At 43.9% G+C, this 143,433-nt stretch overlaps 2 protein-coding genes across 3 annotated transcripts; one reads left to right on the top strand and one right to left on the bottom strand.

Moving 5' to 3' along the window:
- The first annotated feature begins 39,170 nt into the window (after nt 1–39,170).
- On the top strand, nt 39,171–103,939 carry ACVR2A (activin A receptor type 2A). Of its 2 annotated transcripts, XM_086465064.1 has the most exons (12): nt 39,171–39,360; nt 74,594–74,801; nt 77,072–77,181; nt 78,578–78,732; nt 87,815–87,838; nt 93,647–93,790; nt 95,069–95,212; nt 96,882–97,027; nt 98,043–98,157; nt 99,521–99,659; nt 101,985–102,115; nt 102,994–103,939. In XM_086465064.1, exons 1-12 carry the CDS (start codon nt 39,306–39,308, stop codon nt 103,186–103,188), a joined length of 1,566 nt encoding a protein of 521 aa, XP_086321190.1. In that variant the 5' UTR covers nt 39,171–39,305; the 3' UTR covers nt 103,189–103,939. The 2 variants fall into 2 exon arrangements, with proteins under 2 accessions (XP_086321190.1, XP_086321189.1); XM_086465063.1 differs by lacking the exon at nt 87,815–87,838.
- A 4,830-nt stretch (nt 103,940–108,769) lies between these two features.
- On the bottom strand, nt 108,770–130,162 carry ORC4 (origin recognition complex subunit 4). Its single transcript, XM_086465074.1, has 14 exons — nt 130,132–130,162; nt 128,898–128,969; nt 126,509–126,585; nt 124,782–124,872; nt 122,215–122,290; nt 121,729–121,814; nt 119,599–119,647; nt 118,878–119,029; nt 115,149–115,322; nt 114,731–114,817; nt 111,419–111,527; nt 110,225–110,320; nt 110,069–110,136; nt 108,770–109,132 (listed from the first exon to the last, which is right to left on the bottom strand). The coding sequence occupies exons 2-14, from the start codon at nt 128,967–128,969 to the stop codon at nt 108,944–108,946; spliced, it is 1,326 nt and encodes a 441-aa protein (XP_086321200.1). The 5' UTR covers nt 130,132–130,162; the 3' UTR covers nt 108,770–108,943.
- Nucleotides 130,163–143,433: the final 13,271 nt, after the last annotated feature.

Below are 143,433 nucleotides of genomic sequence, written 5' to 3'. Positions count from 1 at the left end.
TTGTTTGCCAACATTGCTTAGCTCTCCTCTAGATCTGCTCTCAAAGCCATCCAGCTAGTTTTCTCCGAGACAAACCTAGGCCACAACTCTGGGCATCGTTCTCTTCATCAACTGCTGTAAGCATCAGCCAGGAAAGATACACCAGCACCGGCTCCCCACACCCAAAACAGTCTATCCACATAGTCCTGCAAGTTGTCATGTCCTCAATCTTCCCAAAGTGTCTTCATACCACAAGCAGAAAAGGTAACTTTGGTGGCATGCACTTACAGCGCCGTTCTGGTGTACGGCAGCAAAGATGGTGGTGTTTTAGACCAGGAACTGAACCCTGCCCCCTCCTCAAAACTCTATCTTCCCTGTACAGAGCTGCCAGAGGCGGTCCAGAGAAGACTGATGGGATGGATGTGACCAACCTGTTTTAGAGGCAGTCATCTAAAGTCTTCCCACTATTTGGATTTGGGGCCAGCAACTGCTGCCAAACTTGTCCCAGTTCAGCAGTGGAGGTGCACTGTCCTGGTTTCAGCTGGGATAGAGTTGATTTTCCTCCTAATATCTGGTCCAGGCAGTGAGCAGCTGTGTGGTGTTTCGTTGGGGTTGAACCATGATACATGCCCAGTGGGTTGACTCTCAAGTCATGCTTGTTATTCCCTTTGAAGCCCTTTCAATTCATTGAAGATTTCTTTAAAAATCTGAACAGAAAGTGGACCAAGAGAAGAACCAGAGCTTTGTTTTGTCTGGCAGCTGTACACAGAGGTGTGAATTCTGAGATACCTCTATGTAACAGAGCTACATCACTGCCTATGATTAAGCGTTCTCATATGTTTACCAAAATAGCCACGTTCCCTTTCTCATTAGATTATACATAACAACAATATTAGGTGAGACTGTCAGGTGTTACAGACTAGTGTGCTGACAACATGTCAGAAATGCACAGCCAAAATTCTGTCATTTCGCTAACCAAGCATCTGAAAGACATAAGCAGCTGGTTCCTACTTACCTGTTCAAGACAGTAGCACAGAACAGAAAGCAATCTGATAGATGGGCACTTGCCAGTTCCTGCCACTGAAGACATCCATTCCTAAGCAGCGAGCAGACTCGGAAACTTCCTTGCTATCATCTTTGCTTGACCTCAAATCAACAAATACGGCAAGAATTAAAACTTCCCATTAATAGAAAGTCTCAGATGTATCTCTTTGGTAACTTTAAAATGCAGCAATTCTTTGGAATGGAAAGGAATGCCAGGAGCTCTCCAGTGCCACACAGTTGAATGTCTCCAATCTCAACGGCATTAGAGAAATCCCATCCTATGGCTGTTTCCTGGATATCCATCCAACACCAACTTCTCCACATCCTTCTAAAGTTCACAGGTACACACACAAAAAATACACACTGCTAATAAAGAGAAGGCAAAAATGCAGTCATTAAAAGAAGACATCATGAACCATTACGTCTAGACTATTCCACCAAGGCTGAATATAGGCTGGATTTTTAGCTCTTGTGTCCTAGAATAAAAAGTGACCAACATGAAAGTGAGCACTAAAAAAACCCTCAGAAGATTTTACAGTTTTAAGAAGAAACAATAAAATCATTAAGAGGAATTGGAGAGAAGGCAAACTGACAAAACAGGATAAAACAACCTTCACCCTAGAAAATCTGCAGAAAGTCAAAAGCACAGAAAGTTATCTGAAATTCTTTTGCAGTAGAAAAAAATAAATAAAAACCATATAGAGTGAATAGCAGCTTTGAGTTAGCAATTGAGCTTGGCAGTAAAAATAAAGGTGGAAGTGATACACACTTGCACACATTGAAGTTTTTCATTACCAGAAAGATTTAAGTTAATGACAGGATATTCATGCAAGAACAGTAAAAATTGCAAGTGAACAGAAACAAATGAGAAATCATTAGAACTTTGAAAAAACATCAGATATATAAACCATAGTTTGATACAATTATGGATAAATTGGGGGAAATGAGTACTGCCTACACATTAAGGAGTGTAAACTTTAGTGCTGAAATTGCTGTATTTAACTCAAGGAGTGTTTTGCTGTTGTCTCTATGGGGGCAATGAGTTGACTTGCAAGTAGGAAGGGAGAAATATGAGGCACAACCACCAATTACCTTCAAGATAGACTAGTTAAATCTCTTCCAAGTAGGGTATTTTGAACTGATAAAGCCGCATAAAAGAAATAGTGGAAGCTTCAGCATGTGCGGTACTTCAAATAGCCTGAAAAACAGCCTGGAAAACACATCACAGGTATAGTCCTACACTGTCAGCCAAATTAAGTGTTCTCAGAAAATTTTGGTGGTTTGCAAATTCACCAAAATCGCTGCAGTCATTTAAGAAGTCAAAGGGTGACTGTCCAGAGACAAAGAAAGTTAGTATCCACCAGCACTAATTCTAATAATAATCAGTCCCATAATAGGCTCTGTGGTGGTGTCAGTCCCTATTCTATATTCCTCTGACTCTGAGTCACCATCAGATTCTGTTTCTATATCCTCCTGCTTAACTTGGATGTAGACTGAGCTGGTATTAGACAGCAACACATGGTACAACCTGATGGAAACTCTTAAATGCTTGTTAGTTCTCCTACAGACTTCTGTAAGATCTTAGTCTTTTATTAGGACACGTCTACACATCGCAAGAAAATGCAGTGCAGAGGCCTTCAAGTCAATCCTGACCAAACAACCGCCACAGCTTGAGTTTGGGCCCCTAAAGCAACACAACCGCATCCTCCAAGGGCTGCGTTCAAGCTGACATGCTCTACGAGAGGCTCTTGCTACCAAGGCATGAAGGCACAGCTACCTTGCTCCCAACACTGGAGCTAACTCAAGTGGAACTGCAGGCCTCATCACACCGTGCTCTTCAGAACAGATGTGCTCTAATGGCTCTTTTTCAACAGAAAAACCCACAAAATTAGAATCCGAAATATCTATGATGATTGTTCGGTATCACTGCGCTTCCACCCTAAAATTAGCAACAAGAAAACGCGTAAAATAACAGTCCATAAGCTCTATGCAAATGATTTACACGTCTCCCCCTCCCACGCAAAAGAGGATACATCAGTGTGAGTGGAAGGGAAACAAGCTCTCAGCAGAAGCAAGCTGGAGGAAAGCCGCAGGTTTTAAGATGTCTCATGCACTTCCAACACAGAACAAAAGCTGTAACGATTACAAACGTGCACAGAGCTGAAGTCACAAGAAGCTCAACCCTGCAGTGCTGCTACTTTCCTAAGAAAAGGGTGCCCTTGTCCTTCTTAAGATGCACAACGATTTACGCTTTGTGTCACTCCTGTCATTGGATCAAGTCTGGACATTTCAGGGACTACAGAAAAACAGACAGTAATTGAGCTCAACGCAGGATTTTTTTACTTAAAGTAGAATTACATGTACTTACATCACCTCTTCACCTGAACCAGGCTCATATTTACAATCATGGTGTGAAAGACACCCTGCCATCTGTGATTTTTATTGAAAGAAAATACCAAGCCATAAGAAGCAGCTAATACTAACTGCAGCAGCTGTGCACTGTCTCCAAAGAGAATTATGGGACATGCATTGAATGCATGGCATTGCTTTGTAAGGATTTGATTAGATACAGTTTGGTAAGAAAAAAAATGTTATCCATCAAATAAACAGTCTGCTATTTTAGAAGTTAACTTCTCTATGTACAGCCTAACACAACTGCTTTCCTGTATTTCAAATGTAGGGGAATTCCAAAGATCATTTCACTCGTTATGGAAGTAATTAATTCTGTCTATAGAATAGGGAGTGAAGCTAATTACAGATAAAAAGTATCTATAAAATGAATTAAAATTCACAAGAAAACATTACTAAAGGCAGTTGACCATTTATTTTTAATGCTTTTAGGAACATCTACTCTCAAAACGAAGAGCGTAACAGCATCTAGCAAAAAACATTCTTTTGAAGAATATAGTTTTTAAAAAGGAAATACACAGTGTAACTGCATTTCAGATGTCATCCTACAAGTTCCCAAGCTACTACTGACACATATGGTACAAATTCTGCTGTCTTTGAAGTCACAAGCTGACTATAACACAGTAGTATAAAGCGGATTTAATTAAAATTTATATCTACCTGCATATAATACTAGGAAACACTGGCTACTTCTGAGTTTCGTTAAATATTTATGTGTATTGAAGGTGTTTTAACAGAAAATAAACAAATGTGCCACAGGAATAGAATCCTCATCTATAAGCACTACACTTAACTCCTACACAACTACTGCAACTGTGCATTAGAAAAAATTACATTACACCCCTTTCAATGTCATTGAAAACTCAGCCCCATTTATTTAAGAGCTGTCACACTCCAACTTTCCACAATCTACAAGACCTTTTTGACATAATATTTCATGCACCTGTAAATCTTGGTGAATGAACACAAGATAACGTGCGTACATTTTCATTGCTTTCATTGAGTTCCACCCTCCTCATTTTTTCCTCTTAACGAAGTGAGAGGATTATGCTGAGAGATGGATTCCACAGGTTTGAGACCTGTCCTGTTCTAATGGACAGATCACAACTTCCAAGAATCAGGGATGCAGAGCTCTGTTTTGTTTAATCACAATATAGAAAGGAAGAATTCATAGTCATTTACACACCGTAATTTTTTGGTACATGAGAATGCATGACACTTATAAATTATCTTGAATGGCCATTTTTGTTCCTGTGACACTTCGTAAAATTTAAGAATAAATATGAGAAAACAACAGGCAATAAACAAGTGGCCACTCTTGTTACGAAGATTTTATACATCAGTGGCTTGAAATACTATGGATGCTATTTCCATCCACTTAAAAATAGCTCATAGTGCAGTATTTTCTTGTTACTATTAGGGGTGGGAGCAAAAATAGCTTTCCAAAAGAATATTTGGCATAGGAACAGTGTGCTATATTTTTTTTAAATAAAAGATCTCATGACACCCCGGCATTTGCAACTCAAGAACATGAAAAAATCAGATGGAACTCTCACACCAGTCAACATAAAATACACCTTCGAGTCCTCAAAATTCGACAAAGCAGCACGTTAAGATGATGGGGTATTATACATATTAAACACACTGCAAGTTGATTTATAGCAGCAAATAAAAACATACTGTCAGGCAATTAACATACTATTAAGTGCAGTGTTTACTGCCATGAGCCACCCGTCCATGCCAGGCTTCTTCCATTAGCTCTTTATTGGCACCTCCCAGTATACTTCCACCTCAAGCTGTCTTAACTGAGGGGTATTGGTTAGACCCTCACCCAGTGCAAAGCAAAAGAACTCCCCCCCAGTGTTTCTTTACAGCAAACTCATAGCACTAGGAGGAAAACCACCTTCCCTGGCACTAGTTTATTAGTTGATGATCACTCCTGACTGAAGGGCTTTCTGCCACACTTCATTCTTATCCCAGTACTGGATTCTTCCCAAGAATGTGAGCAAGTCACCGTTGAACCCTCTGATACACCATAAAGCTCAAAATGTTGTCTTAGGTTATCAAAATGACTCAAACTAGCAGAGCTAAGCACTGTAAACAGCTGGTCACATGGCTACACACAGCAACCCGGGAGGTCATTCTGTAAGGACACTGCGAGCTTAAAAAAGACCTAGAAAGAAATAGGAAACTGAACCAATAACCAAAATGCTGCTATGATCTCATCCTTCACTTTAAGAGATACTGTAGTAGCAGTAAAGAGAATATTAGGACTATTTTGGCTTCAGCTATGCACGGGTGTTTGGTTAGCTGTCTACAGGGAAATACTGTTCTTTAAAAACGGCCACATGGCTTTTGAAGTGAAACTGTATCGTGGCGAGCAAATAACAGCACTCATTCAGGACCCCAGTTTCAGGCAGTTCATGCAGTCAGCCACTGGCAATCTGGAACTCGCCGAAATGAAAACACAGAAAGACTTCAAAAAAAAGCAGCTATGTTCATAGTTCCTCAGTCTCACCCATACACACACTATTTCTCATTTAAAAATAACATCAGTTAAAATTTTTCACCAGAGTCGTGCATTCACCAGCTACATTATTACATAATTTGTTAAATATCTTATTGGTACCTACACTGTGAACCATTTCTTAAGCTGGGCTTGCTGTAGTATGGTTTAGAGCCAGGAAAGGGAACTTGCACCTCCAGTACTTTATCTCCCTCACTCCGGCCAAGGCAAATCTCACTGTAACACTGACTCAGGTGTACTGTAATGCAAGGTACACAAAGTATTTATCACACTTATATGCAGGGATCCGTGGGATATGGACCCTCTATCCTTTCGTTTCGTCTGCACCCAGGATGGATGGAGGTACAGAACTTGGGTGTGTCCCTCACTCAGGAACCCTTTTCACGCTCTGACAATCACCCCTCAAAGAACAACTCCAACAGCACAGCGTCAGTAAGGTTTTGTTTTTATTGGCATATGATCCATTCCCACGTTCTAGCTGTAATATCAGAAAGGACTGGCCAATTCTGAAATGAAATGACCCAAACCATCCACAACAAGTGTTCAGCGCAAAGCGTAAACTTGGGATTTGCAAGAAGTTGTTCAGTTGGTTTCTCACGTTAATGTCAACACTCAGGAATGCAAAGGAACACTACCTGCATTTTAATTATTTCATATTCCTCCTCCTCCACTAGATCTCTGACAAGAGTTTCCTATTCTCAACTACCCATATAAATGTCTCCTCACTTTGTTTCATACCTCCATTGCTACAGATAAAATATCTCGTAACCTGAAAGCCCCTTGTTCTTCAAATTGACCCTTAAAACCCACTTCTGTCTACGCTGTCCACAAGAAAGTGCCAGCTGATAACGCTTAGACAGCTCAGAGGACAGGGGCTTCTTGGCTTTATTGAGTTAGTGGGATTTTTGTACTGCACAAAGGAAGCTTGACAGTATAGTGATCTAGTTCTGTATGAGGAAATGCAGAAGAATTAAACATCCCATTGGATCTCAGAGAATCCTTCTTCTGGCAACCCATCACTTCATCGGTTTTGTTTACCACACTGCCAATAGATTATAGAACAGGGTCCATATGGCAAAAGTTCACCCTGTTTTGTAACTGACAACTCCAAAAACATTCATAGCTGGTGTGGCCACAACTAGAGTTTTTGTTGACTATAATGGGATTTCCAAACTCTATGCATTTAGGAAATTTAAATGCAATTACCTGGCATACTGCTACTAACTCAATATGTTATAAGGAGCATCACAACAATAAGCAGAGTTATTAATCTGCAAATCCTAGAGTCATGGGATTACAAGAGAATTCAAGGTGAAAACAGTTTGTGTATCCAAAGCAGTTTTTTCCAAAGTAAATAGATCAGGAAACAGGAAAAAATATTACAATACTTGGTAATTAATACAAGGCACATTTCTTTCAGCCACACTCAACACATGGCAGACTGGCACGCACCCCACACTGAGCGCAGCTCCTCGTCACTGAGGTTTCATGGGCGAAGAGGTACATGACAGCCTGGTCTGCTGCAAGACCCTGACATAACCTTTTTGTGTTGTCCCTCTTCTTTCAGCTGGGAAGTCTTTCTGCAGACACGCTCTTTCAAATGTGTGTGATATCCAACAGAAAATGAAACCCAAGATCAAATGACACTTTTGTAAAGTACTCAACAGGCAGCAGCTTCCGTACAAATACTTCAGTTTTCCCTCTGCCGATCTTGCCTTCCCAACAAAGGTGGCATACTGATTAATTTCTACACTACCTACAACAGCATATAGTAGACTCATGACAAATGTTCCTATTGAAGGTTAACTATCCAAACAGAAAAAGCCATGATAAAGAGAAAAGCTTTGTTACACCGTTATAGCAGAATTTGTGTGCCATTTTCAACGGGTTACTGACAGATGCAGAGTTGTACAGTACTCCTACTTAAATCTAATGGAAGAAAGAAGTGATGCTGCAGACTTAAATTCTTCTTACAAGACAGCTCTGACTTCATATTCTATTCTTAACCCTTATTTAATAATTCAGAATTATTATATTAAGCAAGGATTCATAATAATTATGCTAATTCTCAATGATTCAAAGACATTTTCTTGTTTAACTGTTTGCATCCTGTATCCCTTAAGTACCGATTTTAGTGACCCTAAATTCCTCATTAAGAGAGCTAGACAGAATTTGTAAGGAAGAGAATATATATTACATCAACTGACCCAATTAAGAGAAGACACAGAATTTTGGGCACAAAGCCCTTCCTCAGGTCAGGGGGTAAACTGCCATAGAACTTTCTATATAGCTAAAAGTGTGGTTTTCTGATTTATAGCACTTGAGATTTAAGTTCAACAATTTGAAAGTTGACAAATTCTGACATTCTTTATTGGGAATGACACTGTATGCTGTAAAAGGATAGAAGTGGAGGATTAAAGTAATATCTCACCTTGATTATTGAAGTACTGCATGCGTGCAAACCACTGACAAGCACGACTACAGGCAGATGTAACAGTTCCTCTGCTGTTTGCAAGTGAAGGAAAACATGGCCAGCCAGTAAAAGTGAAATTTCAGGTCTCCCACCTCTTAATTCAAAACTCTGTCCACAGAACTCTATCAGCTGGGCAGATGCAGCAGCCAAAGAATACTCAGCCAGGACCTGCAGACCCTACTGCAGTTCTGTTTAGAGCAGTGCTCCCAGACCAGCTCTTGGAAGCTGTTCCCCACAGATCCCCAGCATTTCTTATTTCAAGGCCTCACAAGAAAGACAGTGAATCACTATCCCAACAACAGGATCAGGAATTTTCTTCCTAGTTTTAGAATAATGAAACTTAATTTCTTGCCTAGAAGCAAAGAATGGGCATTTTGTAGTCTGGCTAATTATTTAATGCAATTCTGTCTAAAAAAACCAGCAGGCTATTCAATTAATTAGGATCAGCAGCAAAAGCTGTAGCATAAGCCTAAAGATATATCAAAAACTCAGCTCAAAAGCAGACTTAAACCCTGATTTATGGGATTTCTTGAGGCATAAATCTTTGATCATTTTTTTGATATCACGAAAAATTGAGCCGTCTCGTGAAATAGATGTGATAGATGATGTGGGCTGTATATCAAGGCAGCAAACACGACTCCAGCCACCACCTCTAACCTACAGAGCTGTTCACCATCACAAACAGACACAAGGAGATCAGTAAACATACAAGCACTACACTAATGTTTCCACCAACCCATCACTAGCCAGAAGGTTGTCCATCTCAGACACTATCAAAGCCAACATAAAAACTACTAAGTTTCCCACAGTTTTTAAAACAAACACTGACAAACTTCATATAATTTAGGCACAATACCCTTTGAATAGTGATCAGGTGCTTTAGAGAAGCTTATGAATTACTAAATTATCACCAACAAGCAATAGCAGATTTCAGCATTAATACATGTACCAGAAAAAGTACCCCATCATTTCAAGTACAGCAAAGCCTCAGTTCGAACCATCACAACCGCCACACTCAATGCCAAAGGTGGCTGCACTTCAGCAACAAGACAGAGAGTCAGTTTGCACAATCAAAAAAACTCTTGGGATGAAAAGTACTGTACAAGTCATTCATAGCGTCACTAGTTCCAGCACTGGAGTTGGCTACATGCACGAAAACACTCCCGCTTGCTGAAAAAACAAAGCCTGACAGCCAAGGGTACAGCTATACATCCCATAGCTCCTTACACCTGTTCGCTTCCTTATTTTTGGCAACAGTGGTGGAGCAGTCCAGTTTAAGCACAGATTTCACTACGGCTACAGCATACTGTTCAACCTGTTGGCAAATTCAATCAACCAGCGTTTTCTCCATGCTTGGTGGCACAGGCAGTGAAGCGCCATACAAAAGGAAATACAAAAATTGGAGGCATGAGCCCCTCTAATGCTGCTCCCTCCCAGGAGGATGTGCAACACTCAAGGAAGTAAACATCAGGCGGAATTCCACAGTGCACCCACACTATTTGTATGCTCTGATGTCTCCCAACTCTGCTGCTATTTTGGAGTCAGTTCCCTTTGGGTATGTTTAAGTAGGCAAAGGACATCTTAAATGGAGAACGAAGACACTGAGGTGAAAACCAAGGACTTTAGGTAGATTTTTACAATAAGGACCGATATCAATAAAACTCCATTTTTTGCAACATTTGTAGTGATGCAAGCAAAGATGAACCACAAGATTGTGTCCCTGTTGCACAACCACTCGGGTCTGAATAATATTTAATCTATCACGTTATCCTTTAGGGAGAATCAAGATGGTCATGTGGATGCCTCCAGCCAGAGGCAGTGTCACCAAGGCCCCTAACACCCCTGTCTCCTGCAACCAGCAGTTTAGCATCTTCCTGAACAGGAGTTTGTACCCCGAACAGTTGTTTTCTGTGTGGTTTTAGGCTTTTTGTTTCACTTCAATAGCCACTGATGGCTATTTACAAATCTATTCATGTTCTCCGCCTCCACAGTCTCCTGTGGTAGCGCACTCCAAAATTCAATTCTGTGCTATTTAAGAACACTTCACATTTCTGCACTGCCTATTTCTTGCATTATGAAAAAATGATGAAAAATTATGTTCTGTGCACCTTTGCCACGCTATTCATGATATCACAGGCCTCCTCTGTAACTCTCCTTTCAGTGTTCTCTTTGCAAACTGGAAAATCCTAAACAATTCAGTCTCTCTTCAGAGCAGTGGTTTCATATTTTCGATCACTGTCTTCACTGTACCTTCAAGCTATCATCTAATCTTTGTAAGATCACAGCACTATTTTAAATAAGTCACTGTTCTGCTAATCACAATCCAAAAAATCAGTTAAAAATCATAACCACAGTTAAAAAAACACAGTTAAAGGTTCTTTCATTCATTAACATAGGGAAAAATGACTAACAGCACTGTATCACTTCCATGTGACATGTTGGTCCAAAGATCTGAAAAATTTTAGGCCTTAGGGCATAGCCTTAAAGTGAAAAATCATAATTAATGCTGAGCAGAAAAATACGTTTCCTAACTTATACAAGATCTTGACTTTAAATTCGCAGCAGTCAGCCTTGCTATGAAACTTCCCCGTTAGCTCCAAGTGGAGCATTGTGACTGGAATCTGACGATTTCTTTGAGGCTACCAAGCAGATTTCCTACTGTGTGACAGAGAAAGTCAAAAAAATACTGTTCTGGCTGTCTTGTAAGTCTCTTCTCTAGTCCTCTCAGTGGGGCAGAATGAAAACTCTTACCACCACCGAGGAGCAGAGAATCAAGCAGTTCTAAAAAGACAGATTCTACTTACGACCCAGACTGCAGGAGAACGATGCTGACCCTCTCTGTAACCACAGAAAAGCAGCAGTTACGTACAGGTAAACCCTCAGCAGTAGAAGGCTGTCACTCTGGGCAGGCAGACACCGTGGAGAAATACCAACGAGAGCATATGGGGCAGTAAATCAGCCATTGGGCCTAAGAAGATCTCAGACAAGCAAAAACACCACAGCAAGCTGGAACAGCTGTGCCCCAGGAAACAGCAGAACGAACAGATTTACTACCTCCTGACCAGGGATACCAATGCCTCTGTGGAGAACAGCGGGGCAAATCAGGGAAACTGAAAACTGAGTTCATTTATTTGATCAACAAGTTGTAACTAGCCAATATGCTGCATCATTTCAGTGTTTAACATTGTGTTTTGCTCAGAAAGGAAGATCTAGATGCCCAATGTTAACAGGGTAACTCCAATACCAGGCACTGAAAATGGGGTGCTGTGTTTCACACAAGCTTATGTTACGCAGTCCTGACCAGTGGCAGCGAAGACCAAAGTATCTGCCTCTCTGTAGCTCTGTTTACACCCAACAACGCAGGGCAGCTCCGAGATACACGGCAAACGCTGAACGAGGTCGTGTTTTCAGACAGCAAAGAGCACTGCTGTGCACAGACACCAGGGCAGGTCTTTAACCCAGTATAGCTGCCCCAGTGTAACTCAAGCTAGTCCATGAGAAGCATGGTCATCCTGACACAACTATGCTGCTTTTGGTCCTGGAGAGGACTTCGACATGGATCTAGGTAGCTCAACTTGGTGCTGTGTACCGTGACAGATCCTCTCTTCTATGTAACTTCAGTTAAAATAAATAGGATGGCCCTTTATCACGGAGGTGACAGGTGGTGAGGCAGAACAACTTTCCACCAGAATGATTAATTGAACATGGCCAGTGCGCATCCCATAACACTCCTGCAAATTCAGTGTGGAACTGGGCAATAAGCAGAACTTGGGTCTCAATTCAGACCAATTGTACAAACCCATGGCCTATAGTAAGATATATTTTTGAAGATCGCTGCCTCTGGCTGGAGGCATCTCCGTTATCACCTCTATTCTCCCTAAAGGAGGTTACCATCCTCTACAATCACGTACATTGCTGCATAGGCAGATGTTCTCTGATCCACTTCACTCAAAAAGATTCAACCTACCATTTAGCAAGGACACCGTACGTTAATAGTTCATTTCAATTTAACCTCAGCCATATTGATAGAACTGGATTAAGAAACAACAACATGTGCAATTTTGTCAGCAGCTTTGCTAGCTTCTGGCATAAATGGAGGGACGAACTGTGGAAGTACCTTTCAAAAGTCTCAGTTGCAGCTTCAACAGTACACCTGCCACAGCAGTGCATCTTTGCGGTTTCTACAAAAGTAAAAGAAAATTAAGTAGAGCTTGACTTAGAGTTTCTGCCTGAATTCATTACTGTGATCTATTTTTCTGCATGCTGTAGAACAGGCATTTTACTCTAGGCACCACCTTGTTACCCTGAACATTTTGTGAAGACATCTGATTAGGTCTTAATTCTTCCAGACTTTTTGACAAAGGCCTGTCCTACAGAATAATTGTAACACCAGGACTTGTTGGTATGTAGTGAGAATATTTATACCATTATATTTCTGTAGGAAGAAATCAAGAAACAGATTAGTTTTAGCTTTTGAAAACATACATGAAAACCCTGAAGAGTGGATGGAGAAGGGAACAAGAGAGGTAAGTATCAAACCTCATAATGATCTAAAGCTACATACTACAAAAATAGCCATTATACAGCATATTTCCGAAAACTGTCATTAACTGAGCAATTTTCAGTTGTTATGACATTGGGTTACTGTGTCCCTGCATATGACACGACCCAAACTGTCATTTTATTGCTAAGGTAGAACTTCTTTTCATTCTGAAGAAGATTTTTCCTGAAAAACTACTGAGAAAGAAGAGCTTTCTTACAGTTAGAAAAATATGAGATGGTATTTTTAAGTCATGACACTGAAAACTCAGAAGACCCTGGACAAACAGTTCAAAGCAATAAACTGAATTAAATATTGAAAACTCATAGGGATTTATTCCCAATTGGCACATACGTTACAGGAAATTAAGATTGATTTTTAATGTTGAAATAGATACAACAAGCATTTCTTCTGAAATAAATAAGCTAGAGAAGAAAAAAAGAGAGTACTAAGGACTAAGTTTACTAACATGAGAGTTCTGCAGCACATGAAAAGAAAATCACATCTCCCATTCATTTTGTTCCCCGAATTGCCTAATAACAAAGAAACTTGAGTTAGAAAGGAATGCCAGTTTCTCTGCCACCATCTGCAATGGTCAATCACCCACTCAAAAATATTCCCCTGAAAAATACCCAACTAGTACTGGATATCATCCTCAGAAAATTCCAAATACTCCCGAACACCATCAAACATTTTTGTTAGCTCAATTAGTAGTGGTACACAAATCCTTTACCTGGCCCATGACAAGTCAAACCCAACTCAGACCTTCAAGAGCCATTACCATCCGATTAAATGCCACATGAAAGAGGCATCCTACAACACCAGTTAATACAACTGGCTCATGGCCATTCTCAAAACCAAGTCAGAAGCTGAACTGAGGTGAATATTACAGTTGTCTCACCTCTACAGTTCAAGGCAGAAACTCACCACTTTTCCTCTATTTTAAAGACATTTCCTCTTCAGAGGTATAGCTACACGGTAAAGCAGTTGATAGTCAACATGACCAAGTGTGACACGGAACTACGAAAGAACAGCAGCAGTACAGATGGCATTTGTGTTAATGTGGTTTTAGAATAAAAATGCTTAGTCTTGCCCTCAAAAAGACTAAACTTCCACCTATTCTTGGATCCATACCTAGAAAGGACATACTGCTCATTTATTAAATATTATCCTAATGTTTAAGGCAAAAAATAGCCATTTTTTACTGTATTTAACATTCTCTACCAGAAACCAGCAAGTTTCAATCAATTACTGATCTCACGAAGGATATTTGATGAGCATAACTATGTTTAGACTCAAAAATTTTTTTATTTCCTTATTTACCAAAACCAGTATTAAGTATTTAAAAAGTTGCCAAGATAGTGTGTACAGTCAGTTAAACATGAAAAATCAATCACAAAATGTTTGAAAAGTTAATTCATTTGCAGTTATGTTTGGTAAAAGGTATTCAAATCAATCTGCTTAAATAAATCTCAGAATCTTATCTAGCCCAGCCGTTAAACATGTTTTCATGCATCCAATACTCACTAAGTATTAAGATGTGGCAAAAAAAAAAACAAACTATTTCTGTATACCAGCACTACGTATTTCAGAACTGAAATTTTCCTTTACTGTTCTATTAACCCATTTTAAGCACAAAACACAGTTGAAAATAACCAAGTCACATATAAGAAATGATCCTCCATGCATATTTTATGTGGTCTGTAATGAGTGTTTTTGAATGCTTAACTGAACGTTCATAATAAAGTACCACGTAATTAGACTTCTGAATTTCAAGCTGATTTTTCAATATTTATGTGAATCACATGACATTATCTTTTCTATCAGGTGCTAACTATCAAAAATGACTAAGAAAGATTAGCAACCCAGCAGGGTTTCTTGTTGCCATGTCTTTTGAATTCAGGTGCAGTTGAATCCTTAAACATTATCAAAGCACTCCTGGTTTACTTTGAAATCTAAGCAACCTAAAAATAAGCTAAAAGAATTTCTGGAAAGAGTGTATAGTAAGCTTATTTCAAAACAGAAGCTTCATAGCAGAGCAAATAATCTCTTGGGCGGAGATATGGACGTGAAAAAGGGTGACCTGCCATTAGAAAAGCTCCATTTTACAATTAACTATGGATCTCAAAAACAAGTATATTTTTTTCTAATTTAAAAAGAGGCATTTAAAATCATCTGTTCTGCCAGTGATAACCCATTTTTAAACTAAACTATTTACTTGCTGTATATGCTATCATTGTTTACTTGAAGTGGCTTATAAAGAGACATAACAAAAAATATCACTACAATATTAAATTAGTAGTTGGTTTGGTAGACACTAGATTTTCTTTTCCTCAAATCACCACTGACTTTCAACAAGATACACTTCTACTGGATTTATTACAGGAAAGACTGGGGGAACTTTGAGGTCCCAAGAGCCTTCCAAAATGATGGCAGAAGAGGAACAAGTGGAGTTCTCTGTCACCGCGTACCAGAACCAGTTGGGTGCAGATAAAGTAGTACTTGCTGTTTCTGAAGGACACGTTCTCCTCCCTGCTTGTTAATCCAATGAGAAACCGAGATGACTACAGCTGTAGCATCACCCTACCAATTTCACAAGCTGTTTTCTCATTTCTTGGGGTGAGGCTTATGGCTATGCTTTCCCAGTTAGTGAAAACAGTCCCTTCGTAAATAATACCACAGAGGCAGGCAAAGAAAAGGAAGCAGCATTAATAAGTGTTTGAGATGAAATGAGTAGCATTAGCACAAAATAGTCCAAAATAGAAAAGCAGCAGACCACAAGATGAGACTTGTTTCATTATCTATAAGTAGCACGGTGTGTAGGAGCATATAAAGTGTGGCTACATTTCAAATATAAAAATATTACCATGAGGCTTCTCCCTCCCACTCTATTATACTCTCCAAGAGAAAAGAGAGTAGGTAGACAATGAAATTCTTAGTTCACTGCCAAGAATTCCAGTGCAAACAAATTATCAAGAGAATCAGATAAGAATAATGATGTGATATTGATAGAGAAAGCAGAAGCTCAGTATAAATTAAAGTTTAAAATAAACTGTGGGAGTGACAGAAGGAAAAGGTAAAGAGGCAGGCAGAGAAAGATCTGTATTTTAATAGAGAAAAGGGTACGTACATCCTGTACATACTACCAGTAACAGCATGAACAAACAGATCTCATATTGTAGGCTGTCTCCTCTGTAGGTAACAAGAGCACCAGCAATGCAAGACACTGCTTATGTAAAAAAGCACTATGTCGGGCAGAAAATAGTTCCTAATTGCCAACGTTAGTCACTTGGAAAATAACCTGCACTAGACTGTACTAAACAATGAAGAGAAAATAGGTTCATTCTACTGTTTCCAAGTAAGTTCAAGATTTTAGTAGCTCAATGCATTTTGCTTAGCTCATGGGAATATTACCACAGTCTCCTGAATTGCAACACGCAAGTGAAATTATTTTTTACCCTGCCTGGCTTACTTTCCAAGGTTATCTAGCCTGAAGTGATCAGGTATGAAGTCAGAATTCTTCTTCACAGGCCTTCTTGAAGAGTCTCAGCAATCATTTCAATTGACCTAGTTTTCCTCCTTCTAGATACTCATGCTTCATGCTATCTTACTCCGATACAGTTCTGCAGGGAATTCCCAGGAAGATTCATCCCCACTCAAGGACGGTTTTACTCAGTCTGCTGTAAACACACCTGCCAAGAGATGTTGACCATTCCAACAAAGAGATGAAGCAATAGTAATTTATAACTTTGCACATTTCCATATATAAGATTATTTTCTCTGGTTGCAAGTCAAATTTAAGAAGTTCGATGAACTGGCAAGAGTATTGTACATAATCACACAATCAGCCTCAAATGTAAATTGTATTAGAAGACTCAAGGGAATTCAAAGGAATGATTGTTGGAAGGTGGAATAAAACTCTAATAAAGGGAAGAATTTCATTCATCTTCTCATTAATATAAAAATACCACAAGATATCCCCAAATAAAAGCAAAAGAAAGCATTTGTTGACACTTTCACAGAAAGTGTGTTGATTTTCGCTGCCTACATCAAACACTACAGAATGACTGAACATAGTCACCATCCTTCACCCACCACATAACAAGTTAATTGTAGAGAAGTCAAACCTTCACCACCATCACAGCTACAAATAAAACCTTACTGAAAATATTAAGTATATATGCTCTAATTTTCTGTGCACAGGCTTGCATTTCATACGCAACAATAGACAGGTCAAAAAACAAACATGCTGAAGCATTTTACAGTTTTCTGTTCTCCTACGCTAATTTGACTTGACATCTAACAATTCAATCGGTATAATGGGGGAGAAGTACGTAGGCAAACATGAACCTTCTTATTTATTTTGTTAAGTAGGTCTACTGGGGTCTTCCTAGGAAACACCTGGAAGAAGGCTGTGTGCACTGGGTAGGTCCCAGTTTGGGTTCTGAACTCATACAGAGGAATCTTATTTTATAAAACCTCCTTAGCAATTAACGTGGCTACAGATACTCAAAGCTCAAAATTAAGGGAATATTAGATCTGCAAGTCAGTGACAGATTATTTTCTTTAAGTCATAACTAAGATCAGAAAACATTACTTTCCGCATCAGGGTAAGAGCAAACTTACAGATCTTTGAAGGAAAGCCTCATCTCCACAGAGCTGGTGGGTGAAGAACACTGCTAACAGTCACAAGTCCTCAGACAGGCCAGTAATGATACAGTTACAGCAGCTTCTTTGAGCCAGTTCATTGAAAGAACATGAAGAGCACCTTATATGAGGTGTTTGTCATTGCTGTACACACAGAATTTCTTGGAGCCACAGGAGTTGGGTCTCGAGTCCTATTCTGCTGCAATAAGTTTGCTCCAAGTGTACCACAGGACAGGGTGCCTGCCTTAAAGTTGATAGAATGCAACAGGTCTGTCTTGGCCCATGCTTGTGTTGAGTTTTGTCTGAAGTATTCAGCTATTGCCTCTACCCACATAATGCAACTAAATCTCAATAACCCAGGTACAGTCAAACGGCCACAGAAGGTAAAGGGTTTATGTCAGCTGCTTCTCAAAACACACCAAAACGCCTAAAAGATGCCAATCACCCGTGTCAGTCAACCATAGCAGCAAAGCTTGACATAAATATCTCAGAACTTATGCAAACTAACACGATGCACAGTCTTACTAAGAGCAGCTACAGAGTCTGCATAACATTAATGCTGCATCTGATCGGAACATTACAAGCATTTGTAAAGATAAAGCAAATCCTTAGTACTTAAAGTACCATTGCACTGAAAAAAATGTAGCATACTAATATTTTACACCAATACGCTCCTTCAACTCAGAAGTTACTTTACAATTAGAGAGCAGTACTGTGAGGAGTACAACAGTACAAGACTTGGGCTCTTTCTATTTAATGACACCAGACATTTGGACTGTTTTTTGGAAGTGTCCATGTTACATCAAATGACGTTTAGGCAAAGTTTAAGCATTGTGTTTATTACATAATTTGTTTTGAAGCAGTTACACTTTTCTGATTCTTTAAGCTCTTTGTAACTCCCTCATCTCATTTGCACTGCTGGAGATCTTTAAACCCACTCTCTTCATAGTTAAAAACAACGTAACAAGATTAGGCTGAGAGCCAACAAAATCAACCCTGTGCCAACCAGCCTTCTGAATCCTAATTAGAACATCGTTTGTATTAACCTCTATTTCTCCAACATAAGGACAAAACTATTATTTCTATGATTATATCAGTGAAGTAATTATCTATTCCAGGAATATATTGCAAGATAGAAACAATAAAACATAACACTAATAGGACAACTTGTAGAAAGTTATTAATAGGCAATTACACCAGAATGCTATATATTAATCTGAAAATGTTTAATAGAAGTGTAATAAGGAGATAGCCATTGGTAGTCAGGAAGAATTTGATAAATTAGTACATACAGGAGTATTTATGTTCTGATCTAGTGAATAATCTTTCTGGCTGGGCAAGGACTTCCCACGCTTCCTATTCACCTTTTCTAACTAGCTTTACCATCTATATCACAACTGACTGAAGACAGAATAGCTTTTTCAGTCAACCTCAATACATTTAATTTTCAGCCTCTGACTTAAGAATGCTCTGTTTTATTCAATTGTTAGCCCAAACCAGATGACCTAGCTTCTATGTGCTTACCACACGCACATGTTACTAAAATGATAGTGATTACTCTCTATATAAAATACATATGCATAGTTTCCTATGGTTTTTAAGTGACATGAATTATCTTTTATTACCAAAGTAAAATTTTTAAATTTTTCATTAAACATACACAGATTGGAAATGCAGTCTGGAAACAGAATGAAGAGCTTGCGAGATAGGTATCTGTTGCATGTAAATTCTTTAAACCCCAAAAACTTAGTTAGCCACTGACTAAACACATTCGATGCTTAAAAACACTTTCCTTTCATTAGATCAAGCATTCGGACTCTATCCCAAATGCTGGCAGTGCTGCACTCCCCTGTCACTCCACATGTCATTCCATGAAGTATTCTTTTTCCTAGTATTTCATGATCCATGTCCTTGTCAGATGTCTGCTCTGCTCTAACCTCTGTCCCCCTTCCAGAGGGAAGATCTCCAGAGGTCTCTTGCAACCACAGCCTTCCTGCAGTTACCTCATACCCTACATGTACATCTCCAAATTCCTCCTGCGCTTCTGCTATTGTACTTTTTGGGTTCACCTTATAAGCTGCACTGAGACTGCTTACCCAATGCATTTGTGATGAATTTGGCTTTGAAAGACCGATTTGGAACTTGGTCAGACTTTAGAGTATTTCTTACTACCGTGTGATCCATAACACTAGGGCTTCAAGTAAAGAGCTGTTAGTACAAGGTAAATTTTGTAGAAGGATATAATCTGGCAAGCAATGTCTTCAAGATCCAAAGGCCCCTAGAATACCAGCCAGAACACTTTTGTAAACACAATTAAGTCTTAAAACCAAAGGATAGATTTCGTGCAAAAATTGCAATACCTCAATGAATTTACAAGAAAATACTGTGACTGAAGTCACAGACACTGTATTATCATCACTCTTGTACTGAAGGAGCTTAAAAGCACTCATTGAAATAAATATTACAAATACACTTACAGCAATAATTTACTTAACTACAACTGGTTAAAAAAATTTTATTTTAAACAGGAAATTACCTAAATGTGAATTATCAATGGGTATATATACACTCACGGAAACCTATGGCACTGTGCAAAATAAATACAACAAACCCAAGAAAACCTGGGAGTGTATGGAACACACTTTTCTCAATACATTTGCCACAGTAGAATCACATATTAACATGCATCTCAAAGTGTGAGAACACTTACAGTGCATGTTCTTGCAGCTGGTTTTCAATGAAGATCCCATGTTTGCATCTATATCAAGACGGACAAAAAAGTAAAATGATAAAAAACCTTTTAGGTCCACCATGTTAGAACAAATCAGCTCAACTTCCAACACAACAGGTCAAAACTTTCAAGAGATTATTAATTGTGCCTCAAGTTACGCGTGTACAATTTGATTCAAATCTCCACAGGGCAGTGGCCAATACTGCCTGGAAACAAGATTATGTTCCTCCAAGGACACCTCAAGCTGAGCACCAAAATTATTTACCACCTATGAGAATTTAAGTACATGTCTTCGCAGACAGAGCAGATAAAAGTACTCTGTGTAAGGAAAGACACTTCCTATAGAAACAGTCAGGAAAATGAGTATTACATAAACTAATTTATCTACCATAGAATTTATGACAAATGAGTTTATATAACAGTAACTCTTGTGCTACACAATTGCTTATACAAAGTATAAGAATATAGTACCTGAAAAACTAAAATACAAACATTGGTTTCAAAACGGTGCCTGATCTGCCAATAAATCTATTGCACATTTAACGATTTTGATCTAGGATACTGAAAATATTACTCATTTATTTTTAAGGTAACATTGCTTCACAGGATAAACACAGAACACCAGCTCTATCCAGAAGCAGGATGAACAGAAGCAAGGAGAGCAAGAATGACACATTTTTACTAAGAAAAAAAACAAATAGAAATTTACAGTTAGCAAAGCAAGGCTGTAACAGTTCCTTTATTCTAATACCAGGAGAAGCATAATTATCAAATATCAATACAAAATCACCTCTATGTTTAAAGGATTGCCAGGGGTTCCATTACCTTACATTCAACATTATACTCCTACACTTTAAAAAGTGACTTGGCTGTCTTTGGAAATGAGTACCTCGAGACACGGGGCACTGTAACAAATATGCAGAGACAGGCATTGAAACCATTCTCTCTTAGCAGTCATCCTCATGCACTTGAGAAGTAAGAAAACAGTGAAAAGAAATAAGTGAGAATTAAGAAGTCCCAGAGCAAGGAGCAGCCACCTGCAGTACCACAAGCAAATCAAAGGAATTTCAGTGTTTCCAATGGGCCCCTCAGCAGTTTTGCCGGTTCTTACTGAAGGCCTGTCTTTTATACACAGCATGAGAGGTCAAGAAGCAACAGCTACCTCTGATACATCCAAGTCTCCAAGAAACCACTTTAGGAATCAATCTAGTAAAAAATTCACAGTTCCTTGATCTTGCTTCTCCTTTTTGCAGAAGATTTTATTTCCTCAGGAATTTCACAGGAGCTAGGCCAAGACAGTGGAAAGAGACAACGGGGAAGGAAAAAGGTTAGGGAAAAGAAGTGTCAGGAAAATAAAGAGTGCAAGTTGCAGGCTTAGTGTGACAGAACAGGCTGCAAGTAAGCGAAGAGGGAGGATGCCATAGCCAATAAACCAACCCTGTTCTACAGATTGCTGTAGAGAACCTCAGATTCTGTCAGCCAAGTGGTAAATCAATATGGGAACTTGTTGCTTAAGGGTTAACCAAGCTCAGCTGTAACAAACTTTTTAAATTTAAAATGCTTTGGTTGGTATTTTACAAGTCACCAGGCTCAATGTCATTTAAAAAAGTTAAAAACTATTTGAAACTAGAAATGAAGACAACCATATGACTGGAACTTCCACTTGATTCTCCCCCAAAGTATATTGCCTCTGCAGCTGATTTTAACACTGAGCAGAGCAATCTTACATTTTAATGATTCAGAACTAGGTAAAGTTCCTTCTACAAGAAAATATGATTGATTGTTACAATGACAGTAATTGCATTTTAGTAAAAGTAACCATTATGGTAATTTTCCTCTAGAAAGAGACATTTAACTAACTTAAGTAACTTGTTACTTTTCAACACATTAACTTTGGCAAATTTAACATTACAAACGTACAGAGTTCACAGACACAACAACATGCATCACTTAGGGAGTGTGCACACTTTTTTCGTTCTATATATCAAGTGGTGTTTCCAAATAGTATAAGCTAAAAAAATGTGCATACATAACACAGCATTAATTAAGCTGTTAGGAGCAGCTACAGTACATCTATTGCCAAGGCTCCTGTTTAAAAATTCTGACTTCAAAGTGGCAAACTTCAGATCATTATGAGACATTAATTCCTAAGCATCTACAAAGATAAAATGCCAACTCTGAGAAAACCATAATAAGGGATCCTGGTAAAGCAAAGCAGATCAACAGTAACTCATGACACACCACTAAGAGGTAGGCGGGTGGATGACAGACACAGAAAAACACTCAGAGCACAAAAATACTGCACAGAACCCTACAGCTATAGATCACAACACAGGAGAGGGAGCAATTTCCGTGACAGACTACCTACTACATCACAGTAATATCTATAAGTTACTCAAAAGCAATATCAGCATTTAATTTCACATATTGCTTCCAAGCACTGCTTGAATACTCATTACAAACTAACCACTAAGAAGTCTCTAGCACTACTCATATGAAAGAGGGGCATTACTTTCTCCAACCTGCTATTTTTAAACATTCCATGCAACCTAGGTTGTAGTGACTTACTAAAAGCGTAGTCTCTGATAATTAAGAACTACATCCTAAAAGAATTTAAACACCCAGGTTTTGCTTCATGCTACTTCACATAAGTTAAAAGAAAAAAACCATTCCACCTTTACTTTAAAGTTGTCGAAGATAATAATCATTCCTTATGCTTTAAAGGGATTCTAAACTCGAGCTGGTTGAATTTCCATACTAGTGAACATTTTTACACTAGAAAAGAACTGAAATTAGTCTGGATTGAAGTTTCCTTTAAATGGAAATATAAAAAGATTTGAATTTCAATAAATCAGATTTCAAACTTTCACTTCAACTTCCCCAGATGCTCTGAAAAACCAGTTTTTGTATCTCTGGCTCCTACCTCCTATACCCTCTCTGAACCGCATATAATGCTTACAGAGCAGAGTTGTGTGTCGGCAACTTGACTTTTCAGATACGATGCTGTAAGGAGAAGTAAATCCTTCGCCCTCCCAGAAATTTTTCCTCAGCCCAGTACCCTGCTGGAAGACTAATCCACTCCTCCAGTTTTTCACACCTTGCAAACAAAACACCATTAGGTAACTCAACATAAAAAGGCTTTCTCTTATTTTTGTTTTCTTCCCCCCCACCCTAGTGACAGGAGCGCTATCACAGAGCAGGCTGTGCTTCCCCACTCACAGCATCTTGGCTGGCCGGTTCAGGCTAACAAGTTCTGTCCCCCATATCATCAGTAGGGATACACATTCCTCCCTTCTGAAAATTGTTGACCTTTCAGGTATGTGAATTCAGCAACTTCAGTGTTAAATACTCTATTCTGTATTTTAAGAGGATTTTTTTTAATTGTTTTAGATGAAGGAGCTTCAGTTTAAATTGTGATTTAAGCATTTGCCTGGAATGGTCAATGGTTTTACCCTCCTCTCATTTAAAGACCCCAGCTATACTTCTAAGATAAAATGACCTAAGTGCTATAAGGTGGAGGAGAGACTAAATTCCAGGGAAGGCAGCTAAGAAATAAAAAGTTAGAATAATCTTTATTATCTCAAAGTCTGCTGAACTGCTTTTTCAGCAGCAGCCTTCCAGATTAAAAAAGAGGGTTTATCTAAAGTTCATTTTTAAATTATACCTGTAAATTGGTCAATTATTGTTTGGCTTCTATAACTGAAATCAACCATTAAGTTGCAAACTCTTAGTGAAAGAAAAGCCAGATCTCCTGAATAATCAAAATGAATCTGAAATTCACGCAGTTCAAGAAATCTTTCTTTCAAATGTTTTCAAGATTAATATCTCCCCACTACTGTTCATCTTCTACCACATTATAATGAAAGAATATTAAAGAAAATTTCAAGAACAGTTTGGTTGTTCAAAGATAAAGTGAAATTAGAAATAAACCACTGACTGACACACAAACAGCAATAACCTAGGGCAGGCGTTAAGAGCTTACTAACACCCATTCCACCACGGAATTTTGTAAGACTATTTTTATAACGCAGTGTCCTAGTTACTTTTGAGAAGAGGAGGAAACTTCCAGTTTACACAGAACTGGCAGTTGACCTCTAACTAGTCCTTTAGCTTTTCTGCATCTTCCAAATTTCACACAGCAAGCTACATCCCTGAATTTTGCTTTGCGGAGTGCAGGAGGTAATTCTTCAACACAGAGTATCTGACCAGATGTTTGGGTGAACTATTGAAGCGCAAACTAGTTGGCAGTGCCATGCACATTTTCCCTGCCCATGCCCACACCCTGCCTAGCACAGAATCGCTGCCTGTTTCTTGTCAAGGAAGGTCTGTGCTGCTCGGGCCACCTTACAGGACCTCCAAAGAGGGAGTGTAGCTGGGGAGAGAAGCCTTCCAGCCGAGCTCTGTTGAGCAAAGAGACACCTTCCACAACCACAGCAGACTACCAGGCAGCATCACAGCCTCTTTCCATCCTTTGCTTCAAGCATCCGAGGTCAGAGAGAAGCAGCAGCTGTTGTGCAGGCTCACAATGCATTAGTTGAAAGTGCCAAGCAGGCAAATACAAATTGGGACTTACACGAATAACTCGAGCATATAATGCATTAAATTTGGCAGGGTTATAGTGGAAAGGTGAGTAAAAATATAACATAACTAGTATTTGCATTGTACTAGAAGATTAATTAAAGATCTTCTCTCAGAACAATACATTTAATTTTACCAAACTAATTGTAATTGTCTCAAATTCCCAGCAATACAGAAGTACGCGTAAGTACTATGCAAGACCTGTAAGACTAACGAAAGGAGTTGATGCAACTAACCATGATCCATAATTTTATTCTCATGTCCAATAAAGCAGTCAGTGAGATGTGAATGCTTTTTCTAAGATGTAATTTGGGTTGAGTGAAACACTAATTCTTTAATCCAAAGATAAAACACTTATGAAATGTATAAATTATCTTAGCACAGTTTTGGAGAAACAGAATGAGCTACTTAAACCATCAGATTACGATACTGACAAGCACAAATCATCTAAATCCAGATTTTTTCTTCAATTGTTTTGTTGCATAAATATTAAACATAACTACCCAATACAGAAAATATCTGTTCAGAGGTTGTTAGAGGGGAGAAAAATGTTTTAGTGAGTGTGGAAGCCTGTTTTGGCTCAACACAGTTTGTCTCACAGAAGATACAACTTGAAGTTCTTTAGAGAAAAGTCATTAAAGGCAGGTGATAAAGACAAAATTAGTCCAGGGCCACACCCTGGGTTCTATCCAAGGTGTGTCTCAGGAGTCAGGGCATAAGATGACCATTAAGCTTCATTTAGAATGTCTGGCTGTTTAGCAAGGAGCCACAATTAAACAAGCCCTTGAAACCAGCTCTTGCATCAAGAAAAAAAAAGTAGCTCCTCATGTTCTTCACACACTTCTTGTCATCTTAGCACCAGGAAGGTGAAGACCTTCAAGCCAACACAAATATTTGTGAGACTAGGAAAGAATTGAGTTCAGAAACTAGTCTGAAGCTAACAGCTTGTTTGTTCACTGGGCTCGTTTTAACCCAAATCAGTTCCCCAATCAATGAAGTGTGCAGCTGCAAGAGCATTTGTGCAGGGCAGGGCAGCATCTCTTGGCTTACACTGGCTTAAAGTGTTCGTGGAAGGACAGCATGGTTGTAACTAAAGATCTGCTGTAGTCTAACACTGCTAATAATCCACAAATGCCATTCCAGAACACAGGAATAGTTAAGCATATAAATGGCCTTGCCATGTGCCTTGCATAGGGGCCCAACAGAGGAGAGCCTAGAAATTGCTGTCACAGCTTGAAACACACATACCTTTTGAGGCAACTGTATCTTCCAACAGCAAGGACAAAAATCTGATTCTCAAGTCACTTGCATCAGTGTGATTGATGACAACATGACAAACATACTGACCAGACCTCCCACAACACAGCTTCTGTGAGAAAGCTAGTGACATGCTCCATGTATTCTGCCCACCTCTCTAGCCCCAACCTGGCCTGCCACCATTTGATACTCTTTGAGCCTCCCTGTAGTCTGCAACTTTCCTTCTCTACGATAAAGCCACTTCGAAGCCTTTCAGTCTCTGCTTCAAGTGTCCAGTAATGCTCCAAAGGTAACAGAGAACCAAACTGAAGTGACAGCAGAAGTACCAGAAGAATCAAGATGGAAATGACACTCCCATTTTCCCATTACTGCTTCATTGTGATATCAACTCTAGCCACAGGCAATCCGGACACTATTACTGTACAACTTCACAAAAAGCTCGGCTGGACATGTGCATACCCATAAGCATTGTCTTTACTTGGAAGCAGAAGCTCACTGCATCCATATATTCTACAGTGCCTAGTCTGTTCAAGCAGTTGATCTTCATTGCTGTACCTACACATCAATTCTACCAAGTGTGTGAGATCTTCCAAGCATTAGGAGCTCTCTATTAGAACTGGCACAAAAAATATTTCATGCTGACTGATTTGCCACCTGTTTTACATAATATTTTCATTTTATCTATCTATTTTTAAGAAACTTTTGTATGAAAACGTTGTAATTACATTCTACTTAAAAAAATCTTTACCAGAGAAGCACATCTTTATCTGGTACAAATCTTTAGTAGAATTTAAGCAAAGCAATAATGTAGAAGAATAATCATCTGCTAACATACATACACAGACATAGATTATACATTGTGCATATCCCACTACGCTTTTTCCAGGTGGGAATCAGCTAATAGGGCTTAAAGATAGCAGCATGTTATTGAAAAATAACAGCTAAAAATGGTCCTTTCAATATTTTGAAGCTTGTTTGCTAAGTATTTCACAATAAGTTCTCCCTGCAGTCAGTACTCTAGAGAGCAAGTCTTGTGCACAAGAACAGTTTTCCTTCAGCTATCATTTATAACTGATATGAGGCTGCTCCAAGATGTCACATAGCACTGATGATCCTAAAGAGATCCACAAGTAAAGCAGTTATTTACACAGTTCCTAAATACACCTGGGTAATTTCCATTATGGAACTATGAAAAAGCACAGCAGACAATCCAGCGACAGCATACCGTATACGGAGCTGAAAAAATACTGCACAAAGTTACTGCAGGTCGTTACACTAACTTTGTTAAACCTGCTTTGGCAACCATGGTTAACTGAACGCTCCCAGATTATGTAGTCAGAAAATGAGGGAGCCTGTTCTGGTTTCTGATCTGGCTTCTCCCAGCACTGCTACAAGAAGTAACATGGTTCAATAAGGTTCTTCCACACCAGCAAACACATACAAAACATCCAACTACATCCTAGCCCTCCCCACCAGCAGCACAGCTGTTTACTTGACTCACTGAACTGCCTGATATTTTCCTAAAACTTGTAACCCAACACAGATGAGGCCTATTAGTTGTAAGAGATCATTAAAAGAAACACAAACCAAACAAGAAAAAAATCCTGCCTCTTCCCTTTGCCTCAGCCAGTGCCCGAAAACTTCCATGGCAATGTCAATTTAACTCAGCATTGTCCGAGCTTTCTCAAACCTGAAGCAACCAGCACAACCTGAACGTTCAAACTTTGAGCGTGCTTAATAAAAACAGTAAAACTAGGTAGTGCCATGCACAGCTCCAGCAGAAAAACCTCTGCTCTTTCAACCCAAATTGCAGCCGAGCAACTGTTCCAGTGGAATAAGCCTTCAAACCCATGGGAATCTCTCTCCTGAGAGCTGTTTAAGCTTCCTTAAAGCTCTTAATCCACCTTGATATGGAAATGCTAGACACACTGGCACCCACCTTCTGACTTCCAAAGTCGTGTCTGAGAGTTTCTTTTCCCAGTGTAGATCCTGACAGGCTTTAGGACACAGGCTAACGGAAGTTTTCCACAACTGTGCTTGTGGCCTTCAAGAAGCACCTTACTGGAAGTGAAAACCTCTCATGACCTTAGAGAAACAGACTCTTATAAAGGTGAAACAACTAAATAAACCTCTCTGGAAAAAAATAGACTTTATTCAGTAAAGAGCACTGAAAGAGGGACCTCTAAAGTACACTGTCAGCTCTACTGGCTATGCCATTACTTAGTTCATCAGTATTCCCAGTAAAAAGAAGAATGATGGCCTTCTGGCTGAGGTAATGCCTGTTTGTGTACGAATCTAAGGCCAAAAAGGCCCCACTTTCATTTCAAACCTTTATAAGTATCATTGTCCTGCCAACAAATGTACATCAACTGCTAAGCCACCAATAGACTCATTAGCAGAAGTGACTAAGCTTCAAAACGGTGGTGTTCTGATGGAATCATTCAAATGCTTTGGGGAAAGCATGTAAAAGAAATACCTAGTATTCATGTGGGTGTACTTCAGCTTCCCTACCTCTCCATATAAAACCAAAATACTTTCCTCTCTGCAGTTTTATGAAAATTACTTGACATTCCTAAAACAGGGTGCATGCACTACATATCACTGAAAACAACCTTAGAAATATGCTTCGTCTGCCTAAAGGATGTGAAGGCAAAAAATGGGCCTTTGTATTTGGAATGTTGACTGCTATGTACAAAACTTCCTAGTTAAATGGAAAACACATTCATTTTTATCCATTTTAAAATAGCCTGAACTGAAAGAACTTCTCACTATAGGGAGCAAATGGAATTTTGTCGTCTCAGACATGAAAATTTTATTTGTTCAGTCTCCAAGCCTTAATTATTATAAAATAATCTGTAGATGAATCTACCCCAAAACTATTCAGCAGTAGAAGCTGGAGAAGCATTTAGCTACGCCACAAGCTGGGCAACAACTAAGCATAAGTAGCAGCAGTACACTGGGATCTTGTACTGATTGCAGAGTCAAGATTACAGGTTTTAACTAAACAGAACTTTAAACCGCCTTGGATTGGCTCACCCCATCCATCTTGCAAAAGGCACAACCAGAAAGAAATCTTACAGTTGGATTCTCTTCTTTATAAGGAGAGAGACAGCTAGTAGGTGTTCCTTGAGAGACATCTAAGGCTGTAAGCTTGCTCCATCCTTCTGGAGAGCTGAAATAGGTCAAACGTGGGAATTCCCGTACTTTTTACGAGGAAAGCTGTAACAGGCCAGATTTTCAGGAACTACAGCACTTGGGGAGAGGTATGTTTTTGGTGAACAGGAACAAAGGGGTGTCTGCAGGCTGAGCTGCTGTTGGCAGGATTCTTTTTACGCTACTTGAGTTCTGTGCAGAAGTTATGAAATCCCTAAATCACTGATTATGGGCTGAAACCAAAAAAAACATTAACTCAGACCAATTCATCTCTCTCCGGCAACACCGTCCCAGAGTCGCACTTCTGAGGATTCCTGCTACATTTCTACATGACCACCTCTAACAAAAACCCGTGCTGTCTACTTGGTAGATCAGAGAACACCATCATGGGCCTGAGGAAGACACAGTTTAAGACGAAGCACCAGGAGGCAACAGCAGCTCTCTTGAACATTGTCAGGTGTTATTGCTCAGGCACTGATGCAACAGGTTTTTCTGCTACCCATCATTTAGAAACACTCCAAAAAAATACAACCCACAACAAATACAACAGAAGCTCTCCTTCCCTTTGTCATTTTACTCTCTATCAGTATGTATTAGGGGTAGCTGTTCCTCCTCCACAGTGGGAATTCTAACATTCACTATTCCCTACTTGGAGTCAAGTACTCAGAGAGCAGCAGGAACATCAGTAGCTAAGTTTCTTTCAAGGAAGCAAGTCTCAAATCATATTCCAGTCATTTCCCTTTGCATGAAGCCTTTATTAGCCTACAACTGCTGCCTCAAGTGCAGGAAAACCTCTTCTATCACATAATACCTTGGTAAGAGCTAACTGTATTCTTCAGTTGTTAGCCACAATAAAACACGAATTAGTAGCTTGTTCATTACCAGGGATCTTCACATTTCTTTTCCAAAATTTCAAGTAACCCATTTCAAAATGCAATATCCACAGATCTTTAGATAGATAATACACCCCCTCCCAGTCACCATCTCTTTCCAAAACCAATTAGTTACATCTTAGAGTCTCAATTTCTCAGCACTTCAGCAAAAGCAGTAACTAACGTTTAAGTCCCAGTATCCTCCAGTCCATCTGAACCTTGAAGAAGTCCATCTCCCATTACTGTTCCTAAACAACACTGTTGGGAACTTAATAATAAAGTTACCTGTTGAACCAAAAACTGACACTCAAACCCCAGCACTCATCTATATTCAGCCTATACCAAAGGCTGAACTATAACAGTCACTCTGTCACCTGATACAACCACTCACCAGTCAGGGAGGGGAATTGGGAGAACAAACCCACGGGTGGAAACAGGAACAGATTCTGATGAGATAACATCAATACCAGCAGGGATATACGTACTCAGCCAAATGAACACGCAGTCCTCAGGAGCAGAGAAAAGCCAAAACAGGAGCAACAAGAACACCGGCAGAAACTGCATCCAACCTTCCCCCTTTATAATGACCATTTTGGGATGGGCTGCACCTGTAGCTCACTCAGGTCAGCTGCCCTGGCTGACCCAAACCTGCTAACGGCCTGCCCAGCATGGCCGGGCTGTGCTCCTGTCCCAGCCAAACCAGGACACTGGGACACTGGGACACCGAACCGAATGTGCCACCCTTGGGGGCACTTTTCTACGTGTTTCATTTTGATTACCTGAGCAACAAGTCTAATTTTCTCTAGAAGCTAGGTTGTGCGTACCTGACACTAGCACTACGCTCATCATCACCATCAAGCTCGCATAAACTGCTTCTGCTACTAGGAGAAAGATGAAGACTTTGGGTAGACTTTTGATAAAATGTCTTTGGCTTATGAAAAACACATATGCGTTACCTGTGACAGTGTATTTGGCTTCCTTGTGCTCCTCTAATACTGTTTAACAAAAAGAATATATAAATATACACACAACTTGTGATTAAAATCTGAAGTTAAACCACTCATCACAGCTTGGAAAACCAGCCAACTCTCCTGATCCCACTCTTCACTCATTACAGAAAGCTTCTAGTATATTTTGAATGACATCATAAGTAGTTATATCTATTCAGGTATTTTCCTTGTTTCAAAAGAACCAAAATTCCTCCTAACAAAGTCATTATAAAAAGCACATGATTCAATACTCTAAAGATCTGACAATCTCTCCCCACTTGGCCACTTTGCCCTCCTGTTTCTTATGACTATTTAATTACAAATTGTCAGTGCCACGTCCAGCTCTGTGGCTCTCAACACAAGACAGACACGGACCTGTTGGAGTGAGTCCAGAGGAGGCCACGAAGATGCTCAAGGGCTGGAGCAGCTCCCCTGTGAGGACAGGCTGAGGGAGTTGGGATGTTCAGCCTGGAGAAGAGAAGGCTCCGGAGAGACCTTAGGGCAGCTTCTAGTGCTGAAAGGGGCTGCAGGAGAGGTGGGGGCAATCTTTTTAGCAGGGCCTGCTGTGACAGGACAAGGAGTAACGGTTTTAAACTAAAAGAGGGCAGATTTAGACCAGATGTAAGGAAGAATTTTTTTACAACGAGGGTGGCGGAACACTGGCACAGGCTGCCCAGAGAGGTGGTAGAAGCCCCGTCCCTGGAAACATTCCAGGTCAGGTTGGATGGGGCTCTGAGCAACCTCATCCAGCTGAAGGTGTCCCTGCTCCCTGCAGGGGGTTGGACGAGGTGGCCTCTAAGGTCACCTGCAACTGTCCTGGTTCGGCTGGGACAGAATCACAGCCCAGCCGGGCTGGACAGGCCGTTAACAGCTGCCCTGAGTGAGCTCCAGGAGCAGCCCATACCTTCATGCCAGGCTCGTTACAAAGGGGAAGGTTTGCTGAGGAGAGAGACCTCCGAGGGGCTTTCCTCCTGTTCCTTCTTCTGCTCCCATGTTGGTTTCTCCCAAGGACTACTCTCTGGTTGGTTATAACGGCTGGATATTCATGTGGCTGAGTGTAACTTGTCACATTTCTGTTGGTATTGGGGGTGGTTCATCAGATCTGTCCTCGCTTCTACCCACAGGTCTGCTCTCCTTTTCCCTGATTCCCCTCCCTGGCTGGTGAGGGGTCATCGGGTGACAGAGCAACTGTTACAGTTTAGCCCTGGGTACAGGCTGAAGGTAGACACCAACCCAAACCATTCTATGATTCTAAAATATGTAACTCTTTTTCAATCAATACATATATAAAGACTCCCTAAGTGTGAAAGACACTCTTTATAATCTAGTATCGTTGTCGGGACATTGTAGCAAAAGAAAACACTTGTCACACATTTTAAGAAAACCTTAGAAATAAGGGTGAAAACATTACAATGTTGTGGCACTTTTGCTTTCTGTGATGAGCACAGAGTTTGTTTATCAAGGGGTATCAAGCTTACCGTATTATACCCTGAGAAGGAAAATCTCTACACAGACCTGAAGAACCTTGTTTTCGTAACACTGATTAGGGCTTTAAGAATTCATCTGGGACTCTTCATGGCGCTTCAAAAAGCATTGTGTAGTATAAATGAGAACTATAGTACAATTTCTAGAAAATTTAATTTTGCTGTGAAATATGTATGAAATCATGCATGATAAATGCCAAAAAAAACCCAAACCTGTGACACAACAAACTGCCTCCAAGAGACAATTTAGTGTCTGAAAGCAACAGGAAGCTCTAGTTGGATGATCTTTTCTGACAAGACAGTACAAATCCTAGAAAGAAACATCACTGTCCTCCGAGAAAATAGGTTGGGTATTTTTGAATCTCTGCACGAGTATTTTAAAGAAACAAAAGTCTGGATAGCGGATCAAAAACGAAAAGCCATCATTGGTGTAAATGTAGCCTTTAATGAAGACGTCTTGATAGAAATTGTACTAATTTCTTTAATTTTAATTAATTTCATTGTATTGACTAATTAATGTATTAATTTCTGTAAAAATTTGTATCTACCGACCCAATCCAAAAGCACACCAGAGGCAAGCTTTTGATTTCGTTTTAGTTCATCAACATTCAAAAGGCTGATTAATTCTACATTTTCTCACGCTTTAAAGCTCTGTTTTCCCTCTCACTGAAAAGTGTCTCAATAGTTTTGGAACAAAGTAAAAAATGCAAAATAATTAATAATTTGTAGTAATTTTATTATCTGCGCTAAAACTGAACATTTGTATTAAAACTGTTTTAAAATAGGATGAGTTTCACATATGTTACACATATTCATACGAAATCAAAAATAACTTTAAGGCAGTTATTTACAAATTTTATTCTTTTTTTTTTTTTTTTTTTGGAAGAATTAGGCTGTCCTCCAGTATCTGCACTTCTTCCCACAGCATGGAAAGCGAAGCTGACTGGTAAGGAGGAGATCCCTGAGAGGGATTAACTTCCTGCTGTTTGGGTCATTTTTGTTTTGGTTGGTTTCTGAACGTGCTCCTCTCCTCCTTCAGAGTTCCGAAGGGAGAACTACTCAGACCATAATGACACGGGTTGTACCTGTCGACGTTCCTCCTGATGTTCTAAGCCCCATGTTTCCCCCTCTACATTTTAAAAACGCTTGGGTAGCTGCTATAACCGAGCCTTGCACAACAGCTTCTTACCTATAACGCCGTTTCGGCGTAAACAGCATTGATCCAGCGGTAAGTGTGGAAATAGCAAAGGCACCGCTGAAATCCTCTGTTCCTAGCAGTGCTCTGAGGGGAAAAAAAAAAAAAGAGACATTGCTGGGTTTTAATTCTTCTCATTATTCCCTAGAAGGAGAGTTATATTTGTGCTGCCTCTAGGCAAAGTACCATCCCACATGAGCAAGACTGAAGCTAAGATCGCATCCATTTCATCTTGCTGCCGCTGCTCCTGCACAGAAGCTCTCCGCAGATGCTTAAGTCCCTGACACCGTCTCTTCAGTGCTCATATGTCACAGTAAATGATTCATTAAAAATGCATAGACAGATTGATCTTAGAAGAGGGGGGGGAAAAAGAGCTGGAGTTTAAGGCGAAAGGAAAATAGAGATGAAAAGCCAAAAGGTAGAGAAGGGAAACACCCCCAAAATTCACATGAGGAAGGCACACAAAAAGGCACTGAAAAGGAAGAGGAGACAGCGACTGCGGTGACATTGAATATGTCGACTTGGGACAAAACTCATCCTTCTACTGGCAAGAAAAGCAAGAGACAGCCCAAAGCCCTCACGGCATTTTGCACCACATACCTCACAAAAACCGGTAGGCAATTTCTCCCGAGGTCTTTACGGTATTTGCACCAAAACATCTCATTTATTTCTCGACTAAACGGGAGCAATCTGCAAACCAAACCCAAGCAGATTGGTACCTTTCCTTACTTGTTCCTTTTCACTCGGCAGGTCTGCAGGGAACTTGCAGGGGCTGGAAACAGAGTGGCGCTACCAGGGAGGTGTGAAAGTCCAAGTGGGCTCCCCGATCCTAGTGACCAACAGTCACCCCGACTCGTAGGCCACTTGCCAAGCGCCCGTTTGGCCTCAGAGCTGGGGAGGAAAAGAGAAAGATAAGCTTCACTCGTGATTCCCGTGGCCCTGATAAACACGTGGATGACAAGGCTAACCCCATCTTGGTAACACTCCCTGCATGGCCAGAAGGCTTTGCTCTGCTCAAGGAATCCTGCGAGCAAAAAAACCACCCCTGCTTAAGAGTAATAAGCTGCTTGAGTAAGAGACACCTCCTTACTGTGACATTTGTGCAAATGGTGTTATACAGGTGACATATTTATTCTGTTTTTATTAAAAATAATTGGTAAAATATGAATGTGGACCATAATTTACACTCTGTCAGTGAAAAAAAAAAAGCCAAATACCTACGATGGGAAGGAGAGATATATATATATTCACACACACATGCACAATAGCAATATTTTTAGCTGTAATTTCCTACTCATGTGGCAACATGATGAGCATTTCGAAGAAGCTGAGCCAAGTGAAAATACAACCTGCAGAACAGGTCACGTTTAAATATTCTGCTATTGAAGAATATTAAAAACTACAGATCAAGTAGGAGTGTTGTAATACTTGCATTAATTAATGCTTGTAAATCATTCCGAAGTACTTGGATAAAAGATGGCATAAAAAGTGTTGCCACATGTCTTGATGCTTCTAGATGTGCACCACCCCTTACATCTCATTTTGCTTTTTTGGATGCTCCAAATCACCAAAAATATCATCACTGGATGAATTCAGCGCTGGGAAGTGTTTGAACACGGCAAAGAAACACCAAGGGGTGCCTGAATCCTGATTTTAGAACTCAAGCGGGCACCTCAGTATAAATAGATGGAAATATCCACGCTGCTTCATGTCTGAATCCAAGCGCTAGTGGAGGCTCAGCGGGTTTGGTTACCGAGCGCCTCTGCTGCTCAGTGAGTTCGCACCGCTCGGCGGTGTTACTCGGCCTCGAGTTGGCTGCACTGTCACACGTGTGAAATATCTTGTGAGTAATATTCCTTCCCATTTAGTACCACCTGGTATTCACATCCCCAAAAGACTTAGCCCAGGCCATGGAGCAGCCTGAAAGGGAAGGTATCTGGTACCACCCCATCCGTGCCTGGGGTTAGCGAACGACACCACCAGTTTTCAGAGAACTTGGCGCTCTTTGCTTACGTGGGTATGTATTATTCCAAAATACGAAAATTAAAGGCCAGCATTAAGGCCCTTATGCTTTCCTACATTGATCTCTGGATCTGAGAGATGTCTTCTTTTTTATTCAGACACAAGGAACATATTTTATGGTAACCATTTGAAAAACAAAAAAAAAGCGTGGGGAGCATCACCAAACTCAGGAAGGAGCAGAACCGCTCTCCTCGAGGGGGATAACTGCACGAGTGTTTTATCTAGTGGGGCACAAAGTACCCCAAAGATACACATCTTCCCCAAAAGATGTTAATACTGGCAATTATTCATCCTTCCCCCTCTCTCCCTCCTCTGTTCCGAACCCAGCACCCTGTTGTGGAGCACAGGCCGTCGGTTCTGCTCTCGCACAGCCCGTAGCGCCACGCCGGTTCCGGGAGCTCCTGAGGGCCGCCTCACCGCAAATCAACACCGCGGGCCGAAGGACCAGCAGTGGTCGGAAACGCGAGTTTGTTGCGATGTGGAGCAGCGCACCCCGTTCCTCAGGGCGGCCGGCGCGAACGGGATTAACGGTGATAACGCGGTGTGGGTACCCCCCCCCCCCCCCCCCCGATCGCGGCGATGGCGGGGTGACAGCGAGGCCGCACAGCGCGCTGGGGGGGGCGCCCCGGCAGCAGCCACTGCCCTCAGGAGCGATCGTTCCCGCCACGGGGCCACACCGCAGGCCCCGGCTCCCACCAGGGCTCCCCGTGAGGGTGCAGCAGCGGCACCGGGGGCCGGGAGGCAGCCGGGCGGGAAGGCGGCGTTTGGCGCCGCTGGTTAGCGCCTCACAGCTTCACACCGGGTCTCACGGCGTTTCTGGCGGTTGTTTGTTTTTATTAACAACGCTCCGACGCCTGAAAAAAAAAGGCCGCGGTCACGGAGAAAAGCTCCCGAACGAGCCCCGCGAAGGTGAATTAATACCAACGGGGAGTGGGACCGGGAGGAGCCAGCTCTCCTTCCCCGGTGCCGGCAGGACCGGGCGCAGCGAGCAGGTACCGGCGGGCGGCGCAGCCCGGTCCGGTCCGTCCCGTCCCTCACACCTGCCGGCCGGTCCGGCGGCCCCCCCCGCCTGCGTTAGCGAGACGAGAGGCGACAGAAACCGCTCGCTGCTTGCTGTCCCACTCCCCGCCCCCCCCGATCTTCGCTGTGCGGGGCGGGCAGGGCACCGGCGGGGCGGAGGTGGGGGGGGGGGAGGGCAGCGGCCGAGCGCGGGGCACCGGAGGCGCGCGCCAGGGCCGCGCCCAGAGGCGGGCGGGGGCGCGCCCGGCGGGCGGCGCGCAGGCAGGTAGAGGGTGGGGGGGTGGGGGGGGAAGGCGGAGGGAGCGCGCTCCGCCCGCCCCCCCCCTGGCAGCGCCGGCTTACGCTCCGCCTCCGCCGGGGGCGGGGGAAGAAAAGCGGGTAGGGCGGAGCCAAGAAGCGACCCGCTGGGTCGTGAGTGGGCAGGGCGGCTGTCAATCCGGGGCGGCGCGCGGCCGCCCGGCGTCGCGCGACGGGCTGCCGTGATTGTGGGAAAGGAGGGGAGGGTGGGGGAGGGGGGAGGAGGAGAGGAAACAAAAACAATCGTCCGGGCGCCGCCATCTTGGGTCCGTTCTCCACGCCACCCAAGTGAATGGGTAGCTATGAAATTACCACAGGGGAGCAGCAACGGCAGCAGGGTACGGAGGGCTGTTCCGAGCTGCCAGCGGGACTCGGGAGACTCTAGAGACGGCTCCTACCGCCGCCGCCGCCCAGAGAGAATCCCCGGGCTCGGCCTTTTCTCCTCGCCAACCCCTAAACTGCACTCCTGGAGGGACAAAGTTGGTTTCAGCCGCGCTGCCTCCGCCGCCGGGGAGACGAGAGAGTTGCGTTCGGCAGCGGCTTCCACGGAGCCGGGAGTGAGCCGGGGTCAGAGTTAGGGGAGAGGGGGACGAGGGGAGTCCTCCCCCCTCCGCCCTCCGGCCGGGGCTCGCCTGGTGCGCTGTGTGGGAGGCACGGGGAAAAGGCAGCGGGAGTCCGGCAGGCTTTTCCTTCCCACCCCTGCTATTTCTTATTCCTTTCTCCTCAAAGGAAAAAAAGAAAGAGGAAAAAAAAAAAAAAGAGAGAGAAAAAAGGCAAGAACTGGATTGAGTGGTGGCGGCGGCGGCGGGGGGGGGGTGGGTGGGGGGGGTGGCGGACACGGCTGCCTCGGGTCTCCGTTTGCACGGCGAGAGAGAAGGGTGTCCGTGAGGAGTTGGGGTGCGCATCGAGCCGAAGAGTCACCCGAGCCGCCTTCGCGGGAGGAAGAAACCCGCCGCCCGTCGAGCCGGCACCGAGGGGGCCGCTCCATCCTCCGCTGTGCCCGCAGCCTCGCTCGCCTCCTGCTTTCCCGAGCAGCTGAATTCTCCTGGAAGCGCGGCAGTCAAGGAAGGAAGGATTTGCCACAAAGAATATATCACCCTCCTCCCCAGCGGCTGGATACTGCATTTTTTTTTTCTTCCCCCCCCCCCCCCCCCCCCCCCCAGTCACTCTTCTGTGTTTAAATACCAAATATAGCCTCTTGGGGGGGGAGGGGATGGAAATCTCTTAGAAGAATTTGAAATCTTGCTCGGATTTCGGGAGTGCCGGTGGTGCACGGCCCGGGAGAAGGACCGCGGAGACGGGGGAGAGGAGAGGCGATGTGCGGCTCTCGCTGGCTGGCGAAGGACTAGAGATTTTGCCACTTTTCGGGAAGCCCGAAGGTGGGTTTGTTACCAGACTGTTGTTTCTCCCCTTTTCCTCCGCTGGCTTAAGCGAAATCCCGCAGCATTATTAAAGAAAACCGAAGTGTTAACCCACGTGTAGCTTTTTTTTTTTAAGGTAGTTTTCATCAAGAAACTGACAAAACTTCCTCCCTTCACGCGGAGGCTTTTGAGGTTTGAAGCCGAAATGGAGCTACTTTTCACCCAAACACTACATGTCGTATAAGGGGAGCCAGGACGAAAACACCGTGTTTACCCATTTCGGGAGGACTCCCCGACACTCGGCACCCACGAAGGATGCTTCACGGAGCCTGATGTGGAAAAGAGTTGGAGTGTGCTCAGAGACTTCGTCGTGTCCAGCAGCTTAGTTGTTGACTCTTTTTTTTTTTTTTTTTAAAGTGGATTCGTAGCATACTTTTATGAATTAAATTTTGCCACCGTTTGTACAGAAGCCAAATGACACGTGTGTTTTGAAACACGGTTCCAAATATATCCATCCCTCAACCCGGATTCTCGCTAGAAAGAGCCGGAGGGAGATCGTCAGTGTCTAAAGAAATCTGATTTTACTGTTTTGTGAACATTATCTGCTGCAGAAATGTTGCTATAGATTGCTTTATACCGGTTCAGCAAGAAGGGAGGTTTTCCAGCTTGCAGGACCCAGGAAACTGGATACTTAAAAGTCACTTAAATGTTTTAACAGCATTGGAAAATGGGAGCTGCTACTAAGTTGGCGTTCGCTGTTTTTCTTATCTCTTGTTCTTCAGGTAAGCGAATGTTCTTGGTTTTGTCGCTTTAAACGTAAGGCTTTGGGGTCAGCACTTGAAAGCTTGAGGGAACTTTGTCGATTAGCGTGAACGAGGAGAAGTCTTCCTTTTGAGGAGGAATCTTTTTTTTTTTTCAGATGACATCCTTGGGGATGGCAGTGGCCGTAAAGGCAGAAGCTGTTTTCGTTGTTATTCTTAAAAATGTGTAACGTGAGCCCATGGGACGCGTGCAGCCCTTGGATTTCAGATCAACTGTGCAGAACAAATGTGGACACACAACCACCTAGTGTCACGTACCCTGCTCTGGCGATGCAGTTATTGGTGTTTCCTGGTCGGTTTATTTTTTTAAATAACCCAGCTGAAGTACTCTTAACTTCAATTAGATCTTTTATTCTGGACCGATCACTGCTGAATGGCAACCTTCATTAATGCTTCATTAGTTTGGCATAGGTACTGCTCTGAAAGCATTAGCTCGTTCTTTAGTGATAGCGAAGGGGGTGTGCACGTACGCACAGAATTAGGCTGAAAAGGCAGACTTGCAGTTTCTAAAGAATAATTTGTAGCGCTTTCTGGTTTGCTGCTCGAGTCGTCGCTGCCTTGTAGTGCAAGAAAAAAAAAAAGCTGCAACTTTTCTCTTTAAAACATCAGAAATTCAGTTTCAAACGCCAGCTCGAGCCCTGGGAAGCCAGCGGGGTGTGAAGACTTCACACGCTACTTGAGGAGGAAAATTGGTCTGGTAGCAACCAGTGGTTGGGGGAACTGTTGGTACATCTCTGCTGGAAGCTCCCCGAGTTTCACAAAAACACCTATTCTGAGCTGTGCAGTGGGTTTATGGTGGTTTTCAGGGCAAGCCTGGCACTGCTTACTCTGGATGGGCACACAGCCCTCTGTGTAGGTTTAGATGCGCTTTTTAGCTTCCTTGCGGGGTGTGCAAAGGTGGACTTGTTTATCGCTCTGAAAGCTGGCAGGCAAGTGCTCCGCTTTTCGGTGTCACCGGTGTAAGGCAGTAATGAGATCCCTATAACCGTGCCTTTTAAAATTTCAGTGTTATGATGTACAGGATTTTGCTGAACAGGACTTTTTCTTGTGGTTAGTAAATGGATAGTCTAGTCTTATGTCTGTAGTGGTATCGATCAATTCCGTGTGTGCTAAATGTGCTGTGAAATGGCGAGGGCTGCCAGAAATAAACCAAAGAAGTCCTTTCTGGTTTAACCAGATAAATAACAGAGCAGGTTAGGGACAGACAGAGGTTTGGGGTTTTTTTATTAAGGTATACCATTTATTCCGCTCTTAAAACATGGTTTTTTTTCTGACAGTTTTATCTTGCACTAGAAGATGCGTCTTTTGTCTTTACTAAATACCTTATAAGTTACTCGAGCAACATTCCTGTAATTCAGTAGTGTTTTCTGTAGGGAAACTCTCCCCCCCGACAGTTTCGGGAAGACTTGGTGCCACTTGCTCTTCATGCCTGTCTCTCACTTGAGGTCTTTTTTGCCTAGAGCACAGAACAGGGATCTTGCTGACGTTACCTGCCCACCGTATTAAAAAGAACGGTGAAGTAACAAAAGCTGTCTTGTCTTTTAGCATTTCTTGCTCAGGTTGCTCTTGGTAAGGTAAAACGAATGTTTCTCTGGCCTGTGAAGGTGGAATTAATTTTTGCTAAATGAGCAGGAAACTGGCTGCAATTCCGACCGCTTCTTAGGTTAATGACGTTGTTTTGGTGGTTATTCCAGTGTTCCACATGGAGTGTTCCGGTATTTAACAATTATTAAACTATTTTCTACTCATGAAAGTTTTAGAGTATCTGCAGTCCTGGTGTAGGTCTAAAAAGAAATAAATTCAACAGCAAGCTTTTGGGTTTTTTATGATCAAAATGTCAGATTCTTGCACGAAGTACAGGTATTTTTATAAGCAGTGTTCTCTTAACTGTGGCTTGTTTCGGTTTAAAATCATCCGTGATCAATTGATTCTAACATCATTGTCAGAAGAAGTTTCTTTTCCGGTCTTCAGTCTGAAAAAAAGTCTGCCCAAGCTGTATGTTTAAGAATATTGGCAATGGCTGAAGAAATCCTAGAGTTGAGGTGTAAAGATACCTGGTTTGTCTTCGCTACTCTTGAGTGTGTGTGTGTTTGGGCATGGGGGTGTTGGTTTTCTGTGTTTAATTTATTTTTATATGCAACTGTTTTCTGACGTTGTTTACATAGCCAATTAATACTGATGTTCTTTAAATAGGTGAAAATGTTGTGGAGTGTTTTTTTTTCTGTGTGGTGGGTGTGGAACTGGTCTTTAGGTCGAAGGCATTTTATTTTATTATCTGTGAACTGCTGTATGAATTCCTGTAAATGTACTTCAAACAGATAGGCATTTCCAGGGAATCTAATAATCTTTGCTAAGGGAGTGAAAATATTTCCCAGTTCTGATTAAGATATTTGAATAAGAGCATCTGTGTTATGTTATTAGGCTTTAAAATATTTGTAGATGCTTGGAGAAAAGTGGGTGTAGGTTTGCACCCATTTGTACTAATTCAGGAGGAGGAGATGAATGCGCATTAACTAAACATAAAAACAATGGGCCCGGGTCAAGGTTCTCCATGTGCCCTCTGATACACATTTTATATAAACCTGTGTGTATTTTTTTATTTAATAAAGAATATCCTGAAGTAATAATAAAACGCTTGTGAACAATTGAATACGCTTCATCTCCTGTAGGTGAGGCAAGACTGTAGGTGAGCTTAGAAAAGAGAAATAGTTAGTAATGTAGCTTGTTCATCAAAGGACGCTTCTCTTTAGATATGATCTATGTTCTCCCTTCCCCCAAGGAAGTGTGTTTCTGTGTCTTCCAGTTTTTGTGATTGCTGAGTTAGACTTTATGAAATTTCAGGAACAGTGAACGTACACTTTCATAATTGCCTCTGATGTTTCAGAATATATACCCTATGCAGCTGAAAATGTGGGAGGTGTTGAAGTCGTGGATTGGCTTTAACCAAAATCTGTTGTGGGCGCTATGGGTTTTTAACGCCTCGTGGTTCCTTTTGTTACTCTTACACCCTGTGTCTCCCAAACCGTCATTTCTTCTCTTCTGAGCTACCTGCTCTGCCTTGGGTACCTGGGTGGTCCATCATCAAAGTAGTTCTGCAGCTCTTAAATCTCTTGCAGGAGACAAGACCTGTATTGGTTAAATTCACTTAAGCTAAATTCATGCTAAAAATCACCTGAGCAGAAGGAAACTCCTCAGAAAAGTCTTGGTCCTCCCTTTTTTTCATTGTGCTAGATCGTTCTCAAGCCACTCAGGAGGTCTTGAGTCATTTTGCTAAAGGAAATGGCATGTCAAAGATACCTTTGTAGTTGAAGTAGCACTTTCACTGCCTGGGGAACATTTTATTCTTTGATTTTTAATTTATTCTTTGCCTGTCTCATACCAATTACTATCAGGGAAAATGATTTTTTTTTTTTAATTTCCCTCCCCACCCCCCAAAAAAATTCCAGATAGAACTGTAAAGCCCAAGATCCTGCTGTGGCTTCAGGAGCTGAATGTTTAGGTGTTCTGAGGGAATTGAGGGGTGGGAGGTGAGACTTTTTTTTCTTTCATTTTAGTAGCGTAACATTTTTCGGACTGCCCTTTCATTATTAATTTGGTAGCACTTGAAAACCCTGCCGAAGTTTTAGGAGTATTGTTTGTGAAATTGTTGCTGCTGGTATGTTCTCTGCAAGCTGCCCGTGATTGTGGTTGAAGTCTAATCGCTTTATTGCACAGGCAGAGCAATAAAACACTTCAGACACAGTACTGTTCTTGAAGTCAAATCCCGCCCAAGATTCCTTTTTTATGAGTGTAAGCTTTTTTTTTTTGTATTAAGTGTGTTATCATTGGGCAGCGCTGGGCTCTTGATGTTGCTGTTCAGAGCAGGACTTGTAAACCTACTTAATACTGTTTTCAAGATACACTTACGTATTCATGGCTGTAGGTTGACGTTATAACTTTGACAGATCAAAATTCTGTTACTATTTCTGTGTAATCTCTTAATAACAACAGTTGCAAACTCCAAATCTCCTGGGTTAGAAAAAAAGAGCTGTACGTTGTGCTAAGGCGATATTAGGGCACGTAAGCGTGGTTCTAGTAGGACTCTGCTTGACGATTGTTTCCAGAGAGCTGCTGCTGTCAGGGGTTTATTTGCATATCTACCCTTCAGACACAAGTCTTTTCTCATAGAAAAAGCTGAAGTAAGTTTGTCTTGGAATGCTGGATGCTACGTAAGTTGGCGGGAGGAGGCGTTCTGTGTGAGGGGAAAGCTGTTGTCTGCTTTACGGGGTGCAAGACGGTGATTACTGCTATAACAAATAATGGTTTTAATGGAGAGTATCTGAATGCCATTTCTTTTTTCCGCCAGCTTTTCTGGAGTTTGGGGATGACATTCCTTAGGTGATGGAGTTGGATGGTTTGCAAACGAGGATAGACCAATACTTTCTTTTCTTCTTCTGTTTAACTATAGAGGTTTATTTTTGTCGTATCATTAGTTTTTGGTAGGGGGGGAAATAACAGTAACTCCAATGTCTTTCATTCCTTCTGATTCTGCCTTCTCTTCCGACCTTTTCTAGTTTTGAAAAAGCTTGGATTTCAGCTCCCATAGCTTATTTCTCTTTGCAACTGGAATTCTGGTCTATTCCAAATCATTACTAGTTGTCTTTATTCACAGGCAGATGTGGTGGACAATACGCAAAGGTTGTCTTTTGGAGACCTGTGTGATTCGGAGCCAAGAGACAGCAAGTCCTGGGTGCTTATTCTTGGGAAATCATCTGGAGAATAATCCTTATAACATGGGCTGTAAAAAGATACAGGTTGACAAGGAATCTGATTTAGGAAGCGATTTCTTGGTGAGGGGGAGATGCATTTTCACCACTTAATTAACAGAAAACAGATTAATGCAAATGTCTACTTTAGCTGGTTGGTAGAATACATGGTCTGTTAGTTATCTGATGTTCCTGAAAATGAGAACTCTTTAAAAAGATCAAGAAAATTACGAATTTTACAGCCAAGTTCTTGTGTGATGAAATCTTAATGTGTTTTTGTTGCCTTGGTGCTTAAAATTCAGCACATCTTATTTCCTGTTATTCCCATATGGAAATTGAAGTGTTACTGGATGCCAGTAACTTTATGTGGCATCTCTTATCTTCTCTCCCCTATACTGTCTGTGTGGTGGTGGAGGTTTTTTTTTTTTTTTACTTAGAAACAGTTTGTGACTATGGTGCCAAACAGCAAAGCGTATTTAGGCTTAATCCCACAGAAAATGAATATTTACTGCCATATTGTTTACATTGCCTATCTTTGTGGCTAAGAATCTCAAACGTACATTAGATACAGCAAATAATTCAGTTCTTGGTGGAAAGAGAGCAGAGAAGAGTTTCTCCACTGCAGTAATTATTGTAATAGTTTCACAGTAATGTAAGCCTTGATCAGAAAGGTCAACGTTCATGGGTTTTCTGAAAATTTCCTAGTTGAAGCTGTAACTGGAAGCAAGCAGTCTGGCTAGAAAGAAAAATAGACAATTCACTTCCTAACTGGAAGCATAAATCTTTGGTTATGTGGCTGAAGGTATTTGAAAAACACTTGGAACTGAGGGAGGGATTTGTGGGAAGACTATACCTGTTCCTGCAGCCAGAAGCAGCTGGAGGTAGCACGAGTGGTGGTGTTAGGACGGGATCTACTGAGGCTGGGTGTTGCAGGCGTGAAGTGCTTCTTGGTTACCGTCACAAAAAAATGAATTACTTCAGATAGTTCAGTGCAACAGTGTACCTTCTCTTCTTATCTTTCCTTTCTTAACTTGTGTTCCATGATTCTCCCAAATTAATCCCATTTGCAGACTCAAAGAAGGATGAGGCTGATGGTAGCCTTTACCTCTCTGTCTCTGGAACTTTCTTTGTGATGGTCCTCCTAATGAACTGTGCTGCTCTTGCTTTAGGCAGGAACTTCGTTACGGAGAGAACGAGCTAGTGACTTACTTGCAATTGTATTGATGCCGGCAAAGGTCCCAGCAACGGCTGCATCACCTAAAATCTTGGGGACTGCAGCGTCGCAGTGGAAGAACAAGAACGCTTGTGTGTATTGCCAACGCAATGTTTCAGTGATTTTTTTGAGGGTCAATTGAGTATTGCGGAATTTTAAGAGCTTGCCTTGTTAAAGGTCTGGTTTTCTTGTCTTCTGCTGATATTTCTGGTTACATTGGTGCAGGATAAACGATTTCAATCAGGATGCAGAGTCAGTCCAAAATTGTAATTAATTTCAGTGTTGATCTTGAGTTACTCACTGAGAAGGCTTGTTACTGACCATTCAACTACATTGACTTGGTCTTCATGTGACGTTGTGCTTAGTTGGCAAGAAGGATATGTGTTGTTGAAGTAATTTGAATGGTTAGATACCACCTTTTGAGATGGCTTATTTTGTTAAGGTATTATTTCTGTTTTTAAGGATTTTTATGAAGCTGTAATTAGGTGGTAGTACAGTTCAAAATGCTGAAACCAGACTGTGATGAAAAGCAAACCCCTATATACTGTTGACTGTGATGGGCGTGTAAGAAATGCCAAAATACACTTTTTTACTTTTATGACTCTTTAATTACGTAAAGGAAACATTAGTTAGTGGATTGAACTGACTGAAAGGCAAGGTATCAAAGTATCAACTTTTATGGATGCTAGAACTTAGCTAAACTGAAAACCAAGAATATTTCTCAAATTCTGTTGTTTACTGAACTTTGAGATAGTCATCAACTAAGCTGAAAATGAGGAAATGAACATGGTACTTCGCTTTTTCAAACGGTGGGTATTGCCGTTTCATCTAGTTTTGTCGTGCACCTCAGTGAGGCTGTCCTCACAGTTGGGAAGATTCCACTGTCTCTGTAATGATGGCAGCAAATCAGTTTGGTTTTACTGTTTTAATTCTTAACGTTGACACAGCTTAAAGCTAATACCTGAAAGGTTACTTGAGATGTCTGATTTCACCTAAAGGTTTTGTTTTCAGAAAGTGTCTGTGTAAGAATTCATATTGCTCAGAATTTTGTTGCTTTTCTATAGCTTTAACTCTTCATCTTCCATTTCTAAATGGAATGCGTTCAGTGTACTGTCATTTCACCAGAAGAGAGTTAGTTTATATAACTAAAGTTGCAGAGCTTCTTGTGACAGATCGACATTGAAGTTGGATGGTACATCCATCTTTTTTAGAAATGGAGAAGGGAGAACGTGGTCAAAAACGTTTAGGATATTGTTGCTGTGTTTGCTGAAAGATAGCAAACTTTTTCTGAGACTAAGCTGACATGCAGTTTTTACTCTGGAAAAAACAGAAAGGGGTAAAGCAACTCAGTGTTTTTTTTTTTTTATATATATGCTTGACTGTAGATCTGAAGAATGTTTTAGAGATTGTGTGTTTCTTGTCTCTTTTGACTGTTTCTAAACTGCTTGGTGGAATGAGCCTGCAGAGTGACCGCACATGCTGCTTGACTACTGGTGCGGTCCCGGTACTGTTTTAGCTTGTGCCAACTGGGGTCTAATGAGATGACGTGCAAGCGTAGTTGGAGGGCTAGTTCGGGCAGGGGGCCAGTGCCAGGAGGCAGCGCAGTCAAGACTGTACCAGAATTCCTGCAGCTCCAGCACTTCAGCGTGCCCTCCTCGTGTCGGAGAGCGTGGAGCATATACCATGGGTGTGCTGAGAAAACATTATCATGATTTACATTGAGTTTTGCATTAGTTTGAATGTTCAAAACATCCCACTTAAAAAAAAAAAAAAAAAAAAAAAAAACAAACAAAAGCCCCAATAAACCAACCCTTAACCTGCTTTGGGACCAGAAGTACGTCACGTGGAGCCATGAGGAGGAGGTCTGTGGTCAAGTGCTATGTGGAATGGACGTGCTCAGTCTATGACAAGTAGCCTAAGGGCCAGTGAACAGTCCCTGGACCTGTTGTGATCTGCAGTATAGATCCATGATTTCAAGAAAAAATGCTTGCTTCCACGTTTACAGATTGTTTCTGGTTTAGATGAGCATTGAAAGTTTAGATGCAGGAGCAGTGCAGTTGGTGGCTGCTGTAATCTTGCAGTCTTCGTGGTTTTTAATGTCACTTCATAGTAATGGCTCTGAATAGAAACAACAGTTTCCTATTTGAAATTACTCTTTAAAATCATAGCAGCGTAGATTCCTTTGGGTCATCAGACTATCTTCTCCAGCAGTGTCTTGTCCACCAAGCCTCCAGGCTCTTTCCAGCAGAGCTGCTGCCTAGTCTGGCAGTCGCCGCTTGCAGTGATGCAGAGGGTGCCGTGTCGCAAGGCTCGGGGCGTCACGTTGGTCCTTGTTGAATTTCATGAGGTTCCTGTTGGCCCACCCCTCTAGTCTGTCGAGGTCTTCCTGAGTGGCATCCCTGCCGTGAGCACCCCACCCTCTGGCACTGCCAGCTCAAGGAGGTGCCTTGTGCCACCTCCTCCAGCCATCGATAAAGGTATGAAACAAGGTGGGTCGAGGGTGGGCCTTGGGGGGACTCTGCTTGTGTCACTGATTTTTAACTCCGTTTCGGCAGCTTCCTTCCTTTTGGTGGCTTACAAACTTGTGATTCGCAGGGGTTTTCGTAACTGAAGCTGTAATAGCATGACCTTATTTTTTTTTCAGGTTCAGAGTTCTTATCTCATCGAGATAACGCTAATCTCTAGTCTTTAAATACTGGCTAAACGATCGTAGTGATCTTTATTCTCTGGGCTGTATTTTGAATACTTGGATTTCATATCAACATGTAACTTGAAATTTAATCTGTTTTTAAAAGCTATTTTTAAATATAACCAATCATTTTATCAAGCCTTCTGACATGACAAACTGTTTCCTTCAAGGAATTTTGGGGAAGATCCGCATAAACAGGGAAGTGGTTTAATTTTGTTGTTCAGTGTTAAGTGCATGAGACAAAATTAAACTTTGCAGCAAGTAACTGTTAATTTTAGAAATTTTCGGTAGTGTTTGTCAGTAGAGGGTACAGATAGTTCTCTTTAGCTCATAGCAATTATGTGATGGGAGAGTTTTCTTTAAGTATTTCCACGTTTCAGGATTGAAAAACATTTAGGCTGTGAAAGTTGCAAAAATTTTAAATAGCATAAATTGTGTGAATTACTGTACTCTTTATCAAAAAAATTAGTTTGTCTATTTTTCATCATTTGTTTATAAAGCTGCTTTAAAAGTAGCATAGAGAATACCACTGGTTAAATATTTTCCTTTTGATTGTCTGATCTCTAATTTTGAAAAGGGTCTGTTTTGCAAGATAGCCTTAGGGATAATTGTGTTTCATTAAATTTAACACAATGCCTGTCGAACAGGTTGTCTTAAATGGCTTTTAAAAATGTTATGGTTTGATTACATTTTGTTTAACTTAATCTTGTGGCACGCACTGGCAGGGGACAGACCCCAACACATTAAGCCTAGTCTAACCTTGCCCACTTAGACTAATATAAATGAATAGTGAGATCTTAATTAGTTCATATGTGCCGTGTGTGTACTAAGAGCAAGATACAGGACCCATGAATTGGTGAGAAGGTTATTTAAAAGCACAAGATGGTTTTGCTCCCATTCCTGCCCCCAAAGAGATTCCCCCCTCCCTAAATAAAATAACAGCCCCAGCGCAGCAGCGAGGAGTGACTTACCAACACTTTGGAAAACCATCTATGAAAACCCCCCCCATCACTTGACTGTTTGGTGAAAGTCTTCTGTTTCTGTTCACTTGAAAAAATACTGATTCGCATCCTATTAGGTCAGAGGCTTTCCAAGAAGCCAAGAGCGCTCAGGTCCCAGTTTTCATTCCAGTGGAAGTGGAGTGGATCCCTCACGAAGAATCTGGATGCTCCATTGTGCAGCTGTACTTTTCCAGTGGCTTGAAAACATTCTGATGGGTGGCAAATAAAGCAAAATTCATTTCCCTTGGCTTTTGTCCCCTCTAAATGAGAACTGTACTTTGGACAAGTTGAACTTAAATCCCCCGTCTGCCTCTGCCAAATGATGTGTGATTATTTCTGTGACGTATGACTTTGTAAAACAAATTTTACAATTTTTTTTAATAAGATCGTTGGAATGTTTCAGAAAATACATTTGAGTGCCGTTTGAATCTATGGCGACAGGTGCTCTGGAGGTTTTATTTGAGGAAGGGAGAAATTTTCTCCTGTCCCTTACCCTGTTGTGTCTCGTCAGACTGTGTGAAGGCAGAAACTTCGTTCCTTTCTAACATCTCTTAATATATTGACTACGTGCTTTTGGAGGATACCTACACAGAGGCTGTATAGTAGATAATTTGCAAAAAGCCCATCAGTAATCCAGCTGTTCAAATTAGGGAGAAGTATGATTGGAAGGAGAATTATCGATGACATATGCTAAGGAGAGCCATCTTCTAATGACCTGTCATGAGGATTCAGCCGTAAACAAATTCAGGTTTTGTTGTTTGGGTGTTGATTGTTTTTGTGTGTGTTTGTTTTTTAATCTTGAGTCTAAAGAGTGATGGGAATATATACCAAAAGTGATGGTGTTGATATTACTCTAGTGATGTGTGAGAACAGAAATGGAATAATCCTGGGATTTTATCTAATCGATGATGAGTAAATTTTATAATTTGGTGAAATACCTTATCTTAAAATTTTGGAAGGAGAATGGTGCCTGAAAGACTGGGGTGAACTTTTTAGTTGGTGAGAGCTGACGATTTTCTAGAACCTTGCTCTGCCAAAACATTTCTTCTGAAATTTAGTAATCCCAGCAGTTTTTCTCTCACCATTATTATAAATATTTTGGTGTTGGAAGCACTTTCATTTGAAGTGAAGATGAGGAATGTAGAAAACCTATTAGAATTTTTTTTTTACTTCAGCACAATCACCTTGGTCAAAGTTTTCTTTCAACAAGTAATGTATAGCACATGAACTCAGGCAGTTAAAATCTTACCAGCTGAGCGCTAGCAGGCTTCAGTATGTGAGAGAAGAGGTAAATAAGTTCCCACCTCTTCATATTCAAGAGTAAAAATGTGTGTTTGAATTTGGTTTTGATAGACTTCTGAGGTATTTACGTGCTGACAAAGTGTGTCTGGGGGAGCTTCAGTTCCCTCTCCACTGTGTTCCGTCTCGCCAAAGTCGGTCTGATGTTTTTCTAAGAGCAGCTTGTTTGCAGCCTCAGTGCTTGTTTGAGAAACCCATTATTCAAGCATGGACTGACACATTCACCGTGCAGTAGGTTGTAGACTTTGAGAAGAACTCTTGGAACGTTACTAATAAACTGTGGAGGATAACGAACAAGTGGAGTGTCTAGCACGTGTCAAATTTTGCTTGCTTGAGGATATTGGAGCAGAAAAGGTAACTTTGAAACAGATTCAGTAATGAAATGAAATTTCAGAGGTAAGCTAACAAAGTGCATGCTTTTTAAGTGTTCCTCCAGTAGTTCAGCCAGCTTCAGGAAGAGCTAATGGGCTTCTCTTGTCCCAAAGGGTTGTTTCAGTGGCACCTACTGTTAAAGGTGACAGCCATTATCTCCTAATACAGCCGTTCAGGGCAGCTTGTCCTTCTGTAATCAAAACCAGAGGGGTTTCCTTCTCTTGAGAAAGCCCTGGTTCTCCCTGGGGTAGAAAGTTACGTATGGCAAGAAGTTGAGTCTTTCCTTTCCCCAGGCATCTTTTAAATGTAGTTACTTGAAATTTCTGTCGTATGGCACTTCCAGATTAGCTTTCTAGCTTTAAGCTAGCTTCTCTGTTTGACATAGGGTGAAGAAGACTTTACAAATTATACATAATGAAAAATGTAACATAGAGTCCTTTCGGTGTTGATGTCTTGTAGTACTATCAGCTTCGATTTATGTAAGGTATTTAAGAAAAACTGATTGGAGAACTGGGAGACTGAGAGTTCCTCTTCTCTGTATCCTCTTCCCCATCCATACACTCACTTCACGGTGAAGTTACACTTCACTGTTGGTTCAGCCTTCTCATACACCAGCCCTGGTGGCTGTCTGACATGGTGCTGGGCTGATTCAATTTCTTAAACCAGCAAAAGTGACTTGAAAAAACAGCGAGTAGCTTGCTTCAAGGAGCATCAAATGAGGACAAGAGCCGGGTTAAAAGATGATGGGAGTAAGATAAGAGATGGGTGGAATAAGGGCTGGCAGTGAGTCTGCAGGACTCGACCTAGGAAATGAAATATCAAGGGAAAATGACACATCAGAGTTGGTGAGTAGAGCTGTTCTGTGTACATATTGGGTAAGAAAGGAAAAATGACAAAATTAATTATCATTTTTCGTAACCTCTGTCTGGAAAGAGAACTTACTTCTCTTTCAGGGTTGTTCTGAGGATCTCTGTGTGCCTGTTGTCACAGGATTTTTTCTTTTCCCTTGCTTTTCAAATATCTTGATCTCACGTTACTCTCCAGGGGCCCTAGGTTAAACATTTTCAGGCACAAAGGCAGGCCAATGCCTGTTGTAACATTGCTCTGGACAGAACCTCTGCTCATTCTCCATTTCATTGGTACAGAACTACTGGGGTTTTGTATGGATGTATGAGAGCGAGCAGGAATCTAGTGGTGGAAAGTGGTTTTGTTTTTTTTTTCATTGGCATCATTCACTTAAGCGGCACTGTCTTCCATTGCACTTGTGGATGTTTCACAGGTAGCAGGCGGCCAAGTTCCCCTGCTTATGGGGAGCATATGTCAGAGCTGGAACCTGCATCTGTGGAACATGATTCAAAGGTGATAAAATTCACTTCTATTTCCCAGGTTCAGTGGTAACAGTGAGGTGGGAACTAAATAAGAGGTTCAGACTGAAACAATGGACTGTAAAATCCAGTTACATCCCGAGTTTAAGAAAGCAGTTTGGAAAGATCATTTGCAACATAATCTTAGTAGTGTCTAATTTCTGGTACTCAAACTTTAACTGGAAGTTGTCCTAGAAACTTGTTTTGAGCCGATAGGCATAAAACTTTACGCAAAAACTCTGGAAAAATTCTGATCCAAGCATAGAACAGACAGCAGTCAAGGATCTGGAACGGATGGGGGAAGAATGTAGGAGAGGTCCTTAAAATAACAAACCTCATTCGATAATGCCTTAGTGTACTGAATTCGAAACACTAGAGACCGCGTCAATAATCACCTTTACAGAAAATAGCTGATCTGGTGATTTTTACAGATGAGCTTTACCTTTCAGCTAGACAGCCATGTAGCAATTACGCCCAGAATCCCCCGTCTCCCCAGTTTGAGAGCACTCGGTCTTGTGAGCATCTCCTCCCGTTGCCAGGGGAGTGTATAAGAACCAGGCTGCTTGTCAGGAGCTTGTCATGTTGTTGCCAATAGGAAAAGGAGTGTCTCCAAGCCAGATGAGCAAGCTGGTGGAACCAGGGCAGTCAGGAGTGCAGAGCAGTTATAAACAGTCACTGAATTGATGACAGCCATAAACCAGGGAAATCTTCCAGACAGCAGGGCACGCTTCCTGAAAGAAAAGGTGTGGCTCTGACAAGTCAGGGTGAGATTGTGGGGCTTACAGTTCAGCTGCTAACCAGCTCTTTGGGGCACCTACCTAAACTTGTCAGCCTTTTGTTACACTCTGGCGTGAAGTAAGCCTCAGGCTTTTCTTAGGCTTTGTTCAGACGTTGTGTTGCCTTTAACCTTCCCTGAAACTGTACAGGAGGACTTCTGTGTTAAAATCCAAGCATGGGCAGTGAAAGTGAGAGATATTAGTCTCCAGTAGCAGTACTCTGAATAAAACACGACTAGAAGTCCAGATCGGCTTCAAAAGCATGGAGGTATCTCGCTGTAGGTGTTACGTGAAAACCTGTCGTCTTTCTATTTCTTCCCAGCCATGGTCTTCTCCAGCTCAGCCACCTTTTAGGGAAGAAAGGAGCTAATGTTCCAAGGTCCCAGCTGCTATTTCCAGCGTCCTGTTCCTTTGCCCGCTTCCAATTAACTGTGATGTTGAAGTTGCTTTCTGCTTAAACAGAGCAGAATTTTTAAACCCCTTTCTTCCCTGGGGTGATGGCTTCTGCTGAGGGCATCTGGGTTAACGCAGTGACTTACTGCCACCAGAAAGCAGAGGCCTAAATCTGCATTGTTTTTGTGTTCTGTCCACCTTCGCCCTAGTGAGGCTGTTCGTTCTTCCCCTGAGATCATAATGTTCCTGTCTGTCTTACCTTTGCTAGCACACCTTTCTCTTCAACTTGACAGAATCTTCACCCTATTGTCTCCAGAAAGTGCTGCTGGAGTAGTTTTCTGGAATTTTAGGAACTGAAGTGTCTTATGGAGAAGCCTGCGAAGTTCTGGAGGAGGGACGAGGTAACGGCAGTGGAAGCAGAGACACAGATAAGCCGCTAGTAGTGAGACCTCTGGCTCTCACACTCTTCGTATCCTTCTCCAAGGGAGTTCAAAACATTCCACGCAGAAAACGCATTACCTCTTTGTTAGACTAGTCTTCAGCCAGCTTGGCACGTTGGAACAGCGCGTTTGTACAAGCAAGGAGGCAGAGCCCCGGTGGGATTGGCGCGGGCTGCCGTAGAATCGCAGCCACAGAGAGTCTGAGGCAAATGGAATTGAATGACTGTAAAATTCCCTGGTCAGATGATCTTCAGCCCATTGTGGAATCTGAACTGCTGGGAGGCTGAGAAGGTAATTGAAGCCTGGGCCCCCCCTCTTCTGAACTGCTGAGCTTTTACACAAAAAGCTTTTATGTGGAATTTCCAGTAACTCCCTTCTACTGGAGAGTGAGCTCTTCTCTAGTACGTGCATTCCGTCAAAAACAATGTTGATAAGCTAAGTGGATGGCCTCAAGCCTGGGAAGGGTGGGCTGGATGGAGGCATCAAGTCTAGAAATATAACTTCTGTGGGCAGGAACTTCCATTGGTGCTCTGGGTTCCCTACAGATTTGCGTAGGGCAACTCTGCTCTATGGTTAGGAGTCCCATATTTCTCTCCTGACTGTCCAGCGAACTTGAGTACCCTACTTCATGGCATTACCAATCTTGGTATCTCTGCATAAATAGTACTATAGTTCAATAAACAACGTAAGAGAAGAAACAAAGGCGGTTTGAATGTGCCTTAATTGTAGAACACTACTGTTAAGTGTATTCAGGGTGAAGGTAGGTGTCAGTCTCTTGTTCAGTCTGTTTTTCAGGGAAGCTGTTGTTATAAGGTAGCTCAGGAAAGCCTAGGATTCCCTATATTGTCTCTAAAACACCAGTCTCGCCGCTCCTGGTGGGACAAAATAAACCACTCCTAAGTGTGCTACACAGAGAAGTTGAGTCACTGGTACTATTTGGCCACCGATTGACCAAATATCTGTTGGCTGTGTTGACTACCTGTAGGTAATCATAGTCTTGAAAAAGGAAAAAAAAACCATAAACCACCACCCCCACCCCAAAAAAAAACCCAAACCAAAGCAAAAACAAAAAGCAAGCAATCTTCTGGTTTGAAAAGGCTGTTCTGGTGTCGATCTTCGTGACAGCTTTTAATGTGCTTATTTAAATACTCATTGACTACTGCAAAAGAAACACCTTGAACAGGCAAGCATGAGAGTTCTCCCATAACAAGTTTTATTTTTTCCCCGATTGTGGAGCTTTGGTGTTCTTCTGGACTGCCAGGAGAATTCATTGCTGACTGAATTCCTTGCTTGTGACCAGAGGAACACCTGATTGTGCCTGAGCAGCAGCACTGCTCCATCAAAGACAACATCTGGCAGTAGAAGCCCTTAAACTTCTGTTTATGACTTCCCTGTCTGTGTGAGATATTCCAAATACAACTTCGGAAGTTCTCTGGAGAAAGTAAGCCTCGGATTGGGGTTTGCTGGGTATCTTACAGAAAATACAGCTCTAGAAACACATCATCATTCTGTCCAGTACCTTGATACCTGAAGGGGCTTTATTTTCCTGTTAGAAAGGCATTCTTTTGGATGATGATTGTTTTTAATAACTAGGAATAGAAAGTTACAAATGAGCGCATATTGAACTTAATCTAAACTAAATGTGAACAACTCGAAATCTGCTTAGCTGTTCTCTTTCAAAAGTGTCCTAAGAATTCCAGGCAGCAGACTGGAGGATTCAGCCTTTAAGCATCATTCTCTCTTCAATCAGGTTGGGCATCTGAAGTCAAAACCCTGGCTACAAGTACCTGGCAGTAATTTCTCCATCCCAATCTATACCAACGTACTGCCTCTGTCTAATAACTATGGAAGTGCATTTAGGTGTGCTTTGGGGGCTGAGTACCCTGATAACTTGTCTCGTCTTCCTGTTCAGCCTGCTGGCCAGCTGCTTCACATCAAATCCAGTGAAGTGATGGATGAAGGTACTTCAAACAGAAAAAGTACATTTGCTAATGAGGGGTAATTAAACTGTAGAACTCCCTGTTTCAGAACATGTGGAAATGAAAAAATGGTCTCACAGATGGACGATTTCAGGGAGAATAGTTTGTTCGGAGGTGCTTAAACTTGGTCTGGGTGGAACTTTCAGATAAAATAATTCCTTATTGCTGAACACTCCTTGCAAAAGCCTTTAGTTAAACTTACAGTTAATGTTGTCTGATGCTTTTGAAACTTTCTCCTCCGAAGGATATTTCTGATGAAAATTAGGCAAACCTGTTGTTTTTTTTTCCTGCATCTGTTCTTACACTGAGCTGGCACCTTAATAAGACCAAAATACTTTACAACAGTCTGTGAAAGATAATGACTCTTTGAACATGTTTGTTTTCTCATCTCTTCCAAACAGGAGAGAAGTTCTAGCCTCAGTGTTTGCACTTGGGAATTTCTGCATGTATATGTCTCTGAGAGGGCAAGATTAAAGAAATATTCTTTGCGCTCGAGCTTCCCTTTCACTTCGTACCTGATCTTGTGTAACTACTGAAAAGGGAGTGGTCCTTCCCCTCCCTAGGACAGGTTTCCACAGCCTGCCTTGTGCTGGACCCAGCAATTGTGTGGCAGAAGGGAGGGAGTTGATTCACTCAGCGGTTATAATCTTGTGCAAAGTTCACTTTGCTTCCATTTACCGTATGCTTTTGAGAAGTTCAGTTGTGGCTCCTGTTGTAGTGGTGATTGTGTAGTTGTTCCTTTTGCATAGTCCTGAAAGAGTGTTCTTCAGGGCATGAAAGGGGATCAGAGGGTGCAAGTAAGGAAGGTTCTGAACGGTTAAGCCTGTGGTGGTAGGTTCATAGGTAGTGCTGGGTAGTTAATCTGCCTCTGTGAGCTTGTCTTATCGATCCTAGGCAGGGTTAATGTCTGAATTCTCTTCACAGTCTGCATGTTTGAAGCATACAGTGTCAGCATATTCAATATAACATGCTGCTTGCTTTAAACTTGCTTGTTCTGGGTGACTTTAGTCACAGTGGCAATGAAGACGTTGGAAATGGTATGGGCTAATCCGAAGTGTCCTGGGTTCTTCTTAAGTTGCTTTGATGTGTCGAGTCCTCTGCTTCTGCTGCTTTATCATCCATGTCGCTTAAGCAAAATAGATCAAAACTAATTGATGTATAATAGTGCAGCCTGTGACTTGTACTCAGTACTCAAGTGTAGACGACTTTTCCCTGGTCCTAAGAATCAGGGGGTTATAACTTTTGGGTAAAAATTCTAGATTTCTGGTTACCTCACCTAGATCACTGTTGGTCTGAAAAGTTTCTTCATGCCTTGTACCGTGTGCAGCTGTTGAGGTGGATATTCAAGGAGTTCAGTTGCCAGCTTGTCAAAGCCTTAGTTGACACGGGGTAGTCCAGGCTAGTCTTACTTTGCAAAATGGTGTGAAACCAGGAACTTAGGGTAATTACTTAGTATTAGCCCATGGTAGAGTCCATGAAGAGGTATTTCTTTGCCTCTTCTTTACCTGCCTCCGTGTGTGGTGGGTGGAATGTTGCTTATAAGGAGTTCTGTAAGAAACTGGCGTTACCGTAAGCAACCGTGTAACTTGTACCATGGCTTGAGGTACAGATGGGGAAGTTCTGGTGAATTTGTGCTTATTCGAGAAGGACATTAATAGGCAGAATTATAACTTTTTGTAATCTTTAGTGCAGCATAACTGGAAAAATTTGTTTTTCCTCTCTTACTGAAAGTGTCTGATAATTTCTTAGGCGTGTTGTTGGAGATGTCACCTGTGTGGCAGGTGCTCTTGGAAAGAAATCAATACAGTATACCTCTGGTCTTTCTGTCGCTTTATCTTTGATAGGCAGGAGAGATTGATACCATTGCCTGTGGGCAGAGGGAGAATGTGTGGAAAACATGTCTAGGGAACCCTGCTTGAGACTTCCCTGCATGGAACCTGGAGTTTTAATCATCAAATATAAGACTGTTATTTTGTTGAAGTATGGAGAGGCTGTTTAATGTGGTGGTAACATTTATGTTCTGGCTTTCACTGTGTTCTTGAATAAGAAGGATAAGGTCAAAATCATATCCTAAAGAGCCTTCTGTGTTTCAGGTCGATAGATGTCATTTTCTTAATTGTTATCTAAATATAGAACACAAATTAACTTCCAGTAGCAAGTTCACTATTTTCACCTCAAAGCTTTTGTTTGTGGGGTTGTTTTTTCCGTCCGTCGCGTACATCCCTAATTCATTCATGGACTTCTGGATTTCTTTTTGTCCCCTCACAGCTTGGTAAGAAGTGTCAAAACCTGAGTTGTCTTTGTATAGCCACAGTATTGTTTCTTTTAGGCAAAGTGGTTAATTCCTTATTCCACAAAAAAAAAGCAGGATGGTAATTCTTACCTGTGAGTGAGGCTGGCTTTGCTAGGTGAACTTGCAATACAAAATGTGCGTCTGTGAGATTCCTCTGGTGAGCTGTAGTTCCTTCATGGTGTGCTCCTTAGATGGAAGGGGCTTGTCCTCCGCGTTAGATGTCTGTAGGCTGCTGGGGTTTCCAAAGAGCAAAGCTCATCTGCTGAAGGGAGCAGCAGTTCCCGTAGCAAAGAGGTCCTGTAGGTCTGGGGGAAGAAGCCAGAGTGACAGCCTTGAGCATGATATGGCCCAGGGAGCAGGTATCCACGAGTTACTTAGGCTGGCTCCTAGGTAGCGGTGATGGGCTCTTGGGTAGAATGGCCAACAAATATTCTTGAGTTGATAAATACTTTACATGAACAGAACACCATGCAGTTGCACTCTAAAGGAGTGAGGTTTTCCTTCTTTTCAGAAGCTTGCAGAGGTTAATGTTCTTGAGCTTTCTGGGGATACATATTAGTGGCATAGCCATATATTTATTCTGACATGGGCGGAGGGGGAGGAGAGCAGATAATAAAGATTGAAGTTTATATAGCTGCAGTATGATAGAAACTAAATTTTCTTTGCTAGGTACAACCCAGAAGTAGTCTGTCTCGTTTCAGTTTTCTTATCAAATTTACCTAATTAAAATTAAAGACAGTAAAAACTTTTGCAGCCAAAACCAATCCCATTTTTTGGAAGATAAATAGCCAAGTTCTGAGAGAGCTTCTTCATAATCTTTCAGTACTTTAAAATTTCCTGCTCTACCTAAATAGTTTTTAACTTGTAATAGTGTGGTGGAATACATCAGATAAGCAAATTGAAGAATTGGCCAGAAAATAGATTGCCTTGGTGTGGCACTACGAGGTGGCCCAGTTCAATAAGAAAATAACGCCGTGCTGTATGTTATTGCACACTCATTGCATATGCCAGTCTAATCTGCTTCTGTTTGGTGTCTTTTGCCACCAGCCTGCTGCCCTGGCTGCTTTGCAGAACCCTCCTGCTAACTCTGTCTTCTCTTCTCGAGGAAGTGATAAACTTAAACCAGACTATCTTAGGATGTTTTGCAGAGCACTCTGTTTTCCACAGGAGTAGGAGTCTCAAAAGGTGTATATAGACTATCCCTTTGTCAAACTGCATTTTTTAGGAGGTTAGAGTTAGCGTTAAAAACAAAAAAAAACCACCCCAAACCTGTTGTCGGTAGGACTAAAGATAAGTAATTCTTTAAATAGATCAGAGGAAAATGAACTGTGGGACTACGGGAATACGGCAGAGCTCTAGGGTGCTGCTGCTCCTGCCTGTGCAAGAAGAAGAAAACAGAGGTGCTTGCCAGGTTCACTTCAATGAAATGCTGACTGCGTTAGTGCGAGATAATGTTACTGTGGCACTGGTGAGATTACTGCTGAAAAGTGTCTTGTTTTGAAGCTTCGACTTGAAAAGTGAAGTTGACAAATTGGGAAGGATTCAGAAAAAAGACCTTCAGGAATAATCTTTTTGTCTACAAATCTTGAGTTATTGAGGGGCTAAGAAATCTCAATCGATTTAGTTTAAGAAACAGCATGAAGACTGGCAGTTTCCTGCAGTGTGGGGAAGGATTTCTGACCTTAAAGGTGTTGGAAAGTATAAATGTTAAAAATCAGTATTTTCAGTGAATCTTGATGAGAGATTACAGACAGTGTCCAGAGAAATTTAACACTGAAATTTTGAATAAGACTCATAAATTTTGAATCTGCTGTTGCATTTCATTAGATTTCCTGTGGGATGTGAGGTGGTTTTAAAAAGCCGTGAGCTTGATGCAGAAGTTACCAGGTGCAGTTGTTTGCTCCTGTGGGTTGAAAATGTGAACATTTACAACAGCTGTTGCCTTAGGTTCATAAGGTGATGGGCTGTTTTTGGGGGGAGGTATGTCTCTCCCAGGCTCTTGTTGAAAATTTTGGCAGAAGGGAAAACTCTAATGCAAGGGATTAAATGTTTGTTAGTGAGTATACAAAATCATACGCAAGAGTGGACCAGAAGGTAAGCAGGGTAAATAAATGTATGCAAACAATAGTTTATGTTTGTATTAAAGGATGTGTGTTAAATCCTGTATGTTTATATGCACCACTCTCCAATTTTTAATTCCTGTTAAAATGTAGGAGCAAGATGAATAGGAAAAAAAAAATAAATTTAAAAGCTGATAATTTATATTGATGGGACAAGGGGTAGTGGTTGCCCGGAAAAGCTGTGGCTGCCCCCTCCCTGGCAGGGCTCAAGGCCAGGCTGGATGGGGCTGGGAACAAACTGGTCTGGGGGAAGGTGTCCCTGCCCAGGGCATGGGGGGTGGAACTGGGTGGTCTTTAAGGTCCTTTCCAACCCAAAACCATTCTGTTATTCTATCTTCTGTGATTCTCAAGTCATCTCCCAAAGCCAGTTTTAAGAAAACAGTGTATAGAAAATATCTTAGACTTTGTTGCTGCCTGCTCACTTATAGTCTTAAATGCAGAAGAGCAAATTGGAGCTTAATTCAATGTTTGGAATAGAACAGAGTATTTCAGCCAGCAGGGACCTACAGCGATCATCTACTCCAACTGAATGGTCCAATATTTAGAGAATTCCCATTTTGCACCAGCAATGCAGAAATAGTTCTGTGCTGTTCGGTATGTTTCCTTACCAGTACTTTCTTCTGTCCTGTACGTTCCCAAATTCTTTATCCGGGGAGCTATGCAATGTATTTAAAATTATCTTAGCATATTTCAAAGTCAATATAATGGTTTTGTAATCAGTGATAAATATCTAATTTAAAGAGAATTTAAAATACTTGACATACAGAAGCATACAATTTTTAAGTAAAAGTTGTTTCTGCTTGCTTAGGAGGTGATAAGACTGTAGACTAAATGTGATTAATGTTCTTTGCAGATGTTGCTTTATATGCTTAGGCTTTCAGAAGTAAAGCAGTCTAGACTGTCTGTCTGCATTCTCCTGCAGCTTTGATCTTGATTAAAACTGGTTGTATTACATTTATCATCTTCCTTTCTTGAATGCCAGAAAGTATCTCAACTGGTTTTTTGCATGTATAGATGTTTATGTAGAAAGATAGTAAGTATTCCCTTTGAGTACTCTAAAAGTTACACATTTGGATATGTTCAGCTAGTAGTGAAAATCAATATTTTGTATCTCCAAAGCCTTAAAAATATCATTTTGCTTATTTCGGATACAGCCAAGTATTATTCAAAATGTTAGTGAAATTCATAGGGAGTGAGTCAGGTTAAAATTTTTCAGTGTTTCCCCCCCCCCCCCCCCCCCCCCCCGTTGGATATACATCTGAAGATAGGTGGTGGCTTCTCTGATCTTCTTGCTTCAGTCATCTGTTTCTCTGTCAGGCCTGATATTAGTGATCTGTTAATACCTGTTTCATTCTGCTAAACCAAGGCTTGCTTCCTGACCACCGCCCTTGCAGCTCGGGGTGAGTGAACTGGCCAGCTTCAGGCTTTGAAAAAAGGTACGTGGAGTGCCTGAATGGAATAAAATTGATCAGGGACTGGTGTGTGCCCACTGAATGGCAGAGCATCTGAAAGCAGTGAGTTTCTCACGCCTTTGGTTTTGTATTCAATATTTCCCTGCTTTGGGAGATGATCAGTTCCTTGCTTGTGTGCACCAAGTACCAGCACAACGATTTTTGAAGATTTAGAATAGTTGGGTTTTGTGTTTATTTGCTTATTTATCCGTTGAAGATTGTAGTTGGAGAACTTAATATAGTTTATGGGGTAGTTTTGAGTGAAGGGAATACTTTTAATACTAATAAACTGCTTGATGGTCAGTCAGTAAAACATTTTGGGTGGTTCCATTAGATATTAAAGTACATGGGGTTTATTTTCGGTTATAACTTTTGTTGTTGCTGCCACCGAGTGCTTGATGCAAGTCCTGGAGTTGCTGGTGAAATGTTTGTAACTTCTAGACCACAGTGGTGTCCTAAATCCAGGTTTAGGAATGTGGCTCCCTGTACTCATCAGGTATACAAAACAGGTGAAGAAGTAACTAGATAATAAGTGAACTAGCACTTAGCTGTCATAAAACCCTTGTCACTCCGTTCTAGGAGGCAGTGAGTTGTGCCTTGCTCTGTACTTTGCCATTACCTGTTTTTTTTTTTCCTGATCCTTAACTATACAATGCGAAAACTGTTTTGGTTTTGTTGTGTCTTGGCAATCATGTGTGATTTTTTTTTTTTTAAATTTTTATTAGTTTTTTAAAATTTGGTAACAAAATAATATAGAAATGTTAGAGCATGGTTATCATTATGGAGATCTGTAATCTTGCCTGGATGGTGACATAGCTATCAGGGGAGAATTATTTAAACCAAAATGCTTTAATACAAGTCTCACAGCAAATCGGGATTCTCCCTGTTCTAGAGGCATTACCTGGTGTATAATTGATGTACTGGCTGAACCGGAGCTGCTGATCTAAATGCAGATATTTTTGTAGTTGTAGAGTTCGTGCCTAGATCTGGGCTTCCTGAGAGTAATTTCTTAATAAAATTCAGGTAAATTATCTTAATGCTTTGAATTAGCATATTGAGAAGTTAACGCTAAAAACTTGATACAACATTTTGTAACGTTAAGGCTTTCTTGCAAACTTAAAATTGGCTTTATTGAATACTTGAAGGCAAATTTTTCATTGATTTGCATGCTATAAACATCTTGAAGTGGTTTAGGATTATTGCAGAATGTCAGATGTGGGCTGTACAATGAGGGTACGTAGTACCAAAATTCAGCTTGATCATGTGCTATCGAACATGTGATTTGCTAAAAGCAAAAAAAAAAAAAATCCAGTAGCAGTAAGGTTTTAGTGTGGCTTCAGGTCCTTCTCATAACAAACATGCAGTAAAGCATGGTCCTGTTCGCTTCAGTTTTACTAAGCGTGTGTGCATGGTTCTTCAGTGAGAATTTAATTTGATGTATTAATTATTAAATGTTTAGATGTTTAAAGCCTTTAAATCATGCTTTCAGTATCTTTGTACTTGGAGATAATTCCAGCAATAATCTTGAGTTTCTGCAAGGTATTTTGTACTTTTTCTTTTTGAAGTGAGTCATTGTAGATCAACATCAAATTTTTGTGATTTATATGTAACCACAAATAAGAATATTTTGGTCTTTTTAAATTTTTTTTCCTTAGTTGGATTTTTTCTCAATGAAGTTGGTAGATTATAGATATCTAATCTTCCAACTATTCTTATTCGTGCATTTTAGAGAATAGGGAGATGATTTGCAGGTTGCTAGAACTGAACTGTTACTCCCTCTAGTAAGGGGAAAGAGGGGTGATTCCATACTGTTCTTCTAGGTTTTCCAGTACATAGGTTGTTATAGCAATTCAGAAGCATTTTTCTGGTGGATGAATAACAGCAGTTTTCATCCACTTGGGAATTTCGTTTGAGAAGACTTTCTGGAGAGATTAATATTTCTTTTGCCACTTAATAGGGGCCAAACTTTAGAAGCACGTGCGTAGTTACCTTTTGTTGTGCACAAGAAACTTGTATTTCTTTGGAGTTAGCTCATGTATCATTGAGCTCTGATGCTATTTCCAGATATCTGTTTGCTGTGCTTCGTCCTGAACATCAAACAGCCTTAGAAGAGGGTTTGTTTTGTTGTTTTAAGAAAAACACAGAACATGAAAATATAGACTATTTGTTCGAGCTTGTAGGCAGGTAAGAGAAATAAAAGCCACTCTCTGGGATGACTTTTGTATTGATTTGAGTCTGTTAGATCAGTGCTGATTTATTTAAGGCAGCTGTTGCAGCAGTTGCTGTGTTTAAGTGTTCTAGTGACAATAAATGTGCTGGTTGTCCACATATCCTTAAAGTCCCTGCTAGGGAGTTATGCTCTAGAACCCTGGTAAGAAGAGTTTTACAGATGTACTTTTAAATTGCTTCCTTTTCCAGTCAGTTGTTCTTAAAGCTCTGACAACAAATACAAAATGAGTTGAGTTTTAGTATGTAGTATCCTGACTTTAATAACCTGCTTTTGGTTTTGAAGCACTTCCTTTTTGAACTTGTTCTTCTAGTTATAGATCTTGCTTTTCTGGATGCAATTAGTAATGATACCAAAAAAATTACCAGTGGATAGCAAAATCTGCTTCATCAGACTCCATAAAGACTAAAAAAAAAAAAAAAATGGAGCAGAAGAATAGTCTGATGCTGAAGTATACTAGGAAATCGCTTTGTTGTTCCATTGCTTTTTATTCATGTTGTTGTGGATCTTAAATACCTGAAGTTTTTGACAGTTCACCAGTCATTTATGTCAGAATTTATTCTATAGAAAAACTGGTGTAATACTGATTTCTAGTGAAATTCTGTCAGTTCTCACTTCATGAGGGAAAGCTCGCTTTGTAGTATCTTTAGAGCATAGGAAGGTGATGATGGGGGTTAAAAGTAATGAGTATTTAAATTGAGCATTACATATGGTAAAAATGTTTACTTCAGTGAAGACTCCATAAGATAGTTGAACTCTGGATTTCCCTCATCTTCTGTAGAAAATAATTCCAGAACGTTGTACTTCAAGCAAAAAAGATCTTTGTACTCCTCCATCCTTCAGTCAGGGCCCAGACGAGGAAGATGAGTGTTGTGGTTGACAGAGAGTTGAGCTGCCGCTGAGGTGGTGTGTAGCTGGAGCTGCCTGTGGTGGTGTGTTGGGAGTTTGAGACTGAGAGAGTTGACTTAGGAGCTTGAAGGCAAGGAGAGCATGGGCTTGCCAGGTTGACAGTGGTGTTCTCTGTAAAGATCTGGGTTGTTTCAAGCCTTGTGAGTGGGATTTTCCACATGATCTCTAGATTGCAGTCTGATACAGCAAGCAAAATAAGGCAGCCTGAGAGGGACAAACAGAAAACCCATTTCAAGTGGCAGCCCGTTTAGCTGGAGGTAGAGAGGCAGTTTTGCTGGATTTTCTAATGTGATCAGTGCTGATTTCAGAACAGAGATGCAAACTTCAGAATTCTTTTGTAGAAAAAGTTTGGAATTTTAGATAAATAGGATTGGACGGTAGAAATGAAATTGAAGAGATACAGCAAAGTTTGAGGTGATGCAGATTTTTATTTTGCTTTAGGAAGAGGGCTCAGCAGTCAAAAACATATTAGCATTTTTATGATGATAGGTATTTACTCAGATGTGTAATGCCGCAGTCTGACATTTATTTAAGTTTAGGGGCTGAAGGAAGGGATTACTTCCACTCGTTTGTGCCAGTTCAGCTGTTTGTGAGGCTGTACGGCAGATGCTGCTTTTTTGATTGCACTACAACTTAAAAATGTATTTCAAACTGTGGCCTTGCATTAAAACAGGTACCATGAGCTGCTAATGTGATTTGACTGTGATGCATCCGATCCTAAAAGGCTTCTGAAGGAGTATTTCCTAGCGAACAAAAAGCAATATTGATACCAGACAAGTCTTTGGAAATGTCTTAGGTGCTGACTGTAGTTCTGGCCAACCCGAGATGAACTTGGAAAGGCCTACTGCTGTGATGAGGTAGCGAAATGCAAGGGGGAATAGAAAATGAAAATACAAAAATCCCGTGGATCATTGACTGTGTGGAACCAAGACTGAAGCTGAACCTGATGATTCTCTGTAAATATACTGAAGAGTTAAAATAAGGGAAGGGTAAAGAAGGGTTTCCAGCTCAAGCGAGTGGGTGAACCTTTAAAGGCTTGAATTTTTCAATACTGGATCCTGCTTTTTCTCCATCATGTTATTCTCTTTGCCTGCATGTCCAAGGTAATCCCTCTGTCTGTTTACACAGATCTGGAACCTGTCTTTCATACTGTTTAGCTGCCATCTGGACAAGGGCAGCTGTAGCTTGTCTGGATTGCTGGTCAGTGTATGTGGAGGATTTAAATTGCTCCATGTAGGCTGTAGAGAGGGAGGAAGTTCACTTATAGCTCTAAGCTGTCAAGGCAGCACTTATTTGAAGGTAAATCTTTTTTTTTTTTCGTAGTTAGTATTCTCTGTGATCCCTGTTTTGTCTTTGGAAAATCTAGCATGATGGAGAAGGGTGCGAAGAAAAGCCAAATGTTATCTCCTGAGCTGCCCTCTACAGTAGATGAATGCTCGTGTAGAGGCTTTGAATGGCAGGCCCTTACCATGAAAGGAGCCTACGCTGAGACTTCTCATATTGGGTGTGCTGCAGCAGAGCACTGCAGGATTCCACTTGCTTGGGACTCTCAAATCAGATGAACAGCTATGACTGGTAGCTGAGATCATTGCTGGGAAACTCGCTGTCAGGCCTCAAAATAGAAATTCTGCTAGTTGCCACCACCAGCATGATAGTCATCCTTCAAAAAGATTCATATCTTCCTAATCTGGTTTTGATATCCGTAGGTAGTTTATTTAGGCTTTTGTCTGGGAGTATGGCTACTGGAGTGCCTTACCTCGTTTAATGACAGCACTCTGAGACGCCGTGGAAATGGTATTACTGCATGTGTGCGATGGGAAAGCATCCCCAGCGACTTCATAGGCAGCTGCCTTACCTGAGTTTCATCCAGAGAACATTGTAGATGATGCCACCTAGATAGTCAGGGTGCAGCAGAACACCAGTTTTTAAGTTTTTAATCTCAAAAGCTGAACTGAGTTTTTATTTGAGTTTTGTTTACACATTCAAACCTGCGTATGGTATTGAGGGCCAGTGTTCATGGGGGCAGTGGTGGGAAGGGGACTGTACAGGCAAGCGTTGTCCCTTTCATCTGTGCCAAGTTCCTGTTTCTCACTTCTTTTAAATCTTGGCTGACTCAAAACGGCTTTTCCTTTGAGGTCAGCTACTGTGATTATTTTCTATAGTGATTGATTTTTTTGTTTGTTTGTGTTTGGGGTGTTGTGCTGGGGAGAGCAGGGTAATCCTAATTGGAAACTGTATTTCTAGCATTATTGCCTGTCCAAACTGGTCTGTTTAGGGTTTTTTTTCGACCTCTGAATCTTGTAGAATTTAAACTTTTCAGGTGAGTCTTGAGCCCTGTGTTACTTGTGGTATGTTTTTGCCGTCTCACAGTACCTTCTCTGTTGTGCTGGGGAAGGGGTGTTTGACCAGCAACATCCATAAAAGCTACCAGCATGTATGAGGTGAGTGTAGTCCCAAGGCTGTGCTTCAAAACAAACAATTTACAGAATCTTTCAAGCTTTTCTCCCCCCTACAAAATCATTAGAGAGTAGATGAGACAGTTTTTCTGATTTGGGCTGCTCACACCTTGCAGTGACAGGAATGGCATGTTTGAACTTGAAAACATCAGCCTGTGTTTCAGTGTGTTCCCTTGAAGTCAAGAAGTGTGAAAAATAGCATTTATCTTCACTTGAAATTTCTAGAGATTCCTGGAGGATGATGGTCTTTATTTCAGAGATAGCTAGCTGATGCTATAGGTACCACTTGTGCTGTTACTGGCACCTTAATTTCTAGCTAAAAACCACAGATATCACCTGACCCTCTTTCTCCATTTTCTGCCACGTGCTTTGCTCTGAAATGATTTTGGAAAACTTGGACATCAGAAGTCTGGTTTTCTTTTTTCCCCACTTCCTTAAATCCAGTCTTAAATAAGATATTCAGAAGTACAAGGCAGAAAATGGAAGTTCTGAATGAAATCTTGTTATGACAGTATTAATTTCTTCTAACAAGAGGAGGAGGGACTACAGGGAGGAACACATGTTGCAAAAGTAATGCCAGCTGCTGCTTTCCCTTGAGCAAGAGTTCAGCAAGGTTTACGTGCCGCTGTTACACCTCCTGCAGTGGCCTTAGTTTCTGAGTGCTCCAGGTATCACGGTTGCCCCCTTAATCCCATCTTCTGTAATCATTCAGATGGAGATGTTTCTTTGGACAGTACCCTGGGGTCTCTCAGACTCACCATTGAACTAAGACGTTCTTCAGCTTTACCTGCATCATTTTCCTTGAATTGTGGCCTTACCCTTTAAAGATGCTTTCTGTTAGTTCTGCCACCACCATTCTGAAATCTTGGGTCTCTGAATACTCTAGCTTTTCATTAAAATTTTTATTAGTTCAAGTAGTGTCTCTTAAATATTCTTCTGGATGAGTCATCAGAATGAGGTCACAGTTCTATAGATGCACAGGTTTCTTTGATGTGGCCAATTACTGAAGCTTGAACTTTGAAAGGTCAAGTGGCCACTTCTGCGTAGGGATTCAGAGGTAGAGAGTTTCTTCTAACTTGCATGTCCAGTATGTTTTAAGAGCATCTCTTCTACAGATTCCAAAATCCTAGTTCTTTCATTTGTTGTGTCTAACTTGGTGTTGCAGGCCACGTGTGGATAGTGTTTTGTAGTCTGAAGTGGTGTCTCTGGTCAAAAAATTGCCTAGGTTGCATGGTACCCAAGTCTGCCAAATCTCTCTTACTAGGACTACAATACTGCAGTGGAACTTAAGTGTAGAAATGATGTGTTGATGAGATGAAAAATGGCAGTGTTTTGGCCCATTGCTTGCACCCTGGGGAGAAACAGTGGCCTACTCAAGCCACGTAGAGAGTTCTTCAAGCGTGTGTTAATTCGGTAGCTCACCTCAGACTGAGGCGTTGTGCACTGGCGGTTGAATCTCAGGAGAAAGCTAATGAATGGTCCAACTCCGCCTTCCATTGCCAGAGCACCAGCCTTTGGATCTGTGACAAAAAGATCAAATACCGCCCGTGCTGCCTGATCATGTGGTTCCAAAGTAAAATGGATGTATGGCCTGATTCTGGTTTAGAAGCGCTCTTGGATGCAGGAGCGATGCCTTACAGTTGTTGAGTTGCCTGGCTTCAGAAGCAGATGAATGGTTTGATATGTTGTCTATGCTGAGTAGAATCTGAATCCATGCTCACTATATATATTTTTTTTTTAAATAAAACAAGATATATACCTGTATATATATAAAATACAAATATCAAGTGGTTATGGCATCTGATTTTTAACTATCTTTGGTACTGATGTCTGTAAATCCAGAAGACACATTTCTAGTAGGAAAGTGTTTGTTTTCTTGTTGCCATCCATCTGGCAAATAAGGGGTTGCAAGGAGTTTTGAACAAGCTGAGTGATATTCTTCCCCTCCCCTTCTCAGCTGTATTTCTTATTTGTAGAGGACATCATCCTCCATAATTTCCACCATTCCTAGGAACCTATGCTCTTATGCCTTAGTGTGGTGCCGTTAGGTAGATCATTCTTCAGCTTTTCAGGACTGGATTCTTCCTCTGGCAAACTCTATTTCAGAAGTGTTCATCTCTGCTACAGAATTTCATACTTCCATGGCAGGCTTATCCAGACAAGTTTTCCATTTTGGCAAGGTGTGAACTGCAAAGAAATGGAAATATTTTCCAAGTATATGATGAGATATCAAAGCAAATACCGTTTTCCTGATACTTCTACCACACAAACGCACGCCCACCCCCCCACCCCCGGTCATACTATAATCCTGGAGAACTGCAGTTTAATATAGCTATTGTTAAAAACCCAAAACCCTGCCGAGTTTACTGTGGGACCCGTGTGGAGTTGCAAACTAATCTGTGGTTTTTTCATTTTTTTAAATATTATTTTAGGAAAATAAACAAGCCTTTTAGAATATCAGGTCGATCTTTAAATTTTTAAGATTAACCTTTTAGCCTCTTTAGATAATCAAGTCGCACAGACTTCTGCACCGAGGTACAGCACTTTGGTGGCATTTCTCCGTTCTTCCCCAATGACTTCTTGATTAACTGCAGTGCAGGCTTGGTGGAACATGCCGAAAAGCAGGATTATAATGAGAAACTCCAGTCTGAAAAGATATGCATCTTCTGTATAAGGCAGTGTGACAGCAGTTCAGGTGATTTGTTACTTCACTGTCTTGTTTATCTTTTTTCCTCATTCTCACATTGCTTAAGTTAATTGCTGTTGTGTTTAGTTTTAATGAATGTACTTTGGCTCAGTTGATGTGAAATACAGTCCTTGTTTTACCTGTGAGCATTGAGAACAACGATAATAGAACTAATACTTGTCTAAAGAGCAACAACTAATACTTGTCTAAAGAGCAACAAAATATGTTTCGGGACTTACTGGTATGTGTAAGGAGGACAGAATAGGTCCTTTCTATTGTAACTCAGTTTGCTTTATTAGGTTGAAAATAACCTCTTTATTTTCCCTTTGAGAAATATTCCCCTGAGTGTTATCAGAAAAAATACAGAATGATAAAAACCCGCTTCCTGCTTGCGGAGACATCAAAGCTGGGCCTTTTCAGTGTACACTTGTTGTCTGTTCTTACGTGTATATGTGTCTCTAGAAAGTGTGTATGAGATCACTGAGGAAACAAATAAAATAACATAGATGGACAAATACTTGAAAAAGCTATCTCTACAGTAACTGAACTTGGTTTCAAGATGCTGTTTCTAGTTATGCTGTGTTTACTGTCCTTTTTTGTTCCTCTAGAACAGCGTTACAATTCAGATCCTCTAGTGAACGGGCAGTTCTGTCTGTTAAGTAACTCCCAGTGTCCAGTCCCTGTGGTGATATAGGCCATTGTGCTCAACTCATTTATTCTAATGAACTACTCCATTCCTTCTGCGTTTGTGGATCTTGGGACTCAGAATGAGTTCAAATTAATCTCAAACACAAGACAATTTCAGTAACCTTTCTACTATAGGTGTAGGTAGCTGCCAGAGTGAACTTCACCCTTTGATTCTTTCATGTACTGAGTATTCTAGGGAACAGGGAAAAAACAAAGTCCTTTTCCATCACATGAGTATTCCTTCATGTAAATCCTTACGCATAGTGTCATTAGTACTTATAACAGAATGAAGTGGGGTGTAATGGACATGTCTGGGTCGGTTGTGCAGCTGTGAAATACAGAGGTGAATACTCTTTCCAGGCTTCAGTGTTGCAGTTTGCACCTCAGAAACATGTTAGGTGGAAAAGTCTGAAAGATACGCAGAAATAAGTTCAAAATTTTATTTTTACTTCCTGAGTAGTTAAGGGTGAGTTGGGCGCACGTTGGGAGTGCCCAGCTGAGCAATCTGTGTACATAGACTGGCTTTTAGAAAACTTGGGTGGTTTGTTGTTTTCCATGCTGCTATTTTAGATCCACAGTTGTGTTGCTCAGATAACTGAAGGTAGATGATAAACTCCCAGAAGTTATCTTTTTTTTTTTCCTCCCCCCCCTCCCCCTTTGGGTGTAATGTAGTGGTATCTGTCATAGAGAATTCATGTCATTTTCCAGTAATCCCTTTCTAAATTTGGGCTATGGTAGTATAATCCTTATTAGCCATGCATAGATTTCATTGTTTGCCCCCCTGTTTGAATTCAAAAAAAAAAAAAAAAAAGCCTGGCTAGATATTTTTTCAGACATTCATATAGTAAAAAAATAAATAAATAAAAATGGGAGCCAGCCCTTCAAATTCCTGCGAAGGTGAGGTTTTCCAGACTGCACATGTGCACTCTAATAAAATTGCTTTCTGTACTGCTAACAATTACAGTGCATCCTGTATTAAGAGCAGTTCAGAAGTTCACTAGCAAATGTTGGTTTTCTTTTCTTACTGCAGCTGTTGGGGATGAACACAAATGTACAGTGATACAGCAGCACGCTAACTGCAATATGATAGCAGCATATATTAAATGTGATCTGTCTTAACATGCCAAAACTAAACTCTATTATAGACTTCTTCGCTGTTTTAATGCGTTTTCCTCTCAGATGCTTTCAGACGTGCAGTCCTTAGGGTACTCCTGGTGCTTTGCTCGTGGCTTCTTTCAGCAGCAGCGTTTTGCCTTTTGAGATTCGGCAACACGTTTCCCGAGGACCTGACAATTTTATATGAAAACAATTTGTCAGCGCTCAAAATAGTTGTTATAGAAGCTTCATTATAGACATGCTATGCCTAAACTGGGACCCAAATAAATTTTCTCGTGTTGAAAATGCCAGCTGCCCTTCTCCTCTGAGTTTGATTCCCGTGGAGGGGGTGGCAGAGCTGGTTAGAAGCAGATGCTTCCTTTGTGCAGTGGGCTCAGGGCTGCCTTCTTTGTGTGGTTCACCTTTTCTTCTTCCCTTGCCTCCACCATCTTCCCCCTTCTCTGCTTCAGAAGATTAATCAGAGATTGTCCTGGTATGCCCGTACCTCGGTTGTGTCTGGCCAGACCTATTGCAGATGTCTGCTCAGCCCCTAGAGAAGGTGTTATGGATAGATCCTCCAGGCAGAGCCACTAAACCAACAGTTTGGATACATTGAACTGTTTCAGAGCATTAATGGAGAAGAAAACCCGACTTTAGAGAAGACTTGTCTAAGGAGAATATTTGTGCAAAGTTAATTTTACTGTAGTTGCCAAATTTCAGCAAATTCAGCTTGTCTATGGTCCTTCAAAGCTAGGCTTGGCAGCAGCGGAAAAGGAATGGCACATATGAGAGAAATCCAGGACTTCTGCTTTATTGCACTGACAGAACCAAATTGTTCAATCTGTTGCCTCATCTGTTTCTTGCCGTAGCTGGGAGTTGTAAAGGTCAGGCCATCGCAGCACAAAGAATATAATGGTTAACATGCTGCATCTCGCAGCGTTACCAGCTGGCTAGCGCGTTTCTCCCATTGAACATCCAGGCTCTTTCCCAAAAAAGCGTAAGCAGCTTCCTCTGCCTATTTTGGGAATGCGTCAAAGTCAAAAGTTCCCGAAGGTGTCAGGTGGGATGCCCGGTGTGGTCAGCGCTGCGCTTGACTCTGTCCTGTGCGGCACTTCAAGAGGGCTGTGGCCGTTTTCAGTTTGAAACCGTTCCCATCGCCCTGAGAGGTGCAATGTTCTTGGTCCCTGTACAGTCGGGTCTGTTTACTGAGGAAGAATTACCTGACTGTCGGTTGTGGGTGTTTGAGGAGATGTTACGTGATGGAAGCCTCTACCAGTGTACCGGTCACCCCAACCCCCATCTTCTACCACTGTTGGGAAGAGCGCCTGGGTGACCAAGATTTCATCCCACAGAAGAAGTCAGGGTTACAGCTGCTCTCCCTGTTACACCCTCCTGCAGGAGAACGAGAAGTGTGGGTATGGCTACAAGGCAATAGCTGGTATATTGAAATATATGTGAAGAAAGGAGGTAATGAGTGATACAAAGGAGGTAATGAGTGATGCAAATAAATATGTATGAAACTGGCTGCTGTGGAGGACCTTTTCTGTTTAAATCTGATCTTCAGCATGATGTCTAGTGAACCTGTCCCTCTGGAAAATACCAGATGAGTGCACAGGCAAAGTAAACGTGTTTTGTCATCCCCCTGACCCTTCCTTAATTTTGAAGTGACTCCTGGCTCTCTAGCCCTTCAATCTCCCTCTCTGTTTTTCCTTGTTTTTAATACATATTAGGCGGTGAAGCTTGCATGAAGGTTAACGACACACTCCTGGCAGTATTTAACAAGAGAAAAACAGAAATAAAAGCCAGTTAATATTCCCTTACAGTATTTTGTGAACAGGTTTGCATCCTGACAACCCGTTACCTTTGCAGAAACCAGATTGGTGCTTTGTATCACATGAAAACTCTGAAGTTAGCTCCGCTTCGAGGTGCCTCAGTCTGTTCATATTTGCTGGGGTTAGCTATAGGTTGTCAGTAGGTATCAATGAATCAATTATATACGTAATTTAAAAGACAAAATTAAATTCAAAAGTTGAGAAACTTTTAGTTTTAAGAATATTGGGGTGATAATCCCCTGGTACCAGGGTAGGTGAGCTGGTCTGCTGGTCTGTGCTGGTTCACCAGCATGTTTCATAGGGACTTGGGCCTCCAAACCCCACGTGGCTCTTACTGGAGTGTGTGGGTCACCCCGTCGTGGTTGATCCCGCCGCGTATGCTGGGAGTGCACTGTGGGAAGGGGAGACGCGGCCCTGGGCCTTCTGAGAGCAGGAGCACTTGGGCCTTGAGTTACGCAGGAGATCCGATGGCGTTTATGTTGTGACTGGTTGACTGGGTGGGACTACGCGGCAAAAACCCAGCGCTGTCCTTGGAGATTAGGGACCGCTGCCTCACACCTATCGGTCTCAATTCCAGTTGCTCACTTGGCGAATCGGAATGACATAAAAGGTACTATTTTAGCATAGTGTGTCTTATACTTCAGGGCTTTGTGTTGGGAAGCTACATCACAGCTGAAAGCTAGGGGAAAAGATGTTGATGGTTTAAAACGGGATTTATTAGTTGGGCTTGGGTTTCTAAGACACTCTAAGACTGCTCTTTTGGCACATATAAGAAAAGACAAAAACACCTTTTGGTAAATTGTACTAGCTAAAACTTCTCATTTGGCTGGTATTATAGCTAAATCTTTACTGTTCAGCATTTTACATTTTCTCTGCTGTTGCTATTCAGGGAGAGCTATTGCCGTAACTTGTTCTTTATCTCTTCAAATCTTGGTAAGTTATCCAAGTCACTGTTTGACTTAACAGAAGATCTTTGTTTTATGTTTCAACACTTACTGGAACGCTTGTGAACTTTAAATGTTTTCTTGCTTTTATTAAAAAAAAGAGGGGAGAGGGCATACTGATGCAAGTGCTGCGTGATACTTCAGTACATCCTGGGTTTGACTGCTCATATGTCTCATCCTTCAGAACACTGCTTAATTGTGATTTACTTTTCATTCCTAAAAGGTGCCATACTTGGCAGATCAGAAACACAGGAGTGTATCTACTACAACGCTAATTGGGAAAAAGATAAAACAAATCGCAGTGGTATTGAACCTTGTTACGGTGATAAAGATAAAAGACGACACTGTTTTGCTACATGGAAGAACATTTCTGGATCAATTGAAATTGTGAAGCAAGGTTGCTGGCTAGATGACATCAATTGTTATGACAGGTAAGTTGAGTTTTCCTATAAATTTTGAATTTAATTGTAATTGTAAACTGGTTTGCCTGTCCATAACTTACACGTTCTTCCCTTTGCAAACAGTACTTGAGACAAATGATGTTATGGGAGTCTGTGAATAATTACCGTGGTTTTAGATGCACACATGCTTTTTTCTTTTTGCTTCCATACCTCTATTTATGGACCTGACTTCTTCCAAGTACTTTGTGTTGTTTGCAGAATAGCATGGTTTACCTTCTCTTATACTATATATTAAAACCAGGTGTTTAATTTATTCTTTTTGGGGCCATTAATAATAGATTTTTTCAAAGGACTTGTTATTGCCGAACAATGAAATACGGTTATTGAAACCAGAATTCAAAATTCTATAGTTCACTTCTCCAAAATTTTTGGGAAGAAAGGTCAGCACTTTGCTTCTCCTCTTTACTTAAACGCGGAGGCATTTTGCTGACTTAGGAAAAAGCTCACCTCAGTGGCAGCTCCAAGAGACATCGAATATTCTAAGATTCCAGTCATTTTTTTTTATAACAGATGGTCTAGCAAGTACCCGTGAGCAGTAACAGCGGGACTTGGGGTTTGTTAGATATTGGCTGAATAAAGGTCGTGGCTCTCTTAAGAAATGATATTATAGTTCTTTGAAGCGCTGTACTAAGTTTTCTTTGACTGAAACAGTTATTGTTTGGAAAGGGAGAAAATAAATGCATAATAGATCTTCATTAAAATGCATTTAGAAATATTTTTAGCAATATTTTTTCTTTTGTGTTTCTTCAATGTTGACCGAGTAGAAGAAATCATTATAGTAATTTCTGCCAAATAAACTTTCCCCAAACACTTGGATGTTTTCTCCTTTAATGGCAGTTTAAACCCAAGTGGAACAGTAGTTCTGATTTATCTGTTTCTCGGAGAAGTAGCAAAGCACCTGCAAGCTTGCTCGCACAGCAGGAGTGCAACACAGCTATGCTGGAAGGCAAAGGACAATTTTAAAGACACGTTATTTGTTGCTACTAGTATCTGGTAACTGTAAGTCGCTGAAGGATGGGAAAGTACTTTTTTGTTGTTTGTTTTTTTTTTTTTATCTGTTCTTAGTTGTAGCTTTGCAGAAGAAGTCGGGGTACTTACAATTTCTGAACTGAGTTTATTTCTGCTAAATGTTAAACTTTTAGGATGGAAATAGAATTTTTCAGTTTGGAAATAGAGTTAGGTTCTGTAGCACTGTTGTCCCACTAGTCCCACATGTACCTTTTGAACAGTTGAAGAAAAATACTGATATTAAATTCTCCCTTGAGCAAAGAAAGGAAATTAGAAGAAGAAATAAAATGCAGGAAGGACGGTAAGTTTGGTAGTTGAAAACTGAGTAACAATTTGTCTGGCTCTAAGACCTCGTTAACTGTAACGTGTCGTGAGAATGTGTGCTGCCGTGTTTGTCCGAAATATCCATTACACAAAACCCTGTCTCTGGCGGTGAAGAGTGCTTTACTAAACAGGGAGTTACAGTAGGATGAACTCCCAACAACAGTAGATTAAGCACACCAAAGAATAAATGCTTTGTGGAAGTTACAGTACAGTCTTTTTGAAATAGCTGGTTCTATAAAATAACCCTAACTTTTGAAGCTGGACCTAAAACTTTTTTCACAATCTTCAGCTGGATTTAAAGCCACGGGTTTTTCGAATTCTTCTCTTCCTGCTGTCACGTTGTCCCCTGCATGATGCCTGTTTTTCTCTCCTGACTTGAGTAGTTTCAACTTATTTGTTAAGAGAAGTCCTTTCTTGCCGTTACTTCGTTGAGTGAAATAAGCTGCGTCCCTGAGCGTCATGTAGGCAGGGGAAATTTATTTGTCAAAACTTTATCTTTTCTCTAAAAATAAAATCAAATTTAAAAAATCTCCTTCTCGCTTATCTCCAACCCATGCAACCCTGTACTGGGAGTTTATGGTTAAACACCAGCCATTTGATCACTTGTTTGTCCTGTTCACATCTTAATTGTGAACTGTTCTTCACTATCCCGCTGGTGGTTTTCGTTCACTTTGTCTTAAAAATAGCAAGGAGTGCTGTTTCCGTTTTAGTGGTATTTCATAGCAATATAAAATAAGAAAATTTTAATTTGTTTCTTCAGATTTAACTTTTATTTCAGTAGTATGCTATCCCAGACAATTGAATGAAGTTCACTTCAAATTTTAAATATCAGCATGTTTTCTCTTAAACACACACCCCCCCCCCCCCCACTTAAGGTTAATCAAGACTTTTATTATTATCTTCTATAGGAACGATTGCATAGAGAAGAAGGACAGCCCTGAAGTGTTTTTCTGTTGTTGTGAAGGCAACATGTGCAATGAACGCTTTTTCTATTTCCCAGAAATGGAGGTCACGCAACGTAAGTTCGTCAAACGCACGAAGGAACCGCGTAGCGGAGTTCAGAAATGTTTCACGTTGTGCATGTTTAGGAGAGAAGACTTTTCAGAATGTTGTGGTCAGTTTTTCCTGCCAGAAGGTTTCTGATTCCTAGAAGATAGGGTGCTGTGTGCATTCGCATACAGAGCCTAGAAAATTGCCAGTTCATTTCTTCAATTTTGAAAGGTCTCTGTACTAGAAGTAATTTAAATTGATAAAAGGTACTTCAGCGCTTTCGTAAGGGTGAGAAGGAAGGGTAATGTGAAATAATTGACTGTTTTAAGATACAGAAGTTACTGTCAGATCTTACCTTAATTGTATAGTTAAGCTTCTGTAAGAGTCTGTAAATGGTGGGGCCAAAAGCCATATCATCCCTACATGCATGTGTACCAGGCTGTGAATGCTCCTCTTCTGGAAACAGTGCTCTCGCTGGTTCTTTAAGCTAATGGGACCTTGGAGTTTCTCTGTAAATTGACACAGTAACCTTTAAAAAGGGGGAAAGAATTTCCTCCCAGGTTACAAAGAAAATCAGGCTTAACAAATAATTGTTTTAAAAAACAATAGCTAAAAGGTTATTTGATTATTCTTGCATATCTTCTTCCAGTCAAGAATCTAATCTATGTTGGAAAACTGAATAATGTTAATAACTGAACTGAAAACAGCAAATGTCTTGTGTACCAAATAGCCAGAGGAAGTTGTTTATGAAATTAAATAACATCTTCTATGAGATTAAAATAGCCTTTGTTGACCCAAGAGATATTCATGTCATTTTCGTCAGTGATACGGCTAAGGCAATAACTGACATTCTTCTTCGCTCTCATGAAACCTCTTTTGCCCCAGGGCTCTGTGACTGCCCCCCTACCAGCTGCCTCAGAAGCAGGGCTTCTCTGGAGCCTTTCTTGAGGGCGTAAGGAAGTGTCTTCAGCTGGAGAACTTTTACTTTCAGCGAATCAACAGTGCATAGAAACGTTGGCAGATTATTTCTGGCCTCTTCTGCTTATTAATGACATTTTACGGCATCCATTCCGGAGGCTAAGCCTCTGTACTGGTTCTTTTTCGTTCATTAGGGGATCGCATTCGGGCAGTCTCTTTAAAATACAGCCATCTCGTATATGCTGTGGGTAGGTGGAGCTTAGAAGCACAAAAAAGTTAGATGGGCTGATGTGTAAATTTGGGGATTTAAGTTATTGCTGTGCTTGCCAAAATGCTGCCTTTTAAATACCTGTCCGTTTATATTGGAGTACGCTGTTGAATCGGGTATTGTTAACCTGTTGTGCTGGTGGCAGGGGTTTTTAGAAGATCAGGGTGCTAGACATTTGCAGCACGGGATGATTTTGTTTTTTTCTTAAAAGCTGTGTGTGTGGTTTGTTTTTCCTCAGCAACTTCCAACCCTGTTACACCTAAGCCACCTCTGTTCAATACCCTGCTTTATTCGTTGGTGCCTATCATGGGAATCGCAGTGATTGTGCTCTTCTCCTTCTGGATGTACAGACATCACAAGCTGGCGTATCCTCCAGTACTGGTTCCGACCCAGGTAAGTCGCTGCATTATGGTTTGGGGTTTTTTTTGGAATGGTAAAACCATTTTCTGAAGAGGAGGGTAAGGGGTGTTCATCTGCCACGTGCCTGAAGTCTTCTGTGGCTTTCCTGGTGTAGAGGTGCTAATGCGTGCTAGCTGCAAAAGCAGAAAATTAAGCTTCACTTAAATAGCCTTATCTCCTTTAATTAATTGGTCTTTGAGTGTATGAGCAACAATTTAATGCCTTCACACCTCTGTGTGTTTGGGAGGAGAGAAACTAAACACAAAGCTTCGGGTGGCAAAGCCAGGGTATCGCTGGACAGCCCTGGGAAGCTGGGACTCCCGCGTGGTTAGAGGGCTGCGTGTCTGGAGGCCGTGTACAGCTGCGTACTTACAGGTGAGCTTTAGGTAGCGCTTCATTGCAACGGCAATTTGCAGTGGAGAGCAAATAGCAACTAGTGGAAGCTTAGCTCTCCTTCAAAAAGCTTGGAGCTGGGATGTGGGTAAAGGGAATGTGAAGACAATCTTCAGTTGAAGCATAGTTCCAGGGCTTTAGCTCAGCACGTGCCCTTATCTTTTTCCTCTTCCTTATTTAGGTATTTTGTCCTAAAATGTTTCAGTTTTAGCAGTGTTTGTCTTTTACTTAGAAAATATTATGAGATTGTGGTCTCCAAATTGGAAATGTAAACTGGCCGTGTTGCATCAAAACAAACCCTTTTTTGGCTGCGTGTGCGTAGTTCCTGCTGTTGTCAGGCTCCAGCTGATTCTGTAGGTGTGATTAATACTAAGTACTAGAATTCCTCCTCTTTCAGTGATGTCTAGAGATTTAATTGAGATTACAAGGCCTTATGAAAAGAGTTAAAGACTGCGAATTCTTCAGACTGAAGTAGGAAAGATGAGCAAAATGTGGTAGTGGGAATGGAGAAATGACTTGCCCGGGGTCCCACAACACTGGGGTTTTTACAGTAGTTAAGCTTCTAACTCAGTGCAGTGACCACTCAGTACATTGCCTCTCATACAGTGATGCTACAATGATGCTATATATGATGAAATAAAATTAAAACACTTGTTATTTTTTGGTAGCATTGCATTTAAAAAGGGTTTATGTGTGTGCGCTCTGTGCTGCCTGCTTCTGTGGTATTTTCAGCGTTACTGCTTGACTCCAGGGGGTTTGGGGAAGCAGTATTGCCTGTGGTTGACAAATAAAATTGCTTTGGTTTCAGTTTTGTAGCAATAGATAAGAAAAATTTGGGGGGAGACAGTGGGCATATGTTCTTGCCAAATGAAAAGAACATAATTTAGAGGAAAAAAGTATGTTTCTTGTCCTTGCGAAAAGTATTGCAGATCCTCAAACTTCATGCAATCTGTTAGCATAATTATTTCATCCAGCTCAATTTTTATGTATTTGGGACTTTACATCAACCTAGTAGTCCTCACTGTAAGATCAGATTCGTAACTGCTAGTTGTGTGAATAATTTCAGCACATGATTTCCTCCTTAGACTTCAAGAAATTAACCAAGTAGTGGATAAAGTGGTAGAAAAGCAAGCAAATGTTAAATACGTGTGAGGTGTCAAGAACTCGAGTGTTTGGTACAGGAGTGGACACGTCATAAATTTTTAATAAATAGGGTAATAACCTGTTTCGTTAATGCTCAGATTGTATCTGTTGGGATAAGTATATGTTGATGCTTGAGCTAGTTATGCTGTAATAACATTTTCTTATCTTGTGGTGAATAGGCATTAAGGTTTGATGTGGAAAGTCTGGAAAAGCTACTTCTGCCTGAAAAATAATGAAATTATTATGGAAATAGAACGTATAAATATTCCCCCATACGCAGCAGAGCAGTGTTTCCCACTTCAAATTTGGTTAGAGCTGATTGGAACAGGAGGCAGAGGAAGCAGGAAGAAAGGGAATAGTATTAGTAATTTTATAACCACGAAACAAACATTTAAATATTTATGCAATTAATATATTAAATATTAATATTACATTTAATAATTAGGGTACGAGTAGAATTTATAGGCAAATGGCTTTTTTCTAAATCTTTCTGTAGCAAAGAGTGTAGTGGATAGACGAGGTGTGTAGCAGGTACTCATGAGAAAACAGGGATTTCTCTGTGTGAGACACAGATGTTTATTCCTGGGAGGTGATGGGAGCACCTCGGTGCAGTACACCCTGGTACTGCTCTTTTTGCTCAGCAAAAATTAAAGGATGAGGAACAAGCAAAACATAAAAATGAGGAAACATTGAAGAATGAGAAATTTTGGAAGAATCAGGAGGAGGAGGGGGGAGAAGTAAACAAAAAAAATCAGAGAGCAGCAGGGAAAGAAGTTGTTTGGAATATATCAGAAAAAGGAAGAAATACTTGAACCTGCAGTGAGAAATAGAAGGACAAACACCTGACAAAATGCAAACAACTCTATTTACTTTTGAAAGTAAAACTCTTTGACAGAAGGCGCGTGTATCAGGCAGGCAGCTCCTACACAAACTGAGCTCAGTTCACTTCACTTCTATTCCCTTGGAGCCTACAGGCGATGATTTTAAAATTTCATGTGGTAGCGTTAGTTTCTATGTTTGCTGTACGGCTGCAAAGCAGTAGAGGTTTTGGGTTGCTCTTTACACGTCCCGTTCCTGCTCTGTCAGGTGTTTGGGTGGAGAGATGGAGGGGGTTACTGGAGTAGGGAGCTGCCGAGGTGCTCCTTGCCGGTACCCGCGTCCGAGGCGTGTGGCCGGGGCAGCCGCGGCAGGGCTGGGTGCTCCGAGGGGCTGCTGCCCGTGCAGGGACCCAGCCTGGCTCCGGCTGCTCCCCTTACTCCTAGCTTCCGTGCTCCTTGGTCTCTCGTTCGCTGCGCTGTGCAGCTCACTGCCTTGTGTGGGGTGCTCTCGTTACAGCTGTCAGATCGTGTGAGATCTGTCACTCTTTGAATTCGTAAATGAGTTATTAACGCATGGAAGTTTGCTGAATGCAAAGCAGGTTGAAGAAACTATTTTAATTTTCTTATTTATATTTGATTTAATCATGTGGCAAACGTATATTCATATGTCTGATCAAATTTACCAACAAACGGATTAGTATGTTATATTTGAATATTTGAATCTGCATATTTTTGTATAAAAAGTCACGCTCAGCTGGTTGGTTTTCAGTCACGAGCACCAAGTACGTTGAAAATGAAACAATATTGTCTTTGCAGACAAGGCTCTCGCTCCTAAATGAGGTATAGTTTAGATTTCCCCGCAGCGTCCTACTAATACTCCTGGTAGAAAGCTGAATGCGGGTGGCAAGGAGTTTGTATGTTCATTTATTTATTTATTTTTTTTTACATCTCTTGAGCTTGGGCCAGAGTTGTCAGTCAATGCTAATTACAACCGTGGTGTTACCACTCTGTCATCTGATAGATAGGACCACAACCTATTTTATGGCATAACTGACACAAGTAACGCTTTTGTTTTTTATCGGGTCACAGAGCTGTGGCACCCAACGTTTTACATCCGTGCTGTGCAAAGAGAGATTAACCTCTTGTACTTTTTATTGAGTGCCCGAGTTACGAATATCTTACTGGATCACAGAGTTGCTTTTTTTGTTTCATGGTTTGGTTTTTTTTTTTTTAAAAAAAGAGTCATATGTTGAGAGGGTTGAAAAAAGCTTTGCAGCTTCACATAATGTCATTTCGCTTCATAACCTATTTTTGTGCTTGCTTCTGAAACGTTTGAAATTACTTAGGTCAAAGATGCTTCATGGTTTTCATCACTAAGCACGAGAAAGCCCTGATTTAGGCATGTTTGGTGTTACCAGAAATTTAAAAATTTGGAATGGCCAGATCCTACTGAAACTGCTGCTGTCTGCTGGAGCGTCCATAAAAGCAAGCCTGGTTGCCAGGAATTCCCATTTCTCTCTCCCCTCAGAGAGGAGGACTCCATAGTTAAAAAATACAACTGCATCTTCTGCCTTTAACTTCCTGTATGTCATTTCCTTTAAGCTTTTCATCTGGTATCCCCTGTATTCAGCTCAAAAAATCTTTTATGTGCTTCGTTTCGGGTTTTCTGTATTTTGCTCCATATGGTTGAACCTCACTGGTCCTGGATATGTGGAGAAACGTCCCTTTTCTTCAAAGTCAGGTGCTGTGTGAACCCAGAATTAAGAATAATTGAAGCACATGTATCAAATATAAGGAGATACTGATCTTATCGTCTCTCTGGGCTCAAAACTTCTTTAAGCATTAAAAACCACTCTGTGATTTTTCCATTTATGACCATTTTGGCATGGCTCCCTGCTCTCCGTACCATAGTCTTTCTTCAGGGTATCTTTTCCTGAAGACACCCAAGTACAAATAGATCTTGGTGGCTATGCCACGGGTTTGATATTTCAGTTTCAGCTGTAAGAAATTAGAATAGAAGAGAGTATGACATAATGGGAGGTGAATAATGATGAAAAACTCCAGCAGTGGCAGATGCAAGACTTATTCTGAACTACGGGCTGCAGGTCCGACTGCACGCGTAGCAGTGGAAGGACAAATTCTGTGTTGGAAACTAGCAGGAAAAGAACACCCAACAAAACAAGCCCTGCTCTTGGCTGCAGTTTTTGACCTCAGACATCTGGTCTAGGCCACGGTCCTGTGCCCAGGAGTTTGGTGTGTGTAACTTGAACGGTTTGTTTTCAAAAAGACATAAAAGTAATTAGTAACGGGAAAATTTTTATGGTCGGCATTGGAAAATACTTTCATTTGTTATTCGCTAAATTAACTTGTAACACATCAAATAATCTACCTGGTGCACTTAAAATTTCTGGGGTAATCTTTATCCCTTTGCCCCATGAGGGAAATCACAGTTGGCTGCTGAAGAATGAAGCCATTAAATCAAATGTTCAGGTTTTCTCCGTTTTTGTATCGCAGCCACGTTCTTTTTTTCTTGTTGTTGTTACAGATATTTTAATAGAAACGTTATAACACTTGAAAAATGAACACTAAGAAAGGGAGAGGTGTTTTTACAAGGGCTTATTCCAAACCTCAGAAGATTAATAGCTACTTGAAAAATACATGGAGGAGAAGCCAGGTGCTTGTATGGAATGGGAAAAGAGATTGATCAGCAAAGAAAAGCTGGAGCTCAGAAAGAAGAAGAATTAAAAAAATACAGATAAAGACTGAGTTAGAGCTTGTGGCTAGCTAGGAAGGAGTTCGGGTGGGGTGTGTACCGGTGGTTAACGAGTGATTAACACGGAATGAGCGGCAGTGTTGGTATTGTAAAGGAATAGCTGAATGATCTCCAGGTTTGGACTGCTGGATGGGTGCATGGTTTCGCATTCCCTACTACTGCATTTCATATCCTCAGGACTAACAAGAGTTTCTTCTAGAATTTATTCCAGTCAATAGCTGGAATGACACAGGAGACAGAGCTGGTGCTGTCCTGTGATTGAGGTGGTGTGAAGCACAACCACGATATGGCTGTTTAAAGGGAAAAAACCCCACAAATACAGGGATACTGGGAGAATGCAGTAGGAAAGTTGTTACAGATAAGGGCTTCTTAATGTATAGTAGGTAAATAGCTTGTAAATGTGTGTCTTTTTTTTTTTTTTTAGAATTCGTGGACTATTACAATACAAGTAATTACTCAAAATCTTTAACAGAGGGAAGAATTTGTACGACAAATAACTGAAAACCGAGTACATAAAGTGGTGCACGATTTTTCAGTGCTTGGTGTACAACCAACTTCGGTTCTAAATCTTGATAGCTTTTTAAATCCATGGTTTTAAAAGTATTTTCCTGAATTCTGCATTTGCTTTCGTAATGAGCTGTCTCCATTTAAATACACCATAAATGCAACTGTAGCTCTTTAAATCTTCAAGAGGTGAGAAAATGCAAATCCAGACCTTGGTGTCTTATCCTGAACGGCAGCCTACAGCGAGCTTTGTAATAAAGGTGCAATTAAATTTAAAAAAAAAAAACCAACCAACAGTTTGAAATTTATTTCTATAATGAATTTCAAGTTCCTTGCATTTGTGTTGATCCAAGCAGAGCACTGTCTTAGGAACTGTATGCTTGTTCCTGGCTTGTTAAAAAGTTGGTTTAGTTTTAGGCCTGTACAGAGTGGGTCTGAGAGCTGGAGCAAGGCGGTGGGTTCCCATCTGGTAAGGCTGGATGTAGGCAGCACTTAGGTCTTATTCTCAGAAGCGGGGACTCGGCGTACACGCATTTAGCACCTGAAGGCTTTTACAGCACTGTTTTTAATTTACCTTGAAGAATTTCTCTCTTGTTCATTCATTGTAAACAGTAATATTCAAAATTGTATCTACATTATCGAGACCCCATTTGGGTTACAGTGTCGGCCTTGGGACGGTCACAGGAAGGCTGAAATACTGATCTCGGTGAAGTCTGCGATTGGGTGCTCTTACCTTCAGGAGGTTTTTAATAATTTTCCTAATAAAGTCCAGTTTGCTGCATATCTGCAGAAATGCTCTCCTGAATGTTTCAGATTGACGTCTTTCAAGTAATGTTTCGTATCGCTAAATGGGTGAGAATCACACGTTTCAGTGTATAAAAAGAAGTAACTTGTTTTACCTCACGTTCTCCTGAGAAATGGAGGGACTGTGGGTGAATATACAGAAATCATATTTAGGGTACTAGGTAGGAGCGAGTGAAGGAATTGGCACAATACCTTTGTAATACAATAATTTGCATTTAGTTTGAACACCCGATTTATTAAGATTTTTGGGAGATGTTTGACACTTGTGGATAGCCCAAATTTTGGAGAAAACCACAATGCTTGGGTTTTTTTGGTCTAACTGGTTACAAATACCACAGTGATTTCCCTAATCCCTGATAAAACGTTTAGAAGTAGTTTTCAGGCAGTATAAATAAGAAGTTAGTGTGTTTATATACATTTGTGTGTGCATCATAGCTATTTGAGGGGGGGTGTTAATTGCTCCCAATTTTTGTTTGAGAGCTGTATGATTCCTGAAATAAGCAAGCGCATATTTGCGGATCTGTAATAGCCTGATCCTGCTTAAACTGGTGATCCTTGCACTTGCAGTGAAAAGTCTGAGGTGGTGGGCTGTAGTCTGGACGGAAGGACAATGATTTTAAAATCAGAAGGTCTATGGTCTGCGTAAATCTCCTTGAAAATTTTCCCGCGTGTCTAATGTATTAGTGTTTGGGGGAAGCTGATCCCCTTAAGAGTAGCGAGAGGCATGGGAAGAGGACTCGTTTTAGTTTCATGTTTGCAGTTCCTCATTATGTAAGAGTGAAGAGGTTGCATTCATGTATCTTTTTTCCTTATTTCTGAGGAATTTACATAATTCTCAGGAGCTGGGAAGTTTAATAAGAGGCCTGAAAAAAATGACTAATAAGGTTTTTTTACGGCCACAGGAAAGACATTTGTTGAATAACTATTCCATACAGGCAGTGCTTTTAAGTTCGGGTTTTTTTAACAGTTATTGTCTGTTCCTTGACTACTTGGGTCAGTAGAAATACGGTTACGCAGAGATGTTTCGATCACTCTGTTCAGTAGCGGTTTTCTATCAGATTGACAGAGTGAGTAATACTTTTATTTTGCTTGGCTGCTGTTTTGGGCAAAGGAATATGGGGGGGTTGGAGGAGGAAGTTCTTTTGGTAGCTGTGCTCATAGTTTGTGGAGATTATGGTGCAGAATTTTTGTATTTTTTTCTAAGTTCATGCGGAATAACTGTGTGTCAGCCACCAGCTCAGAGAGATTTGAAGGTGATGATCGGCTGCTCTGAAAACCAGTTCAAGGGTTTGGGGTTTTTTTTTTTAGTGTATGTTTGTGTTCGTTTTTGGTTTTTTTCTCCCCCTTATGAAGTGCCCCAAAATATTTGCAGGCTGTACGGTCCTGCAAGAATCTCCTTCAGGCACTTGGGGTGGGTGTTGCTCTCATCTCCAGCGGTCTGCTGACCGACGGCGAGAGGAGGAGTGATCCTGTTGGGCTCCAGTGTTCTTTAGTGCTCTGTCAGTGGCAGCAAGCTCTACTACATTTGTGAATCTGACTCCCAACTAATCTAGCCTTCAAAAAATACTTCAGCCCTTCTGTTATTAATTATTTAGATAACGCTAAGTGTGTGCTAGACGGTGTTCAAGCGCAGAGAAAAGCCTTTTGTTGGCCCTACGCTCTGTAGCATCCTAGGAATGTAAAGACAAAGGGTGAAGAAAAGGATGATTGCTGTTATGTGGCAGCTGAATACTTTAAGTGTTTTTGAATTTCATGCTCTTGCAACATCTATCTGATCAAATCATAAAGGACCAAGAAAATGACTGAGGCAAAAGTACAGGACGAGAAACGAAGGTGTCTCAGCGCCGGTCTGCCTGAGTGGCGATGAGATGGTGCTCCTTTCGCCTCTTTTTGTTGAACAGGCAAGCTAGTGTCGTTAAAATGTGTGTTAAGTTTCAGTGACGGTGCTCTGGGACTAAGGTTTTTATAATGGATTTTGTTCCACAGTCTGTAAGCTCGTGTGACTTGTTTGAAAGAAACTTTAATATTGTAGTCTCCCTTTGTGTATGCTGGATATTGTGTTTTCAAGTTCACTTGCTCTAGATAGACCTCTAGTGTGCCAGATTCATTGATTAAATTTGGTAATGTAGACCTAATATACGATGGCCTATTTGTTTATAAGGTTTAGCTACACCTTAGACATTTGAAAGTTACTTTTTCCACAGCTAGCTACTAATTGCAGTGAATTTTAAGAAATACAACGCTGCCCTCTGCTGTACTGTTGTGAGATGACGAGGATTAAGTTTGCAGAACTTGTCTCTGTATGTATGTCGAACTTGCTGCATGTGTTCATACGCTGTTTTGTAGTAACACGACTGTTTACACAGCTATAATGGACAACTCTGGTTTTAATTAATTATAAGATAATTCAGCTAATGTTCTATATAATAATCTCTTTTTTTGCCCATTTTTCTTTCTTCTGTATCAATGATGGATTTTTTTTTAAATGATCTGTTACTAGTGCAAGAATTTATTGCTATCTCCATGAATATTTTTGTTGTTAACTCACAAACGATGATTCTGTCTCTTAAGCTGTTTCTTCATCCCATTCCTGGTATAAATAGTAATTGCTTTTGCCTGTGTTTTTTCCCCTCTCTACAAGCACGCCTTTCATATAATGATTGAGGTAAGATGCATTGATGTTTGTTCATGGTTATGGAACTTTCTGTGGACATGTAAGACATTGTTTTGGTATGAATTACTTTTTTTTTTCTGTATTTTTGGATGAGACATTTGCACGCATGCGCGGGTTGAATATACAGATTTAGTCTGCTCTTCCTATCTTAAAATTTACTCAAGTGTCTCAGGCTGTGGAGTTAAATGTCTGCAGGGATTGATAACGAAATACCCCAGGCATGTGGTGGTTCATCTGCAGACTGGCTCGTGTGCGTCCCTTCCACCCCAGCGCCGTGTCGTCTGGGCAGCACTAAGGGCTCTGTGGGTCCAGCGTGTGCTCGAGCCCCCCGCCTCGGGCTGCGGGAGCACAGGGGCTGCCAGTCCCACCGCAGGGGGCTGCCCTGGGAGTGAAGGGCGCGTCCTGCCCGCTTCTGGGCTGTCTTCGGGTGTCTGGTGTCATCATCTCCCGCCTGTGAAACGCCTGTGACTGTTGGAGGTCTGCGGCCTTCATGCCGCGATTCCGAGTGACGTGGTGGCGTTTGGTGTGATTCGGGAGCTCGGAAAAACAGGTTATTCTCAGAGAAATAGGTATTCTTTCACTATTAAGTCTCTCCTTTGACTTTTTCACTGGCCAGGAGTTATTTTTAATTGTATTAAATTACCGATACTTCATGTGAAACTACAAGCAACTGAGAACTGTGAATTCAGAAACTTGGTTGTTATTGTGAGGATGTTAAATTGAATACTGAAAAAGCCGAGATTTGAGTTGTAATATGAATGCTCGATTTCCGTTGTCTCTAATTCTATAGGTCTCTAATTAATAGCTAAAATGTCTTGTAAATGTAATTTAGAAGAGAAGAGAATGGTGCTATTTAAATATTTTCCTGAATATCTTGCATCTGTCAAGAGTTACCAGAGTTCCTTCTATTGCTATTACTGTTTGGCTTCAAATACCGTAATTTCAGTTAGGGAAGAAGCTGAAGTATCCTGCCTGCAAGTAACTACTTGGATTCTATTGCTTGGGGGAATGTGTTTGCAATGTACAATAAAATAGAGGATCTTGTGGGGTGAAAGAGAGAAAAATCGTCGCTATTTAAGAAATGCACTTTGGTACCAATCATAGAGTCAGTTTTAGAATAACTACAAAATTTAAGAATTCTGACTCCTCTTACTGTATTTGGATCTTAACTTCACAGATCATCTGGTTGAAAATGAACCAGTCCCAACCTGGAAAGGGAGGAAACAACCAAGATAGTCGTCAGACTCTTTCAATGAGAACTTGTCAACCGTATTCACAATATAAGCTGTAGAATAAATATAACCCAGGGAGCATACTGCGCCATTTAACAGAGAAATATTAAATGTGCTCTGGAAGTTTGAGGACTTGTTTATATTCTGGAGTCAGGAAAGAGAAATGTGTCTGTGTACCAGCCCCGTTTGGATAATTGGCCTCTTTTTTTCCCCTTTGTTGTACGTGATGAATCACCCGATTCAGTTGCCGTGTGAGACGCGTGACTGGAGATAAACTCAAGTGCTGACAGGCTGCGTTGGGGCAGGTCTTTAAACCATCTAGTCAGCTGGTCTTATTTTTAATGGGTTTGGAGTTTCATCTTTGTTAAGCTTCTCTCTGATCTTGAGAACCATTCTTGAAGACACTTGGGGAAACCTGTTTCTGGAGGTTACCACTCTTCAGTGAATGTTTTTCCCTGTGTTCTTTTCCCGGTAGGACTAGTACGCACTGCCTGACAGCTGACTGCAACTCCCAGCTATAAAAATCAGAACCAAAGGGCCCCGTTTGAGATTCAAAAGCCTTACGGTGTACAACACAACTAGACGTCTGTGATTGTGAGAGCACCATACAACCCCAACTTGGGGGTTTCAGGATCAGTGGCTTTGAACTGTAGGAAGAGCGAAGCCCAGTTGTCTGAGTATTACGCCTTGTGTGACGCAGTTCAGGTATTTTTTGCCGACGTAGCTGCTTCTGCGTTTTATCTGGTAGATCATAGTGCAGCAGGAGTGTTCCTGCTGCCTTTGCTAGCAGAGCTGGGGTTAGGACAGAGTGTCTTGGAGAAGGTGGAGTGCTGAGGATGAAGTTACATGGGCCGCTGGCTGGCTGCTCCCCAGAGAGAGCGCCCTGCTTCCCTTTGCAGTGCTTTTTGAGTGAACCCTTGTTGCAAACTGATTCCATTTGCTAAAAACCTGATTTTAAAAATAAATCTGGAAAAGCTTTTGGGCAATACAGCGCGTTGCCTTGGTCGGCTCTGTGGTCAGACAAGTGCCAGCGTCAGCCCAAGGGAAGGGATGGGGAGAGCTTGGGAACGGGGAAACTGGGCCTTTCCTTTTTTTGACAGCTGTGGCAAGCTGTTGGCCTAATATATCCGCATTAGATCTTTGCTCACAGTGTATCATCATCCTTGGCGCCACAGAGATGATTGTTAAAAGCCATACCAAAATAATTATGCCTGTGGCACATGAAAAGATTTTTTTGCTTAGAAGTGGAGCAAGTTGAAAATACTGTCCAGGAATGTTTCCGTATGAAAATAGTAACTTTAGTTTTAGAGTAAAGGCCTGTTGCTTTCAACAAAGTTGTTTAGGAAAAAAAAACAATCAGGAAAAAAAAGCTGGAAAACTGTTGTTTAGTCTAGTTATGGTAACAGGAGGCAATTATACTTTCCATTTTCAGTCGGGATTAGTTTTGATGTGTGGGTGTGTTGCTGCTTCGTAAGAGCGCCGGAAGTTTTGGCTTCTTAGAAATGCTTCAACACGAAAGGGAAACGCGCAGGGAACCACAGGAGGTTGCTATATAAGGTAGTGGGAAAATATTTTGAGATGCCAGGATTTTCTAGGAAATGGGAAATTCACGTGTATGATAAGTGTCGTGGTCTAATGGGAAAGCAGGAAGCACCAGTTTTCGCTGGCTGCTGTTTACTGAGGAGTTCCTGCCTTCTGTCATGTGGTAGATGCTGTAACTTTTTTTCCCCAAAACTCTGAGAAGTATTAAGCAGTCATTCGCTTGATGGTTGAGGAAAAAATTCACCTAGCGTGCTTCAAAATACTGGCAGGTTTTTTGGGTGGAGGGTGGGTATGGAAAGGAGGGAGCGTTCTTCTAGCTGCTAAAGCCAAGTGAGACTTGGGGTTACTTCCCACAAATTGTTCTCTTAATTTAGGCAAGTCACTAGGTTCAAAACTTTAATAAGCTCCCTTATTACCTGGTGTTAAATCCCCAGATGCTGCGCAGTGCTCAGGATTCCTGAAAACGGCAGGGTTGGTTGTTTTTTTTTACAAGGTGAGCTAGGCTTTTGTGAGTCAATTTGGGCATCTTGTTTCTGGTTTCACTTGGAACTGCAGCTATTACAAATTGAGGACAGTGATTTCCCTGGTGCCTGAAATGGTCATAAAGGGCTTTGACATTGAATGAAAGGCAGCACGGACGGGAATACTGAACTCTTAAACTTTGTTTGCTGTTTTGTGGTTTGTCCAGTTTAAACCCAGGGATTTTGATGTCACAACTTGAAGCATCTGTCCCTGTCATATTTGCAAAAAAGGATTTCATGCTTTTTTGAGGATAGCATTGTAATGTGTCTCTAATTTGAATTTCAAACATTGTGTTTTCTTTTACGGTTATTAATTTGTGGAATTAGGTTACAGTTTCTTTAAGTTGCTGTAAATCTGTCTCTCTATGAAACTTTATTTTTTTTTTTCAGAAAAATGTATTAGTTGCTTAGTAAGAAATAAGAGAATGCTTTTTATATTCCTGCACTTAAACTACTCAAAACTTGTTGGATACAGAAGCGCTTGTCTTCATTCTCACAATAGCAAAGTACACTTAAAACCGCAGTTGTTCAGAAAATATGTCTTTAAGACGCACGAGATCTTCATGCTGCTAACTGAAGTGCCCAAATACTTAACAAATGAGAATACTCAATGGTTATGTAGAAGCAACTACTCCGGTATTTTTCATTCTTTCTCTTTAAACAGCATTATAGCTGTGAGTGAGTGGGGAAAAAACCCAGAGAAGCCAAGCATGCATTTCGGAGGCTTTTTCGAACTGGGTTTTTGTCGTTGCGTTCTGCAGCAGGGCTGTCAGTTACAAGCGGTACCTGCCTTTCGTTTGTAGGCTTGGTTCTTCCACATATGATACTGAGACTTGTGGTAGGATTTTGTGGTCTCTGTAGACCTGCACTGCCTCTAAAAGCAGCCGTTCTCCCTCTTCCCATCTGTCATCTAGCAGTCTGCCCCCACGCCGTCACCACAGGCTTTGACACTTTCAATTCTCTGTAGCAGCTTTGACTGAGGAACAAATCGTGGTTTAAACTAGTTTTGGGGGGGTGTGGAAAGAAGGTGGAGCTGTATCTTGTGGTGACAGTATTGGTCATTCTGCTCGGTGACTGCTGCGTGCCGGAACTTGACTTTATTTCCCTGCAGAAAACAGGGATGAGACAGAAGAGATGGTGTTTCTGTGGTTCCGTGCATGCAGTAATATTCTTTGGTGCAGAGGCATAGGTAAACGGGTCTGCTGCGTTTGTGGTAGGGAAGAAGCTCCCATAGGTACGCGCTAATCCAGCATGGTGGACTGGCGAGGAAAGGCCAGCCCAGAAAGAAGCCATCTCTGGCAATAAATCTAATCATCTCCTTGTTAGATTCAGATGATGTGTATGATACAGAATAGGTTGGAGATGCGTAAAAACACATAAAATACCAGATATTTGATAAGCTGTCGCATTCCCTTCGCCAGAAAGGGGAATTGTTCCAATCTGTGGTAAGATTGGTGGTTATAAGGGTAGCGGCGTGGAAGCTCTATCGCACTTGCCATCGTGCTTTCCAGCTTGTGCTGCCATAGCCGAAAAGGAATTTTGGAGCTAGCCCCTCAGCGAAGTACAGACCCTGTAAGATGTGGCGAGGTCATCTCTTCAGTTTAATTCCAGTTCTGCGTCTGGGGTCCGGCCGAGTGTCCCCATTTCAGTGAGATACTGGCAACAGTCGGGAGCAGAGCGGTAGGCCGTGGCTCCCCACAGCACCGCTCGCGCGGCTCGGAGGGCTGGCTGCGGCAGCGGTGCCGTTGGGTTTCCCGTGCCGAACGTCAGCGGCTATGCCTGTGGTTTGGTGGTTTCTGAACGAGAAGAAAAGTGTTAGTTAACATCCTGGAAGACCTTGCAGTGGCGCGGCCTGCCTTCGTACTGGTTTGCACCCTGATGTCCCCAGTAAGCAGCGGAGGTTTTGAAGTAGAGCTGTGCCTCCGGCGGCTCGGTGGCTTGAGAGCTCAACCAGGACGTGGTAACTGCAGGCGGGGAGGGGGGTTCTGCGCCGCTGCCCCCAACCCGATGGCCAACGCAGACGTTGGCGGCTGAGGGCTGCGGTGTTGGTCACGCGGAGATGGACCTGAGGGCTGGGTAGAGTCGAGTCACCAGGGCACTGAGCTAGAGGGTTAAGCAGGTCACAGGTACCTCAAACCAACCAACCCCGTAAATATATCAGAGGTGCTCGTGTCCCTTAAAAAAAATAATAACAAGTAAAGCTTGATTATCTTTGTTCCTTAGTTTCTGCTGTGCTTTTACACCGGGTTAGACAGATTTCTAGTGTAACTGTTGTTATGCCGTCGCTTGCACGTTGATCTGAGCATGTTTTCCACTCTCATTTCTCTTTCCTCTGGAGGAGGGTTGCTGTTTTGTTTCTGGTTTGTTTGGGGGACTTTGTTGCAAGGGTGGGTTGGGTACGTGACACAAGGCTCTCCCAGTTTACAAGCCTGTATTACTAGTGCTGTCGTCATAGATAGCACACCTAATAGCAAAACTAATTAACGGTTTTAACCTGATTTCAGGATCCTGGCCCACCACCACCTTCACCGTTGATGGGTTTGAAGCCGTTGCAGTTACTAGAGATCAAAGCTAGGGGAAGGTTTGGTTGTGTATGGAAAGCTCAACTGCTGAATGAGTATGTTGCCGTCAAAATATTCCCCATTCAGGTAAGCAGGAGTTCTGAGGGTCCTGTGTTGCCTGGAGTACTGTAATGCTAAACCAGCTTTTCCAGTCACAATAACACAATTTTCAATATATGCTGTAAGTCTAGATAGAAATTGAGCTAAAAAAGTGCAGGTGTAGAGTTTTATTGAATTAAAGTAAGTGTTTTTACGTGGCAAACATGTTACTGAAACACAAACTCTGAAATTTATGTATGTTTCTAGTCATAAAAATAACGTGTTTGGCATGAAGAGTTCATAAGCAGCTCTCTCTCATCCCTCGATGAGTTGAGAAGAATTTGTTAGTGTTTTTCGAATTAAATTGTACTTGGAAGTCATGTCCTGAAATGGGAACCTGTAAGGTGATTGTTCCAATTAAATACACCTTAACGAAGTGAAATAGTATTTACTTCCCAGCACATACCCACTGGAAGCCATGTTTTAGAATAGATTGTGCTTGTCATTTTAAGATCCAGTCTAGTTAAAGAATACAAAGTGGTCGTACACAAGGATATTGGGATAGTTTTCACGTGAATTAAAACCACCCACTGCCGCTTGAGGTGAACAAGTGGCCTTGTGTTTTCTGATGATTAACCACGCGTCAACTTGCTGAATAAATACATCTGCAGGTTCTTATTCTTCTAGGAGAAATGGCATATATTTGTGCTGATGGCTGAAACCAGCATATCAGAAATCAAATCTGAGACTTTGTTCATTATTTTAGTTAAGGAAAACCTGGGTTTAATTCTTTATTAATTTCTTGTGGATTAGTAAAATGTAAAAACTGAACCGTGCTCTTAAGACTAAAGCAATTGCAATGATTTGCATTCTGTAGACTCCGATCCTAATCTGCAGCTTTCTGGGACTCCAGGGTTCCTATCTGTGGTGGCTGAGGTTGTTTTCAACACTTGGTGTTCGTTTACAACAAATTTTTCAGACAATTTTCCTCTGTATGTGAGTGAATATGTAATGGACGTGAAGAAAGACAGGGTTTCCTGTTCTTGTGTGTGTTGGGCCAGTAGTTTGTAGCACCAATACCGATACTGGTCTAAACATTTGTAATTTTTAAATCATCAGCCTCATAATATTAACAGCACAGACTGTGCTTTCTTTCCTTTTGGTGGTAACTCCTGTCTTGCCAAAAAAAAAAAGGGGGTTAGTCATTTTGACAGACTGGTTACAAATGCACAGTAAATTGTAGGAGGAAACTTCTGCCAGGGAACGTGCCTCTTATTCCCAATTATTATGGTATTAACTGGGTTTGATGTGTTCTTTTGTTTGAAGGACAAACAGTCGTGGCAGAACGAGTATGAAATTTACAGTTTGCCTGGAATGAAGCATGACAATATTTTGCAGTTCATCGGTGCAGAGAAACGAGGCACTAGCATTGATGTCGATCTGTGGTTAATTACAGCGTTTCATGAAAAGGTATGTTTACTTCTCAGTGTAGTTTTGATTTTTTTTTTGTGATTATGGCAGAGGAAGAACAGCCTTAGAAATCTGTCACAGCTGTGAACTTGAGACAGGTAAGAAATAAAATTTAAAATAGTTTTTGTTTACTCTTAGCTCGTCTCTTTTCGTTGGGTATGTATTTATTTAAATTTATTTTCGCCCAGCTGAGAAAGTTGTCATCGGTCGTTACTTAATAGAGGAGTAGTTTCAGAAAACAAACAAAAACTCATCCTGCTTTTTTCCTTTTTAGAACATGTATTTTTGACTATCCCCTGTCTAAGCCTGCCTAAATTCAACTCCATCTTGCAGAGATTGTGGTGGTTTATTTTTTTTTTTAGTTGTGCTTAGTTGGCTCAAGTGTATGAGCATGAAGCCAACTTCCCAATTCTATTGTGATAACCACAGTAAGAAACACAAATATATGTCATTAAGAATACGTTCACTGTCCACTTAATTTATTTTTTATTAAATACATGTAACTGTCACAGGGACGTCAGTGCAAAGACCAAAAAAAGCCAAAACCCAAACTGTAATTTAGCACTGGCACGGGCAAAGAGGCATTGGGAGGATGTTACCTGTAGCAGACTTGAGAAAATACAAATCTGTACGATACGGACATGCTGATGCGTTAAGGCTAAGTCATAGATCGTATTTCTAGTATGGAGTGTTACTTTCTTCATTCTGGCATTTTTGTCCCATTTATGCCTCTGCTTTAATGATTTAGACTAATACTATCCAACTACTTAAATTTTTTGACAGATCTTCATGATCAAGTAGATCATACCAAACTCATTTGCCTTTCTAAAGGCTTATTGCCTTTTTGTTGGTTGTTTTTTTTGTCTGAGTTTTAAAAATCTTGTTACTCTTGGAAAGATGGTATCCGAGATGACTCTTAATTGATGGAAAATACAATTATTAGGTTTTTTATTTTCAAAGTGTAGCCTTACACTTTGACAGGCCTTTGTTCACTGTTCCCTTTTGTGTTGGCTTTTCACGCAGCAACGTGTGACACCGTGACATCTCACAAACTGGATAATATGTAAATCCGTGAAAATGTGTGTATAGAGTGGGCTAGAGCAGTGAGTTTGAAGAGAAGAGCTTTATGTTGAATAATTTTTACTTTACAGTATCTCTTTATTCAGAGTGGGGGTTTTTTCCCCTCTGAAATGGTGATGTGAAACTGAAGGTTACTGTTGTTGGTCCATAGGAAAAGACAGACTGTCAGTTAAAGGGCCTAAAGAATCCTCATGCACAGTTTGGCAAGATTGAAGGTGGATCTAACGCCTGGAAGATGATAAATTGTGCCTCTAAAAGCAGGGTTGTCTTCATAAAAAGCACTTTACAAGCAGTTCCTTGTCAAGCGTGCCACTGAACTTGAGTTCATTGCCCTGTGTGCCTGTTGAGGTGATATCTAGATGCGTCTCGATCCTGTTTGTGGACTGGAGGGGATGCAGCGGTTAATTTTGTGGTGTTTAAAGTAGCGGGGGTTCGCGTGTGCACGTGTATGAGTACGTGGTCTGTCAGAGGAGAGAGGGGCAGGCGGGCGTCCCGTGTGCCGTAGTGGCGGAGGCCGTCCAGGAGCGTTCTTTACGAGGAGATGGGAACAAAATCCATCTCATAATTGTTTTTCTCTTTTGCCCTGCAGGGTTCATTAACAGACTTTCTCAAGGCGAACGTGGTCTCTTGGAATGAGCTGTGTCACATCGCTCAGACGATGGCTAGAGGCCTGGCTTATCTCCACGAGGACATACCAGGGCTAAAAGACGGGCACAAACCTGCCATCTCCCATAGGTACAGTACATGCAGAATACCTCCAGGTGCCTGTTAGTGTTTGAACTGTGAGCTCAAGGGTAGGAGGTGTGGATAGACAGGAAGTATTCCAGTAATTCTCCCTTCCGGAATTATCGAGGGTTTCATTCAGAAAACTCTGCTCAGCCTAAGCAAAAAATCTAGCTGATGGTTCATAGAGCTTGGTGTGCTGGTTGTGCTTAATGTCATCAGTTCTTTTTTTATGCAGTTAATTGCTTAGGTACCCTCTGCAGCATGGGAAATAATTAGCAGTATAGCTGTTTGAAACGACTTAAGCGCTTGTGTGTCTAAGTTCAGGTAACACTGAATGCCTTCAGACAGAAACACTGACTCTAAGAGGTGTTTTGCCTGTTGTTGACTGTAATTGCTGTTTGTTCTTAAATGGGGTAAGTGTGAAAAGCTGTAGGGAGTGAAATGATAGCGGTAACCAAACTAAAAGATAGGTACAGAGAGTAAGAGAAAACGGAATTCTGCAGAACTTCATGAGCCCAACTGCTTGATTGGTGCTACAACGGAGGAGGGGGCGAGGTACACACGGGAGAGATGGGAATCGCTGTTCTGTTTCCTGTTTAAACCAAGTGTAGTTGTAACTCAAGTACGCAGGAGCTACAGTTTCGTTCTGTTTCTGTGTCGTACACGCTTACAAACCTGCATGTCTTTTAAAACTAAGCACAAAAGGATAGTTTGATGGCTGCCTCGTGTATTTCTGTAAGAACCAAGCTGTGCAAGTGTACTCCTAGGTTTTAGTACTCCTTCGTTGTTAAATGGACTGCTGCTTTGTACTTTTCTTGCCTTTGTATTACAGCTATAGCATGGTTTTGGTTGGAAGGGACCTTAAAGATCATCTGGTTCCAACCCCCCTGCCAGGGGTAACACCAGGCCCCCCCCACCTGGGCAGGGATAATACTCTTTGGTTTACTATGTTACTTTCTCCTTAGAACTTTGGATGGTATTTCATGTTCTAGAGCTCTAATTTTTGTTTTCCTTAACTTGGAAGGGACATCAAAAGCAAGAACGTGCTGCTGAAAAATAATCTTACAGCTTGTATTGCTGATTTCGGTCTAGCTTTAAAGTTTGAGGCTGGAAAGTCTGCAGGGGATACGCATGGACAGGTAAATACTGATTTATTTACAGAAGTGACCCAACAGTTAACTGCATTTGATGGGAAATCGGTAGTTTAGGCATTCTTCGTGCACAGGGTACTATATCCTGAAGCCTATTTTTGGTGACTTAAGAAAGCTGGTGATTTGTGCTTTCTTCTCACAGGCTAAAAATTAAACAATTCTTTAGATAATTACAGACCACAGCCTTCCCCCGCCCCCCATCTCATTGCATGGCGCCTCTCTCCCCCTTATTTTCATTCTTACTAGAGGATTTGGAGAAGAAAGAGTGGTTTTGCTGTATGTCACTAATTGTTCTGAGATCCTGTTCAGAACTCGAGGCATTGGCAGCCAGTTCCCAACTTTCTGACCTAGCAACAGTCGCTGTCCTGGGACAACAACAGCACTGGTCGAGCACTGGTCATACAGCAGGGAGCTGTCTGAGTACCCTGTGCTTATGAAATAACAACCTGGAGCTTAGAACACGATGGTTTCTGGAAAACTAAATCTATTTCATTTTAGGCAGAACTTCACAGTTTATGGTTGAGTGATGAAAATAAAATCCTTCCAATAAGATTATAAAACCTCAGTAACGCTGCTGAGGAGAAACGCAGCCATCAGCACCAAGGTGGAACTAGTGGGGGAGATCTTGTTCAGACATCATGTGAGGTCTGATTTAGTCAGGTGACATGATTTCGTCATTGGCTGGGGCCAAAAAGAAGGGATATCTATCCCCAGAGTTCTCATGTCACAGCCAGTTTTGTGTGAGTGATTTCATGTAACTTTTCTTGGTGTAAACTGCCCGCCGGTAGCGAGTTTTCCTTTGGTGTTTTTATTACTGCTTCTCTCACGGGGAGGAATAGAAGCACGTTTCACATCCTTGTGACACGAAGAAATTAAAAGTAGCGGCCTTCCTGTAACTGGGGAGAAAATCATCGAATGGGTTGGGTTGGAAGGGACCTTCAGAGGTCGTCTGGTGGAACCCCGGTGCAGCGAGCAGGGCCATCCTCACCTGAGCAGCTACATAAAGCAAGGGATGGCAGAGACAAACGTGCTGAGTTGTTGTGAAATGTGCTATTTTAAAATCTATTCACGTTTTCCTGCTTTGTAAGTATTCTTATATATAAATATAAATAAACATAAATAAATATGTCTAGAGGATTATTCCTAATTCCTCTTACCTACTGTTGGATAGAGGAACACAAGAGACTTCCAAGGTTTAGTCCTAAGCAAGGATAACCCTGGCTAGGTTTAGTCTCTAAAAACAATTAGCACCAGTCTACAGTATTATTACGATGGGCACCAGCTAGAGTGGTCACTGTGGTCCTGTTGATTCTTTCCAAATACCAATTTCTCTGCTCTCCTGTCTCTCAAGGTTGGTACACGAAGGTATATGGCTCCTGAGGTACTAGAAGGTGCTATCAACTTCCAAAGGGATGCGTTTTTGAGGATAGATATGTACGCCATGGGATTAGTCCTCTGGGAATTGGCATCACGCTGTACTGCCTCAGATGGTAAGCAACCTGTTGGATCTGTGGACGGGTCTACCTTAATTTGTGAGCGGTGTGTTTAAAGCGAGAAAGGGGGGGGTGGATTGTACGTGTGGGGTGAGATTTACGGCGGGTGTTGGTCCTGCGGGGAAGTGAATGGAATGCTAACCTCACGGGGCTGCTTCATAACTTCGTCTCTTCAGGATTTGGCTTCCCAGGTAAAAATATTCTGGTACGTGGACACTTGTTGCGTTTCTTCTGGTCGTGGTATGACTGGAGAGACTTAGTGTGGGACTCCTGGCCTGGGATGTTGGGTCTGTCCTCAGTTCAGCCCGACAGTCTCCGTGCCAACCACTTTGTCTGAGGGTGTTGCTTCCTTGCCTAAGCAGAAGCTCGGAGGAGGTTAACTGTGGTCACCCAGACATCCTGCTGGGAAGCTGCTGTCCCCTGGTGCCCGCCCGAGCATCGGGACAGTGACCTGCCTTTGGGAGATGTGTGTAGTGTCAGAGATCTGCTCCCAATGGAGTAGGGGGGTACGGGGCTAAAAGACATGAAGAATTCTCATGGGCCAGAAATATATTTCATTACGAAGAGCCTTGATGCCGTTAATAATCTTCTGGCTGCTGTAACCGTACGTGGGGAACCCCCTTGGCCCGCCCTGAGGCGTGGCGAAGTGCTCTTCGGGGCATCGGCACGTCGGTTGTCTGCAGTGAGACGTAGAAAAGTCCGTGTTCTGGTTTAGCCCTGGGTGCCAGAGTGGGGCTGTGCCGTGGGAGTTCAGTGCCTCCCTCCCCTCCCTGTGGTGTCCCTCATGTAACGTTCCTTCAGCTCGTAGGCGTCAGCCCTTCTGGGGTAGCTTAGAGATGGAAAAGGCAGAGACGTCTGAGGAACCTGCAGCGGGTGCTTTCGGCCGTGGGTCCGTCCCAGCTGGCTTCCTCCTGAAGCAAACCCTTGGGTCCAGTTTGTAAACTATCAAGAAAAGATAGGAGGTATCCCGTTTCGGGTAGGAATAGCAAATTTTGTAAATAGAGGTCTTTTTTGGGTGCCTGGACCAATCAGGATTAATCAAGAACAAGACAAAAGGCTCACAAACGCTTGGGAGAAAGTTTGCGTTTTTCAGGGAGTCTTTGTAGCAGCTGGAATTCAGCGGAGAGGACGGTTTCACGGCGGCTGGCGATGCCGTTTGTCCTAAAGCTCTCCGGGGAGAGCCAGATACCCCTCTGCAAGGCCAGGGTGCTTGGAGAAGCTCCGTGTGTGGCCACGCGGTGCCCCTCAGCCCCCGGCGGTGCCCCTCAGCCCCCGGCGGTGCCCCTCAGCCCCCGGCGGTGCCCCTCAGCCCCCGGCGGTGCCCCTCAGCCCCCGGCGGTGCCCCTCAGCCCCTACGGAGGCTTTACCCTCTCGGAAATGTGGAGCTGTTGACCCACGGATTCGACGCCATCTCGCACGAGCCCCTGCGGCCATCCCGCGGTCTGTACCGATTCCTCGTGCCTTGGTGTACCCCGAAACTCAAATCTCCCTGGAAGGGGGTGGCAGGGCGCTCCGGCGGGCGCGGTGGTTCCTCCCCAAAGGGAAGGCGGCGCCGGTGAAGGCAAGAGCCCTCCTGAGTCGCGCCTTGCTGTTGCTCTGCAGTCACGGCTGCCGGTTTTCCCTTGGCAAATACATTTGGGGTTTTACTGAGAAAGGGGCCTGATGCGCCTCATCCGTCCCGTGCCCTCCGTTTCTTCCGTCTCGCCCTTCCTCCTCCCGTCGGACCGCTGAGCCGCGAGCACCAAGTCGGTGTTGGCAGTAACCTGCAGCTGATGGGCAGCTCGGCCTGTAACGCTTGTCCCGCCGGTGCCGCTGAGGACGAATGTTCCTGTTGGCCGTCGGCACCGGCGCGTGTGTCCTGGCTGCCGCGGCCGGCCGAGGAAGCCGCCACGGCGCGACGGAGGGCGGCAGCGCTCGCTGTCGCTGCGGCCGTCAGGCACCCGCTTGGTCACGGGGCACCAGACTGGAGAGGAGGAGGAGGAGGATTTATCTCCCCAGAGCTGTGATCTGATGGAGGAGGCGGCGGGAGAAGCCGTGGAGCCGAGAGCCTCCCCTCTGCCCTGCTGGGTCGGTGCTTCCAGCTGCGAAGGAGCTGGGCCGGGAGCTGCGCTCGGTGGATGGAGCTCCTGAAAGTGCCGCTGCTGCTGGGTTCAAACCTTCGTCACTGCTGCTCCCCTGGCCTGGGATGAGCTTTTCGTGGTGACAAAGTGAACTGCTACGTTTCTAAGATGCCAGTCGTCGTCTTTCCTTTTTTTTTCCCCCCCTTTTTTAAAGCAAAATTGGTGGTTTAACTTCTTTTTTTTCTTTTTTCCTTACCTACAGGCCCAGTCGATGAGTACATGTTGCCGTTTGAAGAAGAAATCGGCCAGCATCCCTCCCTTGAAGACATGCAGGAAGTGGTAGTTCATAAAAAGAAGAGGCCTGTTCTACGAGAGTGCTGGCAAAAGCATTCTGTAAGTCGTTCTGCGAGCCCGTCCTTCGTGTCGCGGGCGTCGGCTCTTGTTAGTCCTGCCTTGTCTTCTTTGGGGAAGAATTTGGTAATTCTAGTAAGAGTTAAACAGACTGTAAACTAATGTTTTCTTAATCTTAAAATGTTCTCTCTCGCTCTGAGTGATCTCACTTTTCTTTTGGTGAGAGAATCTTGAGAGTCGCTTTTGAATGCACGTGTTCAGTATGTTTCAGAAATAGTAGTTACTGTGGGAATGCTACAAACTGCAGGTGGTGGAGTAGGGAAAGCGGTGTCCTAGGAGGAATTTCTGGGCTCGGTCATTTCTGGGCTCAGTTAGGGAAGAGTCACACGCTTTCCTCCTCTGGGTTATGGCCAGACAGGTGCTGGACGTGGCGCCGCTGCCTCTTCCTGGTGCTGGTTGCAGCTGTTGTCCTTGGTTTTTTCAAAAACGGGCGGTTAGAAACAACAGGTGGCACCGCCAGGAAAAGGAGCGTGCGTTTCCCTCTGCTCCTGGTGGCTGGCCTGAAGCCCGGCCAGCTCCGTGGGACTCGGGCGGAAAGCGGAGCGTCCTCGGGCGTCCATCCCCCCCCCTTGAACCGCTGGGTTTGTTCCACCGAGGAGCTCAACCCTTTCGGGGGTGAGACCTCCCGCAGGCCGCGGCCTCGCTGGGCGGCGGGAGAGGGCTTGGCTGCTCCTGCTCAGCCGCTCCAGCAGCACCCCGGGATCCCCACGGTGGCTTTCGGAGCAGCCCCCCCCCCCTCAGCCCTGCCCAGCAGGAGGGGTCTCTCAAAGTGCCGTTTGAACCACCGCGTGACCCCCCCCCCCCCAAATTCCTGCTGGCTCTGAGCCCCGCTGGGTTCTGTTTCCCTTTGCTCCCCGCAGGGGATGGCGATGCTCTGCGAGACCATCGAGGAGTGCTGGGATCACGACGCGGAAGCGCGGCTGTCGGCGGGGTGCGTGGAGGAGCGGATCATCCAGATGCAAAAACTGACGAACATTATCACGACAGAGGACATCGTGACTGTGGTCACCATGGTGACCAACGTGGACTTCCCTCCCAAAGAATCCAGTCTATGATAGTTGCACTGGTCGGGTTCCTGACCGCCGGGACTCTTCCCTGGAGCTGCTCGAGCTGACGGGACTGCTGACGTCGCTGCTGTTTTCGGGGCGGAAAGAGCGGTAAGTCTCTCCGGAGCGCCGTCGAGGGGCGCGTGTCCTTCACGGCCCCCTTCCTCCTCCCGAGCGTGGATCCCGGAGACTTTTTGCATTCCCTGCTCGCCCGCGCCCGAGGGACGTGGGGCTGAGGAGCCGGAACGTGCCGGCAGGAACTGCCATGAAGACTTAAGGACCTGTACTGGCTGATCGAGCGTTTTAAAAACTGACACCAGATTTCTTAATACCTTGTCCGAAGAGACTAATTCCTTAAATGAACTACTGTTATTTTTTTTAAATCAAAACATTTCATTTCAGATTTAAAAGAAAAAAAAAAAAAAGGGTAACTCGTTTTTATTGCATTTGCTGTTGTTTATAAAAATGACTATTGTAATGCCAATATGACACAGCTTGTGAATGTTTAGTGTGCTGCTGTTCAGTGTACATAAACAAAGTAATCCAGTGGGATATAGCAAAGAGGCTTCCAAGTATTACTTAACCTCCCTCAACAAGGTATACCTCAGTTCCACCTCTGCTAAATTATGAGATTGACAACACTAACGAAATTGGAGTAATAAATCGATCCGTGTTTTGTAAATGATGTATTTCAAATTCACTGTGTTATTTAAGAAGGGTAAGCTATGCTTCATGCCAACAGTAAATGGCCATTCCTAAAGCAGTGTTTTTAGCCTTTTCTTGTACTAGCTTGTTGTGTATAGAAAAGAAAAAGTGCTGTTTATTGAAACACGATTTTCCTTCCTCTTTTTAGTTTAAAGCTCTTCTCTGACCTCCATCTCCCCGAATCTCTCGTACATTTATTTAACTGAATACTATTTAGGTTTGCTGTGTCTGAGGAATATTTGAGAACTTAAGCATGACTTTTTTTAATTTTCTGTGAGCTGTGACACTGGAAAGCTCTGAATTCTTGTTCTTTCTTTTTTCTTTTTTCTTTTTTTTTTGTTAAAAAAAGTCTTCTTTTCCTATTTATGTTTGTGACGGGCTCTGCCTGGCGTGTGTTCTGTTTCGCTCAGCGGTGTGCGGTGGGTTCTGTGTCACGGTGTCAGGGTCACCTCAGGAAGCTCGGTTACCCCAAACTCCTTCCTCTCTGCGCTGAGCTCTGCGGCCTCACGGGCAGCTCGGTGCCAGCCCGTCAGAGCGCTGCGTCACGTCCGCGCTCCCTGGGGTTCTCCGGGGATCCTACACGCAGATTCCAGCCACAGATTTCAGGTGACACATTTCAGGGACAATTTAGTGACGCTTACAACTCAAAATACACGATGACTAGGTAGAGGTAACGAATCCCGATGCCCGTGGCACAGGGTCGCACCCCCACACACCCAAAAAAAAGAGGAAAAACGTTGAAACTGCTCTCCCAGCTCCTCCGCTCTTCCGAGCGTCGGGAGCCACCCCTTGCCTTCGGCTTACCCAGCGACTGGCAGGAGGGTGCCCAAGGGCTGCTCGGGAGTGCTGTTCCACTGCGTTTTGGTTTGGTCCTAGACACAGACTTCCAAGGAAAATCCATTCTGTGAACCTCCAGAGTACGGAACCGGCGGCAGTGGGTGCGGCGCCGCGTGTTCCGTCGCTGTCTCCGGTTTTGCACCGTGCCCTGCCCCAGCAGCTTTTACCGGTGCGATGAGGGGCCCGCCACGGACGTTACCTCGACAGCTGAGCTGTGCAGACTCTGTTGGACAGGGACAGGAGCTTCATCTCTGGGAACAGTAAGAGACGTTCGGGATAAACAAGGCCCAGGTCAGCTGGCTCTTGGCAGGGAGGGGAGGAACGGCGTAGCTGTGCCGCCGTGGTGCCACGCACTGGTCGGTGCTGGAGGCTGCTGGCAGAGCCCTGAAGGGTGGGTGGTGCTGTTCCGCTGGGCTGTAAGGAGAAAGCCATCGAGTTGGTGGCCGCTTCTTCGATGGACGCTTTCCTTCTGCTTCCGTTTTTGATCCAGGGAGGTGACTTTCCGCACGCAGCAGGGCCCGACCGTAGCTGCTGAGTTCTGAACAAATGGGAATCCCTTCGTGCTTTGCCGAAGACCCCCGCGCTAGCCAAACCGGAGTAAATACAGGTGGTTCCGTGATCTTGATGGCTATTCAAGAGCCGAGGCAAAAATCGGTCAGGTCTAAAACGTGGGTCACCCATGTGTGACCCCTGAAACCTCAGCTGCTGCGGCAAAGTGGGGAGGGGGGGGCGCGCTCAGGTGTGGCTCGGAGGCTTCACGTTGCAAAGAACGCGCGGCCCTCGCCAAGCCTGGCGCGAGGAGGACTTGAGGTAACTTGTTAGTTCGCGGCTGCCTTTGGAATTGCGCTGCTCCGAGCGTCCTGGCTTTTCACAGCGTCCCTGTGAAACGGGTGTTCGTACTGTAAAGGCTTTTGATCGGTAAAAATGCTGTCCCCGGAGTGGTTCTGGTGCAACTGTCCTCGCAGGGCCTTCTGGCGTGTTGTGTTCTGCTTCTAGAGAGTTTAAACGCGCGGGTTGAGGGGAGACCTGAGCCAGCAGCGTTAACGAGGGCAGGATTCAGCGGGACGGATGGTGGGGGAGGCACGTTGGCGTTCCTGACCAGCAGGCAGCGAGGGTTGTCCCTTTGTGGCCTGTAGTGATGCGGCGCGTGGGTAGGAGCTCCCCAGGGTCACCCTGTCCTGTGCCTTGTGAGGAACAGCCAGTCCCCCCCCTGCTCTGGTGGGACCCCCCCTGCAGGGCTGTGTCCAGCTCTGGGGCCCCCAGCACAGGACAGACACGGAGCTGCTCGAGCGGGTCCAGAGGAGGGTCATGAAGATGCTCAGGGGCTGGAGCAGCTCCCTGTGAGGACAGGCTGAGGGAGTTGGGGTGGTTCAGCCTGGAGAGGAGAAGGCTCCGGGGAGACCTTATGGTGGCCTTACAGTGCTGAAAGGGGCTGCAGGAGAGGTGGGGGGGACTCTGGATCAGGGAGGGTGGTGACAGGATGAGGGGTAACGGTTTCAAACTGAAAGAGGGGAGATTGAGATGAGATATGGGGAAGAAATTCTTCACCACGAGGGTGGTGAGACCCTGGCACAGGCTGCCCAGAGAGGCTGTGGCTGCCCCCTCCCTGGCAGGGCTCAAGGCCAGGCTGGATGGGGCTGGGAGCAACCTGCTCTGGTGGGAGGTGTCCCTGCCCATGGCAGGGGGGTGGAACTGGACGGTCTTTAAGGTCCCTTCCAGCCCAACCCGTTCCCTGGCTCCACCATCCCCTGCTCTTCCCTTTCAGTCCACTGCAGCGGTGCCACCCACATGCCGCGGGGCTGGCGGACGAGCCCCTTTGGCCTCGCCGGCAGCTTCGTGTTCCCGGTAGGTTCTGGGTTGTGCTGGAGGGTCGGGGGTTTGTGTCACCCCCCCGCCCCGTGACCTCGCGCTTTGGGCTGCATGTCCCTAGCGTTTTGGGGCGCTGCCCGTGCCTCGCGGCTACGGAAGGGGTTCCAACACCCCCTGCCGGGGCCGAAACCCACCGCTCGGTACCTTCTGGGGGAGGTGTTAAGAAGCCGCTGTAGTTCTCAAATCCCCACTTGTGGTGTGCGAGCTGAGTTGTCCCCAGGCCCTGACAGGTCTGTTCCTGTCCCTGTCGGCGTTGGACGGAATCAGTCGGGTTGCCAGTTTGCTCTTTTTCCAGCTTCTCTTTTTTTTTTTTTTTTTTTTGGTTTTTTACCTTTTTTTTTTCTTAACGCACCTCTTAGGAACACTTGGTACAAAACGCAGCGAGCTGCAGTGTGTGATCACGGGCAAAATGCTTCAAGTAGCATCCTGGATGGAACATCGTTTACCTCAGATACTCAACCAGCAGTACTTTTTATTTTATTTTATTTTTTTAATGCCGTTTCAGTCCATACACTATTCGTTACCTCTCGAGATTTTGGTAAGCAATTATTTTGACTTCACTCTTTGTATTTGTCAGTGTTTTGGGCACAGGTTGTTGTACTACTGTCAAAAGGTACTTGCTGTTTTTCCGCAAGTACTAAAAACAAACCAACCCCCCCCCTCCCCGCCCTCAAGAAAGTGATTGTTAAATATTGTACAAATAAAAATGTATACTCTTTTCTCCCCTATTCCCCCCCAAAAAAGTTAAAATAAAAAATGTGACTACTCTGCCTTGCACATGCCTTCTTTCCACACCGTGAGGCTGGGAGCAGAGACGTGGGGCTGTTCAAAAAAGGAGAGAAGAGATGGGGCTGTCCCTGCAGTTCAGCTTGGGGGCCCGAGTGTGCATCATCGCCCGCGTTTCTGGGGGAAAACCTCTCAGTTCTGACGTTTTTAACCAGCGGAGGAGGGCGAGAGGCTGTTGCTGAGGGGGACCCCACCTGGGTGCAGGGGGCTGCCCGGAGGAGACCAGGGAGGGCTCCAGCGGTGCCGCGGTCACTCCGTGTCCCACCCGGCCCTGCTCCTGCTGAGGGGCGAGCGGCTGCTCCTCCGTGGCCAGGCAAGGCCAGCCCTGCCCCCCGAGCCAGGGGAGCAGAGCCCTGTTCTGTGGGGGCGGCCACCTGGGGAGCAGGAGGGTGGGGGGGGAGGGAATTTACACAGTTGTTGTTCTTTACCTGGAATGAGAAGTTCTTCAAAAAATGCTGTATGTCACCAACCCGACCTTTACAAATCCATGGGCATGGTGTAACCACCACTCAGTTAAAAGGGGATGATTGTTTTTTCCAGCTGTTGTTGCGGCTCTTCAGGAGGTGCAGGCAGTGTCTTCATGAAGGGATATATTTATAAATATCTATTTATATTGATTTATAAATAACCCTTTAACCAAAAGAGAAGGGCTTGAGGGGAAGCCCCTGAGCAGGGGGCCCAAGCACTGGAATTCCTTCAGCTTTCTGACAGGCTGAAGCCATGGGGCGGCCAAAACCGTGTTATTTCGTGGTGCAGGCTTTAAGGTAAGGGTGAGGGAAGGCACCTCCAGCGAGGGAAGAGACCGCTGTAACGGGGGGTCAGGGTTCAGCACCGCCCTTGCACTGTCCCAGTCAGGGTTGCAAGTCCTGGGGACCGGCCTTCAGCCCCCCCTTCCTTCACCCTACGGTACCAAACCCCCGTTCCCCCTCCCCTGGGAAGGCGCCTGCCCTTGCACCGTGGGGGTATGTAATGTCATGGTCTGCGTCCTTCACTGTGCCCTTCCCCTCACGGAGCTGGAACCACCCTTTCTCACCCCACTGCAGCTGCCCCTGTGCTGGGTGGGAGCATCGGGCCCAGCCCCGGCCAAAGTCACCCTTCAGGCCCTGCCCTGCTTGCTCTCCTCATAACCTGGACAGCAGGGGGGTTGTGCTCTGCCCAAAAACACCCCTGAGCAGTGAAACTGGTTGTGACAGAAGCTTTAATTAAGGAAACTTCTCTAATGTCAAGACAAATTGGAGAAAAGAAAGGGACGGGGCTGTGCCTCCGCCTCCCAGCGTGAGCCCCTGAGCCAGCACCGACGGCCACCTTCACCCCCGAGGGAGAAACCCTTCCGCGAGGTCCGGTTTCCTCACCGTGGCGGCTGTGGGCGAGAGGAAAGGTTGGTGCTGTGCTGAGCTGAGCTGCTCCAGGGTTCTCCTCAGAAGTACAGTTCTCCGTAACACACGCCAGCCCCCAGCCCAGCTTCCTCCCAAACGCCCTTCTGTGGGGCAGCGTGGCCCCTTGTGGAGTTGGCCGTGACCTCCGCCAGGGGCGATGGGGGCAAGCGAGGGGGCGGGTGCCGCGGGGTTCAGAGCCAGCTGAGCGAGGAGGCCGCCCACTGCTTGACGTCCGTGGGGCAGTTGGGGTAGGCCTGCAGGGCGTCCATGATCTGCGTGTTGTCCAGGAGCAGCTTCATGAAGAGGTACTCCTTCTGCGCCCGCACCGACGGCCTCTCGAGCGGCTTCACCAATTCCAGTTGCAGCAAGTGTTCAAATGCCTAAAGAAGAAGAAAAAGAACAGTCAGGGAAGGGAAGAGAAGGTTACTCGGCGCTGTGCTGCTCGTTGGGGACAGCCTCCGAGCTGGCAGGTTGGCAGGAACAACCCCAAGGGACAGACGGTCAATGGAGATGGTGTTGGAAATGGCACTGGCTGGGCGGGACGCTGCTGTGCCGGGAAACACCGGGCTGGGCCGGTACTACGGCATCAGCGAGTCCCAGCTTCAGCGAGTCCCAGCTTCAGCGAGTCCCGGCTTCAGCGTCGCTGAGTAACCCCGAGGGGGAACTTCTGCTCCACGCAGAGGGTCAGGAGGGGGCGAGATCTTTGGCCACAGGGTCCTGGGTTGGGGTCCTGCTCCGCCGCCCCCCCCCCCGGTGGTGGGTTGTGCCCCAGGGCAGCTCGTGGCGCAGCGACGGCCGCCCCAAGGCCAACGGGCGTCAGGGTGGGAACCAGAACCCCGGTGTGAATTCGCGCCTGGGCCTGCAGTTGGTGGAGGTGGAACCGGCCCTACCGGGCTGCGGCTGGATTCCACAGACCCGTCCGACCGACTGGGGCTGGGATGAAGGAAAACTGGTTTCTGATGTGGTCGGATGAATTCACGTTTTGGAGACAACACTTCCAAACAGGTGAGGCCACCTCCACGCCCTGGCCCTTGGGAGCCATTTCTGACGCAGCCATTCTTGCCGAACCCCAGTCCTCCACCAGTTAAGCTCACTCAAAAAAGATTCCTCACGCTGGTGCGAGGCTCTCGCACATCTCATCCCTTCCCAGCTCGGCCCAGCCTGGCGCTCCCCACCCCAGGGAAGTGTCACAGTCCCCTCCGTGGACAGACAATGCTGTTTTCAGACCGACTCTTACAGAAAGCGACTACTCAGAAAAAAAAACCCACCATCTAAATACTTTATAATTTAAAGAAATTAATTCATTTCAGGCTTACCTTCATGACAACTGGCTTTTCAAAGTTGTACATACAATGTGCCTTCCTTTGCATGAACTTCTGGAATTCTGGATCAGTAATGGGGGGGGAAAAAAAAAAGTTACTTAGGGGAAAGTTAATGATTTACTGTTTGTGGGGGTCGTGCGTTTCTCTCACCATTGTAAACCATCTGGAAGTTAAAGGGTTCTCCTTCGTAAACGTCATTTAAGTGTTTCATAGCTATAACCAGGCAGATTTCCAGGACAGACAAACCTAGAGGGAAAGACAAGAGCTCTCAACATTCCTCCTAAGCGTATCGGAACGGCAAGCAGCTCCCATGCTGTCCTTACTCCTTTGCCACTACACGCTGCTGGGGGCCTCGCCCGTTCGTGTTCTGCATCTTCATAACGTCACAGAATTCCCCGCCCAGCGAGGCCGGCTGAGAGAACAGTGGTTTTCCAGATATTTGAAGCACGAGTGTTGAGAAAGGGGCCGCTTCCTTCCAAAGGCAAGAAATTGAAGCCCGAAGAAAGCCCACCTTCGCAGCCTGTACGGCACGACACCACTGTTGGCAGCGCCGGGACGCGCCCCCCCCGCTGCCCTCCGGCGTGTGGCCAAGGGAGAGCCCGCAGGGGTCACTGATTTGCTGGCCAAAGCGAAAGCAGCCGCACAGCGAGTGACCCCCCGCCCCCCGGTACCAAGGAGGGTTTGAGAACCACGGGGCCGAGCGCCACGCCGACGCCACGGGATCAGTCGGCTGTTCCCCACCAGGGAAGCCGCTCCCCCCCCCCCCTCCCACTCCGTCTGGGCTCACTGTCAGCACCAGGAGCCTTTTTTCCTCCCTTGGCACAGGTTCCAAAACGTTTCTCGGAGCGAACTTCAGCGCAGCCCCTTGGGTGGGGAAGGGAGAACCCCAGGCCACGCCAAGGCAGGGGCAGCCCGGGGGGGGGGGGGGAGCCAGCACAGCGTCCCCAGGAGCGCCCAGACACACTCTGGCTGTTCACAAGCACGGCCCAGTGCGACTCCCAGGGTTTATCCCCACAGCTCCCAGCCCAAGAGCCTCCAGGCCCCTCCCGCCCCCAGGGAGAGGGCAGCGTCTGCCCTTCCTCCGGCACTTCTACGGGACGACAACGCTGCCCCGGCCCCCCGCAGAGCAGGGTTACTACCAGCACTTCCCTCGCTCCACACCGGGTTTACTCGGCGTTGTTACCTCGGCGCGGAGGCACAACCGCCGTCAGCAGGGAGCAGAGGGAGTCCCCGTGCCGCTCACGCCCCCAGCACCTCCGACACCAGGAGAGTTTCGGGGAGGGGGGGAACGTGACACGTGCCAGACTCCCCGGGACCATGCTGGGGGAAGCAGCTGAGCTTTACCGTGTACGATGTTTGCCTTCGAGTCCGTTCTGTGCTGCTTGTTCGCCTCGTGAAGATCCGACGCGGTGACCAGCGGGTGATGCACGGTAACCTTACTGACAGCCAGCATCTGAAAACAAAGCAGAAGACATTTTTCAGTTAATTACTAATTCCCAGACATACTTTCTACGTGGGGACGGAACACAGAGCACCCCATGTCACCTGGATAAACCCTACACCCACCGTCGGCTCAGGCTGAAAACCCTGTGAACAGCTGGTGGCAGCTACAACCGCGTTTGGCCAGGGAGGTTTTCCAGGCTTAAAACTTTGAAGCCTCCTCGCTGGAGGAGATAAATACTCATTAACTTGTTCGTATTCACGTCGATGGATTAGCATCCTGGCTCTAGGGATGACTTCCCACGAGTTTAAGCACACCTCGGGCAGAGCCCCGGCACGCTCGTGTGGCTGGAGGCCCTGCTCCGCTGACGGAGGATGAGTTGCCCCTTCAGGACACTCGCTCAAGCCTCACCTGGTCGCACTCTGAACCTTTAGACATCTTTGGCTGCCCCAGAAAGTGGGTTTTGAACAAACCTAAGGCAAGAAATACGTCGCTGACCGACCTCTGATGCGCCTCCTCCCAAGCTATTGCTGAGCCACAAGCCGCAGCGACCTTCACCCGCTCGTCAGGGCTCCAAACATCTGCCTTGGAAATAATGTTCATCAACAGAAAAAAAAAAATGGCTTTCAGTGACCACCTCCTAGGGCTGCAGGTCTGCGTGATGAAAACCTGTGTCACACGTTTGGTTGAGGTCCCTCGCTGAGAACATCCAGGGCTACCTGCCCCCAGTCTCTCCCAGTCCTCCCCTTACACACGTTGGTGTAGCGGCCTCCAAAAGCCACGTCATCGTTCAGCCTTCCGAAGGTACGGAATGAGGTTTCAGCCTATAAAGGCCGGAGGGAATTCGGACAGGGAGGAAGGGGAGGGTGAAATCCGTGAGGAGCTGGCGGGTCAGAGCCTGGAGCACTGAGGCCCCTCTGGGTTACGGGGGTCAGAGGCGGGCACGCAGGTGACGGCGGGAAATCCCACACCCAACGAGACCCCGCGAGGCACCAGCACTGACCAAAAGCAGAACTGGAGTTGAGCAGCTCAGTTATGAGCCGGCTGGTTCCACTTTTACACCAAAAAGGACTCGTTTTCCTTCGCTACAACACTCAACTTGTTCAGTTCTTCCAAACTTCCCAAGCACGTTCCAAGGCAAGAGGAGCTCCGGTTCCCACCACCGCACCAAAGCTGCTCTCACCTGCTCTGATGGCAGAGCCCCACAGAGGGTCAAAACGAACCAAAAATTCACCCCGTGGGGCAATTAATCCACCCTTCAGCCAATACCAAAGAATTACAGCAGTGCGAGAATCCGTTTGATACCCGCTTCCATGAGCAAGAGGGCTTCAGCATAAAAGAGCCCCTTTCTGAAGGAAAAATGCAGCAGAACACGCTGAAGCAAACAGCTGGGAGCTTCAGCCTCAGCTCTGACGCCCCTTGGAGCTCAGGGGGGGCTGTTCAGAGCCATCAGCTCTCAGCCTGGCAGCCCTTCAAGCCCCAGAGACCGAAGCGGGTGCCCCTAAACTAGAAATAATCTGCAGCCTCGTACCAAACCCCGGTGAAGAGAGGTAAAAAGAGAGGAGTCTGATCACACTCCGTGTTTCAGGACTAGAGCAGGGAGTCCCTGATCCAGTTTTCAGCGTGGCTGTGGCTGTACACGCAGCCTTGTGTCCAGAAGAGCCCTCCCCGGAGCTAAGGGGTAAAACCTGACCGCTGGCAGCCCCCAGGAGGAGCGGGTACCTTCGGTTGGCTCTTCTCGCTGGCGGAAGCCCACGGGTGTTTTCAGGTGGTTAAATAAGCGTCACCCAGCTGCTGTAACAAAGGGGTTTGTGTTTGTCTGAGCGGCCTCGAAACACAGAAGCGAGGGAGGCAGGTTCCAAAAGAGGAGAGCCTGACCACGCGTTAAGTGTCAGCTCGTTTGTTGCGAGAGGAGGAGAAGGTCACCCTCAGCGTTAGCTCCTCCTCCCTGAACACAGAAGGCGGCTCTCGGGGCGAGTGGGGAGGCACCGGTCTCCTTTTGTGTGTCCCCCCCCCCGCCCCGAGCTAACTGGGAAAGGTTGGAGCTACCGAGGACAACTCTGAAAGCTTCCTCAGGCCCGTGATGCCAGGTAACGCCGCCGTTTGGCAGAGCAGGACGAACTTCCGTCTCCGTGTTTCTGGGGATTAGTAGCCTCGAGCTTTCCGCACCTCAAGATTTAAAAGATTAAGATCACATTTCCTGGACTAGCATCAGAGTCATGGATGACTTCAGGACAGCATCTGGGCTACCTGAAGTGCTCCACCTACGAAACCAGCTCTGGAGAACGAAGCCGTGCCTTATCCTAAATGATCCATGAGGTGATTTTAGCTGCTGCTCTGCGGAGAGAGAAACTGGAAGCGACGAAACCAAACAAAAGCATTCCCGGTGCGTGAGTGACGAGGCTGTAGGTACAGGGGAACGCTCTCCTGAAGAGCTACCCAGGAGCAAGCAGGCCGTAGAGGCAACTCATCTGTGCTCGGGAGCGTCACAGCAAGAGCCAGGGTTTAGGAGGGGCAGGAGGGAATGACAACCAGCAGTGTTTTGGCTCTCGGTGACAGTTAATCCCAACGCAGCTCCGTGTGCTTTTGGGTTGGAAGTGCTTATACCTCCAGGGAGAGTTGCTCAGGGAACAGGCCAGGAGCGCAGCCAAACCCCAGCAGCGTCCGGAGGAGGACAAAGCCGAGGGCTTAAGGTGACACGAGGATCCAGTCAGGGACCGTGGTCCAACAATGGCACCAAAATGTGTTGATCTTGGAAGAATGGAGAGAAGCAGGTTTAGTACAGCGACAGATTGAGTAAAAGAGGAGAAATGGAGGAAAATTTGGCCGCAACAACGGACTTAAAAGGCAGAGAAAGTAGGTGTCCGTACCAGGAGTTTTCAGGATTCAACCAAAAAATTTCAGAAAGAGCATTTAGGAAGTATTTCACCTACAGTTTCGCTTTAGAAACGGAAAGACTTGGCAAAAGTTACCTGAAATACCAAAAACCCCCCCAACACTTCCACTGAACAGCCCACCCTCACGACAGGCCACAGCAACCACGACGACACCGAGTCCTTACTAAAGCACGACTGGCAAAGCGTGCAAGGAACCAGCGCTGTCGACAGCCTGCTGAATAAAAAGGTGTTTGAGGCACAACCGGCTGGAAAACCACGAGTGGTGTTTACTGGTCACTGTGAATCAAGGAGACGTTACGCCCGCGTCCAAATACCCACCAACAGCAAGTGAAGCGAGCGCAGATCTTTAGCGCAGTGAAAAAGGTTCTGCAGCAGATCTTGCACAGTTTTATCCCCCGAGAGATGCTGAAAAAAAAAAAAAAAGAAGAAGGAATTTTAAAGTGATATTTTAGTCAGCAAATCATTTCATCCTCACCTGAAAACCAGCAGTTCGCTACCTTGCAGGAAGAGCTCAGCTCCCGCTGGACAATGCAATTCTTCGTGTCTCACCTTAACTTTCTCGTCTTTTTTCTTATCTCCAGGCTTCCATAAGCAAAGATTCTCCATCACAATCTGATTTATCATCAAACTCATACAGTGAAAGGAAACACTTACCTTAGGTAAAGGCTTTACACTTATAAACTGGCCTTACTTTAGAACAGTTGTACTAAAACCAAATATAAAGAGCTTTAAATACCTGAACGTTATTATTCCATTTTTGTGCAAAAGACTTATCAGGGAAATCAGCAGGAAGAGAAAGCTGTTCCTTGAATATCCTAATGTATTGTTTAAAATCAAAGGAATTCATCAAATATATCTGTCGGTGAGAGAACCTTGATTTCACTCTCTTCTCCAAGAGCTCCAGGATATCCTTGTGAAAGAAAGTAAAACTCATGATTAGAGAGAGTGGGTGCGTTTAGTGCAGTCTTTGCTACACTAAAGCCTACCAGAGAAAACACCAAAGTAAATAGTCTTTAAAAAGAATTATTATTAAATTCTCAGGCATGAAATGTTCTAATGAGACCTTTGCTCATTATTATAACGGAGGCGCCTTGTAACGCCTCACAAGTAGCCGTTGACCCACACCACGTGACGCACTACATCACAGAGGGTGAGGAGTTGCTAGGATACCCAGCAAAATTCCTCCATAGATTATGTAAATATTGCAGTTACTGAAGTCTGCATTCAAGATGTTTCAGCCTACCACGGCTCCAGACCAGTTGTCTGTTCAGCAGATAGGTAGGTTGGCAGCTGTCAATCCCACGCCTTCTGTCAGACTGAAAGAATCCAGCTTCAAAAAAATAACACCACCACTGAAGGGCCCGTATTTATCTTCCAAGCTTGTAACCCAGAGCCAAGCCAGTCCGCCGTCAGGCTGATGGTTGAAGGGAGTAAAAGCTCACCACACAGCAATGGAGCGGCATCGGAAACGGGCTGTGGGATTCACCCACCTAGAGAAACACAGCGCTGTGCCCTACCTTGTGCTGGGCCAGAGCGGTTACAGGCCTCGTTCTAGGGATCTGGGGGGGCCAGAGCGGTTACAGGCCTCTGTTCCAGGGATCTGGGGGGGCCAGAGCGGTTACAGGCCTCGTTCTAGGGATCGGGGGGGGCCAGAGCGGTTACAGGCCTCGTTCTAGGGATCGGGGGGGGCCAGAGCGGTTACAGGCCTCTGTTCCAGGGATCTGGGGGGCCCAGAGCGGTTACAGGCCTCGTTCCAGGGATCTGGGGGGGGGCAGAGCGGTTACAGGCCTCTGTTCCAGGGATCTGGGGGGGGGCAGGGCGGTTACAGGCCTCTGTTCCAGGGATCTGGGGGGGGGCAGGGCGGTTACAGGCCTCTGTTCCAGGGATCGGGGGGGGGCAGAGCGGTTACAGGCCTCTGTTCCAGGGATCGGGGGGGGGCAGAGCGGTTACAGGCCTCGTTCCAGGGATCTGGGGGGGCCAGAGCGGTTACAGGCCTCGTTCTAGGGATCTGGGGGGGGCCAGAGCGGTTACAGGCCTCGTTCCAGGGATCTGGGGGGGGCAGAGCGGTTACAGGCCTCGTTCCAGGGATCTGGGGGGGCCCAGGGCGGTTACAGGCCTCGTTCCAGGGATCTGGGGGGGGGCAGAGTGGTTACAAGCCTCGTTCCAGGGATCTGGGGGGGGCAGAGCGGTTACAGGCCTCGTTCTAGGGATCTGGGGGGGGCCAGAGCGGTTACAGGCCTCTGTTCCAGGGATCTGGGGGGGCCAGAGCGGTTACAGGCCTCTGTTCCAGGGATCTGGGGGGGGCAGAGCGGTTACAGGCCTCTGTTCCAGGGATCTGGGGGGGGCAGAGCGGTTACAGGCCTCTGTTCCAGGGATCTGGGGGGGGCAGAGCGGTTACAGGCCTCGTTCTAGGGATCTGGGGGGGGCAGAGCGGTTACAGGCCTCTGTTCCAGGGATCTGGGGGGGGCAGAGCGGTTACAGGCCTCGTTCTAGGGATCTGGGGGGGGCAGAGCGGTTACAGGCCTCGTTCCAGGGATCTGGGGGGGGCAGAGCGGTTACAGGCCTCTGTTCCAGGGATCTGGGGGGCCAGAGCGGTTACAGGCCTCGTTCTAGGGATCTGGGGGGGGCCAGAGCGGTTACAGGCCTCGTTCCAGGGATCTGGGGGGGCCAGGGCGGTTACAGGCCTCGTTCTAGGGATCTGGGGGGGGCCAGAGCGGTTACAGGCCTCGTTCCAGGGATCTGGGGGGGCCAGGGCGGTTACAGGCCTCGTTCTAGGGATCTGGGGGGGGGCCAGAGCGGTTACAGGCCTCGTTCCAGGGATCTGGGGGGGCCAGAGCGGTTACAGGCCTCGTTCTAGGGATCTGGGGGGGCCAGAGCGGTTACAGGCCTCGTTCCAGGGATCTGGGGGGGCCAGAGCGGTTACAGGCCTCTGTTCCAGGGATCTGGGGGGGGCAGAGCGGTTACAGGCCTCGTTCTAGGGATCTGGGGGGGGCAGAGCGGTTACAGGCCTCTGTTCCAGGGATCTGGGGGGGGCAGAGCGGTTACAGGCCTCGTTCTAGGGATCTGGGGGGGGCAGAGCGGTTACAGGCCTCGTTCCAGGGATCTGGGGGGGGCAGAGCGGTTACAGGCCTCGTTCCAGGGATCTGGGGGGGGCAGAGCGGTTACAGGCCTCGTTCCAGGGATCTGGGGGGGCCCAGGGCGGTTACAGGCCTCGTTCTAGGGATCTGGGGGGGGCCAGAGCGGTTACAGGCCTCGTTCTAGGGATCTGGGGTGGGACAATGGTTGATTACATGCGTAGTTCTAGGGATCTGGGGTGGGCCTTTTTGTTTTTTGAGGGTTTGCTGTGTGTTGGTTTTAAGTGTTTTTACGTGCACTAAAAAAAGGCTTGAAGAATACCCAACGTCCTCACCCAAAAGCGAGCGGGAACAGGAAGCAGAGAGCCAACAGGGCAGAACATAAAAGCCCCTTTCGATTCCCAAGTCCCACGCAACAGGGACCAGCGATTTAAAAAAAAACAAAACCAACCCTCAGAAGCCACAGCTATCCCCACAGCCACGGCACAGCCTCTGAAGACGACACCTTAATTACACTCAAAAGCAGACCAACACGGGGTTCCAAACAACGGGCGATGAGGAAACCAGGCTCAGGACAGGAATGAAGCAAAAGGAAAGATTGTAATCTACCGAATCTGCTATTAGCTGTTCCCTCACCTTCCAGAAATTTGCCCAGCTAAATATCACCTAAACCAAATTAACCCCAGACTCAGCCTTCGATGAAAGATTTTAATTATTCTTGTCTTAACCCAGCCATCTTCACCACCGATGCAGCTTATTGAGAAAACCAGCCTAACTTTTTATAAAGTATCAGCTGCCATAGCGTTACACAGTCGTCGTTTCACAGTACACACGTAACCTGTCCACAGCTCCCTACAATGTCACTGCAAAAATCACAAGTTTAACCCGGATCCTAAACCCGCTTTGGACACTTCAGCAGCAGTGCCCTCCTGAAGCGTGTGCTTAAAAACAATCCCTCGTCCTCAGAAACAAGGATTGAAACACTGTCGGTTACTACAAGTCTGTTCTTACCAACTGCTGACCAAGAAACTGAAGTGCCCAGGAGGAAAGGGTGAACAACAGTATAATATACAACAGCCACGTGGATAAATATGGCTCTTGTGTGGTAATACAGGAAGGAGAGCGGCCACGTGTCTCCTCAGACACGGAAACCTGCTCCTCCAGCAGTGAAACTCAAGGCTTGGCAGTTTTTTGGTCATCCCAGTTTGCTCTCAGCACAAGTTATGATTATTTTTTAATCCCCTCCCAACTGAAAAAAAAAAAGTCACAAAAATGGATAATCGAGAAAAGTCTCTTAGTAAATTAAGTAAGGTTCCAGCAGAGGAGAAAACATTCCAACTAAGACAAAAGAAACAGGTGAAAACTTTGCAAGAGCAAGCGCAGTTCCTTACCTGCCTACACGTAAGGCCAACCACCGTCACCGGAGTCTGTGCTGACTGGGATATGTCAAAGAGGTTATAGAGCAGCGTCTGGTTCTTGTGATGAACAAACAGGTCGAACTCATCCAGTATGAACAGAACTGGACAACTGCTCGTTCGGTCTCCTGAGATTGCAATTTTAAAAGTTAGCGTGGTAACGTCATCATCAGGCTTCCCATCTCGACCGCTGTCACAAATCCCAGTTTTAATAATTCCTGTATTTTCTTTTAGCTCTGCCCTAAGCCCTCCTTTCACATTGGCACTGCTACAACAGCGACAAGAAAAACACACTGAAAAATTGCAAGGTTTTGTAGTATTCTGCCGGACATCACTTCTGGTTGCGAGGCAAGACAGACTTCTACGGCAATTTTTTTTTTTTAAAAAACCCACCATTTTTAGTAACTTCAACCCGGATAAAAGAATCTGTCCGTCCCCGCTGACCCTCACACGCAAGCCTTTACAGCACCAGTTCGGTGAGGTTTGTGTTTGTTTAGGTTACGTATTTTTTACATTATTTTCTAACCAGGACACGTTTAGCATTATGTATTCTTTACATTGTTTTGTAACTGGACACATTCTCGGGCTGCAATTCTTCACTCCACTCGTACGAGGAGGTGAGCACACACGTACAGGCTAACTTCCCAGCCAAGTGACAAGCACACACGCTTTCAGAACGGAGGCTACTCGTGTTTACCTTTCCTTAGAGCTTCAAGGAGGAACGCAAGATTTTCAGCAAAACTGCCCTACGCAGAGAAGAAAAAAAAAAAAAAAACAAGTTTCACAACAGCTTTTCAGTGTCACTCCCAGAAGGGAGCGACGACCTCAAGCTCAGGCATGTCATGAAGCCATCTCCTCCCAAAACCCCGCGCTCAAAACCAGGGCCGGTTCGAAACCGTACGACGTTATTTCACGGTGTATAACCACGGCCTCTTCAGGAAGCTGACAGCTGACTCGACATCGACCCGCTTTTTTTCCAACCCCAAACGAATTGCCCCAGCCAGGCAAGAACCGGCGATCAGAAGAACGTCTACAAAAGGCTAAACGTACAAGTGGCTCTGTCTTTCCTTAAATTGCGACTGCACGCTCACCCCGGGCAGAAACCGCCGCCTCACGCCGAGCACGATCAGGACGCAGCTCAGTTTCCACCTCGTTAGATGGGTGAAAGCATCGCCCGCTCACCCCCGACCCCCGTGAGCTGCTGGGACCATCCCGCTTCGGCTGCACGCACGGCTAACGCGCTCTGAAGCGCCCCAGTTGGGAGGTGGGAAACCAGTCCAGACCACCAGCCCCGCCCGAGGCGGCAGAAAAGCCCCTGGACGCTCCGAAGGCGAGCTGAAGGAGGGAAGAAAGGAAACGTTTCTCCCGAGAGGACATTCCTGCAGATCACCGCGTGGTGCCCATCACCGAAGGGATCGGCTAGCTGAGAGTTTAAAGTAGTGCTCCACGAGAGCTTGACGGGGAAAATTAAAGGGGAATTATGCGTATTTCAGTCCGGTTGTGCCTCCAGCATTTTTGGTGGTTGAGCTGCGGACCCTGAAAGGTTGTTCTAGGGCTCTGTGGGAACGATCTCTGGTTCCAACGGCTAGGCTGAAATTAAATACTTGTGATTTCCTTTTCTTACCACAGCTGGATTTGGGAAAATTTTAGCTCACCCCCAGAAAGGTTTTTCCATTCTCTGTACCTAAAATCGCTTGGGATCAGTAGGAAACCAAAGCGCAGCCTAAGAAGGAAGCATTTCCAAAGGGTAATAAAGGCAATAACTACCATCCACACTTCCTCTTGTATTCCACACCACCTCCAGCCTAGTCCTCCGGTTTCTCTTCACTGAGGTGGTAACATCTGACCTCTTTAGCCTTCCGAAGGCAGCTGATGAAAATAAACCTCCTCTATCCAGATTTCACCTTTCTCCCCTCTTGTAATTCCGCTCTAGCCACGTGGATCAGTGTTAGACGTGACTCACACCTATGTAAGCTCTGCCCAAGGCCCCCACCTGGGAGCAGAGATGATGCTCAGAAGGACCTGCCGCACCAGAGAAGGGCTTCTCAAGGACACTCACTGTGTAACAGGCAACAACCAGGGTAGCTCAGGTCATCAGCCCAAGTTATGTCACACCCAAATGAGTGAAACTGAATCTGAAGCACTTCAGTTATTCTCTTTATTACTGACTTTACCACTAACGTAAATGAGTCTCTTATAGCTGTGAAAAGGTCAACAGAAGCAAAGATTTTAACAGAAATCCCATGCAAAACGAGAGCTCTAGGAAGCCTGGATTTCCCTGTGAACTAGAAAATGCTGCAAATACACTGAAGATGCTGCTTTTTGGCTGGCTCACTGGCTTACTCTTTGCCTTGAAACGTTAAAAGCCAATGTTTCCGAAATACTCTACCCCTCTGAACAAAGTCTTTTCAGGATGCTTAATGTTTGCTTCATCTAGAGGTCTGAAGTAAATGTCTAGAGAAGGAGGAAGGGTGGAAAGGCTCCCTAAGTCACAGTCGATGGTCTGTGAAGAAGTATCAGGAGGCATTAAGATCGCTCAGCTAGCGACAGGTCACGTGCAGCACTTGTGGAGAGCACAGGTATTCATTTGCTGGCACGCCCGAAGGGGTTGTAAACCAGGTAAATGCTGCCAGAGGCCACTACTGCCACGCAAATTAACTGTTTTAGAAGAGAAAGCTCTGAGAAGACCGAGCCAGCCCATCTCAGTGTTGCTACTAACACTCCCACGGCCCGTTCAGTCTGCACAAGCTGCGCTCTAGACAGCGAGTTTTCCAGGCAAGGATTTCCGTGGGAGATGAGCACGGGGCATAGTGAAGTCGATACTTACAAAAACTTTATCCCCCACCACGTTTTCCAGGTGCAACTGTCTGGTGATCTCCTTCAGGGCCACTTTATCATTCGTCTGAAGAAGCCCTGAAAGAAAATGATTTGGCATGAAGACCTGGCAGCTCTCCTTCACTCCAACAGGCCGTGTCTACAGCCGCCAGAAACTTAGCCAGCAGCTTCTCTCCATTTCCAGCCCTACAAAGCTGGGCCTTTCTGTAAATTAAGGCTGGACAGTAATTTTCCATCTGTACTAAGAAGTTGCTTAGAACAATTTGGTCACGACCGAACTGGATTTTAGTATTTTGAAAAGTCATTAAAAGCACCAAAGTTCTCTTTACACAGAGAGATGTGAAGAAAGGCGTTTTGGAGCGCGCAGATCCGTGGGCCCGTCATCGGGGCGAGATCACAACTGCTGAAACCAAGATTTTTTGCTCAGTACATACAAATTACAGCAACTGAAATTCAAACGTGACGTGGTATTACTTGCCATTCAGATGAACTTGCAAGAGGTTCTCTCTAAGTTGTTTCATTCCCATAAGCTCTTTTAAGACATGATTTAATAACTAGGAAAAAAAAATACACAATTTCTTTATAAGAAGATTAATGTCTTAACAGTAAGGAAAGCGTACAAATGGCTGCTACCAGACAGGCAACAGTACATGCAGTTTCATGAGGTAACGATGGTTTTGAGTCTTTTCAAGACCAAAATACTAAAATGACAACGTCCCGTTCACTATTACGACTGTAGCAATCACATCGGTTCATTCTGTGGAATTATTAGGGAGAGAAATAGAAAAATAATTCCAGTATTTTAGTCACTCGTTTTCTGGGGTAGTATCTAGGGCTTTTGCCTTAATCAAAAAAAGCTTTATGAGTCTGAGATGTGAGAGAATTTGTCTCTTGAGTTAGACTAGTATTCAGCTTCACTGCTTCATTAGATGCTGTGGAACAAAAACCTTTGCTTTATATCTTTAAAGACACCATGCTGCTTCTTTTCCCCCTGAAGTCAGGAAGCATGAGAGAAAATTTAATTGCCCATAATTACATCAACTACTGCTTATAAAACTTCGGGGTCCTAAATTTACAGTCCAGCAAGAACTCGTTCTTGGTCAAAGTCATAAGGAACTCGTACTGAAGTCAGGACAAGTAGCTGCGACGTTAACTTCTCACTCACTTGCCGCTCCTTTGCTTTTGCTTCCTCAGCTGAGGATTTGCAGCAAAGGTGTATGTACGCTCACTCACGCACGCGCACACGGTTTCCTTGTCCCCAGCAGTCCTTTTAGAGAACCCACAGCTTTCTCCTGATGTAGAGCAAGAAGATCACTCATCTCACGTACACGATGAGCTCGCTTATGTTCTGGCAGGAGGGATCACAAATTTCCATCTGCTCTACCCTTACGTAAAAGGCTTGGAAGACATTTTAAACTTTAAACAATACAAAATAGGTTTGAGGTTTGGTGACTGGGGGGCACGTGGCGTTTGAGGGATCGGTCTGTCGCGGGTTTTTACTCCAACCTGCCTGCAGTACAAAGCTCTCTTTCTGTTGATACCGTACGTAGGAGCAGATAGACTCCTACTACAGGTGCCAACATTTGGTACAGGGATACTTGCAACAAAAAAGCTTATTCCCTTCTTTCTCAAGTTTATGCCCAGTAAGCAGATGCCACCCACTCTGGCTAGCCTCTCACCAGCAGTCCCAACTGTACCGTGCCAGCCTGCACTGCAAACAGAAGAAAATCCCAAAGCTATTTTCTGCACTATGACAGCACTCGTTGCTTACTTACAAACCCACAAATCTAAGACAGGGGAAATAAACTCCAGCTCAAGACCAGCAGGAGCACACAGGTGGAGGAACCCTCACTTGCCACCGCTTTATCAACGCGTTCCCCACCACCGCTCCACAGTATTTTGGCAGTTACCCTCCCGTAGCCCCACGGGTACCACCAGAACGTAACGAGACCGGCTGGTTTGGAAACAGGGAACGAGAAAGCTGCCAGCGACCGGGCAGTGACGGGTGTCAGCTGTGCCACAGATGCATTCCCCATCTATGAACTTATTGCTATTCAACCGCAATGAAACCCTTGAAGGCCGCTTGGGAAAACTGCCGAAGCCATTTTGGTAGTTTTTCCACCTTGAATACTTTTTGCAGTAACAGCCAACCTAATTATGGCGTTGTATACTCCTGCAAACATTAAAGACTTGAGTATAATAGTGAAGGATGGAACGCTTAAGTTAGATGTCATCCCCTCACATACCTCAACTAAGAAGAGTTCCTTTAAAATACAAAGCCACAGAAAATAAACTAGAACTATCACAAAATACTCCACCTCCTAGCTATTTAGGTAACAACGTCCTCCGATTCATTTCAAACAGGATTCAGATCCCTTCCCATTCCCTGCACACAAACAGCTAGGTAGAAATCCACCCTTCAGTCTCCTCCTTTTACAGGTTTTGGATGCCTTTTCAGCCATTTTACAGCAGAGGTACAACAGCAGGTTAACTTTTAAAGAGTAAGCAAAACGTGGCTTTAATGGCAAAGACGAAGTCCTGTGTGGCAAGAACCACCACAGAGGTGTAAGAGGAGAAGCGCTGAAAGAAGGCAGAACCTAAGACACCGCCAGATCCCTGAGCAACAACTGCCGCTTGTTCTGAAAAACTATCTCCATTTTACACGCTTTGGGTGCGTGTGTCAAGAAACCTGGTGAAGAAAGGCACAGAGCTCCAAAGGCAGGCACGCCGCTGCAGGGCAGCGTGGGGACAGACAGGTACACGGGGTTTTAACACCTGAAAAAAGCTACTCTATTTTAGAAAAATCACTCAGAACTCAGCATTTGAAAAGTTTCCAAAGATTGTTAGGAAGCCACACTGTTATTCAACACAACTCGCTCACGAGAAGACCTAAAATATTTTGAGATGATATGTAAACCATTAGCGATTCTCTCTTTAAAACAGGCAGAGATAAAAATTTAGCTCCAAAAGCTCCCAGGGCTTCAGCCAGGTTATTTCCCTCATGCTTTACTGGACCTTGGATAAACTTTAAATACATGGTTATACCGCAGTCTTTCCTGATCCTCGGGGTCCAATAATGAGGGCAGAATTACTTTCTCCATGCACTGCAGTTCGTTTCAGCAGTTCCAGCAGGTGTCTGTGTTGACAACAGCAAGAGGTTAAAAACTTCCAACCAGACAACATTCACTGAAACGATGGAAAATTCAAAGAATCTTTAGAACATAAGAGAAAACTTGGGACATTTCAACCTGCTCTCAGAGCTAACACTCAGGGCACTGAAAAGCAAAACACCATAAAGTACAAAAGGCTGAGTGATTAGATTTCCTAAAATATTTTAAAATATGAAAACACGCCGAAGTCGGGAGTATCACTAATCATAAAGTTCTACAACTCTTCACCATGAAAGGACAGATGTCAATAGTTACTTTTTTCTTTAAAAAAAACCCCAAGATTGCTTTCTTTAATACCACTACATAAGACTGGCAAATTTATTGACACCAGTAAAAATGGACAATCTATCTATCTATCTATATATTCATTTTGACAATCTTCATAAAACATTATATGCTAATTTTTGGCATGTAACAGCAATACTGAACTTCAAGTTCCTATTCTATTCCCACCCAAAAGAAGGAACAAAGACAACTCTAAGTTATCTTCAGACTTATCACCTAGTGCTAAAGTACTTCCAAAAACTACTGACACTTCCAGTTCCCAAATGCTTACAAACACATACATTTAATATCTTTTTTTTTTTTTTTTAAACTTAGAATATTGATCTTGTGCAATCGCTTCTAAAGGAGCGACAGAGTCATGGTGGAACAGCTGCAGCAAATGCACGTGGCGGTGTTCACCATTTGAGAGCTAACTACAGCTTGGGAAAGAAAAAAAACAAGAGTTGGGAAGTTCCCTCCAGTCTAATTCAACAGCCTGCGGACTGGTCTGCAGAATCCCAACACCAAGAGGGGAGCCTTGATTTGCAGAACACTAACGTCCCAGAAACACGTTCTCTCACACCGCCACTACACGTGTCCACGTGAATTCTGCCTCGGTATCACACTGCACTTTTTTTAATAACAGAAATGTTCTCCTTCCTGTAAGGGAAAGGAAAGCAACGCTCATAGCGGGCGATTCAACTGCTGTGAAGGCACTCGTGGAAAAATTGATTGTTTAAAACAAGTTCTTCGGATACATGTTTGCTCTTTTCAGAATCTGACCTGCATCTGTACAAGGACCGGTATCAGGGCAGTATTATTGTCACAATAGGTCCCTTCTTCCCAACTCTAACCTCCGCACCTGGATGACCCCAAGGAGGTTTGTTTTACATACGGGTCTCTACCTCAAGAAACATGATGCTGGCACCCAAGGTCTAAGGTTTACTTTCAACACGGCTTGCCAATAACCAGGAGGAAATCTGAAGTACAAATAAAGACTCACGACAAGAGACTTTTTACTTTTTGCTTGGTCAGGTCGTTAAACGTAGCCTTAGCATATGCCCTAAATGTATCTTTCAGGCTCAAAAAGAAGTGTTTTGGGAATTACAGATTTGAAACAAGAAACCCAAAACCCAGAGCCTGACAAACCAGCAAGCAACAGTTGTATAAAAACTCTTAAAATCTGAGGCAAGCTATTTTTAGAAGCATTGCGCTGCACGTCATTTAAGCCTGCACCATTTACAAGAAGAGACGTAGCAGAAAATTCTGGCTTCACCTGATTATTTTTCTACTGGGGCTGAAGGAGGAATTCCTTGACAGTTGAGCCTGCTCACTCACCTGTGCTGATGTTCAAGCCCAAACAGTTTTCCAGTAGCATAATGGTGACAGAATCTCTCACGTAGAATTTTTTGCACCTAGGGATATAACACAAGACAGAAAGAACGCTTGGTGCTCCCAACACCAGAATGTACCAATAACATAACGGATTTAACTGGCTGTTTCACAAAAATAACCACTGCAGTAAAATAACGGTAAAACACGCAGGTTTCCGTGGTGTTACAATCACTCTGTACCACGTAAGCGTTAACTGCCACCTATGACGTTGGGTCTTCAAAGTAAGAATGAAGTGGGCAAATCTTTAACAGACTCTTTGTAGCAGAAAAGAGAAAATTCAACTCAATTATAACAGCATGTGTCTTTGGTCCCTTCTGCTACAGCTTCTTCCCTTCACCCCTAAAGGGATGTTCTACTTGTCACCTAAATTAGGTCAGTGGTTCATCTAATTCATAGATCTTATTGTGCAATACAGGCAAGAAAACATTTCCCAGCTGACTTAAGTAAAAAATAACCCCTTAGTTACACCCCCAAATCCTCAGTGAATACACTTTTTGCACCACTCACAACAACACTGCAGCCTACCGCCTTCGAACAGCAGAAAGCAGCAAATTTACAGTTTCTTTGAGGATTCAGTTCAGGTACCTTGTTCCTAGAAGTTTGGAAGAGGGGCAGGAAGTAGAATCATCCTGAGGGTAATAAGAGCCCTCACAAAGGAGGGAACGAAGCCTATCCAGCTTGGTTACCACATGAAGCCCTGAAAAACCCTTCAAGGTGCAGTGAACAGTTATTGTCACTATTAATTTGGATTAACTGCTTGGGAGATCTCTAGACACAGGTCTGCACTGACTTCTGCTTCCCGCGTTGAGAAATGTTACTTAAAACTGTGACTTCAATTCCCCAACACCCAACCTTCAGCATCGCAGCAGATTTCTTCCCACCACTTGGCTAGCAGCAGGCGACCTGGACAACCCCGGTTTTTAAGAGGTTACAGGACTCTATACTACAGCTCCTCCCTACCCCTCATTTAAGCTAGGCTACAGCACCTGCATACCCCCTCCTCTTAAACGCCTGGTGTCCCATTTAAGTGCTCCCTGCCAAAGAATTTCAGAGATTAAACTGCAAACTGCCGACGGAGCGATCTTCCTTTACGATCCCGCTCGAGCACCTCGCCTTTCAGTCCAACTGAACCTCCATTTCACCTAAACATTACCCTGCACATCTCTGCCACTGCTTTTCCACTCTTAATCAAGGAGTGAGCTCACCTCCCCCCCATTAAGATTTTTCTCCATGTTCTTCAGTCACAGCTCTTCACCAAGGCCTTCTTTGCTTCCACTGAGCCCTAAGAAATCACGAAAAAGCGCAGAGTTCCAGCCCAGGTAAACCTACACTCAGGCCATGCTTCACCACGAAGGTTTTGCCTTTCTCTTGCCTTAGGCAGCAGTTACTCGTTCACGCCTGTAGCCAACCAGTCACTCTCCTGGGGTTTGTTACTAACGGGATTTTAGCATCGTGAAAGCATGTCGTCTTCTAACACTTAGCTCTTCATGGTGGAATCATCACCGTCAGCTCTAGGTGTTTGGTTTAAAAATAAATACCTGCAGATGCGTCTTTGTGACGTACTCCTCAGCGAGCCCAAATAACGGACAGAAGAACAAGAAAAATCTATTTTGCTAAGAATTCCACTTTATGAAAGGAACTGCTGTTTAACACATGAGCCGTGCTTGCACACCTGCTTCTTCAGTTACTTTCCCTTCTACCAAAGTCTTACTGATTTAATGTTCAGATTTATTCTGTTTTAACGAGCGATCAGCAGTGTCCATCCACAAGTGAAAAGGTTTTCCCCCCATAAAGGGATTTCGTGGGTAAGTGAAGGAAAGATATTACAATAGAAGAAATCATTCAACCAGAGATAATTCACTACAAAAGGCATCACAGGTTTTAAGCTGTCACTTTGAGAAAAAACAGAAGAATAAAGCTTAAAAAAAAACAAACTGAAAACTGATTTGGCAGCTGCTGCCCTGCCTAACCTAGGCCGTTACAAAAAAACACAGTCACCCAGATTTCCATTCACTCTACAAACCAGGAGATGAAGAATCTCATTAGATAAAAACAGATTTATGCAAACCTGTTGCCAGAAACGGCTATAAGAGCGCAAGAGCATCCTTTACCATTTTTATTAAGACTCCAAAAAGCAGATTGTAACACTTGAAGCAAGCAGGTGAGAAGCTGAAAGGAATATAGAACGTAAGCACAAAAACCTTTTACAGCCCTAGAAGTTACATCAAGTACCTCTACGTGCCTTTTTAACTGGAGGAAAACTACAGTGACAGGGACGACGGAAAAGTTTCACAGCTTAAAAACAAACCCAGCTAATAAAGATGTTACTAACCTGTGAAATGCACTCTCCCTTCGTTTCACTGCTCCCCTTTGACTTACGATTACTCATTGCAGAAGTTTTCATCTTTAAGTAAGAAAGAGAATCAAAAAGTTATACTAAATCGTTGTCCAAATAACTGTTAGTCAGGTACATTATTGCGAACAACCAAATCATTAATTGTCAGGTAAGTTGGACAAACAAGCGACATTTGCACACGCCTTCTCCTCTGACCAACCACCAAGTGTAATCTGGTCATTTTAACGGCGTTTAATAAAGTCTGAAAGAATGCATTTCTGTTTCTGCAGCTGGAACAAGCTGCAGGCACACGACGGCAAGTCACAACAATCCAGTTCCAAAAGGAACAACCGCCCACCCACGTTCACGCTGGTGCGGCTGACAGCAGTAACCACAGTGCCTCCCCAGAGAAGCAGCCCGAGTAAAACCCAATCCTCCTTCCTTTGTGCTAACAGAAAGCTTCCAAAACTTCCTCAGCAACAATTCACGCTAATTTTAGCACCGCTTTTTCCCCCTCTTCTCCCAGTTTTCCTCCTTCTGTGGCAAGGCCAGCCCCGCTCAGCCCCCGGGCACAGCAGCTTTGCCTGCAAAGGACGAGACCGGCTGCTTAAAATCCCCCGTGAATAAAGCAGCCGCTACGGAAGCGGATGCCGGGGACCCAACCACGGAGCGGGAGGAGCTGGAACCGAGGCAGTTACGTTCATTAAACCGGAGCGCAGTGGCCACAAGGCTACCGGGCGAGCAGCTCGCCCGTTCCCGTCGTTCACCCGCGGCTCGGGAAGTTACCCCGAGGCACCGCAACCGCCCAGAGCCGCCTCTTCCAACGGGAAAAAAAATCCCCACCGCCGCCTCGGGCTCTCCCAGGGGGAGGCGCCGCTCCCGCCTCACCCGCCCCCCACGCTGCAGCGGCTCCGCGGAGCTCCCCGGGGCCGCTGGCCTACGGCAGCGGGGCCAGCAGCAGCCATTCCCCGCCTCGCAAGCCGAGCCTCGGGGGAGCCAGCGCTCGGGGAAAAGAAGGGCGGAGGGCGCATCCTCCCCCGCACCCTCCGCGCCGGGGAGCACCGGTTGAGACGGCGAAAGGCCCAAGTCCGGGGCCGCCCGGTCCCCACCCCCGGCATCCTCCACGCCGCGGGGGGGGGGGACACGACACAACACCGGCTGAGGCGGCGAAAGGCCGGTGTCCGTGGGTCCGCCCGCTCCCCGCCCCGCCCCGCCGCCCGCCATCCCTCACCTGAGGCGCGCCCGCCCCGCCGCCGCCGCCGCCGCCGCCGCACTCCCGGCACCCCCCGCGCCGCCCGCCCCGCCCCGTCACGTGACAGCGGCCATCCCCGCCTCACCCTTGCCCCGCCCTCACTTCCGCCCCGGCCTTTCCCTCCTCCCCCCCCCCCAACTTCCTTCCGCCCCGCCGCCGCGATCTCCTTCCGGGGTGCGCGCGGCCCTGTGGGAAGGCACGTCCCTCCTCCCCTCCCTCCCTCTTCCCCCCCCCCCCCACCCCCCCCCCCCCCGCGGCCTCCCGAGCTCCCCCGGGGCGCATGCGCAGTGGCTGCCTCCCCTCTTCCTCCCCGGCAGCGCCGGAGCCCCCAGCAGCCGGAGCAGCAGCAGCAGCTGAGGATGAGGAGGAGCGCGGGGGGGGGCGGGGGGGCCCGTTATTTATACCGTTAAAGGGACAGGGCCGCTCATTCCGCTCGGCATCGGCGCGGGGGCGGGGGACCGGTGCCAGGCGCCCCCGAGTTTCCCCCCCCCCCCCCCCCCCCCCCTTTTCCCCTTCTCCCCTTCCTCAGCCCCGCTGGAGGAGCCCGGGGAGTTTCTTCCTTCCCCCCCGCGCCCCCCCTCTCCCCCCCCCCCCCCCCCCCCCCCGCCGCCCTCCCCGCCACTACCGCGGCCGTCGGAGAGGGAACCCGAGAGGCGGCCCCGGCGGGAGGCACCTCGGCGGGGGAGCGGCAGGCAGTTGGGCAGCCCCCACCCCCCCGCGCTCCCCTCCTCCCCCTTTATTACCCTTTGTGTGCGTCTCCGCCTGCGCCGCTCCGGGGCCGGCCGGGCGCCGGGGGGCCGCTGAGGTGAGTGCGGGGCGGCGGCGGGGCGGGGGGGGGGGGGAGCGGTGGCGGTGGCGGGGCCGCTCGCTTGTTTACCTCAGGGAGGGAGCGGGAGGCGCTGACGGGGGGGGGGGGGGGGCCCGGTGCTCGGCCGCGCTGGGCCGCGGGTTGTGGGGAGGGGGCGCCGGGTACCCGCCTGTCACTTTGTGCCCCCCCCCCCCACCTCTCAGCGCTGGGGGCTTTCCCCCCCCCCCCCCCCAGCCCCGCACGGTCCTGCCGGAGCTTTGTTGTCGTCGGGGCGCGGGGTGATGCTCCGGCCCCGGCCGCGTTTCTCTCCCCGCCGCCCCGGGGGGGGGGGGTTGCTTCTTCACCCCCTTCCCCCGGGGCCGGGGTTGGGGGGTAACGTCGGCGGGGCGGCCCTGTGCTGAAGGCGCGGTGTTGTGAGGAAAGTTCGGGGTGGCTGCGGTGGGTGCTGAGACCAACCCGCCCCCCCCCCCCCCCCCCCCGGCTCGTCCTGAAAGTGTTGTTTTCCAAACCGCAGCGGGGAATTCGGTGGCCGAAATAACGGCAGGGTGCTGGGGACCCCTCGGGTTTTTGCTGTGTGCGGTGGTTTCAGGCCGTTATTTGAGTTGTGAAGGCCTCGGTTGTACAAAGACCCGCTGGCGAGCTTAACTTCCAGGGTTGTCCAAGAGCTGGACTCCCGACAAACGTCAATGTTTGTAAAACCGGGATCGGTGTTGCCCGTTTGGTAGCAGTCGGTGGTGATCGTTGGTGTCTATATTTGGTCAATGGTTTGCTCCAATATATATGTCGTGGTCTGTTTTTTCCATGGCCTTCTGCTGGGAAGGCCAAATGTCTCCATCCACGCTTACGATGTCGCTGGTTTGTTCGGTCAGGTACCCCTCGTAGGCTGACCTGCCCATTTTTTTTTTGTGCTGATGGAAAGGAAAGTTATGTGTCAAAATGTCAGAAATTAGATCCAAATCTGAGAGGGGCAAACTAAATGCCTAACTCAAGGAAATATTGGAAGAAGCCTTCTAGAGATTTGCAAGAATCCAGAAGTAAGAGTTTGGGCATTAGAGCCAAGTTGAAATAAGAGTCCTCTACAAAAGTAGGATGTTTATATTAAAATTGCTGTTGTCTGCTTATTTCTGGAGCTTAATTATGCCCTCCGTAATTTGAAAAAGGCGGTTTGAGCGCCCAGTTCATTAAGTACTGCGGAGCATGCTGAACCATGAAGTAAGCCATGAGCGTGTGTTTCAGTGGGGCATCACGGTTAAATGGTGGTCAGCAGAGAGCTTGTGTCATCTCTGCCACACGCTGGAAGGTTACCCACAAGAAAGCTCTCTCCTGAACTGCTCTGGTATCTCCCGTTTCTAATTTGTACCTACACGTCTTGTGCGAAGCAGCAATTTTGTGATCAAACTGGAAAGCGTTTGAGAAAGCCATAATTTCATGGGGTGGAAAGAATGAGAGAAAAATATAGTTGGGCTGATACTGAACAATATTGTGAAGAAGAATTGAAGGTAGCAGCCATAACTGTAGTTCTTTCTAATAGTTTGCCATTAGTTTTCTGTTCGCTTGTAAAAACAAGATTACTTTGTGTGAAAAAATTCGACAGCGATAATCATCGTCGAAATCAGCAGATACACGTATAATTAACCGTGTGACTCTCCTTTTAGTTAGTTTACTACAGGCAAGACTTGGACAGCAAAAGACTGTCCAGGAGTAAAGCACACTGTTTTCCTTTTTTTTTTTCTTTCTTTTTTTTTTTTCCCCTCTCGTGACAATGCTTCCTTTCTCAACCTGTGATACCATTGATCTACTCTCATCTGTACGTGGAAACCTATAGCGGCTTTGGGATTACGCTCCCGACGTGTGTAGAGCTGCAGATCCGCCTGCAACTTTCATGGCCTACAGCCGACGAGATGTATTATTTATTACGGGGATTTAACACTTTAATTTCTTTGTGTTTGAGTGTTAAAAATAGGGATGGTTGGATTTAATATGATTGCTCAGTAGAATACCCTAACAGAATTGTAAAGCTGGGCAGAATAATTCAGGGTCTTCTCTTACTTTAAACTCTAGAGATGAAATTACTAATAAACCCTAAATTTCTATAGGCCTCCAGCTCCTGCAGCCAGGTCGGTGCTGGAAAGATGACGGCTGATTTTGGGGGGGGGATGGGGTAGGGCAGGTGCCTCCTAAGGAGCGGCTGGTGGGGCTGGGGTTCAAGTTGTGTCGGAGGCGATTCCTGCCTTGCTGCAGCACCGAGCACAAAGGGGTCTGAGGCTGGTTTGGAGCTCCTGGCTGCTCTCACGAGGGCCTTCTGAGAACCAAAAGTGTTGACTCAACCCGTGTAAGGCAGGCTGCGTTATAAGTACAGGGCAACACCATCTTGTTTTGTTTGGGGTTTTGAGCCAAAATTAATAATTATTTTCATGTATTCCAGGTTAGTGGCTTCCCAAACCCTAGGTCAGAGAGATCGTTTTGAATTAGCGAGGGACCTACCATGGCAAAATGTGTGGCTGCTGTTCAGGCCAGACTTATATTTGTCCTTAACTGTCTTTCCTTGGATTTTGCCGTCTTACCTGTCTTTGTAGATGAATGGGTTAGTTTCTCTTTAGACCAGGGAGGCGGATGTTTGACGAGAATCTTCATGATGCAATACTTTCAGCAGCTTAACTTTTCTTTGCTTGCCGTCCTCGCGTTCTTCTTTGGCTGCGGAGGGATCAGTCTTTCTCCTTGTTAAAAAGCACTGAGGACCTTGGCATAAGGAACAGTCCGCTCAAAGATGGAATGCCTGGGTTATTTAATTAGGGGGGTTTTAAATTTATTTTTTTTTTCCCCCCTACTGTTATTCGTGGCGATTCCCTGTCTGTGGAAGATCAGTCACTTGAACACCGTCCACAACTACAAAATTAGTTTCTGAATCAGCGGCGAGCGCTTAGCGCGGATGTTCCCTCTGGAAAGCGGTGACCAGGTGGGTGGCCCCTCGTGCCCATCTGGAGCCCCACTAATGTCAGCGTGGCTTTCTGTGGGCTTAAGAGACCACATGCCCAAAGCAGCTTGCAAGGGAGGAATCTCGTCTATTAATGGCTCGGGACACAAGTTTTGAAAGGGACTGAGCTTCCTTTTCAAAAATACTGCTAGAACTTGTGATAAGTGGTGAGTTCGCTTTCTCCTTTGGGGCTCGTTCAGTTGTTTGGGGGCTTGGCTTTGTTTGGTTGGGTTTTTTGAAGGACCCTGCGTTGGTTTCTGTGCTGTCCCCGTGGCAATGGGCACCAAAGTTACCGTTGATTTTAACGGTTAAAAGATACAGGATACATTTTTGAATGTTCTTATGTCATTAAGGACCTGCTCACTCTTTTTAAGAGTTATTTGAATGTTTGAAACCACAGGTTTTCACCGACTTATCTTTGTAATTATTTTTGGAACTATTAGGTGGGATAATACTGCGCAGTCGGTTTCAGATAGGTCTGCACAGGAACCACAGCCTGTACTGGGAATAAAATTTTGGAAGAGCATTGGAGACAGATAAAAATTAAAGCATCCTGAAAGCGATGGAGCTAGTTAAACCAAGAGCGATGCTAATAAAAAGCAGCAGTTAAGAAATTAAGAAGTGCTGACTCCTTTCCTCTCCTTAAATTCCAAGGTCTTTATTATAGCGATACCTCTTTTTTTTGGCTGAATTGTGTAGAAAGGAGTTCAGGCTTTGCGCTATTTTTAAATCAAGGTAAAATTTGTCAAAACCACTTAAGCTGCATCCTTATGAAGTGTGAGAGTCCGTATGCATGGCTGTTTAGTGACGTACGTGTGTGCACGTGCATGTGTACAAACAGGGGAATATAAAAGAAGTATGAAAAATAGATACTTTAAAACAGTACTTAAAATTAAAGCAACTGCGTGGCTCCCGAGATCTGTATTTCGAGCCTTTTACCTCTGAGTTGTTGTTTTGGTCTGGCACATGGCAGCAGGATTCGCAGCCGTGGGGTGGCTATTCATAGACCTTTGTGAAATGGGCTGATCATCTCGGGTGATGGGCAGCTTGGCAGGTGCTCCCCTCCCGAAAACCTCCGGTGCCTCCTGTCCTTCCTGTGGGATCGACTGAGGAACGAACCGTGGAGAGGGGTGGTTCACGGGGTTGGAGCTGCGAAACCTTGGAGAGGACAACGTGGAGAGCTGGAGATGCACAAGATACTTTTGTTATGTTGTTGCTTGGTGGATTTGTTGGAGGTTGTTTTGTTTTTTTTTAATTTTCTAAAATCCTCTGTTTCAGGAGCTTTAAATTGACTTTAAAAATGAGAGAGTAAAATGTCTGGAAATTCTTTTTGAGGTTTGTAATAACTTTCTTTATCAAAGAAAGAATAAAGGATTTTATTACTCTGATTAAATTCTTCAATGTGCTCTTTTCACTTTGTTTTAATTTCTTCTGCGGGAAGTATTTTAAAATAAAGCAAGCAAACATTATTTTAAAAATTACTGTTTTCTCACAGTATCTGGTAACTAAGACCTATAGAAGCAGTATGTTAATTACATTATTCCCATATGTGGTGAAGGTGAAGCCCAGGATTTAAAGAAAATACGCATTTTCTCACAATTTGCAATTAGTCTACGTTTTTCAGTGACATTAAATCCAAAATTTTTTTGGGACTTCCTAAAGGAGGACTAATCTGAAATGTAAATAGCATCTTAAATATTAGGGCCCTTGCTTTGCAGCATCAGTAGCGTGGCCTGGCTAAGGAAAATTCCCAAGTGAGGGAACCAGCACAGTTGTCAGTTGTTTGCACAGCAAATCCTGTTGGATCAAACGGTGATATTCTCAACATCTAGCTCGAGAGGGGCTTGCAGGAGCGCGCTGCCTTGTGCCCCCCTGCCAAAGGAAACAAACGCAGTCTAAGATGGGAGAAGAGTAAAAGTTGGCCAAATAGAAGGTAGCCTACATATCAGAAATACAGATAGTCTGATTTTTCCATTCATACTGCCTAGTGTTTCAAATACATGTAAATTAAATCTCAATTTGCCAATTTTAGCCTTTATTTTTAAGCGCTGGTAGATCATTGCCAACACATTCTTTAGGGTTGTCTGTTGTGACAAACTCAAGCCTTTATAAAAATGTGTAAAACATGGGGGGTTTTGCCCTGATCCTTTAAGCTTTTACCTGTAACCTCATGTATTTTTATATGCATATGTGTATACTCATGCATGCATATTTATACACACGTGTGCCTGTGTACGTACAATTGACCCCCCTAGAACAAATTTCATGTGTTTTGGTAGGACTCAAGCTTTGACAATAACAAGCAGCTGGCACTGCCTTTATATTTTGACTGTGTTTGCACCTAATCTGCTTTTAAATTATATATATTTTAAATTTATTTAATTTTTTACTTTTAAGACTGACACAATGAAGATTTATGCATCTCTTTGATTTTTTTTCTCTAAGCATGCTGTTGACTTAAGGAGGTAAATTTTATTTATGGAAGACAAGCACAAAAAAGTTTTTTCTCCTTCCTCTCACCCAACGCCTAGATGAGAGGAAGAATTTTTAATATCTCCTGGTTTTGTAAGAAAACCCTGCAAAAGTGGACAAATGGCATCATTGATTGAAGAAACAAAGTAATCAGAAATCTGTAGCGATTCTGTTTTTTGTTTAGAACAGAAAGAAACTTCCTTTTGTCTTTCACGGGCTTGGGGGCAGGAGGGGGGATGCCCTGTCCCCTCGTAATCTTTATGGGGAGGATGCTCGGCTGAAGCAAATGGCGAGAAGGCCCAGGTTTGAGAGGCAGACATGTGGGTGTGAATTGGTGATGCACCGTGTTTCTGTGACGTTGTTGTGGAGCACGGCCACTCAAAACGTGAAACGATACTGTAAGAGCTGCTGGCATTTCAAAGTTCCATAACTTTTCTTGATGCACTTTGAAGCCTTAAGAGAGAAGAAAGGCGGAAAATATCATTCTGTTTTGCAACCATTTGTTTTAGAGTGTTCTGGCCTTTTATTTTTTCTGGCAGGATCAGACCGTGTTTCTCGAGGATAGCCCCCTTTGAAAACTTACAGCCGTTTTCCTCAGAAGACTCCCATTCGCGCTGTCTGAGGAAAGGTTAGGCTTTTTCAAGATACCCTTTCAAAATATTTTTTCCTCCTTTAACATTTTGTCACACAGGAGTTCTTGCCGAAGGGATTCTTGGCCGTTTTAGAAGCTGTAATCTAGTTAAAAGGTTTGTTTATGCTTCCCATCTCTGTTCTGCTGATGGTATTAGCGTGCGGGCCAGAGCCAGGCAGCTAACTGTTTAGAGCAGTCAAACTTCAATTAAAGCTGCAGCCTTCAGTTTACTAAATATCAATATGTTCACGGCAGCTGCAAATAATTGCAGAAGGGATGAAAGTAGAGTGGTGGCCTGTGATATTTTTTTTTCTCTTTCTCAATACATTCACGTGTCGTTCTTTTCATATTTAGAAGCCTGCGTACGCTTTCAGATTCAGAAATGCTTTGAAAGAAGCTGTCTGTCAAAGGTCTATGTTTGGGACTGTCTCTTTTCGATGCAAAACATTCATTGATTTCTGTGGAAGTTTTGTCCTAAATCAGGGCTGGAGAGTATGTTCCTCTGTATCAGAGCAAGTATCAAAATTCTTCTGCCACAACCATGGCATAGGCTGTTGTCCAAACTCAAAGTACCGTTGACTTTTCTCTACTGAGATAATTTAAATGTTGAGGGCTGTGAAGTCCCGTCATCTCAGGGTAGCAAGAATGCGCTATATTTAGTGGCCAATAACTCAAGAATTTGTGTGTTTTAGGGGAAAAAAAAAAAAAAAGGCGAACTAGTAACATACGTTTCATTTAGTACTTTAAACTTCAGGCTGATGTTTGGGTTTCCAGATTATGTATTTAAAAATATGTGAATTGTTGGAGCCTTTTAAAACACGCGTGGTTTTCCTTGAAGTCTGCCGTGGTGTTATTAAGAAATAAAGCACGTACGTGTCTGTAGGCCATCTGAACTGGAGGAGCAAACCATATCTGGCCTGTAGGCTATTGGTTCCTCACCTCTGTTTTAAAATTAGTAAAATCATTTGCAGCGTGATTCATTTCTAAAAATGACTTGTCCATCTGTGCCGAGCGCACGAGCTATAAAGTTGCAGTGCTCGCTGTGGTGGTGTTGATCTTTTTTTTTCCGGAGGTTGCATTACTCCTGTGACGCCTTTGTTGGGGCTTGCGTGTCACGCTTTGGCCAAATTATTTTTCGTTGATAAGTACGTTTGTCGTAGGTATGTAATTTGGGGTGTTAGAGCATTGTTGTGAAAAGTGATTTTAATTTTTTGAAATGGCAACACAAGAGTTGTGCTCTTGATATTTTGTCATTAGAAATCTGTGTATGAAATGTTCAAGGAAACAAATAAAGGTCTATTCTGTTTTGGCTGATGTCAGTGCTAAAATATTTATTGACTTCCTTGGGTGCTGGATCAAGCCCGAAACCTGAATTTTTTCCTGAGTTCTGACTTCACAAAGGTATTGGGGCATGAGCAGTTCTGATCGTGTAATGATCCCAAAAGCTGGTCATTAGGCAGCTTCTTAATCAGCTGGTACGTGGATTCCTGATGGATCACCGTACGGATTTAGCTTTCTTCCTGGGCTTGTGGTTTCGCTGGTCATTTTCCCATGCTGCTTTTCTTCAAAACTCCAGTTATGAATCAGTCTTAATCATTTTTTGTAACTCAAGTCATTGTCTGATGTAAGATTTCTGCTAAGAATCTGCAGATATGTGGCGAGGTAGAACTTAATGAGCATATCCCTGGAACTAAAAAATAAAAGGCAAATTAAAAGATAATCTTTTTAAAGGCCTTTTTTTTTTTTTTTTTTTTAATGTGAAAGGAACTTATAAATCCTCAATGCCAGTAAAGGTATTCCTCTATGCTGGAACTACATTGCTTTTCTTAAATAATAACTATCAGAGCAATTACTGTTGTTTTGTCAGAGAGTGAATATATAAACTTGTTGCTTACAATTTTTGTTCTTTTATTTAAAAACAGTTAATCTGCTTTCTCCAAATATTGATCTATGCTGAATAAAAAGAAGTTTTAACGATATTCAGGGTTTTTTTGAGGTTACGGGCTTGATACAACAACCTGAGACATACTTATCCCACAGTGGAACTGTTGGAAGTATTTCGTTCTGATTTCTGATACTATTGCATTTAACAAAACAGTAAAAAAAATCTTAATATTCAGCTTTCGCTAATTATCACAAATAATTATAATACTTTGTGTGGAATTTATTTGTAGTATTGTTATGTCTGGAGTGTTTCTGAGTTTCTATTATAGAAAAAATGAAATACTTTTTGGTTTCTGTTTTGGTAGCTAGTAGTCAAAATTGTGATATATGAAAATGTTCATTGTAATGGTGGTGAGTGTAAACTTACTCATTGCTGACAACTGCTGAACCTTAAATTGACGATACCTTAAGGCATCTCCAGTTATCGTTGTCTTGAAAGCATGCTCTTTGTAGAGACTTATATTGAATGTCTAATGCCAGCCTGTTAGCACGTGCACTGGAGGTCTCCAGGACAGGTGGTATTTTAGGATTAGGTTGTGTGAATCTGTACGTTCCTCAAAGATGGGCAAATAATTATGACTTTGTTTTAATCTCTGCGTTAATCCTGTTCAGTGGAATCCGTCATTGTTCTGTCCTCAGTTGGCATAGACTCTCCTGTAGTTGACTGCTGCTTTACTCACACACTTTATTTTGCCCTAACAGAAACACCTCAGAACTTACTCACTGTTAGTTGGCTGAAGAAGTAATGTTGGATGCTCAACTGGGTGGCGTTATTCTGTGGGTCAGGAGCGCCACAAATAAACTCGAAACTTCAGAGAATGCATCACAAGGCAGAAATATTTTTATTTTGGTGCAAACAAAGGACGGTGAAGCCTGCTTCACCGGAGAGGCGAGTTCCCTGGAGCTGCCAAGGTGCTGCCTGTGCCTAAGTCTCCCTGCTGCTCGCTGTGGTGTTTGACGTGAGGTACGCTTGTTTTTCTTGGTAGGAGAGAGGAGGATTGTAACCGACAGCTGCTGGAGAGGCCTTGTGGTGTGGGAGTAGGAAGGAAGCGAGCAGTGAGACGTTAGGAAGTAGCAGACTTTGGGGAGAGGGGTCGGTGGTCAGGAGCGCAGCGGCGTGGAGGGCAGCGGGGAGAGGAGGGGGATGCGGTGGGGATGGAGGCAAAGGAAGTGTTTGGAGAAGAGGGGGGGCGCGGTGCAGAGGTAGTCAGGGCTTAACGAAAATTGGGAGGCGTTTGGGGAACAGGGGCACTGTGGCTGTGCGTGAAGTGTTTGCCGTGGCAGAGGGGAGAAGATCCCATAACGGATGCGATGGGAAGGGGAGATGGTGACTTTGAAGCCCTGTGGCTTATACTTTTGCGCACAATATCAAGTAGAAAGTGCTGCTTACACAGTCTTTATATACAACAGGGTCTCAGGAGGAGTTGAAAAAGGCAATAAATAGGCCCCTGACCTACTATCAGGCGTATAAAGCATTTCATACTATTGTCAGTGTTGCTGCCTAGACTTGGAAGAGCTTAAAAGTTGTTGCAGCCCAGATCATCAGGCGTGTTTGGACACCAGGCCCCCCTGCTTTCAATTGGTAACTACTATCAGAGGAAAAGAGGTGCTTGAATATCTTGGAGGACTTTGGCCTGGATGTTTGGGTTTCCACGAGCTGAAGTCTCCAGGCAACTGAATACATGACTTGAGTTCAGCTTTTTCTTCTTTGTCCTACCGCAGTTGTCTTGTGGCTGTGAACTCCTTGTCTTGGTTGGAGGAAAGCGTCAGAGAATTCTGCTGCTGCCGTAGCGTAAACAGGTCTCTCTGACAAAGACCTACACGTTTAAGTTTTCATTAGGAAAAGCGTCCCATCGTTGCGTCCTGAGAAGTGACTGAAGCGCTCAGCGTGCCTTCTCTGGCTTGCCATTATTTTGTTTACTTGGACAATATTCTGTCTTTCTTCCCTCTTGAGTAAACAATTCTCATCCACTGCTGTACACGCAAGTCTTTTTCGTTATTTATTTCTGAACCTCCCTGTTTTCTGTTCATCCTTTTGACATCAGATGACCAGAAGTAAACACAGTATTCCTAGTGAGGGGAAACCACTGATTTATATGGATTATTCTAATCCAACATCATGCAAGCAAAATCAAAAAATAGTTTGACTACCTAATGATTCAGAAATGCAGCAGTGTTGCCAAAAATTTTAGCATTTGTTAGCTTTACACTTGAGCAAATGCATTCTGGTAGAGAATTTAACTTCTTTGTTTTAACTCTTCAGAGTTTTAAGGCTATGAATTCATGCCACAAAAACAAAGTGTGTGTTTTACAATTAATAGAAATATGCCAATTATTTTTTAAATTGTTTTCATCTTCCTTTTCAGATAGATATTTCTAGACTTACTTATACAGGGGCAAACATTCTTCTATTGAATGAACCAGAAAAGTTGTTGGGTTTTTTTTTTTTATTGAACAGGAGCTTCGATATGATTTAGCATTTTCTAGTTGGAGATAATGGTCTCATGAAAAGTATGGCTTATGCTGTAGGAATTAAATTCAGTATACCTTAGTGAGGAAGGGAGTCTCTCTTGAATAACACCAGTTTCTATGTATTTTGAGTGCTTAAGTATTTCAACAGAAACAGGAACAAAATTTTTTGAGGAACTTGAGCAGAAGTAGGAACCAGATGTGCTGATTTTGTAAGCATCAAACTGGCTGCATTTTAAGAATTATTCTCTGATCCCTTTGAATTCAATGACTGACTGTATTATGTGCTTCTTCTGGACAGTGTTTTTCCGTGTGTTTGTCAATCGTAACTGGAGCCCTAGTATTACTGTAGTATAGAATAATAGTAATGGTGAGGAATTTCTTTTTTTCATTGAGTTCTGTGAAAATTATTTTGTACCTAATACAGGGGCATGATTTTACGTATTTCAGTGAAGAATAAAAAAAGAAAAGTGGTAATTTAGGATGAACAGTAGAAGAGACTTCTTATAACGAGAGAAACTTGATTTCTAAATTTAATTTCTATTGGAGAGCTTAAATTTAAATTACTGATACTGTTCTATGTTAGCTTCTTAGCTTGGCTACAAGGGAATATCTTTGCGCTTGCGAGAAATGAACTCAATTTTCTCATTCCTTTTCTTTCTCTTCAAGACTTCAGAAAAACAAAACAAAACAAAAAAAAGGCCAAACCAAACCTGTCCCAAAATACACAAAAATATCTTTTGCTCTAAACTACATCAGCTGTACAACATTGTTTTAAATAAAAATTCTGATACAATTCTGCCAAAAACAAGAAAAAGGGATTTGTTCAATCAGCTGAAATAAAATTACCTGCAAGCTAGCAATGAGCGAGTTATGCATTTTCCCCATGATTCAGCATTGGATGGAAAATATGTTAATAAATATTTGCTTTAAGTTAGAAAACCAGATTTGAGAGGATTCAGGTTTTTATTTAATTTTTTATATAGTAATACACAGGTCGATTGACTGTTTGACTTCGGACGGGTTGGGGGGCAAATCTAACGAAGTGAGAATGCCTGTTCTGCCTGAAATACAAATATGTGCTCAGCAACTGGATTGATTTCTGATAATCTTCCTTGTTAGATGTTTTTCTCACTATTAGAAGATACAAAATTTGAGATTAAACTTTATCATTGTGGATAAAAGTGAGGAAAATAACAAATTTCTGCAGCATTACAGCGTGAAGTACTAAATGGGAAATAGACGGAGATGTTAAATGTTTAAGAGTGCTGGCCTCATTTTCATTTATAATCGGGGAGCTTTACGTTACTTTTACATGACTTTGCTTTTCACTTTATTTTAAAATTGAATGCCTTTCTACATAGAAGAGTAACTGTCATACATTCTGTCCTATACTAGTTATTTTTAATTATTTTTTTTTTTAGTATTATGTACTGTGATTTGGTGCTACCATTATAATATGAAATGTTAGTAACAGGGTTTTGGTAAGACCACTTTAAAACGATGTCTGGACAGAACACTGTTTTTTCTGTAGAGGAGGTAATTGCTGTCCTAAATTTGAATAGCGTGTTGGTGTGCGTGCGTGTGTGGCTTTCTGTGGTGGTTTTATCTCGTAGGCATTGCTTCCCTTTGAGGTGGACGGGACGTGGTACCTCTCTGAGAGCTGAGCTTATGTCTAGTAGCAGAGCGTAGCATATTTTTCTCTGTGCAACAGAAAAGGAAGTTTATGAGTTGGGCAAAACGCTTTCCCCATTTCTGTAGAGACTTGTGTGTTTAGTGTCCAAAAACTTTTTCATAAATATAGAATACCTAAGGCTATTCGATTCATCTTTTCAAGGGCAAAGGTGTTTTTTTTTTCTTTTTTGTTGATTATATTTTTTGAGAAAGGGAGCTGTCAGAATGAACTTTATAGTTTTTCCTTTGTTGAATTGACACTCCATAAAATTTTATTTTAGCAGATTCGATACAAGAAGGAAGAAAATG

The sequence above is a fragment of the Leptosomus discolor genome, chromosome 5 (assembly GCF_034619465.1).
Source record: "Leptosomus discolor isolate bLepDis1 chromosome 5, bLepDis1.hap2, whole genome shotgun sequence".
Lineage (NCBI taxonomy): Eukaryota > Metazoa > Chordata > Aves > Leptosomiformes > Leptosomidae > Leptosomus > Leptosomus discolor.
This window is presented reverse-complemented; position numbering and strand designations above follow the sequence as displayed.

What these genes read in the sequence shown, in the direction of transcription:
- ACVR2A (XM_086465064.1), top strand. Translation starts at nt 39,306, where the DNA reads ATGGGAGCTGCTACTAAGTTGGCGTTCGCTGTTTTTCTTATCTCTTGT. An exon ending in AGAAATGGAGGTCACGCAAC is followed by an intron (nt 77,182 to 78,577) that starts GTAAGTTCGTCA and finishes GTTTTTCCTCAG; the next exon opens with CAACTTCCAACCCTGTTACA. An exon ending in TTACAGCGTTTCATGAAAAG is followed by an intron (nt 95,213 to 96,881) that starts GTATGTTTACTT and finishes TTTGCCCTGCAG; the next exon opens with GGTTCATTAACAGACTTTCT.
- ORC4 (XM_086465074.1), bottom strand. Translation starts at nt 128,969, where the DNA reads ATGAAAACTTCTGCAATGAGTAATCGTAAGTCAAAGGGGAGCAGTGAA. An exon ending in GGGCTTGAACATCAGCACAG is followed by an intron (nt 124,873 to 126,508) that starts GTGAGTGAGCAG and finishes TTGTCAACACAG; the next exon opens with ACACCTGCTGGAACTGCTGA. An exon ending in GCTCGCTTCACTTGCTGTTG is followed by an intron (nt 111,528 to 114,730) that starts GTGGGTATTTGG and finishes CTTTGTTTTCAG; the next exon opens with ATGCTGGCTGTCAGTAAGGT.